This window comes from Lineus longissimus, chromosome 2 (genome assembly GCF_910592395.1).
Source record: "Lineus longissimus chromosome 2, tnLinLong1.2, whole genome shotgun sequence".
NCBI classification, from domain to species: domain Eukaryota; kingdom Metazoa; phylum Nemertea; class Pilidiophora; order Heteronemertea; family Lineidae; genus Lineus; species Lineus longissimus.
The window spans coordinates 10,484,336-10,603,960 of record NC_088309.1 but is presented as its reverse complement, the minus strand read 5'-3'; the positions used below and the strand labels follow the sequence as shown (position 1 = coordinate 10,603,960).

Sequence of the window (119,625 nt, the reverse complement as noted above, 5' to 3'; positions counted from 1 at the left end):
CCCATGTTTTGTCCCAGTCAACATGACATAGCGCAGATCTCTTTCATTTCCTTCGGGAGCTAGCTTGATATCATTGTTGTAGCAAGGAGATCATAGCGACATGAAAACAGGACATGCTCTTAAGGCTAGGTCACTGTATCAGGCAACATCCGGTTGGCTCAGTTGCACACGGTTGGTGAACAGCAATGTGGAGCTGCATGGTCGAGGAGTTCTGGTATCTGCCCATGATCTTAGCTGGTCAGAGCAGTCAATGCCCCGAGTTCTTTTCCCGCAAAAACCTAAATTTCAGACCAACATTTTTGCCTCAGTCAGGTAAATCGTCTCTGAAAGCAATATTTCAGACCACCATTTTCCCAAGATTGACAATGTCATGGTCTTTAACATGGCAAGTAACTGCAAACTTTACTTGAATATGATATTGCATGAACAGCTTCTGGCGATGAGAGCCCTCCCTACTTGACTCTTAACTTTATTTCCAATTTGTCCCTTCCCACTTAGCCAATTTCCATATAAACCTAATTGCTATCTCTGCCATTTGTCACCTAATTGCTTTACCCTTTAAACATAGCTCACCCACCTTACTGGTGAACATCACGGCAGTCGATGCATCATCGTTAATGTGCAGCATTAACGTCATAGGAAAGGGTTGACATAAATGCTGTCATTTCCAGCTGCCATGATATGTCAGAATAACAAGCTTTCACAGTGTGCATCTATTTTTGCTATCAATCACCCAGACTGACAGAGCAATGTGTAAAAGTTATCTTTTCATATGTTTTAGTCTAACTGTAAAGGCCTGAATCCACTGTAGCAGTTCACCACAGTAGCAGTTTACCACTTTCACAGGCATCCTGTGGTCAGTGACTATTGCCAAACAAGTAGCTTACATAAGAATTAATCCATTGCCTGCAAGAGCAGCTTGTCGCAGTTGTGGAAACAGGCCTCATATTGAAGTTCCTGACATGCCAGAAGAGCATAATATTCCGAGATTTATCATGCACTTTACCTGCACTGATAATAACCCTCAAAAAGAATCAAATTTGAGCAAAATCTTTGTTCAGTACCGTATTTTGCTGCGTATAAAACGCACCGGGGTATAAAGCGCACCCATTGAGTCCGTAGACAAAATCCAGACATAAGGCGCACCTACGTATAACACGCAGTACATTTTATGAATGATGATAATAACTTCTGAGATGCCCCCTGCCTCGTAAAAGCCTCGCTTTGATGTTAAATCATGGCGGCACACGATCAGCTGATTTATCGATTTGGATTTATCTCGCATCTACGCTCTGAATATTGCCGCTAAGGACCCTCAAAAACATTTATAGAAGTAACTGAAATGATAATGAGGATACTAATATGTATTGCGTACAGAACAGGCGAGTTAGCATAGGTGAACTATGCAAAGTGCATCGATATTCCCGACTTTTCTTTCGTGCAAAAATATAAAATGCGCCGACTTGGTTGCGAGCCAAAAAAGCCGTCAAAAGAAATGAGTTGATGGAAAAAATCTTGTGATCAGTCGGTGGCTTCCTTGGGCTAGGCCATAGATAACACGCACCTTCGTATAACGCGCACCCCCCGATTTTAGGGCTTTCTTGGGTCAAAAAGCTGCGCCTTATACGCAGCAAAATACGGTAACTGTGCAGTTGACTTAACACTTCTGTGAATTAAAGCATTTCTTCATCGCATAAAAAGTGTTCCATTGCGCAGTCATCTCGGAATGAATTATCTGTAATCAAACCCAAAGGAGGTTAAACCAGCCTCTCCAACTTGTGAACTTGCAATTATGACAAATATGGCGAGTATCTGACAATCTGACACAAGATTCATCGAGCCAAATTTTTGATGCTTCAGACAGCACTCGAGTTGAAACTGGCCTTCCCAAGTTTCAGTTCACCAATATCGTTGTAATGCTGATAGTGTGTGGGCAAAAGCATTCACGCCTACATCATGTACACTCAGTATGCTAGTAATCCGACTTCCCTGTGAGGATTGGAAAAACTTGGCTGACGTTTCATACATCCCGTCATCAAAACTGATCAATAACAAAGATTTGTGCCCATCACTCCCATGAACAACTTTTTATCAGAGCTAGCTCTCCTCAAGTTTTCCTTTAGCATAACTAATAACCTCAATAGATAAGCTCATTTGGAAAAAAGTTTTTCCAGCAATTTTCATACTGGTATCATGCTTTCCAAACTTTTTCTCTCAAAAGTATTATATCGCCACCAGTGCACGGACTTCCATTAGTGCACCTGTATTGATGGAACAGGCCACCACGCATGTTTCGGTAAACAGTTCCAGAATACTTCACTTGAAGCTACATGTATTGGCATAAGAGTGAGTGCCAATAGGAACACCCCTTCTTCATGTTCTTTTTAAAAAGTTTCACCATCTTTTCTAAAAACCAACGGAGAAACTATATTCATACTGACCAACTTATTTTCTTGCATGCCCATTCAATTCAAACACGGTCATATCTTCGTCCTCTTCATCTTGATCGAGTGGCGTCATCTCCATATTATCATTGCCAGACGTTGACAGAACACCATATTTCCTCGTTTTACTTTTCCGTCGACGTAATCTGAAGCGAAAAGAATATAGGATATTTTAAGTTGAGGGAAATGAGGCAAAGTGATGACAATTTCCCGAGTTACTCTTCAACACTGGCTTTGACATGACAATACACCACCTGAAGTGCAAATGGGAGATAATCTACCTGTTTTCAGAAAAAACATCCGACACAAATTCTAATCGATGTCAGCGCCAGGATGATCACATAAAACAGTCTGTCTTACTAAGGGTTGAACCTGATTGAAACCGTCAATGTCGATTTCAGGAAATAAAAACAACTATGACCCTGGTGGCCGACATTACATGAAGCATAAAACTTCTGCTTGATGCATCGGATAAATAATGCAATCAACTGGTGCTTTCAACCACTTGACAAGATCGGCTAGTTTCATGAGACGCTAGAACTGCAGCCTTAAGCTCTTACGATTCTTCCCAAAAGTGTGGTCAATAAATTCATTTTTCATCGCATTAATTCTGTAATTTCTACTTCGCAGAACTCGAGTTCCAGAAGGAGCCATGTCGCATTCATCAGGTTGAAATTAACGTGATGCATGAATAAGAGATAAATGCCAGATGCACAGGATTGCATTACATGTATGGATTTATCATTATTACCATAGTATTACTGGAACGAGACCAAGCTTCCACACGATTTCAATAGAGCAGATGCTTTTCTGGACTAGTTCTTATAAAATATTAATAAACAGTCATGGATATTACTCTCCATATTCAATAAACATCTCCTTGCTAAAATCCACAATTCTCCGGTGGGTCAGCACTATTTCATTGATGTGTCCTTTAAGGCGCTTCTCTCCACCCAGGAGTAAGTACATGGATACCTCAATGGCAGAGATAGCAATGTGAATGTTTAGCATAGCGGCGGCTGCAATGTAGGCCACAAGATACGTCTGGAGATGGAGTTTCAATAATGAATGCACATGCTAATATTTAGCCTGTTCATGGTAATAATATGAAGCCCATCAAGAGAGATAGAAACCCAACCTGGACTTAGCGCCGTGCACTTCTTGATATTATTCTTCCAACAGGCTGTTCTGTTATTGACACCGTAACCATAATAAAACATTTGAATAACACACACTGGTAATCTAGTTGCAATTGCATTACCAGTTGCTATCGAGAAGCTCAAGAATAGTTGGTTTAAAGTGCACTGTTTTCCAATATTTTGATCTCTTAGACTAAGGCTTGTCAATTTCATTCTCCCAATTCTGAAATTTCCGGCGATAAGCCTCAGGTTGGCAAAGCAACTGATACACCGTCGTCCAAGATGAGCGAACGTGCCTCCTGGACGTTCTACAGATGGAGTCAGACCTTTCTGCTTTGATGTCTGCCATGCCAATTATGGAGCAATAATTGAGATTGAGATTGGCTTGTTGGTACAAATGTCATGCAATACAAGACTGCATCATAAGGGATCATCTCAAAATGAATGAGAGCTGAAAAATGTAGACATTTGTCATCTTGCAGAGAAAGGGAGCTCGCAGTCACAACACTTTGCCCATTTCCATTTTGTCTTGTTACTTGTAACATGTACACTTGTAAATGAGGCAGTGTTTCATTCCTGTTTACCAAAGACATACTAAACACGAGACCTAATGAGGTACAAAGTACTACTGCAACAGGCTATAGATGATTGTGATAATAGGATGTTGTACACTCAGCAAACACTGTGTCAACAGTACCATGGCCTACACATGTTCACCAAGATAATTATCCTCAATTACTGAATATGATTGCGAGCAGCAGGCAAATGTCATGATTATTGCCATACTGATTCAGACTGGCTAATTCCATACTGAAAAGACTATAGCATGGCTGTAATTCAGATGAACATAATGAAGGACTCAAATTCCACAGACAGGTGATGGTCCACTTCATTTAAATGTCAATGTAAATCAATTAGCTTTTAAGTAGACAACATGTTTTACGATATTTTGTCCTTTTCACATCACTAAGGATACATGGACACTTGAATAGGATATCACGCCAAATTTCAGGCTACTGGTGGTATTAGAATAGATGGAATAAATATAGTGATGTAATACCAACAATATTTTAAGCCAGCATGCTCTTCAGATGGAAGTTCAATGAACTGCACAATGCTTGTGGGCATGGGTAAATCTATGCAGGGCTTAAATAGCAGTCTGTACCCTCCAAATTGGCCTTCATAATCGTACCCTCTCAATCTTCTTACATATCGCCAAGGCATGCCAGGAACCAAGGCCAAAATGGCTCGAAAATGGGTGCCCTAACACTTTTGAAATTCAATGCCTCTTTATGTATGCTCTGTTGGTACAGTGGAACCTCCCTTAGCGAACACCCTCTTTCTCAAGGACAATAGTTTTGGTCCCTAATGTGTTGTTTCTATTCAATTTGACCTCTCTTATCAGGACCCCTCTCCATTACTTGTCAGTCCCGAGAGTGTCTTTAATGGAGAGATTCTACGGTATTAAAATCAGTTGCCAGCATTACTTCTACCATTTTTGTTGAGAGGCAGATTTTTTTCTCTGAAATGGAAGAACAGATAAATCACGACAACACACAAAAATCATGCAACAGAAACTGACTAGCCTTTAGCTATGGACACTGCGAGTTCTTACCTAATCGTTTTTATCACGAAGTAGAGCACAACTAAAACAGTAATTCCAATAAGCACGTACATAGTCCTTTCAAGCATTCCCTTATTTTTCCCAATAATATTATTGTACCACGTCCCCGAATTTTTTGGTTTACACTCCCCAGTTACATTGTCTTTACCGTCTGTACAATTCTGGCTGGAATGTGTGTTATTGTTATTGCTAGAGCTAGGTAAGGCTGTGGTATGACCAGTCTTTACATCACTTGTTGCGGCATCCGGCTTGCCCCCGGTCCCTGCTACTCCGGCTCCAGCTTGATTTTTTTTAGGGTCATTCTCATTGTTATCAACCGAATTTACCGGGGCCACTGCAGCTATTATGAGCAGGGCAGCTATAATTGTCCAGAAAACGGTAACTGACACTTTATTCATCATGGAATCACAACTTTGATGACAAAATGTGTTAGAAACTGCACAAAAACATTTCAACACGTCTCTATCATCATTCACTTCCGCATTCGTGACGTAGCAGGTGCGCTAAAGGATCACGGGAAACTTTATCTTTGGATGGCGATATCTCCATAACTAAGAAATACTAGAGAATGATACTATACAAATACATATCTTATTTAATGGTTTTGATGTTAATATTAGTTTGAAGTTGATTAAGTTAACATTTTTTACAAATTCACGATGTACCGCGAACTTTATCATGTGACTTTGGTGTAAAATGGCGGCAGATTTGATTGACAAATTTTGGTAAAATTCTTGAAAATTCCTCCTGTTTTTGACGAAAAACCGTATTTATGTGGAATGTATTTACGCGTATATGATGCAAAAAGATTATGTATTGGATACTGCATTAAATAGATCATGTGTGCTAATGTATCTGGGATTTCTTCTCCAAATGAATTGAAAAAACTAAAAATCTGCATCAGATGACAGATTCAGAAGACAGAATCATGATGATCTGTCTCAAGAAGTGTCTAATCTTTAGTGTTGTACAGAGTCAGAAAATCAATAGAACGTCTGAACCGGAGAGCGATATACACTTGACAAGGATGCATCATTGTTTAGAATAGGAAATGCTTCTTGGGTATTGGATTGGGGGCAACATACTCACTTCAGTTCAGTATAACACCCCCCCCCCCCCCCCAGGGCCAGGCCAGCTACAGAGTACAGTCATCTGACAACCTAGGCTGTCTCCAATTTGCTAATTTAGATATAGCCTGTCGTATCCAGTACTTGTTATGAATGCCTGTTTCTCATCTGTACTGTAAATTTATGGCTCAACCACTATTAGTGTTATTCATTCCATATCAATTATTACTTCAGCTTGCAATCAAATGGATGCTATTGGAGTGGAGGATGCACTCTACCTAACAAGATATGGGTGAGAATACATTATTGTTACAAAAAATGTATTATATTCCCAAGCTGAATATCTTAAGATATTCGTAATTTCCTTAAATATGGAGGCTTTAATTGCACAATAAAAAGGATACATGTAGGTGATTGAGCTGTCTATGGTGCTTTGGTGCTTTGGTATTAAAACTTACTGCTAGACCTACTTTCAAAAGTAAATGGAGAATAAAGAAGGAACCCATTGTCCTCATAATGTTGATGCATATGGAAGAGAACGCTGTTTTAAAAACTCTCAAAACACAGCTTGAGATTTCACAATTTTCTTCTTTCATAGCAAAGCACTTGGATTTAAAGGGAATGTCAACATTCACGGGACTGTGATAGCTGTCAGTGAAATTTTCAGGTAACTTAGAGTAGACATGGAGGTTTTTTTGAGAAAGATAGCACAGAAATAACAGAACATTTGTACTCGAAACTAAAAGCTTCTGAAGATATGTCTTTCATTTTCTTAGACTTGTATAACCTCTTATCTTGAAAAAGTGCAGTTATTAAAAGCTCTTCATTCAGGTCAAAAGGTACTTATTTTTTTGTTATTCTAGGTTGATAAGTCTTTTCAAATCTTGATTGGCTTAACAATAAGTAACCCATCACCACAACATGCGACACTTTAATATGAAATATTCATTGTGTTTTTTTAAAGTAATACAGTATTTCGTTTTATTGCAGAGTAAAAGATGACCTTGTGACACTGATCAAGTTGAAGGGACATAGCAATGCCAGTGTATCTGTTATGGTTCTTTACAGAAAGAGGCCTGTTGGAGAAGGGGATGGTCAGCATGGAACAGTTAACTCATCTTGGTATGCATTGGTTTCTGATTTCATTTGCATCTTGATGGCCTGGATATTCCTCAATATATTTCTATGAAGCTGACAGTATCCTAGATCTGAATACTAAACCATTTCATTGCAAACCCAAAGAATCCTATTGAAACTCATGTAATGCGATGTCAAAGTAAAAACCCATAGAGTAACAGTAGAAAATTTTAAAGTGACTTTTGCTCAGAAAGGCCTGAAGTGGATTAAGTGGCTTTACATCTGAACTCTTATACATGTACACTTTAAATTTGTACTAACTTCCAGGCAACTGCTCCAAAAGTGGAAAGAGAAACTTGAAATTAACCATGAAGCTGTCATCTCGAAATTGAAACTGACAGTCTTATTTAAGGTAGGTGACACAACATTGATAGTTAGAAAGTATGAACTTAGAAGGTGTACAGTACAGGTATTTTAGCTTTGAATTTTGTTCTGTGTGCAAAAGACAGGATAGCATGAAATACGCTTAAAATGAAACTTGACATTCTATAGGGATGGGTCGGTGCAGTGCCATAGATATTGCAGTCTGTTTGTGAGTTCAGTTGTTCTATCAAATTACCAAAGCACCAGTGTACATTGATGCTATAATAATAATAATAATGATAATAATAATAATAATAATAATAATTTATTCAGTTTAAAGTGCTACAATAATGGTAAAACATTTTCTAAGCACTGTACATGGTTACACTTAGTTAAAAACAATGACATGATACAAAATGACAATAATATTAATACATAAATTAAAAACTGGATTAAAATTAGCAAAAGAGATTGGTAAAAAGGTGAGTTTTAAGTTGTTTTTGGAAGGATTGAGTGCCCGTGAGTTCACGCATGCTGGTGAGGAGGGAGTTCCACAGTCTTGCAGCCAAGACACCCAGACTGCGGTCGCTGTTCCGTGTCATCATTTGTTTCACTTCAGGGTACAGATAAGGAGGAGACAACCTTCCGCACTGACGCAGCATCTTCTTGTTTGATGAAGGAAAATGAAGAAACGTACAACAACTTCACATTGGAAGTAAGCTTCTTTACAAATATTTGTTCAAATTTGTAAATTTTTTGAATTTTAAAAGTTTGTTATTATTTAAATCTAAGGTCCGACAATGAGTAATTATCAATGACCATAATATTGCCATACATTTTTACTGCTAGAAAAAATGAACCCAACATAGAATTCCCATTGCAACTTCAGGACTGGTTTTACAAATACCTTCGAAAAATTATCTCAACCAAAGACGTCACACTATCAGATATAGCAGAGCCAATACGTCTCAAGCTCTTTAAAGTAAGTTATATATGACTGGTGATGACAGAACTTTTCAACGAGGGTAGTGTATTGTGGGCCTTGGTTAGATTCCCAGTTGGACTTAGATTCCCAGTTGGACCCATGTGATATGGAAGAAACTGCACCAAATGTTGATGAGTAATATGTCTAATGCTTTTGCATTTGCAAAGAATTTTCTCCTGAATTTTGACAGTTACTGAGCATTGTAGAAAATATATTGGTGTTCAAATCGAACATTTTGATTTTAAAATGTGGACTACATAGAATGTAATCCACCTGAAAGATGTTTTGCTTTTAATTGTGCAAAAGTTTGTATTTCTGTCATATCTAAAATCTTTTTCAGGGGAGAGTCACTAGTTGTGAAGATGCTGTCCATGGTGTTTATGAGTTGGATCAAACAAGGAGGTATGAAGCTACATCACTTGATGAAGATTCATCACTGCCAGTTGTATCAATCAGGTGAAATTCCCAGAAGAAAACGAAAGTCTCTGGTTTCTTGTATGTATGATGTACCAAATGGCCAAAAAGTATAGATGATCCAACTGGTCAATCTTAATAGGATGACCAGATATCTAAAACTGACTCTTTTTTTATATTACAGATTGTTCCTTACGAGAATACCTACTGAAACATGCTTTGAAAAGATCAAGCCCGGCGCAAGAATTTCAGTTTCTGTCCACCATGATCCCCAGGTGAGTTTTATCATCCACGGTACCTTTACATTGCCAAATCTTACTGCTGTGAGTTGAAAAAGTACCCTTAATAAAGTAGGTTTGCTAACCATAGATGACTGAGGTGACAGAAACCCACCAACTCTTCTGGACACCTATTGTGAGAAATCAGTTACTAGAAGTACAGTTCAACTGTACTGGTATTGTTTTCAAATACTCAGTCATATTTTCTTCAGGTTTTCAGTGAGGATGAAGTCATCTTTGGTTGTATCCACAGCAGTGTTCAGCTCCTTGAACACCCAGACCAGCCATCAGAATCCATGGTATGTTTGAATCATCAACTTGCTTTAGTATGACCCTGCAGATATAATGATCACTTACAATAGTTCTACCTGGGCAGCAACACTTTTAAATAAAAATGATTACGTAAAAGTTCTGTAGTCAGTTAATTTCTTAGTTCTTTTTTCAGCCATTTCGATTTTCAACCAGTAGTGTTGCATCCTTACTTTCGAGCCATACAATCTGCAATAGACTGCTGTATGAGGTCTGCAAACTTGAAAAGTCGATTGTCCAGAGGTTCAATCTGTCAAAGAATAGGTATGGTATAACACTGTAGCTCTTAGCAGATGAAAAGATCAAGCCAGCTCATCTATTATTGTACTTCATCAATTAGGGTCTAACTGTTCCTGCTGTTATTACCATTTGTCATCTTCTGACAGGGACCCACGGCCTCAGAGGTCATAAGCATCAATGTTAACTCGGATCGGCAATGATATCGATGGCATTACCCCACTGCCCAGCCCAGCTACCTTAGAGACAAAAGCAGTTGATGTGCATTTCTACATCAAAGTCTTGTTATAGAATAAATTTTTTGCAGTGGTATTGATTTTATTCATATTTCTGTGCATTTCACATCCTAGTCATGTTATAGAATACATTTTTTGCAGTGGTATCGATTTTATTCATATTTCTGTACATTTCTACATCCTAGTCATGTTATAGAATACATTTTTTGCAGTGGTATCGATTTTATTCATATTTCTGTGCATTTCTACATCCTAGTCATGTTATAGAATACATTTTTTGCAGTGGTATCGATTTTATTCATATTTCTGCACTTCGGGTGATATCATATTTGTTATTTTCAGACATCGAGCCGGAGTCATACTTCATACAGTTCTTACCCAGCCGCTGCTGTCCTCACTGGAGATAATACCCCCAAAGACAGGAAACAGGAATATAAATGAAGTTGAGGAGTTCCTGAAAGACAGTTGTTTTGAGAATCAGGTGGGTACAGCACACATCAGCGTGTTTCACAATCCCAACATTGCTGGGAAGGGTTGGAAGGGGCATAAAGTGATTAGTAGGATGTTGGGATTGACTTCTCTATATCACAGTACAACAAATCAATTCATGTTTGTGTGAATAATGTAATTATCACAGAAACAAACACCACTAAGGCCCCTATACTGTGCATATTAAGTCAGCTGAAGTCTTTCAATTTGACCCTTTGCTCCTGCTATAGTTCCAACCCCCCCCCCCCCCCCCCCCCCATTAACAATTGGTATAGGCACCGTAAATTTTTTGTGTTCGTTTCAGGACTGTGGTCTCCCTTGCACTTTCCCAACTATAGCTGACCTTCTCTCCATCCCGATGAGACACAGAGACGACGCCCCCTCGGATCACAAACAAGGGTGGTCGGCCAAATGTTTCAAATCTTCCGATTTCAATCCACCCCAGGTAAATATTGTGTGAAGAATAGATCAGTTATGTAATTTGAAAATGAAGTTCGGCCAAACACTAGAAAATCAAGGTAATTCAACTTCATGGTGATAATAACATAATTCTGTTCTTGATTTTGGTGCAGTCACGACATGACATCACAGTGTATGGAGTCATCGGTCACATATCTAAAGAGGCTCTGATATTTCTTGTATTTTCAAATCTTTTTGTAACTTTACAGGCTCTGCTGGGGGTCCTACATACGAACAAAACAAACGGCCACGTTGAATTGCAAGACAGCTACGGACATATTAGTGTTGTTATTTCTGACGACCGGAAAGACAAAAGTCATCATTTGTGTTCGGATATACAGAGGACAGCCTCCAAGTGCTTCTGTGCAAATGAGCGAATATCTCGGTGTTCTTATGCTCAGACATGGCTCTTGGATCATGTTGTCAGGATAGACAATTATGAAGTTGTTGTCGAGACGTTTTCATGCCAAGATGGTTCCTCTGATTCAAACTTAACAAAATGTTACGTTCAGGTTTCTGCAAAAGATGTACTGATTTGTGATAAAGTTTCGATGAAATCTAAGTCTGAGGTGCCGGGTTCTGAGGTCAGTGGAGTGCACAAGACACAAAGAAAGCATGAGAAATCTGTGAAGCTAGAAAAACCAGGTGCTCTGGATTCATATCGAACTGGTGCTAAAGACAAAACTGCTATAAGACATATAGCTTGTGCAGAATCTGAGTGCGGATACTCAAATCCGCAATCTTTACCAAGTGCTAAAATGAAATCACTTCAAAGTAAAGTGAACTCTAGTTGTGCTAAATTAGAATTCCATGGTGCTAAATCTGTATCAGGTTGTGATAAAGTGTCTACTAGTGGTTTTTGTGAAAGGAAAGAATCAAGTGATGTTAGAATGACCCTTATCGGCACAGGAACAGAACTTGGTGGTGCTAAATGTAGTAGAAAAATAACAGAAATTCAGCCTAGTATTGCACCACAAATTTTGTCTCAGTCTTCAGATTGTGAATTTCTTGTCATTTGTACAAAAGAAGGCCTGCAAATGAAACAATTCACCAGAACGACCGGTGAACTTTTTTTCAACATCACTGGGTTTAAGCTCAGAGAAAAAAGAGGTGCTTCTGTGGGACAAACAGATGCTAATGGAAATAGTGTACAGACTGTAAAAGCTTCACAATTAAAAGAAGAAAGTGAAAATAAAGACTGTGCATCACAGGGCCATTTAGTACCTTCAGAAAACTGTGATGAAAACTTTACATTCGAACGAATTGCCTTGACCATTAGTGGTGCACAAGTTAGGCTGTTTGAGGTCCTGCATTGCAACTGTGTGTACAAGTTGACTGTGAATCCCGCATTGATGCAGAGAGTCTTCATTTCAAATGTGCCAGCAGGATTGAGAGGGAAAAGTCTGACAAAAACGTTCACCCTGAATGAGAACTGTCAAGTTGAGAGATTGCAAGACTTTGTTGTGTCGTCTGCTTTGTTTGAAAGTATCAACAAAGTAGAGCCAGACGTCCTCACTGTTGCTGAATTACTGAGAAGCAGGCAAGTGGGCGGGAAACAAATATCAATAGTCTAATTGTTCATTCAAAATCTTGATCATAATCATTTATTCAGAAATCATAACGCTAACTGCATGATAGGTTCTTTAGCATTCTCATTCATGTGCATCCATAAACAGAATCAAAATCCGGAAGTTTTGTCCCAAAGGAGTATACATAACAACAGAGAATACATTGTAGTGATTTTAACAGATTTTTGATTAACTTTCCAGGTCTGCATTCCATTCTAATCAAGGATCAAGTCAAGCATTGGTTTCAGTCAAGGGTATCGTCAACTCAAAGACTCTGAAAACATTGGATAGGAGAGCAACAAATCTTCCAAAGAAATGTATTAATTCACTAGGTATGTTTTACTATTAGATGTTAAGCAAATTCTGCAATTAGGATTGCATTCATTCTGACACCCTCTCATTATTTACTAATGAAAACTGTCCTCAAAGAGATAGGTTGAATCCCGATATATTTGTGTTGTGAATACTCGGCTTGTCATCAGTTCATCGCATTGAATACTTACTATTATTGCCTTCATTTCAGGTCTATCACCCTCTGGTGGCCAGATCACTCTCACCCTGTCCGACCCCGAGACCTCTGATGAGATATACCTTGGGCTACCATGTGGATCACACCCCTATGCATTAGGAGTACTGCCAGGAGCTACGATCATTGCCAGTCAAGTTGGGAGAAGGAGATTGAACGGTCTGAATTGCCTTCAGTTTGTAGCAGTTTCTAGCATAAAAGTTCTGAAACGCACTGCAGAGCTTGTTACAACCAGGTCAGTCATCTATTGTTATAATTGCTAGTTGCTTTCAACTTTATTTGCTATCATCAATCCTTATTCCAAAATTGAACAACACTGGTCTTATGATTAAGGGCATTTACCTCCTGGTCATATGCCATAAGCCCGGTCCCTATTTGGCATTTTGGCCAGACATAGTGTTACCCAGTGCATATGAATGCTCCCTCATTGTCTGGTTAAGTGGTCTTCGCGATGCTACATGTACATTTGGGCTGCAAAGAGTGTATTGCACACAGTTAGGGCATTTGCCCTTGCAATAAAATGATGACAACCTTTCCTTCTGTCTGGAGTCATTGCAGTGCCCTAGCTACGCTTGTCTCTATGTGTGTTCAACTTCTTTGCAGTAAGAAGACCATTAGTCCACCACAGATGTCTCTATTCCAAGTCTGGAATGTTGATGAGATTGAGGAGATCCAGTTCCAATGTGTGGTCTTTGTGAGCGTTGTTCTGAAACTTACACTGGACCCTGTGTGCATGCATTGTGCAAGTCACTTTCATAATGGAAATTGTACAGGACGTGGCTGTACCTCCAATGCTGGGATCATCAAACCAGAGGCAATGTAAGTAAGGTAGAATGGGGTATTTGTAGCCCCGGTTTATTTGTTGCTCCTGCATTGTTTGATGCATGGGGATATCAATCAATATCATAGGCATGGGCTACAATTGAACCGGGGCTACAATTACCCCATTCTACTCTATTGCATTGCCTATATGGCATTGCCTGCATAGTTGATATTGAGATGCCAGGTTTGAGTTGAATTGGAAGGCTGAGCACCAAGTTCGAAGGCCTTCCTGTCAAAGGGTTCAAAATCTTGCCAGGCTGTTGTTGGGGTTGGTCAAGATGTAGGTTTTATAGGTATGATAATAGAAAAACAACTACCTGCTACTTCTGATGTTGTTTGCAGCTAGGACCGTTGGCTCTTTCCTTTCTTATCTTGTATTCAGTACGTTTCTATAAAAGTTTGAAATATTGGCTTTCAAAAGGGTCTTTGAGAGCGTCATTCAAAGTCTTTGAGAACGTTGTTCAAAGACTCCATCTACTGGTACTTATGTCAATGGTCTTCATGGAATATTCAAAATTGTTTCTTTCCAGAATCATTGGAGACGATGGCACATGTAAAGGACTTGTCTTCTGTAGAGGCGGTTCTGTTCAAGGACTTCTTGGCATGTCTGGTGAAGCTTGGCTAGAGTTGGAGGAGTATCTACTGAATAAGGGTGGCTTTTACTATGACAAGGTATGGCGATGTCTCCCTGCCAGTGTTTATGAAATCTCACAACAAAGCATTTTCTGAAAATATCAAACCGATTAGGCAGATTCACTCCGGTGTGAGAACAGAACATATTGAAGTGGGTGTCTTTTTCAGACGTGGCAAACTTCTCTAAATTTTTATTAATGATTGGCTTAGTGTACTCGCCCTCATCACGCTTCCCCCGACAGTTACGTTCCAGCTTGTTCAGCTTGGTGGACAGAGCCTTCACGAGAGTTCACCACCCTCTACCTCGCTCAAAATCAAAGTACGGGGATCGCAGTTTCTCCGTGGCTGCCCCTTATCTCTGGAATCGACTCCACAAAGCAATTACATCTGCTGAGACCCTCACCCAATTCAAATCCCTTCTTAAAACACACTTGTTTAATCTTCACTTCAAAAAATAGAGGAGGTAGCGCTTTGAGCAGGGTGACCTGGAAAGGCGCTTTACAAATTCTATATTTATTTATTATTATCATTATCTACTCTCAGCTGTCGTACCTTTCTCTCGCAAAATTAGTCAGTTCGTCCTCTGTTTGAGCACCGAGAGTTACTTCAACATGTTTACTTCATGAGCTTATTTATATCTTTTCGGAAGGCAAACCCAACCAATGAAGTGATTCCTGTCCATCAGATGTTGCAGGAATCGTGCATCAATGGCAATCTCTGCTGTTTCGTGGACATGTGTCTGAAGCCTGCTGTGGGATTGATGCGTCAGAATACATGCAAGGCTCCGACACAGATCACATGCAAGGGTCTGACACAGATCACATCCAAAGGTGCTTAGTGTTTTACATATAAATGTATTGTCTCCAGTAAGTTGTTTATTGTGTGCGACTTTTATGTGTTGGGCTTGCTATTTGAAATTGGAAAAAAATGGAAAGGGCTTAAATTTTTCGAAACCAGCATTGTTGACCCCCGCCCTTTAGGCACCTCAGAGCTCTGCTTGATATGAAATCTTGTCTAGTTTGAAATACCAATATGATTGTTCCCTCCTCGCTGTTTACTTTTCTTTGCAGATGTACCTATGAAAAGGATATCCTGTCGTCAAACAAGATTCGAAACGCACCAGTTGCCCATGCTGAAACTGGACTGTCTGTCCATTAGACCAGAAAAGTAAACGAGGTATTGCCAGATATTATACGAAAACACATGATGGATTATAGAGAAAATATGTGAATGGACTACTGGAATCCGTTTCTATGTCAATAGCAGAGTCGTGCTGTATATAAGTGTCCGTTTCTCAAACCTGTGCTATGATCAAGTTACAGAATTGACATACTCTGGACTGAGACGATTCATTCTCTCTTTACCACTGGAAAAGAGGATCCGCATTATAATGGCATTTATATTTATGCTTGCTTCAATGTTTTGAATGTAACTGGGTAGGGTAGCATCATCCTGAGGATAAATGTGTTACATGAAATTTGTGCCTTGAACTTAAGTTCTTTGTGGCCCATCTTGAGTACCAAGAAGGAATTTGATCGAGTGGTGCTTTGTCCCCAGTCCAGCTTGTCTGCCTGACTGGTATTTCTCGATTGTGAACATCAAAGGACCGTGGTTATGACAACAGTTTGTCTCGGGTTCCTTGTAGTCAGCCCGACTGATGTTCTGGAAGATAATCCTGATGTGACCACCTATGGACCATCATTGTGACAGTGAGAGTTACTGCCAGACCAGTTTGTCTCGGGTTCACATTGTCACCCTGACTGATGTTCTGGAGGATATCCCTGATGTGACCATCTATGAACTGTAGTTGCGACAAGGACAGTTACTGCCAGACCAGTTTGTCTCGGGTTCACGTTGTCACCCTGACTGACGTTCTGGAGGATATCCCTGATGTGACCATCTGTGAACTGTAGTTGTGACAATGACAGTTACTGCCAGATCAGTTTGTCTCGGGTTCACGTTGTCACCCTGACTGACGTTCTGGAGGATATCCCTGATGTGACCATCTGTGAACTGTAGTTGTGACAATGACAGTAACTGCCAGACCAGTTTGTCTCTGGTCCACGTTGTAACCCTGACTGATGTTCTGGAGGATATCCTTGATGTGACCATCTGTGAATTGTAGTTGTGACAATGAGTTACTGCAAGACCAGTTTGTCTCTGGTCCACATTGTCAGTTTGTCTCTGGTCCACGTTGTCACCCTGACTGATGTCCCGGAGAACTGAGGACGCCGAAGAAATGGCCGCCAGTGATAATTCAAATATAAACAAACAAATTGTTTTTCATTTTGAATGAATTTATTACTATTTAATCCTTTGGGTGCCTTAAAGACGTATGGCGTACGTCCACTTTTTGGTAATTGGTGCGCCTTATAGACTTATGGCGTACGTCCACTTTTTGGTAATTGGTGCGCCTTATAGACGTATGGCGTACGTCCACTTTTTGGTAATTGATGCGCCATATAGATGTTTGACGTACGTCCACATTTCATGCATGTAGTGTGCCAAGGTTTATCGTTATTCCCATTGATTTGGACATTCCACGTACGTCCGCATGGTACATGGGTAATTCTAAAATACAGTTACGGTAAAACTTCTCAGATGGCAGCACTTGGATGACTTTTTGCGTGGATGACGGAAACTCTGTATTTCTTAGTCTGTCACATGATCTCAGGCACCAAATTCAAAAAGTGAAAAATGAATTCTGAATTCTTGAAAAAGAACAAATGAAAATTCAATTGAATTGAAGAAAATGAGTCTATATGTGCATAAAACAGCGTCAAGATTGATAAAGCATTCACATGTACCGGGTAATTTAAAGCATTCTAAACATTATCATGTTCATAATCAGTGGAGCACCAAGAGATCAATTGTATGGCGGAATGGCAGATTCTTTTACAGGTATAAATGTACTTCTACTACTATTCTGTAACCAAGGCAACTATGTCACCAAAAGTGTGAGAGCTTGTATGGTCTCTAATCTACTTCTTCGAGTCCAAGAATTTCCTGAAGCTCTTGTGGTTGTAACCGACATTTTCATACGTAAAATCATTGAAGAAAATGTAGTATCTGTAAAAGAGAAAAGCAAATTGTTGGACTGATCAAAGATATAGGCACTGGCAGTGCCAATGGCTTGCCTGCTTACCATCACGCACCGCCACATATAATATCACACTGATGCTGATTATATCTTATGATGATTTTCGACAGTGTTACGCTCGGAGGCAGTTCTGGAGATGGCTTGTGAATTTCAGACAGGCCTATGGTACACCCTGTTCTAGTGCATTAACTATTGCAGTTAAATGGTTATTCAATTATAATCCTGTTTGGAGAAATCACTTGTTTATTATACAGTAGAATCACTTCATTGAGGACACCCTTGAGGCGGACAAATGCTGATTTTAATTAAGAGCAAATTCTCATTGTGAATAAAAGTTGCTAAAAGAGCGCTGTCCATGCGAGCATGGTTCCAACGACATATCTCACCCATCATCAGGAATTCCAAGGGCTTCACAAAAAAAGGGACCAAGAAGTTCAGTTATCTCATGGGGAGTCTTTGCAAAGCCAATGCTTTGCAGCTGGACAATGGCAAAGGGTGTATTGACACCATTCCGAGTCATACTTGCATCGCACTGGAGACGCACCACACACACCTGAAATTGAGAATAATGAGAATTAGATGCCTGTATGATAAAGTTTGAGTACTGTATGGCAAAAGTAATCATTTTGATAACCGGGGACATGACGGGGGGCTTGGAAGATTCGCCTCCATCACCAAATATCTGCACCTGGGACCCTGGCTCGGGCTTGCCCTACTGTGCCAACGACAGCAAGCCATCCTACTTTAACAAAGTCAGTGTTGGGGATCTATCGGGGGGGGGGGGGGGGGGGGGTTGACCTCATCCTCATGTACATGCTACATGTATATGCTACAGATGATGGGGTTTTTTTGTGAGCCACCCTGCATTTCAAGATTTTTCCAAAAAAATAAACTTACTTTCGGATCTTTAGAAAGGGCTGCTGCCATTTTTTCGGTCGCTTTCTTCAAGAAATCATTAGTTACTTTGTCCTTGCTGACATTGGTAGAAATATCAAGGAATGGCATTACTAAAGTTTTGAGTAAACAGTGAAAATATCAAAGGAAAATAAATGATCGTTTCCGCCTTGGACTGTGTGTGTACGGGTGCGTAAAAAAGCAGGAACGGACCGAAACGGACCAAACCGGGCCGGATCGGGCCGGAACTGTGTGTACGGTGTTGCATTGGTGAAATTTAAATTTTATGAACTACTGGTACTCGAACTTTATGATAAATGTTATTGGATAACTGGGTATTAAATGGTAGCCTACGAAAGATAATTTGAAATGATATATTTATAACACAGCCATGAATATAAGTGATTTGAAGACGACAGATTATCAAAATGTGTATTATTTAGAAAAGAAAATAATAGCCTACTTTTCGGGCACCATAGAAATTTTGATTTGGCCTTGACCTTTTGTTACACATGAGTTCTACATTTTGTAAAGTGTACATACTTTTACATACAAGATACACGCATAGTTGTCTTATGCAACAAAGGTTCCTGAACTATCTTGACTTTTTTTGGTAAGATCCAACACTATAGTGAGTAGTGTAAGATCAACAGTTGAGTTATATAGTTCTTACAGATCCATGCACTTGATTGGGAACAACGTTTACGAAGACGTCCCGTCAGCCCTCGGGTCACGTTCTTCTTCTAAACTACTCTACTTCATTAATGAAGGTTGTGGCAGTTGGACTGTTTGCCCATGCACGGAGGGAAGGGTAAACGTGTTTTAAAAGTCGATGCAATGTCCAATTAACAATTAACGTGTGGTAAAGAGTTCGTAAAGACGTCAGTGGTGCTGGGGACATCATCGACGCTTCTTCTCGTAAACTATTCGCTCGTTAGTGTGCGTCTTGTGGCCAGCAGCTTGGTTTTGAACTGGTCCACATTTCCGCATTGCTCCGGATCGAATTGGAGTGCATTCCATTCTTAATGGTTCTTGGGTAAAATGAATGTTTTACGTAATCTTTGCTACTTCCTATTGTTTGAAATGCCGAGTTGTGATGTTGTTTGTGGTGTCATCTGGATGGTGTGAGACGGCTTGTTGTGATGTCGACGGCTCCTGTTTTGATCTTATATAGCATTGATAGGCGATGTTCTTGTCTCCTTTGTTCGAGTGATGGCCATCCTAGTTCTTGCAGCATCGATCCTACACTAGACAGGTTTCTGTATCGGTTTGTTACAGTACAGTATTAATGTAAAAATGCATGGTGACGTGACGATGGGTAACACTAGGTTATGTAAACGTTGTTACCAATCAAGTGCATGGAACTATAGTGGTACCAGTGCTTAGTGGTGTAAAACTGACATAGCCATGTGGCTGTCGTCAAGGGTAGGGGCAGGCATGGCGAGCGAGCAGCAGCATGGAATGGATGGTCCATATATAGACCGTCGTGACTCTTGGTCACCACTCCCTCTGTCGCATCACTGTCCATCATCCCACTGTTCCATATAGAGTCGATAATGGACCGTACTATCAACCTGCTAAGATGATTCACCGGGACCCGAGGCATACCAGGGCCAAGAGGGTGGCCGGCGTGGATCGAGCATCTGCCAATACGTCCTAGTACAATTGGGAACTTCGGTCCAGGATGGCGGCTGATGGTTTGCACACAACTTGCCAATCGGCTAACAGAGCCAGCAATAAAATGACGTTGCACACCTGATTATGCATGATTTAAATCATTTGCTGGCTCTGTTAGCCGATTGGTCAGTTATGCGCCAACCGTACCATCGGCATATCTGGGACCGAACTTCTTTAACGGTCATATAGTGAAGAAGTTGTGACGGTAGTAGGCCCTACCGGTATAGCATTAGCACTAGCAGGCAGGTCCATACTCAATCATATGACATTAGGCGACCCAGGTGAATCTTCGGGAGAACAAAAAGAGGCTTGTGTGTGTGTAATAATGATGATGTCTGGTTCCGTTTATTCGGATGATGCCAAAATCATTCACATCATTTCCATTTTCAGTCACCACCAGCCGTACGCAGTCGCTGATCAACATTTGTCAGGTTGAGATTCTAGGTCATGATGCTTGGAAGAGTTCTTGGCCGTACCTTCAGAGATGGAGTGAAGACAGTTCTAAGAGACTCAAAATCTTCACCTAGTGGTATGTAATAATAATATATACACAACTGCATTAAGTTCAATTCATGTCATCTTGCAGATAAGTCGGAGACAAATAACTCAGTTGGATTTTGAGGGACCGCTCTGCTGTAATGTAACTATCGATAGTTCCCGAGCTCTCTGCTGAGGTGTGAAGCGCGATGCATAGTGTCAAAAAAACAAAAAGCTGCTGGCAAATTGAATAGTCCTTCGAATGCCATGCACCTGGTATACTTTTTTCATTCTGAACGTCAACAATTTTTGAAGATCAATCAAATGACAACTGGAGGATATTTGGTTGGGGCCTACATAGTTCATATAGCGATTAAAGAGGTGACAGCTGTTTCTAATTGTTGATGACTAAAGTTGTGTTTCGAGTCAGCCAAAAATGTACAACTATTTTGTTTTCAGCCAAAAATAAATGATATTGATGATATTGTCATGTGTATCAAGAGCCCACAATGAAGTGGGTGTTTTATTAATGGCAACTTTAGCATAGAGCGGTCTGCAAGATCAGAAAAATATCAAAAATCGATTGACGTCTAACTTTTATTTTGAAACGAAGATAAGTCCTGGCACGTACCGAGAAGAGGTCTGTTTGTCCATCAATCTCTTAATCTTAGGCCAGATCAATAGTTCAAAGATTAGCAATATCAGTCAAGTTGTCCTATCATTCAAAATAGGATTTTCTGCAAGATAACCTACTTGTTCAGTATAAAAGCTGACAATATGGCGGTGAGAACTTCAGTTGACTTTCTTTGGGCTGACGGGTGGGTCTGTACTCTTTTTACTCACAGTTGTTGAAACCAAAATGTTGTTTCTTTAAATTTCTGGAGAGAAAGAATTGCCCTGTCTTTAAAAGCTTCTTAGCCAGAGAATCATGTATGGACTGAAAAGTCTCTATAGCCTGTTGACGTTACTGTACACTGAGTTAACTTTGTTATATGGAATAATATTCTATCGCACTTTGTAACTAAAAACTCACAACAATGTATCAATTCTCATTCTGCAAAACAGCCCTAATCTGAGCCAAAAAATCTTTAAGAAGAGGCCAATTGTCTGAATTGAATTTGTTACATGGTATAATTTTCTGTCTCACTTACTATCTCAAAACTCTCAACAATGTAACACTTCTCATCCTGCAAAAAAAGCCAGACGGTAGGTGCCATAAACAATCTTCAAGTAGTGGCCTACTGTCAGAAAAGACCAAAAACAATTCAGTTCATTTCTAACAACGCCTTGAAAAGCCTAAACCCTATTACAAACCAGACATGCCGGACTACATGGAACTAAAAAGGGTTAAAAAATTTGGCAAGTCAAGTTGATTCATAGTTCATTGAGATCATGTCCCAGGTTCAGTTGATAAGATGTTGATTTGGGCCTTTGATTCTTGTTCTGACAGATTTATCAAGCTGGGTCAAGTCAAATATTTTAAGAGCTACTTGTCTCTTCTAAATAAATACCAACCACCTTTGATGTTTTTGGCCAATTGATATGGAATGTCAATCATTACGTCATGATCTCAATCTTGGTATAAAAGCGAGGAATATGGATGCCACTGATCATTCTAAACTAGATCGGCTGCCAAGCCAGACCGTACATTGCCTACTTAAAATGTACTTGGGTTCTGCTCAGACAAGTTTGGTGAGTTGACAGGTGAATGCCAGACCATTACCAAATATGGGTTGTTGCCCCAACTTGACCCTAATTTTTGTTTCAGAAATGTCACATTGAATTTTGAAATACCTAACTGAGATGTAACTGCTCGAAAATATCGAAGAAGTTAATTAATAGTGATAGTTTATGTTCGGTAGAAAACTGGTTAATGTAAACTTAAGCGCAACATTTTAGAAATCAAATCATTTGATATTGGGATTGACCAATTTCACGTTTCCAGCAGCTTATTCCACCCTCCAAAGGAGTAAAATATTGCCAACATTAGCTATATGACAGGTTGAGTATATGACAGGTTGAGGCTTGCCTGCAACGCCCTTACTGACAGCGGTACCCCAGAGTGCCTCTGCAAATACTTAATAGTTATGATATGACTGTTGTTGTTTTGTGTAGTGCTTAAGCACGCCACATCCAGGCTAAAATTCAGGCTCGGAAATTACTAATTATTTTTTTAGCCAGATCCACCTTTGTCCGGAGTGTTGATTTTTTGTAAGAGACAAACAATCTTTATCGCTTTCAAGATTTATTGTCCGTGACCTCTTTCGATAACCTGGTCATCTCGTAACAGGACATCAGATGACTGTGTCACTATTGCACATGATTGATAATAATTTGTGATAACCCACTTATACCACTTACGCCGAGTATAAAAGCTGCCAATGGAGGTCAAGCGTCATTCTTTTACTTCGTGGCTGCCAAGCCAGACTGTACATCATTTCCCCTTAAACTTTGCACAAGTGTTATCAAACTTAATGCTTTTAGCTTGACATATACAAATGTAGAACTGAGATAACCTGGGTGTGGGTGGGTCGTTCCCAATGTCATGTGTAGAGCTTCCTTGTACCAAAAATTGTGTGACGAGGGGTGTTTTCTGAGTCGACAAACCATAGCCTGTGTAAGGCAAATGGACCCCTGTCTTTCAGATTCAAGCCTCGCAGTAAGCCCCTATTTTCAACACTCCGTTACACAGATAACAAAATCGAGTCACATTTCCCCAAACTCAAGTTGCGCGAGGTACATAAATTTAGTACAATAGAGGGTGGCGATAAAAATATGCCAGCAAAAGGGGGGGGGGATTTGATGATTATATCATAAGATCATCAGTGAATTTTACAGCATTGATGTTCACATTTGACCCTATGCAAAACAATCACGAAATTCAATGGGTTAACAGTAATTTCCTCTATTGCACCTGTTTCAATTCTGCATGGGTCGAAGGGTTAAATTCATGATAAGTCAATAATTTAGGATCGAGATTTGCTTCTCATTGAAATGAGATCATAGATTGTCAGTCATATTTGATCTTGGCATCTGATAGGCTGGAGCAGTGATCACATGACTCACTCGGTCGCTGATACTATTGGGGTATAAAAGGCACAGCATGGGAGATAAGGAACATTCATATCATAGTTGGCTGACAGGCCAGACCGTACGGAATTTGGCCAGAGAGTGAAATTGTTTGTTGAAGCAAGTGTGAAGCTTCTAAAAACAACTAAATAAAATAATATAACTGTATCTAAGGCAATTATATTTATGCAGTTGGCTCTTGTATTTTTAATTTGAAGGTCTTTCTACAGCTGACAATTGAAATCATTATCAGCCTGTTGTACATGAACCTCATAATGTGATCGAAGGGCGATAGCAAAAAAATTAGATGTGGAGGATCATGAAGTTTGCAGTACTTGTACTACCTTATAAAAAAGGTATCTGGCTCAGTCCCTGGGCACAGGCTTGTGTTTGTGGGTTCAATTCCCAGTCTTGGCACCCCTTTGTCGAGGGCTCATGTGTATTGCTGCTGCTGTATGGGCAAAACAGATCTGCTGAGGAGACCTGAATATACAGTAATGACCACTGTTACAAAGCGCTTCCAAGTTCCATGCAAGGCTCAGGTCGCCAAGGAAAAGTGCTGTAGAAGTCGCCGTTTTGCTCATTGTTTTAACTTCGCACAGTTTACTTTACAGCTCAAACAGTCCTGCCGCTCAAGAAGGCTCAAAGGGCACTCCATATCATGGAAGAATTCAATCATCCAACTGTTGTCACTTTTGACTTCTTTCAGTTTCCTTCGTGACGCGCACAGCCCAGCAGCCCAGGAAGCGCTCCATCTTGTCGAGTCGTTCTGTTCTCATCACGGTTGGCTGCGGCGTCGGTTATGTTACCTATCGTCAGGTTCTGAAGCCATCAGATGATGAAATTGTGGCAAAGACTCAAGATAGTAATCAGGTATATGCATGCATTTTATCGTTACTTAAAAGTGTTTTGAAACAGTAACCCACCCTTAAAGCAAATTTTGTACAAGCAATACAATGAGAAGTAATCAAGGTAACTAAGGTGCAGTTTACCATTAAATGTCATGCGCATTCAGAACTGGATACAAAATTTGGAAATGTTGTTTGAGTTTCGCAACTTAGTCCTTGAAGCAGTACAGTGGAACCTCACTTAGCGAACACCTCTCTATTAAGGACAACCTCTCTATTAAGGACACTAGTTTTGGTCCCAAATTGGTAGTTTCCTTTCAATTGGACTTCTCTAATCAGGACACCTCTCTATTAGGGACAGCACTTGTCAGTCCTGAGGGTGTCCTTAATAGAGTGATTCTACTGTATTTGATTTTGAGTGGGAACTTCAAATTGAGAAAACTCCAGCTTGAGTTAAATGTTTGAACAGGACTCCATGTCATGTCACAAAAGCCCTTCCTGTTTGGTTGAAATGATGGCCAAACTCAGTGCCGCTGATCACCGTGTTGTTCGATTGAGCAGAATCTGGGTCATTTCAATCATGATTACAATAGGATCACATGATGAACAGTCAAAGTGCATAATATTTTTGGTACATGTTATATTTGCCAATGTGGAACAGAACAATATTGTATGTTATCTTGGACTATTACCCCAACACTCGCCAATATCAAGATAAGTCAGTTTATATCTGGAGAGTCGTTTAAAATCGTGACATAGGATTTAGTCAGTTACATTTCTGTTCAATTCTGTGCCGAGGTTGGGATCTGAAACTACCTTTCCCCCCTCTTTAAGGGACATTTTGGATTAACCTTGTCGATAAGAGATTCCAGGTGTCAGTCACATCAAAGGCTGGGCGTGTTTGATCAGCGTACGGACTATAAAAGGATAAACATGGCAAGCGGGGACCATTCTTTCGATCTTGAGCTGTCAGGTCAGACTGTAGTTGGTATTGAACCAGATTTTGTAAAACCCGTCTTCTTGAATGCAAAGCGCTGTACCGGTGTTGTCGTGACCAGATCAAAACGCAAATCAAAAACCAGAAGAATCAGAAACCTAATGCGCTCGTCTCTTTGGAGAAAAACAGCCACCATGATTCCAGTACCAGGACTTTATTTCCAAGATGTTAAACCAATATCAAAGTACTCGGGTAGATCTGTTGCATCAAGGCACGACAGAGCCTTCCAACAGATTTTGGCCGCGTTCCTGTTCTTGATCAGAACAATGGGAAATTCTGCCTCAGAAACTCTCCGACTTTGTCGGTTCTTGTTCTCAGTTATGACACTGTACTTGCTGGCTTGTGGACGCACGTTATCTTTTAAAAAGAGACACGCTCATCATGCTCATCATCGAGTTTGCTCGCGGGTTCATCGCAGAAGTGAAAAAGGAAAATTAAACAAAAAGGTATCGTAAACATCTTTATGTAATCTGGTTCTCGAGAAATACATTGTATTTCAAAAGGGGAGGGCTGAGATAATTCCTCTGTTGTTACCTTAAACGGGGAAATATTCACTGTCAATATGATTTATATGTTGTAGTTCTATGAAATTGCATCTTTGGTGTATCTATAAGTAAGCGTATACGACAGCTCTGCTCTTTGACCATAATTTCAAATTAGATTTTCTTGTTTTGTAGCGATATTTCTTTACGGTCATCTGTTACTGTAAGAAAAGGCGCAGAAATATTTCTTGGTTTACCGTAGGCGTAGTTTTGAAAGATATTTCATTCATGAAAGAGTACAAAAGTATTTTGTCATCTTTACATTCTTGTTATCCACGTATGTCTGGACTTATCCAACCATTTAACTAAGTTACTTTTAGTAATGTTGTGTTTTGAAAGAAGAGGTTGATCAAAATTTTGTAACTTGGACTTAAGCAGTTTAAGGTTGAAGATTTAAAAACATCTACATGTAGGTGAGACCAAGGCTTACGTATAATTATCTAGCGAGGTAAAAAAGTAATGTCTACTACTTTGTAATTGGGAATCCTTCCACATTTTCATTAATAATATTCTGATTGAAGTCACTTGCTCTGTAAATTTATCTTTATTTCAGCTTCATTTTTAAGGAAAAAACTCCCAGTATTGTCATCCTTCCCTCTGGTCTGTGCTTTATGACGATTATTTTATTTGCCTGTTCAACGTTTCATAGTCTGCTGTCTGCAAAAAATGGTGCTATCTTGTATATTTGTGGACATTGACCTAATCATGCGTCATTCCTTCCTTTAGACTCATGATAACAATGCAGTACTGACTTAAACTGTTAACTGCCCACAGTTTTTTGGACACCTCGTAAGCAAACTGCTCATCTCACTGACTCATCTCTCCCCCACTGGGGGGAAATAAGTTGTGGATCCTTCCTGGGTATTACGCTAACAGTGAAATGATCAAAAACTCCATAGATATAATTGTTTGATTGCTAGATGAAATTATGTCAGAATGTCATAAAATCATTTAATGTGAGACAGGTCTATGGTGTGTTTGCCTCCTACACCATCATAAAAAATTGCATCATATTATTATGAATAACTACGTTGGAACCTCTCTATTAAGGACACCCACGAGGCTGACAAATCCTGTCCCTAATAGAGGAGTGTCCTACTTGCAGAGGTAAAATTGAATGGAAATGACCAAATTGGGACCAGAATAAGTGTCCTCAATAGAGAGGGTGTTTACCTTATGGTGGTGTCCACTGAGGAAGGTTCCACTGTATTGTCATTTCTGATTGCAGATAAATGGAATGTTTAAATTTGTGATATCCTCTTACAGCTATAGCTATGTTTGGGGATGCCAAGCTTATACAATTATGTAAATCAGAAACTGATCTTTTAATTATTTCCAGATTCTCACTAAGGAACACTTCCAAGTTTTTTAAACCAGGTGACGAAAAATTGAAGTAAAAAAAACGTCACGGTCGATTTCTTCTGTCATTTTAGGTGCAGCTTTACCGTAAAATGCCACTGAAAGCTGTTTCAAGATTATGGGGGAAATTCAATAGCCTTGACCTGCCAAACTGGCTACGTACGCCCGCCTACAGCCTCTACATATGGATGTTCAACTGCAACTTAGAAGAGGCTGCCATAGAAGATTTACGTCACTATCGAAATCTTGGAGAATTTTTCCGCAGACAGCTGAAACCTTATGTTCGAAACATAGATTCCACACATAGCATTGTAAGTCCTTTTTTTGGGAATTGTAATGCTATTTTTCTCTGTTGTGTCTTTTAAAAATCAGCTGAGTATCTGTACTTCTTTCATATAGAGAGCTTATTTTATAATAAGCAACAGCCATCAAAAATGTACAATTCCTGTGTTCACATGTAAAAGATGATAGGAATATATCTGAAAGGGTACACAATTTGAGTGTGCTGGTGTTGGTTTTAAAAATTAATTTTTAAAACGCTTATTTTCACTACATTTAGACTAGCCCAGCTGATGGTCGCGTGTTGCATTTTGGTCGAGTTCAAGACGGCCGTCTGGAACAAGTAAAAGGTGTGACATACTGTCTACAGGGTTTCCTTGGACCTCACACTTGGACGGACAGCACTGCAATCTATAATGAAAATCATAACATCGATTCAGCGGAAAATACTCAGATGCTAATCGACGAAAAAGTCTACGAATCGTCGCTGAAGATGCACAAAGAAGGCACCGATCTCTTCCATTGTATTATTTATTTGGCGCCCGGTGATTACCATCGTTTTCATTCGCCAACGGATTGGAATGTCCAGTATAGGCGCCATTTCTTAGGTGAGTCACCGATTTGTTTCAAGAGGTCCTCTGTGAACACGATAGGCTGGCTCAGTTATGCCAGACTTAAAGTGAATATCAGACACAGTTTCATTGGGTACTTTCCATTGCTCAAGTTATACCAAAAATGTTACTTAAATGACTTATACATGTAAAGGTGGGAGCAAATAGGCTTTCTGTCCCACCTTCTGATATAAGGGGAGGCCTAATCCCAATTCCCGATGGCAATTTTGGCCTAGTCTCTCCATGAATGTACCGGTACCAATTTTCCTTTACAATTTTTTCCGCTATCCCATTTCCAATTTCTATGATCAGTCTTAGGGCAATCTCGATGTCCCGTATAAGCCCATTCCCCCTCCTCATGAAGGAATTATTATGGCCCCTGTATCCAGTTGCTCTTACTGTAATATTGTATTTTGATGACCATTTATCACAAGTTCTTTCCTTTGTTTATATTTCAGGTGATCTCCTCAGTGTGAACCCTGGTGTGGCCAAATGGGTACAGGGTCTTTTCAACCTCAACGAGCGAGCTGTCTACTATGGAACATGGACACATGGGTTCTTTTCCATGGCGGCAGTTGGTGCCACCAACGTCGGATCAATCAAGTGCTACTTTGATGATGTAAGTTTGCATTTTCATTCCATTTCATTGAAGACCATGTGGCTTGGCTTAGTTAGTTGATGCTAAAATGTGAAAAGGTTACAATATAGTTGATGAAAGCTATTAGTTTGGCCAATGTGTCCAGAATCTCCCATGAAATTTCAATCGGTTTCCTGTTTCTTTGAATGGTGAAGTAGGAATTCACTGCTAGTACACCACTTGTCTTAAATGATGTCTTACATCATTTCAGACACCACAGTTTGAGAGAAAAGGTTGGATATTTGAACAGAAATATAAGACCATTATCCAGCAAGACCGAGGATCCTGGTGTCATCCATGAAAATATGAATCAAGGCAGTCAATTTCTCCTTTCAATATATTTCTTCAACTATCTTTTCAGGATTTAGAAACAAACAGTGGCGAGCCATTGAAAGAAAATCGACACTACGACAAAACATTTTGGGCAGACAACAGGAAGGGAATCGACTTCAGAAAGGGGGAGATGTTTGGTGAATTCAATCTTGGTTCAACTATTGTTTTAGTCTTCGAGGCGCCGAAATCTTTTGACTTTAAAATAAAAAATGGACAGAAAATTAAATTTGGTGAGCCAGTGGGTTGCCACAACAACAATGCCTGATGAAAATGCCCTTGCTGTCTTGACAAGGTTTTATAACTGCTGAGAATGTGGGTTCGATGCTGCCATAGTGCTACGCATAGTTTGGAGACTACGAGTCATGATGCCTGCTTATCTCAGAGACAGTAGAACTGTCTGTGACGTCTTCGGGGAAACCAGTGTAGTTTGCTTGTATACTGGTAAGATGAGGTCTTCCTGGGAACCGTGTCAGGAACCAGTTAGTGTTGGTGGCTGTTATCAGTTGTGTTGGCGGCATCAGGGTGGTACCAGTTAGTGTTGGTGGCATCAGTTAGTGTTGGTGGCACCAGTTAGTGTTGGTGGCATCAGGGTGGTACCAGTTAGTGTTGGTGGCATCAGGGTGGTACCAGTTAGTGTTGGTGGCATCAGTTAGTGTTGGTGGCATCAGTTAATGTTGGTGGCATCAGTTAGTGTTGGTGGCATCAGGGTGGCACCAGTTAGTGTTGGTGGCATCAGGGTGGTATCAGTTAGTGTTGGTGGCACCAGTTAGTGTTGGTGGCACTAGGGACATGACGACAACCCCAGGCCACCTGGCTGCGAACAAACAGTAGAAATATCAAATGGGTTAAGTGGAGGAAGAGTACCGGGACTGAGTTATTGTTAGTGGTTGTTGACAACTTATTGGTGCTGATGCAATTGCTGTTCTGTCCTTTTGTGCACATATTGGCATTTATGATTGAATGCTCCACAAATATGACCTTTTGTGATAATTTTGGCGGTTTAGTGAGAACAGTCATGAAATGATTGTTTTTTGTATTCACTGGTTTGTTTGAGAAATACATGTATATTTCATTGTGGTTGAATTTGATGGGACAGGTAGGCGATTAACTGGTTAGGAAATGAATATCCGGTTTTTGACTCGGCAGATCGACTCTGGGCGTGTCATAAACAGAAATATCAATGATATGTTTTGGAAAGAGTTGGTGTGTATAAGGCGTCAGCTGTTTGTATACTTGTACAATATGGCGTGATGTTCAATGGGAATTAAATTTCTTCAGATTTGATCAATTCCATCAGTCTGTAGTGTATGTGTGTTGGTGAAGTTGATCGATCGAAAAAATTTTCAGATGTGAGATTTTTTAGATTTTGTGTTAACCCATGCATTCCAGAAACTTTACCTCAGATCATGTGGCAATTGTGTGATGTTAGGATGTGTTTTATATGAAGGATGTGTGCTGAGGAAGGTTTGATATAGCTAACCTCAAGGAAGTTTTTGTACTGCATTCCCAGTGTGGCTTGCTCAACGGGTACATGGACAGTTGAAGGAAATATTAAGTGGAATTGTCTCCATTCTATAAAGAGGGTGTCCTCCTGGCTGCTGTTTCGACTGTTCCTGTATGTTTCATTCTGTCAATTGAAATGTGTAAATATTGTGAAGAAGTGTATTTATAAAAGGCTCTGCTGCAACCAAGAATACCGGGTATGTAAAAATAAACCTGACAATAATTTCTATAAGTGGCTTCGTCGTCTCTGTTCATGAAAGGCTAATAGCAAAGAAGTAAAATGACCGTTATCTGCTATGATAGTTTCCATTGGAATTTGTGACGGTTGGCATGGTTTCTGTCCCTCACTTTCTATTTTGGCTCCTTTCATTACGAGGTGGAATCCATTTTGTTTAAAAGCTGTTGAAATGTCTTTAAATTCCGTCTCTGTATTCAGAGCAATTGAACACAATCTGCGGCACCCTATATCTCCAGGGATGTTTACAGTCACAACTACACCTGACTGCACAACATAAGACAATCTGCTGCATCCAAGATCTATCTGACCATGGGACCTGAGACAATCTCCTCCACCCATGATCTCTAGAGAAGTTGGCACAGGTCAAGTCACAGCCACATCTGACCATGCAAACTAAGACAATCTGCTGCATCCAAGATCTATCTGACCATGGGACCTGAGATAATCTCCACCCATGATCTCTAGAGAAGTTGGCACAGGCCAAGTCACAGCCACATCTGACCATGCAAACTAAGACAATCTGCTGCATCCAAGATCTATCTGACCATGGGACCTGAGACAATCTACTCCACCCATGATCTCTAGAGAAGTTGGCACAGGTCAAGTCACAGCCACATCTGACCATGCAAACTAAGAAAATCTGCTGCCAAGACCTCCAGAGATGTTCACACAACCACACAAAATCACACCTGATGAAGTAACCTAAGACAATCTGCTGTACCCAAGATATCCAGAGACGTTTTCACAACCACATCTGACCATGCAACCCGAGACTATCTGCATCCAAGACCTCCAGAGAGTTCAAGTCACAATCACACCCATCCGCACAACCTAAGACAATCTACACCAACTAGATCTCCAGAGAGGTTGTCCCAGTTCAAATCACAATCACACCTAAACATGCAACCTCAGACAATCTGCACCCACTAGATCTCCAGAGAGGTTGTCCCAGTTCAAGTCACAATCACACCTGACCGCACAACCTAAGACAATCTACACCAACTATAATCTCCAGAGAGGTTGTCCCAGTTCAAGTCACAATCACACCTGAACAAGCAACATAAGGCAATCTACACCAACTAGATCTCCAGAGAGGTTGTCCCAGTTCAAGTAACAATCACTTCTAAACATGCAACCTAAGACAATCTGCTGCACCCAAGATCTCAAGAGAGGTTGTCCCAGTTCAAGTCACAATCACACCTGACCGCACAACCTAAGACAATCTACACCCACTAGATCTCCAGAGAGGTTGTCCCAGTTCAAGTCACAATCACTCCTAAACATGCAACCTAAGACAATCTGCTGCACCCAAGACCTCCAGAGAGGTTGTCACCTGGGTCAAGTCAAAACCACATCTGAACAAGCAACCTGTGACAATCTGCACCCAAGATCTCCAGAGATGCTGCCACAGGTCAAGTCACAATCTCATACTGACTACACAATCTACGAGTAAGACAATCTGATAAACCCACTGTCTCTAGTAATTCTCAGGACTGAATGCAATTTGGGCATGTCTGGACTGGCAAAGTGTCCTTCCAGCAGAACCTGTCCATCAAAGAAGCTTCAAAGTTTCCATGAAGGAGTTGCTGTGGCCCAGTTGCTCAGGACTCCTGTCACACCCACACTTAGCCAGACAACCGAAGACAACAAGCTGTATCAATGTTTCCTTGGGACGTTGCAGCAGCTCAAGTCACAATCACATTGGTTATCAGACAGCCTTAGAACTTTTGCTATAACCATGATATCTATAAAATGATGTTGTTGCTGCCCAAGTCTCAGACAACCGAAGACAACCAGCTCTACCAATATTTCCCAGGGACGTTGTAGCAGGTCAAGTCCCAACCAGATTGGTTATCAGACAGCCTTAGAACTTTTGCTATACCCATGATATCTATAAAATGATGTTGTTGCTGCTCAAGTCTCAGAAAATCGAAGACAACCAGCTGTATCAATGTTTCCTAGGGAGGTTGCATGCTGGTCAAGTCACAACCACATTGGTCATCAGACACCCTAAGAACACTTGCTATACCCATTCTCTATAAAATGATGTTGTTGCTGCCCAAGTCTGAGACAACCGAAGACAACCAGCTCTACCAATATTTCCCAGCGGCGTTGTAGCAGGTCAAGAGTCACAACCACATTGGCCATCAGACAGCCAAGAACATTTGCTATACCCATTATCCTTAGCGATGTTGAGGCTCGTCCTGTCACACACACACTTGACAAGACAACCTGACAATCAACTGTACCAATGTTTACTAGGGACGTTGCAGCTGGTCAAGTCACAACGACACATTGGCCATCAGACAGTCTAAGAACATTTGCTATGCCCCTTATCCTTAGCGATGTTGCAGCTCGTCCTGTCATACCCACACTTGACCAGACAATCTAAGACATTTAACTGTACCAATGTTTACTAGGAATGTTGCAGCTGGTCAAGTCACAAACACATTGGTCATCAGCCCAAGGTACTCAACTTCACCCATGATCCATATAAAGCAAAATTGTTGCTGGTTAAGTCACATCACCCCTGATCAGACAATCTGCTGTACTCGTGATCTCTTGGGATGTTGTTGCAGGTCAAGTAACAACCAGACATGCCTCGGAATTGCTTTACCCATGGTCCTTAGCATTGTTGTAGCTAGTCCTGTCACACCCACACTTGGCAAGATCACCAAAGACAATCAGCTGTGCAAATGTTTCCTAGGGACGTTGCAGCTGGTCAAGTCACAACCACATTGGTTATCAGACAGCCCAAGAACATTTGCTATACCCATGATCTCTACAAAATGATGTTGTTGGTGCCCAAGTCTCAACTACACCTGACCAGACAATCTACTGTATCCCTGAACCCTTAAGGTGTTGCAGCAGGGCAAGAGTCACAACCACATTGGTCATCAGACAGCCTGAGAACTTTTGCTATACCCATGATCTCTATAAAATTATGTTTTTGGTGCCCAAGTCTCAACTACACTTGAGCAGACAATCTGCTTTATCCCTGAACCCTTAAGGTGTTGTAGCAGGTCTTGAGTCACAATCACATTGGTTATCAGATAGCCTGAGAACATTTGCTTTACCCGTTATCCTTAGCGATGTTGCAGCTCGTCCTGTCACACCCACACTTGACCAGATAACTTAAGACATTCAACTGTACTAATGTTTACTAGGGACGTTGCAGCTGGTCAAGTCACAACCACACATTGGCCATCAGACAGCCTAAGAACATTTGCTGTACCCATTATCCTTAGCGATGTTGCAGCTGGTCAAGTCACAACCACATTGGTCATCAAACAGCCCAAGGTAATCAACTTCACCCATGATCCATATAAAGCAAAATTGTTGCTGGTCAAGTCACATCACTCCTGATCGTCCTGTCACACCCACACTTGGCAAGACAACAAAAGACAACTAGCGGTACCAATGTTTCCTATGGACGTTGCAGCTGGTCAAGTCAAAACAACATTGGTCATCAGACAGCCTAAGAACTTTTGCTATACCCACGATCTCTACAAAATGATGTTGTTGCTGCCCGATGTGGGAGTCTCAACTACACCTGACCAGACAATCTACTGTATCCCTGAACCCTTAAGGTGTTATAGCAGGTCAAGAGTCACAACCACATTGGTCATCAGACAGCCTGAGAACTTTTGCTATACCCATTATCCTTAGCGATGTTGCAGCTCGTCCTGTCACACCCACACTTGGCCAGTCAACCTAAGACATTCAACTGTATCAATGTTTACTAGGGACGTTGCAGCTGGTCAAGTCACAACCACATTGGTCATCAAACAGCCCAAGGTAATCAACTTCACCCATGATCCATATAAAGCAAAATTGTTGCTGGTCAAGTCACATCACTCCTGATCAGAGAATCTGCAGTACTCATGATCTCTTGGGATGTTGTTGCAAGTCAAGTAACAACCAGACATGCCTCGGAATTGATTTACCCATGGTCCTTAGTGTTGTTGTAGCTGGTCCTGTCACACCCACACTTGACAAGACCACCAAAGACAACCAGCGGTACCAATGTTTCCTTGGGACGTTGCAGCAGCTCAAGTCACAATCACATTGGTCATCAGACAGCCTAAGAACATTTGCTATACCCGTTATCCTTAGCGATGTTGCAGCTCGTCCTGTTACACACACACTTGACCAGTCAACCTAAGACATTTAACTGTATCAATGTTTACTAGGAACGTTGCAGCTGGTCAAGTCACAACCACATTGGTCATCAGCCCAAGATACTCAACTTCACCCATGATCCATATAAAGCAAAATTGTTGCTGGTCAAGTCACATCACTCCTGATCAGAGAATCTGCAGTACTCATGATCTCTTGGGATGTTGTTGCAAGTCAAGTAACAACCAGACATGCCTCGGAATTGCTTTACCCATGGTCCTTAGTGTTGTTGTAGCTAGTCCTGTCACACCCACACTTGACAAGACAACCTAAGACATTCAACTGTACCAATGTTTACTAGGGACGTTGCAGCTGGTCAAGTCACAACCACATATTGGTCATCAGACAGTCTATTATTTGCAATATGCTATGTTGTAGTTAGTGAAGTCACAACCACACTTAACCAGTTAGTTCAGGACAATCACCTCTACCACTAATGACTTATGTGTGCCCATTGTCATTAGCAATGACACCGAGACAGTCGTCAGCGATACTTTCAGGAGAGAAAACAATTTGGCCTTGTTTTGACTGTCGTGGTACTGGTAAATGTTCATCCAGGTGACTTCCAATCTTCCATGAGGAAACACTCGATGAGGACGCAGGACATGGCAATGTTGGGGCAATCCCCTTGGAGAGGACCTAAGGGAAATGACCAGTCTCAACTTCTTTTTAGCTTGTCCATCATAGGGTGATTTGATTTGAGGTTTCCTGCTTCATTCTTAATTTATATCATTCAATTCTGCAGGTTGTGACTGTATGCCTTTGAGGTTCCTGCCCGACACATTCTGGTCATCGGTGTCCACCAAGTGAAACTTGCAGGATAAACAATAGAGAAACATCGAGTGATTGTCAAAATGTCATAACAGATGGAAAACAATTTTTTTCAAATCAGATTCTATTTTAATCAATTAAACCACAACAAATTTTACTTTAAAAACAACACACAGTGAATATCAAAAGAAATTCATCACACTACCACTGGTCCCTAAAAGATCTGAGTTTTAAGCTGCACAACACATAATTAGAAGATATACTGGTTATAGCACAAGGCATGCAAGACCTATCATGTACATGTATACTCCAACCTCCAATTGACTGGAAGGGATACATGAAGTATACACTATCTAGTGCAGTCTTGGCCTCTATGCCAAGCTGCCATCACTAAGGCAGCAAAGCATGACTGGGGTTCAAGAGAGGACAATCCCATCCTTGTACTGACTTGAAACCCAATCGTCACTTATCAACTAAAGTTACAAAAATTTCAAACTCACAGTGGCAAATCACACTGAAGACTCCTGTATGGGCCACAATAGATCAAGCAGAATCTTTTGTAATTTGTAAAACTGGACAAGCGAAATGGTGAAATGAGTGCATTTCACCCCTCAAAAATTAGTTTGAAAAAAGAATTGGATGAGTCAGTTGTGGCCCGTAACTGGTGAATAGGTTGGCCACCGTGAAGACGAAAAGAGGAGAAAAACACCAAATGAAGGCATTTCATATTTGAAAACAAAGTACAATGTATTATGCTATATACCTGCACCCTTTGTATTCAAAATGCCCGCGGTGACGATCTACACTACATGGAGACAGTTCAGCTTCAACCATGAAAAGTTTTGATACGTGATGTATGTCATCCTCTCGCAAACAGAGGGAGTAATGACGTACGTATCCAGTGAAATGGCCCGATATTGTCAGGATGGATGTGTGGCTGTCAGTCCAACATGCTGAATGACCTTGACCTCATTAACTCCTGCCATACATATCAAGAACATGTACATGTAGCAATATTAAGACGACATAGAAAAATAAATTAAACCAATCTGATGTTTAGATATTCAGCACACTCGTCTCCGTCATATCCCTTGCTGTTGGATGACACGTTTTTAAAGTATATTCTGAAACTCCAAAGACATCATGATTGAAAGAGTATTTACAAATCTTAAAAACAGTAATAGCATTGGTTATATAGTGCAAGTGATGAGACTAGTAGAGTACGGTGGGAGAGGATGATTAGATGTTCCCAACAAAAGATGCCTCACAACTGACTGTCATACCTCCAAATGGCCAATGAATTTGTGGTTGCAGCAGTGGAGCCATCTATCATCGAGGCATGAATTGAAATTCCTTGTCACACAATCATCCAGTTACTCTAGTTAAGTATGCACTTACGCTGCAATGTTTAAAAAAACATGAAATATCTGAATAAATAACATTGGTCAACGATAAAGAAGAACGTCGATCTTACCCTGTTTAAGTGAACAAAGATTCAAACTACAGTAGAACCTCTCTATTGAGGACACCCTCAGGACTGACAAGTGCTGTCCTTAATAGAGAGGTGTCCTGATTAGAGGTCAAATTAAATGGAAACACCCAATTTGGGACCAAAACTAGTGTCCTTAATAGAGAGGGTTTCCTTAATAGAGAGGTGTTTGCTAAGGGAGGTTTTTCTGTATTCTAAAATCATTAACTTCCTTGGGGTTGCTGTTCGTGTGGGTTTTATGATCATGAAAACAGACCACATGAATAGAATTGTTACAACCAATCGAACTTGTAAAAAACTACCTGGTACACCAAAAAAACAACAACTCAGTTTACAGATTGGCTTCAAAACAGAACTTTTAAGACCAAGAACATATTGTGCATTTTGTCCCCTTAGTCAGAATATTTCATCCAACCCTCCTGTAGAGTAATCGTTGCACCCAAGCAGGATTATAAGGCAACTTCTTGTGACCGCTATCTGAATTTGATAAGTAGAATTTTATTGTCAGATCATTTATAAAAATATAAGCACATGTCCAAGTTGACCTTTCCCTATTCTCAAACTTTGGTTCAATTCATTTTATTTCATTTCACCCCTAGCTCCCACCAGATTGAAGGATACTCTTTTAGCCAACACAGATTCCCACCGAGTGTCTGAGCCACTAATCCATTATGCATGCGCTATGTGACTAAAAACACACAGAATATTATATCGTTATACTTGTTATGATACTTGTAGAATATTGCCCATTGAACAGACCCACAATGTAGTGTTACATTACATAGCAACATTACTAATATGAACTGGAAGCACTTCATCACAAGAAGTCAACAATCATCATCAATCAGAAGTTATTTAAAAAAATGTTGAGCAAAGTGTAAATTTATGCATTATCACTTGGTACCATTTATTCTTGGTATTATCTGGACTAGTCAATAATGATCTTATAGTACCCGGGTAGTCAATACATGTCGTATAATTCTCAGCACTCCACCATGATATGGTGTAATTAACTTGGTCTGTTCTCACAGACCACAGAACTGTTAATAAATAAAACAACTTTTGTGTGCCAACTGCCACGTAGCAAAATTTCTATTTCAATATCAATTTGTATTTTTGCTACATGGCAATCAAAAGGCAGAACAAAAATCTAAATTTGATACAATATATATCTATACATTCAAAATGAATAACAAACAACACACCAGAAATGTGATTCTCCAAATTGAAGAATTTCAGAGGTCACAAAAACGTTGATCTTGACGGTTACCAGAGGTAGTGATGACGTGTTTGAAGCCTTGTTTTCTTTGTTAAAGAGAATCAATTAACGGGTAGCTAAACAGACGATTCCCCAGCCGACCCCCATGTTTCGTCGCCAGTGTGATTCGACCTGGGTAGCTAATTTTCATGCGAGTTTTCCCCTGTTTGATGTCATGGAATAAGCCCCCTCCCCCCCCCCTCTGTGTTTGCTGCCCTCTTTCACAATGTCCTGGCCGGGATTCATCTATACCAGGGAGGCATTTTGAAATCACCCTTTCCTGGAACTGGAGGCCACACCAAAAGTCCAGTTGCCAATGCAAAAGGGCCATTTCGAAATATCTTTGGGTATTTAGCTACTTATACTTTCCAGTATGTGTTCCTGGCATCAACACTTATAAATTCACCTTGGCGTCGACCAGCAACAAATTTTCCAGTCATTTTTTTCCCATACACACAGCCTGTATCCAAGCCAGTTGCGAAATCCCACTGCTGTAGTCCGTGCCTCGCATCATGGCCAAAATACACATGATACGGACCACGCCACAATTTTGCCCATGGCTGGTCTTCATCTTCTTTCACTGTGGCAGGACTAGGTGCTAGAGTTCCATTTTTTGAGTGTATACTCCGCATGTATGTCAAGACAAATCGATTTTGTTCCTCCAACGGTACACCTGGGAACACTCCAGCATGCACAATGACAGTCTTAACGCTTGGGATTGATATAGAGTAAGGAAGGTCAAGGAGAACTTCGATATCATCTGCAGTCAAGCCTTCCATCCACAGATTCTTAGTCATAAAAGGTATACCGTTTACTTTGTCGGTGTACCGTAGTATACACTTGTCATCCTGATTACCCCTTACTGCCAAAATGCCTGCATGCTTCATATAGCGTAATGTCTCGACATTAAGTGGACCTTTCATTACTATATCACCACAGAGAATCACTATGGCACCGTCTCTTACTACACCATCTTCTAACAAGTCGCACTTAACCAGTAAATCTTTTAACTCTTCAAGGCAGCCGTGAACATCACCGATTATGAGGACTTCCTTTCCTTCACATTCTGCATCCGTGATTACTCGGTGCATCACTTTAGGATCACGGAAAGGCATCGGCTCATCCTTAAGCAAGTCAATAATAATGTCTTTTTTTTTCACCGGAAGAGACTTGTTTCGTTTTGCTTCAATATAGCTAAGTACTCCGTAAGTTGTCATCTTGGCGTTCTGATTTACCTGCAAGTGCAAGATGAATGACATCAACAAATTTAAAACAATATTCATTAGTGCACAGAGTTCGTCTTGGTATTTGTTGAGGGAACATAACAATAATTTGTCCAGCTGCAGTATCATCATTCAAAAGTACACTTTCTACATCACCCAATAGACTAATCTTACGGATACTTTTCCAACTTTTCAATTTGTGGGCAGCCAATGTCAAAGTGCGATACATTATACAGTGGGTGAGTTTAAAGTAGGTGTTGGTGTTAGTGTTGGCGATTAGTGTTAGTGTCAGTGTTAATTTCAACCTCTGAGAACTCGGTGTCGTGTCACACCGGTGCTGGTGTTAGTGTTACACCGGTGTTAGTGTTACTGTTAGTGTCAAGAGTGGCCATCGTCCGTTCTTTTCCACCACGTATTGAACGTTAATTGAATCGCATGACTTCCCTGGTCTACCGCAGTAGTAAGCGTCCCCAGCGTGGTCTGGGTGTTGAATCCTGATGACGACACCATCAATGTACAAAATGACGTTGAGGTCATTTCCATGAGTGTCCTTTAGTGGTGAGGACAAAGCCTGAAATTCGGCAGGTTGTGGCAGACGGATGTGTTGCTGAGCTATTTCTTGCATGTAGTCGGCAACTTCATGGGTATATTTCAGAGCAGTGCAGGTTGCTACCCCATGAGTATAAGCATGCTGCCTATAATAGCCTCCTGACGCCAGGTATGACAGAAAAATGTCAATTCGCCGCTGGGATGAATTGAAAGAGGCCCCACCTTGTCCATGGGCCAAGATGTGGTGATGAAATTCAGTTGATAGCACCTGTATTTCATTATCTGTTAACCGCAAGTGTTTCTCTGCAGGCTCTGTAGATAAAGCAGCTCGTCTCACATGATTTGGTCCTCGATTCGGTCCCAAAATCCCTGCTACAACTTGTTGAAATGGTACAAATATCATTTTCTCTTTTCTGATCCAAGATGGCTGCTAACACCAGTTGAGAGCTGTAGACTCTGGTCGGGTGTTATCCCTAAGGCTTTAGTGTTAGTGCAATGGAAAATGCCTTGAAATTCTGGCCACGATAACACCGAGTAGAAATTAAGTCTGGTGTTAGTGTGACACTAACACTTTCTGGAACACCAAACACTGACTTTAAACTGAGATTAGCTGACACTCAGTGTTGACACTGAGCAGTTTATTTCTGGTGTAATCTTAGGGGTTAGTGTTAACACCCGGTGATAACACCTACTTTAAAACTCACCCAGTGAGTATACAGGGCCACGGACAGGGCCGGGTCAGCCCTTTGAAAGAAATATATAAAACACATACAATGCACAAACCCACAAAGATATAAATACTGTCATAAAAAAGTTGAAATGAATGTTGCTTGAAAGATTTTCCATGAATCCATCCATGATCCATACGAGGTGTTAACCTACCTGTGACTGTGCAGTGCATGTATGATGTAGGCCCCTACATCATTCATGACATGCAAGGGATTTGAAGGGAAAAAAGGTACCTTTTTAGCAGTCTTAAATGGGAGAAATTATTGTCCAACTTCGAGGTCGCCTGCTAAAGAACACTGTCAACAAGTTGATAAGGCATGTAACCAACTACATTGTTTTACGAGTGTCACTCGTGCGTGATTTTGATATGAGTCACTATCTTCTTTCTTCACAAAATCTTTTCATCTGAGAAGACAATTTCTCCTCTGCTACTTTTCCAAGTTCGTGGTAAATGTGATGCGGTTGCCGAAATAGTTCTCCATAGTTTATTCAAAGTAACACAAATTTTGGACATTTTGAGCCAATTCTTGGTCAGAACAGTTCTGTTGATTTAATTTTGTCACCTAACAATTGTTTTCTGGGACATTTGATAAATACTATGGTAAAACGGCACCTTCACGCAATGAAGTGCTGTCAGAGATATTTCAGCTGAGCAGATTATCGGAGATTGTGTTGTTGTTATCGTCGTCGGGTACTATCAGTCATCTCGGCCGTATCCGCCGCGCAGTGGAGGACGATGACGTCATCACACAATCGTCTGCCAGGTGGTAAATTCACTGGGCGGGAACTTCAAAATTTCTCCTCAAAAACTTCGATTTTACGTTTCTTTTCGCAATTATAGACTTCTTTGGGCAGTACGTTGATAAATAAGATATCATAGCTCAAACATACATAGATTTTGACCCGCATTTTCACCTTTGATGCAGTATTTCATGATTTTTGTGCAGTGCGCAAAAAAATGTCATGGCGCCCGCATTTTTGACAAATGGGCGTTCATCTCATCCAAAAAAATGTCGATTGGGAGTTCCAGCATCCTAGTCGAGTTGTCTGATTCAGATATTTGTGTTCTATTCGTATTTCTACGTCTAATGGCATACAAATTTATGCTAGTTATAATAGTTTGGTTTCTTTTTCAGTTGTTGTCCAATATTGGTGCTGCATCTGTCACATAGCCCAAGGGAAACCATCACAGGATGCTCGGAGACACTTCAAACCGCGCATCGGGAACACCTGCTTTGAACAGTAGCTGATGAAATAATCAACACCTTTTTGCAAATGTGTAATGAATTGTTAGCCTTTTGTCCTTGTCCTGAATATTCCAATTTGGTTTAGTGAACTGACTAGTGACTGGTTTGTTTTCTGTTTTAAAAGCCATGCAATATGTCACATAAGCACCTTCCTGAGATCGTTGATTTGGGTCTACTGAATGTATTGAAATAATCAACACCTTTTCACAAATGTAATGAATTGTTAGCATTTTGGTGTAACTCTATATAACTGTCAGGTGATTGCGCTCTGAACTGGTGACACTCTGATTGGTCGGAAAGTGTCAATAGGGTCCATTCCTTTTGCCAAAATTTGAGACCCGATTGCCCCTTTGTTAGCACCTGAGAGATGGTGACCTCAAAGGGGCAGGACGGTGGTTACGCCTATTGCGAATGGATACTACAATCGGTCGAGTCGGGGGTGGGTGGAGGCTATTTGGAAACCATTGCACGATCCTGAATCTGCGGTGGGTTGGTACCCCACGCTACGCAAGGAGAAGGTTTCCTTGTAAAACTTGATTCACGTGAATAGGCAGAAATGAGAAAAGATGAGAAGATGCGAATTGCCGCCCTGTGGATATGTCCGTTGATCAGCTAGTGCCAACCCGGTCACTGTCTCCTTAGTCACCATGCCTCGGTCAATGAGCAGGCAAAGCACCCAATGGCTCCGTCGGGAGTACATCGTCAACTTCAGCCTGTAGTCAAACCGGTACGCACAAATATCTTAGCTACTAGTGATGGACGTTGAGCTTCTCATCAGGGTAATACAGTACCACTGTATACAATGAACCCATTTGCTTCTCATCGGGGTAATACAGTACCACTGTATACAATGACCCCATTTTTGTTGGATTCGTTTTCACTGAGGAGTGGTCAATAATGAAAAGTTCAGGCTAGTCTGTCATCAGTTCAGAGAGTGATTACCTGACAGTTATGTGGAGTTCCCCCAAAACTGTTAACTCTTTCATGCTGTTTGTGAATTAGCGTTGCTTGTTATGCATAACATTCATTGGGCTTTTGTCTTTAGAAAGATTTGAAGCCGTGAGAAAAAGCACTGATCACTTGTAGATTGTGAAATTTGTGTTCCTTCTTTTGTCCTTGGCAAAAGTTGGTGAGAAGTTCTCAGAAATTCGCCTTTACTTGAGATTGTATCATCCCAGTTTCAACTTTGTAGTTTCAGCTCTGGATGTGAATTAGTGCGCTTTATTCATTATTTGTATTTATTAGAATAAAAATTGTACTATCCATTGTCATTTGGTTTGCTTAAGTGTATGGCGTAACATTGCAGGATTGGAGCTGCAAAAGAAATAAAATTATAAGGCCTCATTTCAAGCCAAATGCTTTGCAAGGACAGCATTGTCTCTGTGTCTCTGATGGAGTCAACAGTCCAAGAAATAATTTCTTTGACTGCCTGGCACTCCAGAGAAACTGCCTCATACTGTGGGTTTTTGCCTTGCAATTTTGGATGTAGAATGCCCAAAAAATGTATGCTCCACTCCTGAATTGATTATGAATAGGTGTTTTTTATGGCTCTGCCAAAGACCTGATAATGTCAGTTGTCTGCCAAGATGTTTGACCTTTCAAGAAATCTGCCAAATTTTTTGTTGTGCATCGAACCCAGGAAACATGGAACCCAAAATGCATAAAACATCTATAGATCAGGGACACATAGAACTGGGGACCTTAGATCTCAACACACAAAAAATTGACGACCTGAAAACACTTCTGAATCTGGCATGGCCATAAAGATAAGATGAGATATTTTCAGACAAAATAAGATCTTTGAATATTTTCATTTATTACATTTTTCTTGTCACAATATAAGCTGTAGCCAAGAATATGAGACATTTGATTGCCTCATATCACCTATTAGCTGTTGTCTGTAAATACTAGGTTACCGGTACAGGAACAGACAATTTTTATATCGAATATGCCCTAACCATCTTAAAAAGAAGACAATATTCATAAATGCTCAAAACCACTGCATTTTAAGGAGAACCACTCATTTCAGTTCCGGGTATTAGTTGTTGAATGTCAAAGCAAGAATGGGCCTACTCTATGCTTACAGTTAAAAAAAAGATAATTAAGACCCCCCAATTAACAGCCAATTTCCCTGAAGACAAAAAACAAACAAAGATTCAGAACTGAAAGAGATTCAAAGAAAAACACAACAACCAGACAATTACTAACATAACAAATAAAACTTAGGTTACGTGGTTATACTGAACATAAGTTACCCGGTATTCATAATAATCAGGAACCCACAGAATCAAGAACAATAGCTAATTTCACCATTCTATTGAACTTCTTGAAAGTGACATCTTATCAAATCCCAGGTCAGCTGAAATCCAACTATGCTCCATCAGGGGCTATCATGGTATTACATGGACAAAAGTGGTTTGTTCCCTTAACAGGTCAGCTCGTTAAAAACAATAAGTTACAAAAGTTCATTAATGACTAAGGAAGTCCTCCATGAATACAATAAGATTCTAGGTACTTTGTCTTCAACTCGAGCTATTCGAATTTTCTTTGGATGACGACTCTGTCCGTGATTTCTTTGTTGGTGGTTCACTACTCTCTCTTTCAAGAACAGGTGGGCCAGAATCTGTAAGAATAACGAAACAGATTATGCAATAGCTAAAACTCTTAAGAGCAATAGACTAATTTATCAGCACTTTAATTGAACAGAATTTAAATCTCAATCTACCAAGAAAGAAGTGCACCTTCTTAAACAGTCGTTTTCCTTGAATTAAAGCTTTACAGTAGAAGTATACCAATTCTGTCTTCATAACAATCCGTCCTTATCAGTTACTTGAGATGATATTGGAGTTCAGAAACCACATTTCAGTAAACACCATTCTGAGATTAGTTCACGGGCCTCGGTGGACGTGCCAGAATCTATATTCTGACACATTCAAGGTTCTCGTTTCAATTCTTGACTTCATCAGGTGATGTCAGTTCATCAGTTTGAAAACACACCTCGACTATCCCTGTTCATATTCTTCTTTTGTTCTTCACCAATCAAACTCATCGCTGGAAAACAAAAGACATGTACAGTGCAAAACAGAGCCCAGAACCATTTAAGAAACTCTTCCCTCATTCTGGGTATCATGATCAGAAATCATTTCAACATCAATTCTCTTCATGAATTATATGTAATACAGTGCTTGACGATGGATTCAAAGGTCAACACTATCGATAAGAACAGACAGATCAAAATTACACATCAAATTTGCAAAGTTTATACATAAGGATGCCCTATTCTGACGACACCTAATGCTGCTAGAAAGAAGACTTGTCTTTCGCAATAACTGGCACACACTCGATACAGTTTTGGGAAAAACATTACACAACACGCTCCACCTACCTAATCGCATGTCGGGGTTAGCGTCGTTCGTGTCATCAGCATTTGAGCCGTGGTTGGAGACAGTGGCAGGGAAGGACATGTTCGAGTCCTCGTAGTTGCTGTAGTTCTCTGACGACAGGTTTGAATCTTGCGAGTTCAAGTTACTGTCTTCATTGAATGTTTGTGGAGCTGGAAAAGAAGGATGGAAAAAATCAGGAACTGTATGAAGATTGTTATTTTTTTAATAACAGGAAGCAAATCAGACGACCACTGTTCTCTTTAACCCACTTTCCGATGTGGCCATCGGTTCCAGAGGGTTTCCGCTACATGTAGTTAGAATTGATAGTTTAACTTGAAAAACTGGATAATGCCATCTTTAACATGCCTTCTCCAACATCTCAGAGTTATGACTCAGGTGCACAGATGGACAAAGAAATTAAATGTAAAAAAAGCTAATGACAAACAAATATAGCCACTATAAAAATGCAATGAGAAAACGGATTGAAGGACACTAAAACGAGGTTCTCCGAAGCAAATCTCTGTGCTGAAGTTTTTGAAGGATTAATCTGCATCTGGAACTTATACATAGCTGCAAGGTATTCAGTTTTTGATGTGTGATGTGGATGAAACTGATGCAAGGCGACGAAGCAGTGCCAAGATTATCTTTCTGACGAGTATAAGCAATCCGCAGTGAAACTAAAGCTACAGAAAGCACACCTATTGTACGAGGCTGCTTGGTAGAGCTGATCATCGAGTTGGAGTCGGCCACAGAGTTGCTATCTTCATTGCAGTCCTCTATCGAAACTTTTGAAGTGGACTTTGGCGCTGCAGGCAAAATGAAAGGCAGAAATATCATACAGGACAAATCAAAATAAGCAGTAGCTGTTTTCAGGGTGCATATACAGCAAACAATTAGTCAATCTGTTTCAAAATGAAAACAACAGTGTCCTAATTGTTTATGCGTAATGCTCATGAGGCTGACCATGGTCATCATCTCTCAGGATGCCTCACAATCATTTCTTGGAGCAAGTAAACCATGCGTTGATACATGTGATATTGATCATACGCAACTTACCACAAACCAAGCTGACACTTAAATATAACTGCAGTGCCAAGTGATGGGACAGGGTGCAATGCATTCTGATAAAGCGGACAAGTGTATTATTAAAGACATTTTACAGAAAACGATTCCCTGAACAAATGCATTAACTTGTTACACACACCATACTGCTTTCAAAAAGTTGAAATGCTATCATAGCAATAGATAATTACAGACATATGTTTAGCTGCCCACTACAAAAAAGCTTAACATTTCCGAGTAGTCCAAACCGGTTCCAGTACAATTAATACTATTGAAACTAACCCATACCTTCGCCGTTTTTCTCTTCAGCCTTTTCAGAGCCCTCCTCCTTCGCAACACGAGCTCCTTTGCGGAAGACTCCTTTCTTTCCAACACCCTGAAAAGTAGTTCACAAAAACAAAACTCACACATCTATCAGACTGATTCCACCACAACGCTTTGCCGTCAAAATGGAAGCAGACCCTTATAGTGACGCCAACAACATTCTTACAAGGTGTATTGCCTTTTTCAAAGTAAAGGGCTCACCCTCATTTTATTGCATTATACCATTAGGGCTTATTTTACTGTGATTGTGTTGCATCGGCGTCGTGCCAAACATCAGTCTTTCGCGCCCCAACTACATGTATCTCTCAGCCACGGCTGAATAGTCTAGAAGAAACTAAGATTCAGATTCAGGTCATCCATACTTGCTTCCCTGAATGTAGAAATGTGTATGCAAAAGGAGGAGCATGCGACTGACACTGGTTTTCAAGGATGGAACATCACAGACAAACTTTTGTATCTTTCAATTAAGTTGCCCAGCCACCTCACCATTTACACATGCAGAGATAGATCATCGATGAATATTTGACACATCTATTGATGAGGTAATCAAAATCGACCACAAAAATTATGTTTGTCACAGGAAAATTATCTGGGATGGTGAAATTTGAGATGTGAAATGCTCTTAATTTGGTAAACTAGTAAAAACTACAGGACTGGTGAAGTTTCGTTTCACACAATTTAGGACTACATCACTCTGCAACACTAATTTATGCAAGACAAAACAGTGAGTGAAGGGTACGGATTTGTTCATTCACCCTAGTTTTACTGGAAACAGATGTATATCTGCTGCTTTTAACTTGCCATTGATCAACAGTGACTGTTAGTAAACCTAGCATGAAACTGTCTCGAAGAGAACATATATGATAAAGTTATGAAATGACACACTTTTACGACAGCACAAGCAACTTGAGTGACACAGCAGGAAATTCGAAGTGAATCAATGTTCGTCAAGCTTGGTGAAGATAGCTGAATGATGATGAGTCGAATTGTTAAAAGACACTGAAGTAAGTGACTCCGAAAGCAATGAAATGTCAAACCCTACTCCACGATAAATCAAACTTTGTTTGAAAATTCTCAAGCACAAATTAAGAAAAGTCTAAAAAAGAGCAAATAATATCTGTACCAATAGTTTCACATATTGTTTGGAGTCATTTCATAGCTATCTATGACACCTCATATCTTTCATGGTCATGTGTAACTTATTACCCTGGCATGCTTCTACCACCAACCATAACTTGATAAGGATGGAGACATGCAGCAACATACATTTCATTGAAATCAGACACAGATTCTCCCCATCTGATATGACCCAGAACACATAAAGACGAATCTTTATTTATTCTTGAAATCATGGATGAAGGATGTGAGTGAGTAGACTTCTTGCAGATGATGACTGATTAAGAGAGATGAACATTCACGCTTAGTTTACCTTGAACTTCATAGCCCGGAAATTTGTTCGCTACAGAACAAACAGAGTGATAAAAACATAAAATATTCACTGTTTCAGAAAACTACATATTGCAGTGGTCAATTCAATGCTTTTCAGCACTGATGTCAGTACAGACAAGTCACAAGTGCTTGAATTCGATGAATACTGCTTTTGTTTAAAGCACCACTATACAAATGTTATACTGATTCAAAGTATAAACGAATCCCTGTTTTCTTCTCTTCAAGAGGAGTACTGGGTTTTCATGCACAATTTACACGATTCACAATCACACAACGACTAAGCAACGTTTTATTTCCAAAATAATGAAGAACAGAATTATTCAGTATTTGGAAATAACTCAAGATTTGTTTCCTGAAATAAGTGTGTTTGCACCTTTACAGGATATCAATTTGAAATGTTGAAATATTTATTTAGAAATTTCTCTAACATACCTGACTAGAATCTGGATTTGAAACTGAAAAGAAACATTTCAATTTATCGAAAAACTGCTGTAAAGTGTTGTTTTGATGAAATATTTGAGAAATGCACAACAGCCTACAGGTCAACTGTAATTTGTAAAAAGCCTTATGTTCTTCCTGTGTACCGTAGGTGTGTTACTACTTACTCGTGCCAGAGAGGTTGAGTTCTTTAAATCTACTTCAAAAACTGTTCCAATATATATATGTTTATTCGTACTACTTTCCGTTGTACAGATAACAAAAAATAAGGTGCAATAAGACAATACAGAGTTGGGTGCAAATACAAGTTTACGATAAGGCAAACAAAGTAAAAGGTAAGACTGAGAGTCGAACCCGAAAACCTCTCATTCTTGGAGATGATCCTGAATAAGTTACATTAGCATCTTGAACTATCACAATAAAACTAACACCAAAAACAATACTCCATCAAATCAACCTGTACACAAAAAGTTAAGAATCATGTCTATTTCCTCTTTTGTGAGAATATGATTACCTGCCTCCCGCATTTCAAGCAATTCCCTAACTTGGATGGCAACCCTATTATGCCCCAATCCCCAAAATTCCCTATTGATGTCCCTTAGCATTATACATTCATCAGGCAGCTGATCCCTATTCCAGTTGTACTTTTGTAACACCATAGTTAGACTTTTCCCCACTGATGAGACGCTCCCGGCAAATAATAATCCAACTGTAACCTTTACGAGTGTATTTCCTGATTTCGCAGTCCTTTGATGAATTTTACAAACCTTTTCTCCAATTGAGTTTGAACGCTACAGTCCTTTATAATGGCTGGTAACAGGTCATTATGAGTGCGATATGGCAAACACAAAATCTGACGAATACATTTACGCCATGCAATATACAATTCTTCCATGTATGGTTTTGAACAATCTAGCAACTGGTAACCATACAGCGGCATACAAAAGCCAATACAATAGCCAGCGACCATGTAGCCACTGGCAAGCAAGGCTCCCTTCTTCCCTTCTCATGGCGGGGATTCTTCTACTACTGAGGTGGTGCAAATCCCAACTGGTGAGGTGACACTGCAGCGCAGGCTGGCACCTCAAAACTACAAATGATCATTAACTTTTCTCTAGTCCTACCTGGAACCCATTTGAATATCCTCATGGTGGTATCACCAATTGTGATCCATTTCTTCTCCCTGTAAACAAAAGAGAGAGTAGTGAACCTCCAGCCAATTGCTAAGTTAGGGTACTGGCGAAATTATGTTACCCATTTTACACTACGAACACAAAGCCGGCAGTTTTTGGCACGGCATAACAAAGAGATCGTACCAGGTGCGAACTTTGTCTATTGCATTTATGACTCTTTTGATATCTTCCTTTGCTCTGCTTCTCGTTTCTGCTCGAACAGCCCGCGACATCATGTTGAATTTGTAGAAAAAAACAAATAAATAAATAATTTATTTCATCGAAAATAAAGCGGAAGTGCAATCGACCAATTTTCACTGTCGCAAAATCCAGTCTTGCCCAATGCAAACCGTGCGAATAAAGTCAGCACTACGAAATGGACGCGGGAAGATACAATGGTGCACTGCTATGAGTGAGAATGAGGAAAGTGCGTGCTTGGAAACAGGAAAGGAATGTTGCTCTCATCTCGGTGTAAAATACTTGTCACTTTTGTGAAATCTAAGATGGAACGTCCCAATCAGTAGCATTGAGTTGATAGTTTGTGAACTGAACGAATTGAGCTTTTGGTTTTTGGAAATCCCATTTTGTAAGTAAGGATTTAGCCTGACATTTTCAGCTCTTAAGACTTGTCATGACTTATTAGCCTAGGCCTATCTTATAATCTTACTGCTTACATGGCTTAGGCCCCTATTTAGGGCCTTTACCTGTGACACCATATTTGTACCGGTACTTCATCTTGACATCACTGCACGTGGCAATCCCTTGGCCGGATGATAGGCATCGGACAGTGACAGACCAGAATAGCACTCCGTAGCACAGGTTACCTGGATCCTCATTCTCAGACAAATTGTGCATCTTATTGACGTCAGTTTGGTCCAAGTTTTAACATGATTTCAGCTGTCTTGGTGACTTTTCTGTGCTATTTTTTAGCCTGAGCGCAGATCAGTACTGTCCAAATGCCCTAAAACATTTCAGCACAGCAGGAGATACAAAATCGGCAAGTTAAATCTCAAAATATGCTTTTCTTTCTTTTACAGCCTGTCTGTTAACGACAATATCTTATGCCAATGATGAGCAAGTACGACACTGACTAATATTCAAAATGGCAAGGACAAAGCAAACGGCAAGGAAGGGTAATGATGATGCAGATGATCATGATGCAACAGAAGCCGCATCAGTACCTTCATCAGCTCCCCCACCGCCACCTCCACCACCACCACCACCTGGCGTGCCTGGACCGGTGACAGGCAACGAAGCTGCAGCAACATATTCCGATGCTCCTTTGTGGGCGAATACTACTAACAAAAAAGCTGCAAAGAGTCATGGTAGGGCATTCAGGACTGCAAAAAGTGGACGTATGTTTAGTTCAGACGATTATGATTATGAAGGTGAAGAGGAACCATTACCAAAACCGGCAGCCCGCTCTGCTCTGTCCTTCCTCTCAGGTGATGACATGATTGTTGGGAAGTCGAGACTTAAGTCTGTTGAAAAATCGAGGATGAAACCAAGTAAGTTGAAATGCTAAGCTTGAGACGTTTATAGATTTGTCTTTTCAGCAGGGTTTCAATCAGAAAAATGGTCATATCATTATGTGACTTTAACTCTTTCTTTTGAATGGAAGTTAAAAAATTGCTCTTTCGAAATGAATTCCCTCTCAACTTTTTGAATTGTTGCTAAAATTTGTCTCAGTCATTGTGAATGTGATTGTTAATGCTACCCCAACCTCTAATATCCAAATCAAAACCTACTGGTTTTGGTGAAAAAAAACTCACGAAAGGAGATAAGTGATTTTGAGTGGGAATTACCCTGTTCAACTTCTTGCTGCTTCTTCAAGCATCTGACATGTGACTGTTTTCTCTTTCAGTCGAAATACCATTGACTGCAGATAGCTTTGAAAACTTCCAAAAAGAAAAATGCATCCAACTCTTTGCAGCAAAGGTATGTACAAATATGTTTTTTTCAGCCTGAAATTTAGCTGGATGGAATAAAGAGCAGATATTTCTAAAAAAAGATAGGACACTGTGCCTTATGTATTCAAAATCTCGAGTGGAATACTAGAAACCATCCTGACTCTTATGTGTTTACATTGCAACGAATATCTGGCTTGCATGCATTCTCTATTGACTCCAAAACCTGAGTTTCAGGATTCTATACTAATGGGTTTTAATTCAATTTGCTTTGCCTTCTTCATACAGAGCTATGTGTCAACGATAGTGTTGACTAAAACATTGACTCGTCTTAGTATGGCTGGTTTGGATCGACTCAATGACGTCTTCTTTAAACTGATACATGATTCCAAAGTGGAAATGACTGGAATGAAAACGTTCAATTGTTCAGGTAAGGATGCGATCTATGTAGGGGGAGAGGGCATTTAACTGTCACTCAATTAATTCAAAGTAGTGTACACTTGTGCACACACATCTTATTGATATTTTTGGAAAGTTCTTTCTGAGTTGGCCCTGGATTTCAAATGGTATCCGAGTTTGAGAAGATAACATTTAAAAAGATGTGAGATTCATTTACCCAATCTAAGGAGCCTCATGGCCTAGTGGTTTACACTGCTGGCCACCACGCAATAGGGCCCGGGTTCGATGTCTGGAGGAACCGGCGTGGCTTTCAAGGAACTAAAATTCCTGGCTCTTCAAAGTCCTTCGAATGAGACTCAAAACCGAGGTTCCTTGTACCTGGTGTCTATGCCAGGGCAAGCTAAGACCCCACCAAGTGAGAAACATGAGTAGCTTGCGTGGACTCTATCTCTCTCGCCAAAGTCGGACCACTAGGCCAATAAACCCAATTGGCGCCTAACCGTAGTGGCACGCAGGATACGCTCATCCCGCCTTGGAGGAGGATTACTCCTCGGAGAATGACCCCTCCAAGTGCAGAGCGAACGCTGAAGAAGAAGAAGAAGAAGAAGAAGAATTTACCCAATCTCAGACCCTGGAAAGCATTTGTTTTGAAATGTTCAAAAATGTTCAGAATATTTTTTGCCTTGCAGGGTGCCCGCTGGTGACGGACACAGCATTTAGATGGCTGATAGAACTTGCTACTAACCTGAAGGAGGTGAGGTACTTCAGATACATGGTTAGGCCTTTTCAGATAAAGAGAGGAATGAGAAGTACTTCTCTGTGTTCTCTCCTATGAGCATAACACACGGCTGTACACCTTAACCACAAGACCAAGGCCCCCCTCTAAGTCTATAGTCAGAAGTTGTTATGTTCATATGATGAAGACATTCCAGGTAACCTAGCTGGGCCTCAGCTTACATTAAATATCCATGCACAAAGATTTAGAAGTTCCAAAATACTTTCATAGTAGTGGTGATCGTCTCCTCACTGCAGATGTCCTCATAAAATCGCTACTATTTTTGCTAGAAATGAAAAAATTGCCACAACATCTTGACCGGCGATAATGTGACTACGAGCGACGTGACTATCTTATCAAAAACGATCTTATGAAATACTTCATACTTGAATGACTGATCCAGACTTACCTTCCAGCTTGCTTAATTATTTGCAGGTCAAAGTAGCTGGCTGTCCCAAAGTGACCTCTGCAACTCTGTCCCTATTCTTGAAGTCGCAGCCGTCACTGACAGACCTTGATATGTCAGGAACAGGGGTCACAACTATCCCTACCCATTGGGGTAAGTATAGAATGTTGTTTATATCACACCGTGTTGCCTTCATGAATTTGTTCGCTGAGAGGTGATCCCAATGATCGGCTCTGATTTTCAATTACTTTGTTTTGTTTAGGTGACACAGGTGTAGGCCTCAAATTGGATGGCTGCCACTTAGTTTGCCCACCCTACTTCGGATTTATCGAAAGGTTCAAATCATCTGCTGAGAGAAGCACTTGTGAGTAGAATGTGTGTTCATTTTTCAGGGGATACTGGTGTTGGCCTAAAGGTTGATGGCTGCAGCCTTGTTGCTCCATCATTTACAAGATATCTTACAACATTTACAAAAGCCAGAAACTCATGTGAGTATGGTTAATCTCACACAAGTGTTCGATTTATAACAACTGAGTGCTTGATACTGACCTGGGTCTAGCTGTCTCAAAGTGGTTTACACATATCAAACACACACATACATGCACACGGGGCACACACAACCTGTAACAAGGACTGTAATTAATGGGTCACAACTGGTGCATGCCAGTTGTCCTCAAGACATGACATGTCATTCAGAAATTGCAAAACACACTCCAGGTCTGTTCATGACAACACCTTTCGCACTTACATTTGACTTAGATTGGGTAATATTGGCTTATTATTGCAATTTGAAAATTTGTTCAACTTTGTATTTTTGCCTTGTATGCCGTAAAAAAATCATCGTAAATTGGTATGTTCCAGTTTAGAAATAGAAGTCTATTTTGGTCATTGGGACATGCTGTATTTTCATGTTATTCAATGGTTTTCCTTCCAGATGTCAACTGCTGTGATAAGGGGGATTTTATTCACCATGTAAAACAGTTCAAGGTCATCATACTGCGCGCGCATGACCTTGACTTCAGTCTTGCCAAGTTCCTGAAAAATGGTGAGAAAGACACGACTCCCGATACTGGACCTCTCTCTGTCCTCAGTGGAGTGCCCTTCAGAGACATGCACCTGAACATCTATGAAATCCACAGACTACAGGTTCGTGTAACAGATTAGAATGAGGCAAATGCACGTGGACTTCTGGAGCTTTAAACTAAGCACAAAAATACAATCGAAAATATATGAGGCGAGCGACCCGTATCACAAAATCCAATCCATCGTCGTGCTTGTGTTGTTATGTAATTTGCTGGCTGTGCTTGTTCATCAGCAGTTAGCGTTCTTGTTTATATGTAGTTTAAAGCATGGGCCCTGAAAAGTTACATGACTCACTGCGCCATCTACAGGGATTTTTTGAAAGTTCACTTCCTCGTTCAAAGAAGATGTGCTCTGATTAAGAATTACACTCACGACCGCCGAGTTGTGCGATTTGGTAATCGCCTCACTTCTGCGCAACTATGCCGCCCGAGTAATTTTTTGCTTGCCCCTCTATTTCAGGCTATTCAAGACTTAATCCTAAGTGACGGTTGCTTGTGCCTGCTACCGTTTGCATTGGAGCAGTGTACTAGAAGTGTTGATGGCATGGTAGCCTACTTATCAGGAAAGATATCATTCATATTATCAAAGGTTAGCAAGTATTTTCTTTCTTGTCTGTGGTAGTTTGTGTCACTGCAGTTTCTGGTTGCCCATTTAGGTTTGCCCTCTTTGTCCATGTTGCGAGTCACACCTGAGGTGACACATTGAACCTTCAAAGGAGGGCAATTTCTTGATAATGTCAGGCTGGCCTGTATGATGATGAAAGAGTTCCCTTGGGGAGGGGTTTGACATGTGGGGTGATAATATTCACAGAAGCTGGAAGCATACCGTTTATCTAAGAAGGTCCGAAAATCCTTTACATTCTTTTAGTCTTTCAAGAAACTGTGATATGAAAACTATCGATTTCAGCCCCACAAATTGGTTCCTGTACTTGTTGGTATAAACACTACGGGCATAGCAGTTGAAAAAGCCAAGAGCATGGTGGATTCTGTCCTAGCCGGTGTGAGGAAAAATGTTCAAGAGCGTGCTGCGTCCATGGGAAAACAACTCCTGGTCATGTCGAGGTACGGATGATGTCCATTTTATATTAGGCCGGGTCTATTTGGCAAGCCGCTCGCCGAACAGGCATCTTTTTTTGTCCTGTTTGGAGAGCCGCTTGCCAAACAGCACTAAAAAGCCACCCTGTTCGGCCAGCCGGGCTTGCCAAACAGGTAAAAAATCTACCCTGTTTGGCGAGCTGGAGACTTTACTTTAATATTAATGAGTTCGGCTCTCCATTCAGGACAAGAAAAAGTCGCTGCTTGGTAAGCCGGGCTTGCCAAGTAGTCACTTCCTTTATATTATTCAGATACTGAACCTGGTTAGAGTCAAACGACTTTGAAACGTTGGTTGAAATCAGTCAAGTGGTCATTTTCCCTCCATGATGTAATGCCTAGTAGTCTCTTGGTTTTAGACAGACATTGAGATATTTGCATTGGGTGATTAAGACCAAGTCAACTGCCATCAAAGCCTCCCAAGAATATGGGACCATATCTTAAAATGCTTCCAACACGAGACATTTGTCTCGAGCTGAACTTTTTGTACCAGAATCGATTGGAAACAAACTCTAATAGTTTAACTTTCAAGGTTTAGACCCTCAGTTATTGTTTTATAGAAAAGACTGGCGAATCGATGACTTGGATGTTACTGGACAGATATATGTTGGCAAGGCTGCTGCAATGAAGGAATACTTAGACAGGATCAAAATATTTGGAGAAGTACTTGATGGAAGTCAAAAGGTACAGTGGCAGTTTAACAATGAGTTTCATATTATCTTTAAGGTCAGCCTGGCGAATTGACGACTTGGATGTAACTGGCCAGATATATGTTGGAAAGGCTGCTGCAATGAAGGAATACTTAGACAGGATCAAAATATTTGGAGACGTACTTCATGCAGATCAAGAGGTACAAATATCAGGGGGCTGTGAGTTTGGCGAGGGACAGCTGGGGTCTTTATTTCTGTGAAACGTTTAGCTCTCAATTGAATCCATCAGGAGAATTCTTTGAGAACTTAGTAAAGGTTATTTATAGCAATTGACTGAAACCAAACAGAGATTACACTGTTTTCCACTGCAGTTCAAAACATTGTCTTTTCCGCATCGGAATACTTTCAACATGTTTTCATTTCGATCTTTTCTTCCAGCTTGACCCAAAATCATTTCTTGCCAATGCATTTGTCTACTTCAAAGAAGACTTGAGCTGGATGTGCATCAATTCAAATGATGCCAAAGATCTGGCCGAAAAACACATGATGAACCATCGCATATCGTCCTTCACTGATATAGCAGAAAAGGCACATGCTGACGCAAGGGCATTATCCTTTCATACGAATCAAATGACCTACCCATGTCTTGAACAAACTGCCATTGGACTGCACCAAAGAGTGAGTACAGTATAGATGTTCTTTTGCTTACGAGTTAAAGCATCCCCTGAGCTTCTTTTCTCACAAGTTGAGGTTGACTATTTCAAGTTTGAAGCTTTGACCACGGCACTCTCTCTCGAGATCAAATCTGTCATTGTGGCGTAATTTGCCAGCTCTGTTGATTCGTACCCTGTGAGGTCATGTGATGTCATGTAAGCATGAGGAGTTTGCACTGTCGTTGCATTGTTCGGGTCTGATGTTTGAAAGGGGCTTAAAAAGGTACACACCTCGCTGCGCGGTCTACATGCTGGGATATCAAAAGTCTGCTACCCGATCCTGAAAAGTGTTAATGGGGAAATATGGCAGGGGCTAGCTTTCCCTATTTTACCTTATACAAGCAGAAGTGCCTTTGATCCATTTTTGTCTAGATTAGCTTTCTGATGCTGCTCTCACTTTGTTTCATTTCCTAGGGTCTTGCTGTGTTCAAATATGGTGTCAAGGGATCTCCCTATGTATCTGACCTGGACTGGTTTGCCAGAGTCCTTGCGGTTGTGATGGGTCCTCCACGCCAGGATGGTGAGCTTGCCAAACAGATATGTTTTGTGACAGAGAATACACCAGTGTGGACAGACAAGCTGCTGAAAGAAGCATTAGGAGAATTGGTCACACCTGAACAGGTAAAGGTCTAAATTTTCAGTGTGAGGAAATTTTGTCAAGACAGATTGCGTTTATGCCGACTCACTGAAATGCTTTGAAATGCTTGGATGACTATTTCTGAAAGGAGAGCCGCTGTGGTGTAGTGGCTTGGACTCTCGACCAGCGGTCAAGAGGTCCCAGGTTCAATCCCCACTGTCGGCGTGAGACTGTAGGCTGGTCTCTCTGTCTTACTTGCCTTTCTGCACCCAGGTGTATAAATGGGTACCGGTCAGAAATGCTCAGATTATAGCGCTGGTTGAGCAGCTCATCAGTGGTCTACTGAAAGGTTTCAGGACGTCCGGGGTTAAACTGAAAGTCGGATGATAACCTATATCGTAGTTGATATCAGACTATAAACCCTAGACTTTAACTTTAACATGTAGTTCATTCACCATTGTCTATTTTCAGACTTCAATTCTAAATGTCTTCTCTTTCACTTCAGTATCTATTGCTGAAAGGACATGTAGTTCATTCACCATTGCCTATTTTCAGATTTCGATTCTAAATGTCTTCTCTTTCACTTCAGTATCTATTGCTGAAAGGACATGTAGTTCATTCACCATTGCCTATTTTCAGATTTCGATTCTAAATGTCTTCTCTTTCACTTCAGTATCTATTGCTGAAAGGACATGTAGTTCATTCACCATTGCCTATTTTCAGATTTCAATTCTAAATGTCTTCTCTTTCACTTCAGTATCTATTGCTTGTTAAACTGCTGAAAAGTTGTGGTTGCCTGATTGAGGTGAAGATTGATCGTCTTGCCAAGGACATGCCCACACATGTCTACATGCTCGCTGACAAGCTGCCTGAAAGTCCAATGGAAGTTATTGATCTGGTAAGTTCTATGGGGCAGTGGTAGTGCAGTGGAAGAGTGTCAACCCGGTGGGTTTAGGATTGGATACCCAACAACACTATTGCTTGTGATCTCACTCAACTCTCTTTATTTTCATTGAGATGAAAAATCGATATATCACGATATCGGGTAAATATCACCAAACTTAGTGCTGACAGATGACTTGTGGCCTTTGACATGTCTTTCGGTTTGATTGCCTTCTGATAAATACGTCTAACTCTACAGTCATGACAGTGTTGGGTAAATGCATGCGAACTATTACTCCGTTGAAACAGTTCAGACATTGGGAAAAACATTTTCATCTAAAACTATTTTTTCAGGAAAAGCTCTGGCCTAAGGCCATGGATCCACGTACCACAGTCCAAGTTGACAAGTTCTATCGATTTACCCCTGGATGTCCGTGGTCCCTGCTTCCAAAATTCTTCGGAAGATGTGCAAAGTTCTTCAGGTTCACACTTATCAAGAAGTTTGGAATGTTGATAAGGAAGGGAGGCGTGGACTTGCTGGTCGATGCTATTCCGGGAATGAATGGTATAATAAATATTACCTTTGCTATACACCAGAAAGTAGTCATGGGTATAGTTTGCGAAACTGCAGATTTGGTATACCTATAATTTAGCATTGTGACATTACCTAACAACGATATTTTGGGGGAAAGGGGGTCGATAATGGTCACATTGATATGCAGTCCCTTCAAACCAGTAGGATTCTCTCTTGAAATACAATATACTTTCCATCTGTTATTAGGCTACCCAGAGGTGGTCTTCAGTGCCAGAATGGAAAATCAGTCTGGCCTTCAGAATCTGAACTGCCGAAAGTACTGCCTATGGAGTGTAATGAATCTTGCCACCACCATCATGGACTACTGCCTTCAGAAGGAGGGAATATTTGCAAATGTAAGTGCACTAAATAGCATTCCGCGAAGTTACTATTTATAGCTCACACGGTCATTTGCATAAGATATTGATGACGTTTTAGTCACGTGACAGTCGGACATCGACACTTATTTCTACGCATTTGAGCTTATTTCAAAGTCAATTATCTTTGACCCTGCATTGTTTTTAGCATGAATGATACCATAGAGTCAGAGAGAGAAATATTCAGAACAATTATGTAGTATTTCCAACACTCGGACATGTGCCAGATTGAATCTAACTGCCCTAGTTAGAAAGCCTGAATCCATTACGAAACCGCATGTTTGTCCGACATTGCCTGTAATTCAGCGATGGGGAAGTAGAGGGCAGCAGCTGCAGTGACGTCATCTTCGCGGAATGCTATTACTACCCATCTTTAAAATTTACTTTTGAGTATTTAAATAAGGCCCTTTGGAAAAGACTTTAACTACAAATCAACTTTGTATGGTATCCCCAGTCATCTCAACTGGGGAGTGAGACCGTGCCACGAGGCATAAAAGAGAAACTGTGTTGTGAGACCCGGAGGTGTGTACGCGAAAACGATCGACGATAAATAAAGCCGATTTGACAATCATTCTGTTGATATCAAGCCGTTTTGAACTCTTTTCCCGGCTCTACGTATAATCCGGAGAGACAATACATCTGGCAGACCTTCCCACGCGATGCGAGCTCTGGATTTGTAGTTCGGTACTGAGACGCATGAAGCGCTAAGTAGGATCGCGGACGATCCATCTCTGTCCGAAGGGGGGAATGATGTATAGTACCCCCAGGTATATGGCACGGCTTAACCCGCCGGCCATGAGGGAATTCCTTTATGGCCCAGTGGTTGGCGCGTTGGCCCCAGAGTGGAAGTTAAGCAACGTTGAGCACGGTCAACCTTTGGATCGGTGACCGGCGCGTATAATACAAACTTGTCAGTGTGTGTTATGAAGAGGCAGAATCCGTAAATGTACTCTGGCAGTAAACAATTTTGACTGGTGTGCTTTAGGTGGGTAGAAGTCGTTCTCACCTGCATTGATTGATGGATTAGTTAGGGATTGATAATGAGTTGCTTTATCCCTGTGGTAGTCGTCCAAGCTCGAAGGCAGCGAGCCTGGTGGGAACAATCAATGACTGTAGGCCTGAGTCATCATGAATTCGTCCCGGTCATGATTGATGCAGAAATCTTTTCATTTATTGGACTGATCTGTGTGAACGGACCTTATTCTTAGAATTCTGATGTTTCAGATCACTATACCATGTCCAACCTGTATCCCAGGAAGAGAGCGTGGCAAGTCGGCAACAGACCCGAATGTTTATCGTTACTACCTGCACATGATCAGTGCTGGCAAGGATCGAGGTTTGAAATGCCACAGTCCAAAGTATGATTGCTACGACAAGTATGAAACAAGGACCGCTGATATGTTGATAGGGCCAGGTATGTGAGAAAGGCAACCTGCTATTCATGGCAGATTCACGTAGTGTCAGTTTGGCTTTTTCAATTGATTGTCAGGTAATTAATATTGAATGGAAGGAACTTTCATCTCCAATGACCACAGTGTGTACTTTGGAAGGAAATAAAGCATTAACATGATCAGTACTAAAAGACAATGCTGGTATTTCTGATACCTAGAGAATTCATTACATGGTTAAAGGTGACTTGCTTCATCTTTAGATGCCTTAACTGGCACCCATTTTCCTCAGATGATTGCTTGATAATTGTGGTAATTGGGGCAAAGAACCACAAGGGCCATGCAGCCATAGATGATGATGTAATCTATTTCAGCGATGGATTTTGTACCCAAGCACTTGTCATATATGCTGGCTGAGGTGTCTTCCTCGCTTCCCAAGTTCAGCAGGTGTACCCTGTGTCAGAACTGTGCAGTGGATGGAAAGAAGTGTAGTCAGAACGGACTTCAAGAAGGATCACTCTGGTGAGTGATGTTCAAAACTTTTCAGTATGAATTGCCATTCCCCGTTGGTGGGGGAAATTCTGTTGGGAACATGTAGTTGTCATGGTATAATGCACTTTATATGTGACACCTCCCCTGATCTCTGGTTCAGATGTCACCAAAGATCTTGCCCATTGCCAGTCTTCTGTTAAGTTTGTAAACAATTGTCAGAAGCTATTGCTGGGGTGACCTTGTTCCTAGGGTAAGAAAAGTGCATAAGTTAGGCAATCTCAACATAACAGGGTCTACTTGGGGACGAGATTGATGAACATGTTCCCCTAAATCTGAGCACAAAGTGAAGTACAGACTGATTCCAGGCATTCAAGGCGGGCCACTCCTGGGGATGATTCGAATCAACGCTCGGATAATCGAGGTTCTCAATTCTAAAACTATCGTAGGTATAGTGAATTTCGAAATCTCTCCAAGGTTGACTTCATCTGACTGGATTACTGCAGCTCTCTTGTCAGTGATTTTAACATTAACCCAATTATTTAAAAGAGGGACACACTGAAGAGTTATTTTACTGTTTTCAGTCACTGTGGTTGCAAGCGCCTTCCCAAGAAGCCTGTCTGCCCAGGCTGTGGAATCTGCTGGAAGTGCACAGACTATCTCAAGGTTTGTTGACATCATTTCGTTGTCAGTTGTTCTATTGTTGTTCTATTGTTGTTCTATTGACTATTGTTGTTCTATTGTTGTTCTACTGTTGTTCTACTGTTGTTCTCATTTTAACATAAGACGACACATTATCGCCACATTGTTAGGACGTCATGCGAGAAAGCTGTGACATTGCATCAGGTCAGCAGCTCTGCAGTCTGTGATGTTACATTCCAAATGATGTAGTGTAAGTTTTATGTGCTCTTTAACAGTGTTTTATGTTGATTATCCCATTGTTTTGCTCTCCGTGGTTATTGTGTTATTGCTGTCCAAAAGGGCGGTTCTGCATGTCATCTATAGCAGGCTGTATTCAGGCTTTACTTTCCGTTTCAGAAAATGTATTATGCGATAAATCCGCAGTCCGTCCGTCACATCAGGTTCACAGCGTTCGATGATGAGGGGGAGGACGGAAAACCGGGAAAAGAAGAAGTGTTGAAACAAACCAACAGCAGCTGGTTCCAGGTGTCAAAAGACAAGATGTATGTTGTCAAGAATGTCAAGTTCACTCCAGAAAAGTTCAACTGGTTCAACATGACTACATACAGGGGCAATGTTGTTAGTATCGGCATAATGGGGTAAGTTTTCAAAACATTTTATGGAACTTCTCAAGATGAATCCATTTCTCTAAACCTACGAGCTCTGCAATTGATATGGAGTCAAACTTGACAGGAGCAACTGGGGAAGCGAGTCACAAATCTTGATAATGTCCCTGGAGAATGCTTCCTCTTGGCAAGTGAAAACAAAAGAGGAACAACTGGAAAGCCCTTGAAAAGATCTTAGAACTTCAACTTTTCAATTTCATAATCGAGATATTCAAAAAATGGATTAGTCTATACCAGTTTGTTCTCTGTGTTCTTGTTTAATAGATGTCGATATTTTCTCAGATTTCTTTTGTGGAAACATCTGGATCTTGCCCTCTTCTGTTAAGTTTGTCAACAGTTTGTCAACATCTTCTGTTGATTTTCTAGGGCACCGCCGAAAACTGCCTATGGCCCGCTACTGACCTACAGCCTGAAACGTGGCAGTATAGGGAAGGATTGGAAGTTTGAGAACCCTATTGCTACAGATCCTGCCTGGATCGGGAAGAATTGCACCTCCGCGTCATTTCGACTGCGCTATCCAGATGAGTATGACACAAAGCCAAAAGAACTGGTGAGTCGGTTGGACTATTTGGCTAGTGTTGGCAGCTTATTGCTGGTCAAGTGTGCTGCGCTGCTCCTAGATGATAGTTTCGGTAATGTGATTGTTACTCCATTCAAAGCATGTTGAGTGCGCCATTTCATTATGATTTGTAAATTACTGAAACTGTCAAATTTTCATGGGCATTTTGTTTTCGTGGATACTGCAAATAACCTTTATATTTTCATAGATAGAAATCGATAGAATTTGATTAGAAAAAACTGAAAGAAATTTCATATCTATCCACCAAAATATAAAAATGTTTTATAATATAGTACTGGTAATTGAAGAAATGTATTTTTCAGGGGTATGAAGCTGTCATCGTTGACATCTTCAAAATGGGTGTGAAGATAAGGAGCGAATACCTGCCTGCCTTAAAAAACCTGGAAGTTGCTATCTATGGTGAAGGTTCATGTAGTGTCATCCTTGGCACTCCAACCATTGTAAGTGTATTCATGTCACTCGGAAATCTTGTTGGGGTAGACCGTTGGTAATTACTGGCGATCCAGGAAAATAGAAATGCAGTTATACACAACACCGTAGTCCAGTTATTATGCATGCTAATTTGTTAAAACTCGGTACTGGTAGTATTTATAGATCTGTCTACAAAACAGCATTGTTGAATTTTTTATCCGGTGCGTATTTAAAATATTTGAAACTTTCAAATTCAAATGCAAATTTCAAATATTCAACAAACGGCACAGGCCTTTAAGCATACCAAGTACGCCTAGAGCGTCAAAAATCAGTCGTACAACAATAATATTCTTTTACAGAACACCGAGAGTGATCATGATCGGTACCATTCGGATGCGTTCAGGAATACTCTCCATGTGGAACTTGAGCTGGATGAGAGTATCAGTTCCAAGGAAGGTGTTCTAGTCTGTCCGATACAGTCAGTTCGGGCAACAGGGTTGGTCGTCACGACAGGTGTGTATTGACTTGGTATTGCATTATCCTGGCTGACTCTACAGTGTACGAAGAATGAGAATGTTGCGGACATAGTTAAACCTCTCTTGTCTTATACCTCAGTCATAACACTTGTTGTTAATTGATTAAATACCTTAAACGGGCCAAGTGGAGTACCAGCCAGTTTCAGAGATTTCAGTCAAGTAATCTGTTTCTTTTTGTTTCAGACAAAGTCGAAGCTCTGTTCATAAAAGACGATGACCTACGTATCCATCCGCTAGGCTATACCTACAACCAGAGAGGAGAGAAGAAAGTTTACTTGAAAAAGGAGGATAAACCAGACTTGGACGCATTTGAGTTTGAGAATTTGGAAAGTAAGTTTCGATACTTCATTGAGATTAGGGTAATATTCTAACACTTGATATCATCTGTCAGTCAGTCTGCTATGCAGGCCTCCTTTATTTTTTCTCTGGTCATCAGGGCACTGCCTTATATCCACTTTGTCTACATGTACATTTTGGTGTCTACTAAATAGATGAAGGTTCATTGGAGGCATTGCATAAAATTGTGTGGGGATAATTCTTGTCAATTATAGTGCTGCTGCTAATCTGTTATGGTTCCAGTAGCCTCATCTGTGTAAAAGCTAGGACTATGCCACAAACCCAGTAACGTATAAATTCACACCTTTAAGTATTGCCATAAAGAATCAGGCCAGAGAAAATTATGTTGATACAGACGTTTGATTAGGAAAACTACATACAGTAGAACCTCTCTCTTACCGACACACTCAGGACTGACGACTGATAAGAGAGGTCAAATTGAAAGGAAACAATCAATAGTGTCCTTAATAGAGAGGTATCCACTAAGGGAGGTTCCACTGTACATGTACTCCCCCCTTCCCTCGCAACTGGATGTCTTTACCTCTTCAGATGTAATGGAGAGTGTCCAACTCAAAGGAATGATGAAGAAGGGCAAAGGAAAGGGTGGCCTCGCGAAAAAGGTGAAAACTGAGTCGACGCAAGACTCTTACATAGATGTCACATCAAGTAAGTTGATTTATAAATGTCAGCAGTCAGATTATTTGATTAACCCTGATAAGTCTGAAAACACTCGCATAATAAACTTATAAATTTGATTAAGCCTGTTAAGCATTGGTAAACATTATTAAGCATTGGTAAATAAATGTACTTTAAAGCAAGGATTTTGCCCCAGCAGTAAAAATTTCGGTCTCTTTTTTCCAGTTTATGACTTGAGCAAATCGATAGATAAAAATCAAATGAGGGCTGCACCGCTGTGGATGTTCAGTGAAGTAGGTATTGACATTGCACATCCTAAATGACATAGTTATGCTTCCCTGTGACATAAAGACAGGGCATTCCTGTTAGTAAAGTATGGAAGAGAAGTTCTTGCAGGGACACATCATGCCATAAGCAGATTTGAAATCATCGAATGCTTTCTGGTCGATCCGGGTATCTTGTGATTTGGTCTTTATATTCAGTTCTTTCTAATCAAAGTACATGTAGTTGAAAAAATGGTGAAAACAAATTTGTCGTCTGAATTCCAGGCGCAACGAGCAGGCTGGGAACCGTCAATCATCGAGGTGTTCGGTTGCAAACACTGGTACCAGTCACCAGAAGGTAAGATGTTTTTTTCAAGAATGTCACTCTAGGAACAACAGTTCTCAGAATGATACACTTTTGGGCAGCTGGGGATGGGGGAGTTGTACAGATTCAAGAAATTGATGTCTGGTCAATGAAGAAGCTGAAATATTTGCACATTGTCCGATAGTTTTCTAAGGTTTGTGAACAGCCTGAGATGATATCCCATTTCTCAGACCAGAGGATATATTTGATAATGATAATGTACATTTTATTGCCACACTGTACTCGAATACCCAACTGAACTAAAAAACAAATCTTATCCCTTTGCAGTCGCCTTTAATCTTTAGATTTGACGTCTTTTTTCAAGCTCTTGTGTCAGCATTCATACGATCAAAAAGAAGCGTGGAGGAAACAATCAAGAAGGAATTAGACAGCCAGGAAGGTAGGGAAAACATTTTATAAAATAATAGCTTTTAATAATAATGTTATTTTATTGTTTTGGGCATGATATATTAAGTTCAGGGGGACATTCCGAGGTAAAGAATATTGGCACCAAAGTATTGCATTGTAGACGGACGTTGGGTTTGAAGAATCTGCAAAAGAAATTCTCTGTTTTCTTTAGTCAGGTACTGAGATGTAGATGATGTGTACTGTTTGCAAAATACCCGGTAAATGGTTTTACAACTCCAAGTTTGTTGTCTCCAATAGGTGATGGTCTGGCAGTGTTGATGTTCCCAGAGGACTATGGAGAGATGCAGCTTCGATATCTGATGAGACCTCGGCTCCAGGATCAGAAGTTTCAACTTCTGCCTTTGTGCAGCAGTGGCAGTAAGTACATTTTCTGATCATGGGGACCATGTTGAGTAAATCCTTCAAACTCTTCAATCTTTGAAAATACATTTTCAACATACATGTACTTCGGAGGAGACAACTTTGCTTACATCCAAAGGAAACCATTGTAATCTTTTCATGTTTTCGGGTGGGGTAATGCATTATCTTGGGAAACTTTATGCTTAAATTTATCTTTTAACTTCAGGTTCTGATATGCTAGATGCACATCTGATGAATAGCCCTGGTGTTCCAGTCCCCCTTGCCATTATGAAACAGACTTATGTACTATGGCATTTATGCATCCTCCCAATGCAGGTCCACATGGCAACTGAATACTTGGTAAGCTCACTGTTGTGTCATTGTGAAACAAGCATTTACTATGGCATTTATGCATCCTACCAATGCATGTCCACATGGCAACTGAATACTTGGTAAGCTCACTGTTGTGTCAATGTGAAACAAGCATTTACTATGGCATTTATGCATCCTACTAATGCAAGTCCACATGGCAACTGAATAACGGGTAAGCTCACTGTTGTGTCAATGTGAAACAAGCATTTACTATGGCATTTATGCATTTTACCAATGCAAGTCAACATGGCAACTGAATACTTGGTAAGCTCACTGTTGTGTCATTGTGAAACAAGCATTTACTATGGCATTTATGCATCCTACCAATGCAAGTCAACATGGCAACTGAAGACCGGGTAAGCTCACTGTAATGTCATTGTGAAACAAGCATTTACTATGGCATTTATGAATTCTACCAATGCAAGCCCACATGGCAACTGAAGACCGGGTAAGCTCCATCCACCTGGCATGTGAATACATTTTTGCTATGGTGAAACATTTATCAAATTAAACGATACTGAATAATTAGTGCAAAGCACTGCTACTTTACCCCACTCTTTCCACATTTGCAGGCTGTGCTTCCCGGGTTTGATGCCCTTCTTGGCAAACTGAGTTTGGATGCCGATCAGGTTCTCTACAGGTTCAGAGAGGCGCTACTACAGGTGGCGTACACCATGATGACATTCCAGGCCGAAAGTCGTTCCCCATCCACGGCTGATATGCAAGAGTTACGAGAACGACTGTTGACTGCTGTCAACGATCACAAGAAAGCACTGGGCTTCAAGGAGGAACAGGAAATCAAGTGTCCAGCTCACCAGCTCGATAACAATATCAACCCGAATGACATGGAGACTGTGCCGGGCTTAAAATCTTATGCGCAGTTCCTGAAGAAGGTCAAGCTATCCCTGAATGTCGAATCACTCCCAGATGGCTTCCTTGGTCAATTCAAACAAATGGAAACCATGGACACAGAAATGTGTCCGCTAACCGAGTTACCAACAGATATGGAAGTGTGTGAGAACTTGACGACTTTGAAGCTGGCTGGAAGCAAGATTTCCTCAATGCCGCCCCAGATGAGTTCCTTGAGTCAGCAGCTGACGTATCTGGATATAAGCAAAACCAAAATCAGGTCAGCGCTGCCGGACGTTCTTTCCTCTCTGGTTGCTCTCAAGACTCTGATTGCGGACTATCTCTTCCTCGCAACCCTGCCGCCTAAAATTGGGAATCTGAAGCACCTTGAGGTTCTCTCCCTCAAAGGGAATCCACTGCAGCGTCTGCCGGCGTCGTTCACTGGGTTGAAGAAGCTGACGAGTTTGAGCCTGTCCGGTGTGCCGTGGTTGGATGTGAAGCGAAATGTGGCATTCATCGCTCAGGATCATTTCGTCGACTGGATGAAACATTTGAACTTGACAGAGGACATTATGCAGAGGAGGACGGTAAGTTCTTTTGTTTAAGGAATTGAACCCGAGGCGGAGGACCTTGGTTGAGTTACCAAGACACTCGAGGGTGGAGCTAAAATCTCGTCCAAACCCTCGCCGATATTTGGAGCGTTTTTCTCGGCAAATATGTGTAGTGCTCATTAAAAAACTTAGGGTGGTTGATGCTTCCTTGGCTGATTTGTGTTTGAAGCAGTGTTTTGAGAGCCTCAAACTTCTGAAGTGAGCTGAAATTCCGTACGGGGTGACGTGTGCATGGTTTCCACATTTTAGTGCAACCCGAGGGAACTTTGGTAGAGCATCTTGGTTGCGTGTCCAAAACACTCCACTCTCAGAACGAGGCTTATGCATTTTCCATTTAAAAGTTGACTTTACGGTACCAAGGTATTTTAGAATACAAGATTCGATTCTAATAGTTCACACTGCTGTCTACCATTTGAGTTGTCTTGGATTCTTTCCTTGTGCAATCATTCTGAAAAAGGCAAAGAAAAATGTGGTCCTTTTTACATAGAGGGGGGTATGCACCTGAAGCCCTAGTTGACATCCGCAGGGTGCAAAGTCGGAAGTGCCAGTGCCTAAGAACTACATTCTGTAAGATGTAAATCACAATGATATACAAATGCTTATCAGTAAGGGTCACTGCTCAAACAAAAAAAGGATGTTTCTGGGGTGATTCCATGAAAAATTTGTTTCATTTTAATCTGTTTTTTTAGGAGCATGATCTGCTGATGAAGATAACAGATGTCAAAGCGTCATCGTTGACAATCAGTCAGAAGGAGATCGGGCAGCTGAGTGCTTTGCTATATCAGATGTACCCTAGGTTTGGCTTTTACGGCGATCGAAGACCAGGTAAGTTGAGTTAACTCCTTCATGACGAGGTCCAGATTGAGCTGTCAAGAGCTCTCTATATATCGTAATCCTTATGGCAAAAATTCAAAGGAGAGTGAGCATTGTCCAATAGGTTCTTAAGATTTAGTTGAGTGGAAAAATGATGTTATGGAAAAGCTACTGGGTGCATCCAATCTCACAGACCTTCAAACTTTGATGTCAAAGCTTGTAGTAGAACAGAAGAGATTCAAGTCTCAATTAGGAGGTGGGCAGTGTAACCACTACACCACCACCTTCCACAACATGGTTTAGAACACCCCATTTATTTGGTTTCAGATGCAGAGAGCGTTGGAGGATTCCCTCCGGAGATCTTGGAGCTTGAGAACTTGACACATCTTGACGTATCCTTCCAAGGAATAGTTTCTATCCCTGACGGGATATCAAACCTATCCAAGTTGACGTCACTGGTTCTCGGCCCGAATCCATACCTGACCACCTTACCAGGTGCCGTGGGATTCCTGCCTTTGCAGAGTAAGTTTGTTTCATGTTCACTTGGCACTTATTCCATTTTCAGAAAAGCTGGGCAGCTTTGAGGCTTTCCACTATACATACATCTTGGTCTTTGTTAAACGACAGCATACCAGTGTGAACAGAAAAGTTGCTATCATTCTACTAAATATCAAGTGCCTACAGCAAGACCACTGTCATTCCTTTTCTATCCTTTTAGAGCTTGTGATTGACGACTGCCCATCACTCCGTACGCCTCCTCCTGAGATCTGCTCCAAGGGATTCGCTGCTGTACTAGCCTACCTGAGGAGGCTGCAGGCTGGTTCTGTGTCATGCAAGCGGACTAAGCTCATGATGGTAGGACTCGGTGGTGCTGGAAAGACCAGGTGAGTTCAGATCGATGTCATGCAACAAAACAAAGCACATGATGGTAAGGCTCTCTAAGCTCATGGTGGTAGGACTCGGTGGTACTGGAGAGACCAGGTGAGTTCAGATCCATGTCATGCAAGCAAAGTAAGCACATGATGGTAAGTCTCTCTAAGCTCATGGTGGTAGGACTCGGTGGTGCTAGAAAGACCAGGTGAGTTCAGATCGATGTCATGCAACAAAACAAAGCACATGATGGTAAGGCTCTCTAAGCTCATGGTGGTAGGACTCGGTGGTGCTGGAGAGACCAGGTGAGTTCAGATCGATGTCATGCAACAAAACAAAGCACATGATGGTAAGGCTCTCTAAGCTCATGGTGGTAGGACTCGGTGGTGCTGGAAAGACCAGGTGAGTTCAGATCCATGTCATGCAAGCAAACTAAGCACATGATGGTAAGGCTCTCTAAGCTCATGGTGGTAAGGACTCGATGGTGCTGGAGAGACCAAATTCTTCTTGCCACCATGGACCTCAGTTAGGTGATGATGAGACTAAGTGCTTTTAGCTCTGTGAATTGGTCTTCAACTCTCCCCGCCTAATTTTGATATAAAAAGATTTGAAAATGTTTGATTTATGCAAAATGTTTACTGATAATGTGCCTTTTCTTTCAGTCTTGTGAGGGCTCTTATGAGTGGGACTGAAAAGGCACGACTGGCTTCCGGAGAGGCTATCACTGATGGTGAGTTGGCCTACTTTGGTTGTTTTCTCAGTACTGTTGTGCTTGAGTGTATTTTTAGCTCTTTGGTGGTGCAAGTTTTGGAATGCATCAATGGAATGCGTCTGTTTATTCACATCACCACTCTCTCTCGCATCTCGCATCGGAGTGAGAAAGGGTCTAGAGAATGGAGTGAAGAAGAAGAACAATTAACTCTCAGTGAACTACCATTCAAATTAAGGTCTCCATGCACCCAAAGCTCTGGTAAATGTGAGATGCCCCTCCGACAGAAGATAACATTTGTTACATAACAATCAAGACAAAAAGTAAAGAAAAAAACAGAGTATTTCAGGTCATTCCCGTCATTTCTGATAAAGAATTCTTTGTTGTTTGGTTTAAGGTATTGACATTCACTCCTGGACCATAAAAAGGGGCAGGGATGCTGTCACTTACAGCGTGTGGGACTTTGCCGGCCAGACCGTCTACTACAACACACATCAGTTCTTCCTGTCCAACAGAGCAGTCTACCTCTTGTTGTGGAACATCCGTCTTGGCTATGAGCACGCTGGCTTAGATTTCTGGTTGAGTTCAATCTCTGTCCATTCGCCGCAAGCACCTATCTTAGTTGTTGGAACCCATCTGGATCTGGTAAGTTCAGCAAAAAACAGTGTACATGTGGATGCCCTTAAGTATGATTATGAATTGAAGCGAAGATAGCTTTACAGGGACGGATCCAGTGACGTCAAGAGGGTCAGGACCACCTATGCACAAAGGAGGTTTCAATGAAGGTAGGTCTTCATCAAAGATGGCATAAAACAGCATAAAACAGCATAAAACACCCCATCTGGATTTCAAAGTTTTATCTATTGGCAATAGAGTCTTATTCTGTATAGGTTGTATTGATGAAGCCCTGTGAAAGAAATAACCACTGCTTTTTCATAATTGGAGACGTTTTTCTCTCCTAGGTGTCCAAATATGAGATACCCGTCGACGAACTCTCCGCAAGATATCCGCAGATCATTGGCTTTCATTTCATCAGCACTTACTCTGGAGCATACGTGAGAGAACTACAGGACCACCTCCTCGATGTCACGTTACAGCAGAAATACATGGGCGAAATGATACCAGAGGTTTGGCTGAACTTCGAAGAGAACATTCTGAAAGAGAGAAAGGGAGCCAGCGTCATTGATTATGATGTCGTGGCAAGTCTGGCTGTCGATAGCGGTATCTTTGAGACGGTCGAGACGAGTCAGGCAGTGCAGTTTTTGCACGATCTCGGCACTTTGCAGCACTTTGATAACGAGTTCCTGAAGGACCGTGTGGTGATCAACCCCCAGTGGATCGTGGACGTCATGGCGTGTGTTGTATCGGTCAAGGACTCGTACATTGAGGTAAAATTTGTTCAAAGAAACAGGTATAATGTAATGCCACTTGGACAGGAAAAGATTCAACGACCGCTCCACACCCTTCATAGTCATTGGGCACTAAAGATGGATATCTTTGTTTACAAAATGACGTCATTCTGACGTCATTACCGTCGGCTGCGCGTGCATACTGGTATCTCAGCAGAGGGGATGGCATGACATAACAATATCCATGTCCACGATTGTTGTTGGTTTCACTTGGACATGAGGAGTTTTTCTCCCCTATCTCATGACTTGCATGATATTTTGCAATAAAACTTGGATACGATTTTGTCACAATAACAGTCGTATGTCATCAGTTAAGCACCAATATGTCATCAAGAGAAATTTCAACAGGACGCGGTTTGTCGCAACTTTTCTTCATGAAAACCATGTTGAAGAGATACGAAAGTGTGCTCGCATGATTTTTACAAATCGAACGTGACGTCAGCAGGTATCCATCTAATGATGAAAAAAGGGACCAGGAAGTATAGTACTAAGCTGATGTTAACCAATTTTCAGTTTAAAGAAAAGTAGGATGAAACCAAAGCGCCAAGGAAAAAGTCTGAAGAAGTTTGTCATGTTATGGCTTCTCATACATCTTCAGAGGATTTCATCAAAGTTTGTTCTTCTCCAGAATGGTCGCTTGAAGCACAAGGACATTGGCAACATCTGGCGGGATTTCCCCAGCGAGCTGCACGAGTGGTTGCTGAGACTGACGGAGGAGTTTGACCTCACCTTCCCTCTACCTGACGAAGCGATGAACCTTGTGCCATGCTTACTACCAGAGAAAGAACCTGAGGTAGGTTCTATATTTTGTAAAATGTGACCCCTCACAACAAAACCAGGCGCATGTTGCTCTGAGCTTGGCAGGTTGAGACGGACTGTTTGTTCATTTCTCTATTGTCTGCCTTTTGTGAAATATGAGCACATCAATTCCTTCCATTATCTCCTGGTGTGATTTAGGCTCATCTTCTGTGCAACATGCGCCTGGTTTTGCTGTGACGGGTCACGAATTGTGTTTGTGTTTCTTGGGTAGGATGCTGAAGTGGTTTTGACCAAAGAAGCAGGGAATCAAAATTTTACTCGCAAAGTTATGCTTTTTATTGGTTTTTGGGGTAGATTATGGAAAGAAAACTTGACTCTTTCAGATTAACTGGCCCAAGGTGGTAGAAGGAAGTCGAGAAACCAAAATGGAGTATGAGTTTGCTTATCTTCCTGTTGGCTTGTTTAACAGGGGCCAGGTAAGTTGAAGTTTTGACTAACTCTTTAAACTACAGTAGATCCTCTGTATTAAGGACACCCTCGGGACTGACACGTGCTGTCCTTAATAGTGAGATGTCCTGATTAGAGAGGTCAAATTGAATGGAAACAGCCAATTTGGGACCCAAACTAGTGTCGTTAATAGAGAGGTTGTCCTTAATAGAGAGGTGTCCGTTAAGGGAGGTTCCACTGTAATTAACAGTACAAGAGGTCTACTTCCCGGAAAATATACCACACGTAATGTCATCATGCAGGCAACACTTCCTAATATTTGTGACTGAGATAACCTAATCCTAGTTGAATTCAATAATACTTTTGATCAAATTTTTCATTATAGGTTCGCTTGTACGAGTACTCTGATAGCTCCGTGATCTGGAAGAGGGGATCCTTGCTCAAGAAGAACGGCCATGTCGCCCTGGTCACCCAGACTAGGGATAGCAAACTGATGGTGAAGTGTCAGGGTCCGCGTCCTGAGAACATCTTGTTCATGATCCATGAAGTGTTTGAGACCCTCATACAGGAATCATTCCAGGGGGTTCAATATGACTTTAGGGTACCCTGCCCTGAATGTCTTAAGGTAAGTTGAACTCTTGCTAACATGCAGTTTATAGCCTATTTCACTCTATGTGAGGGTTACTGTAAGTTACATTAAAAATGACAGTAAGTCGAAGTGAAAAAATCAATGAAATCGCCAGCCTCAACCTGATGGGCACCACAGAATTCTGAATCTGACTTATTAAAAATAAATTGGCTATTTTGAGGACTGTGATTTCAAAGAGAATGCCATACTTTCTTGTTGATTTGTAATAATACGTCCACTAAGTCTATATTGGTTGGGGAGGATTGATTACCTTGTCTCCCTGTATGACGTCTGCTCCCATGGATGATTTGTTTATGCTTCATTTCGTGTTTCAGGTTGGTAACAAACCTTTCATGTTCAATGGTTCGACGATCAGACGAGCTACAGGCTTGAAGGCACCATTCCTGCAATGTGTCGAGAACTTCCACATTATATCTATTGCTGATCTCAATGGTGAGTTAAAGGGTTAAGCCTTAGATTAACCCCTTCAGTGCTCGATCATCTTTTCGTTGCAAAATGCATCAATTTGTGGTAATACTAATAGCGGTAAATCGAAGTAAAAGTCTAGAAATGTTTTCGCAAATGTATATGACAATGAAAGTTAGGATGTTTACACTATTTGGTGGACTTGAACAGGACGAAAGGACTTTGGCTTATTGGATCAATTCACCAATATTCATGGCCTGATTTCTCAAGCGGCATCAGCAGTCAATGTTGGCATTAAGTCCTAACACTGCTATTGTAAATGGAATTTACTGAAGGAAATAATGTTCATTTGAGCCAAGGCTGGCGTTTGTCTGAAGAGGATTCAGCTACTGGGCCCAGATTATTAGCCTAAGACCTTAACCAACTTTGATATTTTTCCGTCCTTTGATTTGACACAAGACACTGATGATTTGCTTGTTATTTCCAAGGTATCTGTCCACCTGATGACAGTCAAGACTACGACCTTCACCTGCAGAACACAGTGAGGAGTCTGGTTGACCTCAGGGAGCAACTGAGTGCCGATATATTCATATCATACTGCAAAGCGGACATTCCGATTGACGGACAGACGATGGTCGAGCCAAAGAAGATCAAGGATTCTTTAGAGGCTGGTGGATACAGATGGTTAGTATCATGAGGTGGCATCATTGACCAAATGAAAATTCACATCAGGAAAAAGACAATTACGCAAGAACATTATAAATTTTGTCAAAGGAATAAAAGATTAATGAAGTGTTTTATTACCAGTTTCACTGTTGGAGTTTGCAGTGATTGTTTAAAATGGAGGGAAACATGATGCATAAACTGAATTGGATGTTTTACATGATTTGTTTTGGTCACTGAAGTATGAATAAATTTGAAATTTTCTTCTAGCTGGTTCGAAGATTACTCTACCAAAGACATCCTTGAAGAGAGAGTCCTCGCACTCAGGGATGCCAAAATCTTCCTCGTCATGATGTCAAATAATTACATAAATGACCAAACATGTTGTAACATGTTCAAGTTTGCACGCACAGTCCTCAAGAAGCCGATTCAGTTGGTGACAGTCGGGCCATCGACGGGCCATGATTGGAAACATAGTGCCCTTGGAATGCTGGTAGCAGATGAGGTGAGTTGTCAGATAGCAGACGACTGAAATTATTTTTGATTTTGACAATGGTAATGATGGGAGCCTGGAATTGGTGTAAAAGTGTTTGTTGAATGTTTGAATTCTCAGTAACTACCATGCAGAAGTCCTTCATGAGGAAGATTTCCTTTTCTTTTGGAAAAGAAAGTTGGCCGTTCTTCCTCCTCTCCACTCTTCATGTTTAATTGATCAAGCAGACATCTCATCAGTGATAGTAATTTTCTGATATGGTTACAGATCGTACAATTTTTTCAGGATTTTCTTTGAATTCTCGTAGTCCACCACAGCATTCTCCTGCGGCATAAATCCAATTCACTTCAAATTCCAGGTCTATGTAAACCTGCAGCGTGTACAACACTTCGAGGTTAAATCTCAGGAACTTCTCAAGGTTCTGAATGACCGCACCTTGGGACTCGTGGAGACTGATGATAAACCAGAATGCTTCATCAGCTATTGTTGGGGCAATTCTCAGAGAGCTGTCGATCTTGGACAAAGGTAAACAAATCTAAGTACAACTAATGAAGGTGTGTGGGACAAACTAATCGCTGACAAAGCAGGTGGCAAGGATGATATTTGGGCTATAGGTGCTTCTTCCTTACCATTCTAATGTTTAGTTGATAGTATTAATGTCCCATGCACAACTGTTGTCAAAACTATCCGAGCCCAGTAGAAGTAGAAGTCCATTCTATATACATTAATAATCTGCCCTGCTGCAATGCCTTGGTGCTTAAAATGGTAAAAGATTAAGATTGCAGGCTTCAGAAATAACAGGTCATCAGACTGCCTTAGGACTAAGAGCTATTGAAAAATGGCTGATGGAGACCACAACAGAACAAAAAGGGTTAATTGGGCGGAAACCTTTCTTGCAGGAGTGTACCAGGAGCCATTGGTTATGGCGACCCGAGAGACCTGAAAGATTACCTGGAGGAGAACGGAGTCAAGACGTGGCTGGATATAGAAAGGGCTGGAAAGGTAAAGGCAACGGCATAATGTTCTATCCTGACCTAGGTCTCAAAGGTCTTTACAAGAACTGTCCGTGTCATTGGTACTGGGTCTCCACAGAGGCTCTCTGGAGTATCAAGGGGGTGCTTGTACATCACTAGAGCTCAACCTGTGAAGGACAAAGCAGCAACCTCACTGGGCTACAAACCTAAAATTCTTGGTTTATGAGTGAAGCACCTTGACCAGTATGCCACAGCGTTCCAAATTCAATTTCCATGAATTTATTTTACACGACATCTTGAGTCTCGTATTGATCGTAATCCAGTTATTATCAAAATAAACACTCGTCAATGTTTATCATAAACTTGTTTCTTCAGAGTGGCTTGTTTGAAGACATAGCAGAAGGTCTCCGAGATGCCAAGATGATGATAGCATGCGTCTCCGATGAATATGCAGATTCCCTGAACTGTCAGATGGAGTTCAGATTTGCAGCCAAGGCCCTGAACCTGCCTATCATCATTGCTGTTTATGGGACAGGACATCGATGGAGGTCATCGGAGGTGAGAAGAATATATCATTCATCGTTTTCTCTCACCCTTCCTCTTACATTTGCACTTGGCAGTACAGTGAAACCTCCCTTAGCGGACACCTCTCTATTAAGGGCACTAGTTTTGGTCCCAAATTGGTACTTTCCATTTAATTTGACCTCTCTAATCAGGACACCTCTCTGTTAAGAGCAGCATTTGTCAATCCCGAGGGTGTCCTTTAATAATAGAGAGGTTCTACTGTAGTTTGTGCCACTGCCATTTCAAAACCCAGTGACACTGGATGAGCCTCGACTCGAAAACTTCAACAATTTTGTTCACTTTTTCAGATCGGAATGCTGTCCTTGCAGTATCTTCAGGTCAGCTTTCAGGATCGTAACGAGTCGGCCGCGGATAAAGTGTTGCAATTCGTCAAGAGTCATATCAGGTCGAGAGACCCGCGTGAGGCCGCCAGAAAGAAAAAGGCAAGAGATGACGCAAAGAACCAACACCAGAAGACGTCCTATCAGGAGTTGTATGAACTCGCGCAGAGGAAATTCCTTCGCCAGCTCACGTCGTATGCAGATGTGTACGAGCTGCAGCCATATCCACGACTGATCATTGTTGATTTTGCCGAGCGAGAGTCCGAGGAGAATGAAGAGGGTGGGTATCATGCTCTGAAGTTTCATCTCGCTTTGGAACTGTTATTAGGCTACATGATGTGAACAGAGTTCTTGTTTACTTCTGTTCAAGTCTGTTTGAAGAGAGAGTCTAGAATACGAAACATCCCATTTATTCTCAATTTGTTGTCTATTGAAGTCCATACTCATTTGGACCAACTTGAATTTATATCTAACTTATGATATTGTTGCGCTCTACTCTAGTTGTTGCTTCCCCTGGGTCGACAAATTTGTTTTTTTGGCAAACTGATGCATCACCAGAGAATCTTTGACCTTCAAAATATTATGATCATTTATGCATTGCTAGGTGACTCCAAAAAAGAGGTATCAACAGAGAGGCCGAAACTTGTGCGAAGGCAGACTAGTCTGATGATGAGTGCAGCTCCGTTCCTACATCGCAATTTATGCTTTAAGATTCTCTGTGAATGCGAACAGGTTAGTGTAAAAGCTTCTTCTATTCTTTCCTGATCTATCACCTTGAAGTGCTAAAGATGGGAGACCAGTCATGGCGTAGTGATAAGAGCTCTGGGCTCATAATCAGGAGGTCGGCGGTTCAACTCACGGAAGGATAACCACTGTTTCGTCTTTTAGGCCTTGGGCAAGACACACGGTCAACCCTAAGTTGCTTTGTCATTGGAATGAGATGTAATACCAGGACTCCTCGTACGTGGTGTCTAATTGCCAGTTTAAGCAAATAACCACACCAAATGAGAAACATTAGTAGTTTGTTGTTGACTCTACCTCCGGACGAAGATGGAGTCACTGGTCAACTCAACTTCAGCTTGTTCTTGAGAGATACTTCTGCAGTGGTGGTTTGATGGCAGTGTCATAATGTGAGTTTCTAGTCGAATCATGATTCTTGAAATCCCATCATTTTACCCCTTTTTCTTATTGGATAATTATTGTTGTCATTTGTTTCAGGGTTGGCATATCGAAGGAGACGCGATTCCTGCTCCTCCAGGTTGGAACCAGAAGGTGATCAAGTGTGCTCCGTACCTTGCCAGGGTCATGGCGGTGGTTAGACACAGCCCTAAGATCCAACTGAACTGCATCGGTGGTGTCCAGGGAGACAAGTACATACGGTGGTTAGAGGAAGTGAGTCTCATTCATTCTCACACCTTTACCCTATGAGGATATTTTGTTAGAAAAACAATATAATCTACCTGAAAGGGTACCAGGAAAACTACAGCCACTGCTCTGTGGCCCTGACTGTCACTGGGGTATTCATTCTCACACCTTTACCCTATGAGGATATTTTGTTAGAAAAACAATATAATCTACCCAATAGGGTACCAGGAAAACTACAGCCACTGCTTTGTGGCCCTGACTGTCACTGGGGTATTCATTCTCACACCTTTACCCTATGAGGATATTTTGTTAGAAAAACAATATAATCTACCCGATAGGGTACCAGGAAAACTAAAGCCACTGCTCTGTGGCCCTGACTGTGTGGTATTCATTCTCACACCTTTACCCTATGAGGATATTTTGTTAGAAACACAATATAATCTACCCGATAGGGTACCAGGAAAACTACGGCCACTGCTCTGTGGCCCTGACTGTCACTGGGGTATTCATTCTCACACCTTTACCCTATGAGGATATTTTGTTAGAAAAACAATATAATCTACCCAATAGGGTACCAGGAAAACTACAGCCACTGCTTTGTGGCCCTGACTGTCACTGGGGTATTCATTCTCACACCTTTACCCTATGAGGATATTTTGTTAGAAACACAATATAATCTACCCGATAGGGTACCAGGAAAACTACAGCCACTGCTTTGTGGCCCTTACTGTCACTTGGGTATTGTTGTGACAGAGAATTGACATGAATTTTACCTGATTTTGACATCATTTTGATGCATACTTTAATGAAAATCAATGCCGCCTGATGGGATGTCAGTACCCTTGCAACACTGGTGGTCTGTTGAAATTAAGCTTTGCATTTTCTCACATTCTGCATAAGAAAGAAATTACTGGGTGTCAAAAAAAATTCAGCTCTGCTAATTGTCTTTTCTTTGTTTATTTCAGCATGGCGGTAAGACTACAGAGGAGGGTGGTGATGTCAAGGAAGCTTATCAGGAACTGAGGAAGGCCTGTCTAGAGGCCGACACTGGGAAGACATTGGGAGGGTTAGCTAGGTAAGACCACTTCTGACTGCTTCTCATGAGGAAAACAGCCCTGTAAAAATTATCTCCTAACCATTCCCCACCAACTAATGGAAAATGCCTTAGATGCCAGGGGGGGGGGGATGGATATTTGATGAGGGGAGAGTTTCTGAGGAATAGTTTATTGACTTTAGCTCTCAGCTTATCTGAGCCAGGTAACCTCCTGCTGAGTTGCCCGTCCAAAGGCTGAGGTCAACATATGTTGTTACATAACCGATCTTGCTATCACATCCTGGTTGCCTTGTAGTCGACCAAATTACTTCTAATTTTGCTTCATCAGCCCAAGTGTTTTCACTGATTACACTGGCCATCAGGTAGATAAGGTAAATATGCCGATCATCACTGTGTGTAGTATCAGCGGGGTGCTTGAAGTTGGAGGGCGACTAAATATTTTACAGGGCTTGTTTCCTCATGTTCAGTGCCACTTTGCCGGCTTGGAAGCCCCCTGACAAATGTGCATGGCTCGAGGGGAACTTCGGAATATACACAAACAAATAATCATTTGTTGCCAAATTTGACTGATACACTGTCCTCGCCTGAAGTGCTCCTGTAATTTTTTCGCATCTCATCTTTTCAGATGCCATTTAGCTAGTGGTAAAGTGTTCTGGTTGTGCAAGACTCATCAAAGTCAGTCTGGTTCACGAATGACAATCTTATCCAACTTCGATGCGACAATCACCCATGCACCCACAGATGCTGTGATGGACAGTTTCATGCTCGAGAATTTGAAACCATTGGATGAATGGGAGAAGGAGGCAGAAGTGGTGATGGCTGAAAGTAAGTGTAGAGATATTTACGGACGATGCCCATTTTGTATTACTGAGGAAAGCGAAGGGGAGGTTTAGATCTGTGGTAGATAGCTTACAGTGGAACCTGCTTCAGTGGACCCAAATTGGTCATTTCCCTTGAATCAGACCTCTCAGGACAGGGTTCTTACTGAAATTCTTCTTATGCTGTCAATCTTGCAAGAATCTGTTGTGTGCAACTAGTGTTTGGCATCAATTTGGGTCATGGTTCAGTCACTTTGGCCATTTAGAAAGAGTCCATCTCAAGCAACCTGTGTTTCGTGTGGTTTACTGTCTCATAGGATGGGGCAGATGAAGCTAAGTGCCTTGTTCAGAGGTCACACGCGATGTGATCCTTATCAAACCTATAAACCACTGACATGTTTATTTTCAGTGATAGCAAATCCAAAGCCAAAGAGGGTTAAAGTTGCCACACCTGAGAGTGATGATGTGGCAGCTTCATTGCCCCCAGAACAGCTAAAGCCTGCTGAACAGCCAAAGCCTGCTGAGCAACCAAAGCCTGCTGAACAACCGAAGTCTGCTGAGCAACCAAAGTCTGCTGAGCAACCAATGCCTGCTGAACAATCACTGTCTGAAGACCCAAAACCTGTTGAACAAAGTCCAGGTCAGTCAGAGTTAAATGAGAAGCCGATGTATGAGGAACAACCAGGGCAATCTCAACCATTCAGTTTTGGTCAGTCGAAACCAAAGCAAGACCAAGAAACTGAGAAACCAGTACCTTCTGAACGACCAGCATCTTCTGGGTCTCAGACTTCGCAACAAGATTCCCCTGCTCCAGCCAGGAGGACATCAGTTGCATCCAATTCTTCCAGGAGGCCTTCGACATCCTCAAGAGTTTCCCGGAGCCTTTCAAATGATTCTGTAAACAGTCCATCAGTCCATCAGACACCACGGTCAGTTACTTCCCAGGCAAGCAGGAGGTCCCTGTCGGCTGCTATTGCAGCAGAAACAGTGACTGTACCCACCCAGGGTGAGGAGAGAAAAACAGCAGCTGCTACACCGAGCAAGGCCTGTCATATCATATGAAAACAAGGAGCTAAACATTCCCTCTGCCCCGAGTTGAGTAGCTGAAACTCTTTTGAAACTACTGATCAAACCAAGTGCCCCATTCGAAACAAGTTAGGCACGAACTTGACCTCTGAGTTCAAGTTAACTGGGCTTAACCGAAAGAAACAACAGCAAGTTAATGTTTGAATGCCAGCTTAGGGACTTGACTTCTTTTGAACAATCAAGAGTTCGAAAATCAGGCCAGCACTCTGTTAGTATTAGTTGTGTAAACCAATCAGTTGATCTCAACTCTGTACTTCCATTTCACGCACTGCTGTTATTTGCTGACAAAATCTTTGTAAATTTTTATTTTTATTTGGATTTGTAAGTGATAGTTTCTTTTGATCCATGCTATCGTTATACACATGTAATTTTAATATAATGAATCTCATCTAATAATAATTGGCAAACATTCACCTCTTCATCTACCTCACTCACATTAGGTTAATAATTCATGTGAATAATGATCAAACTCATCTATATTTGGTGTTGTACATGTACATGAATGTTGATTGTAAAGTACTCAGGGTGTTGTTCATACACTTTGTGTCTGGGCAAGTGATGGCCTTGGTATCTTTAAATTTTATGAATCCAGAACAACGACAAAACTATGAAAATATTCAGGTTTGTATTTTGCTGTATTGTGTGATATTTACCCTCGTATTTGCGTCCTGTTGACTGGAAGTACGAGTCATGCAGCGTGTTATGTATTCGTTACCTCTCCTGTTCAATATTACGTCTTCCGTGCTTATCTGGTGCTTGTACAAGTTACATGTACTCTCAGTAGATAAGACAAGACCACTAATGAATATTCATAGGTTGGAGGGTCGAGGCCTATCAATTAGACGAGTGCATGTTTTTAACTCTCAAGTACATATTTGGAGAGGTATTGAAAAAATATTTGCTGTGGCAAGTCTACAGATATAAAGAAATTATTTGATGAAAAAATTAATTTCGAATTTTGCTAATTGGGTAATAGGTGGCGTGTTTTGAGTTTTTTCTGCCAGTTGGCTGAAAAGAGTGGAAATATCAAAGTCTGTCTAATTTGTCGATTACCAAAAAATTTCCGTGGTCAACTACCAGTTTATTTTTCACCATTTACTTGCCCGACTGTCCGGAATATCATATCAAAATTTCAGATTCACAACCCCACGCAGTATTTGATGCGTCGCGGTCAAACATTGACAATTTAACTGCTAAAAGGCTTAAAAAATCAATTGTGGTCTTGTCTCAGATAAGCACAATATTGGTTAAAGCTCAAATAAAACGTAAGTTTGCAATTCGATTGATATCAAACAATATCGCCAGTCGCTGTAATAAAACATTTAAGCATGAATTGAATGTTGGTCCTTTTAAGGTGTGACATATCATGTACAATAAGTCTCTAATCATGACATACTTTCAATTGTGATATAAGCCTTTGGTAGATAATCATTATCATATGTGTAGAATATGTATTTTCTAATATTATACGTCTGTTGTGATGCCAGTTATGGCTCTAAAATATCTCGAATTACATGTATAACAAAGGTAGAACATTGATGTAATCAGGGCAGTGTGGCTGTATTTTCATTGATACACCCTTTACACCATGTCCCTGCAATCACACTTATATTGTCTTCCTATTAAAGGTTAACCATAGGGACCACCATTTTGGCTAGAACTTGAAATCATAGAGCAATTAGAACTCCTTCAAAACGAAAAGAGGGTCAATTCAAGGGTGGAAGTCAGTTCTTTGTTTTCCAGAGACAGACTCCCACCGTTGAAATTCGCATTCACTTCATTTTGAATGAGTTCTGAGGAGCCGCTGTGGTGTAGTGGCTTGGACTCTCGACCAGCGGTCAAGAGGTCCCGGGTTCGATCCCCACTGTCGGCGTGATACTGTAGGCTGGTCTCTCCGTCTTACTTGCCTCTCTGCACCCAGGTGTATAAATGGGTACCGGTCAGAAATGCACAGATTATAGCGCTGGTTGAGCAGCTCATCTGTGGTCTACTGAAAGGTTTCAGGACAGACCGGGGTTAGACTGAAAGTCGGATGATAACCTATATCATAGCTGATATCAGACTATAAACCCTAAACTTTAACTTTAACTTTAATTGCTTATGGATTTCATGTTCTTGCCAATATGGTGGTACCTTTGGTCAACACTGAGGTCTGCATTGCCCATCATATCAAGTATGGCTTAAAGTATGGATTAATCTATACTTGACCATCTCTATGTCCTAGTGTTATGTATTTTTTTGTGTGAATAGACCTCTAGTCTTCCTTTAGCAGTCCACAACAAGATGTTATCATGTTCTCTATTGCATTTAGCTAGAGGCACTACTGTCCGTAATTGGGAGGGAATTGGACCAAAAATTGGCCATCGCCCTGTCCGCAATTCGGAATAGAGAGGTTTTTGTTATTGGAAATGACTTAGAAAAAATCGGGACTGGCCGGACGTGTCCGTATTGTAGAGGTGTCCGCCTGGCAGAGGTGTCTGCTAAGGGAGGTTCTACTGTACATATATGAAGGAAATGTGATATATTTATTGTTGTAATTAGATCACAACTGTAAGTTTCAAAACGAATCTAGGTTTGGAAATGATAAGGAATCAAAATAATGTATCATCGGTCAGGGAGAGACTCATTCAAAAAGTGTGTCTCTCAAATGATAGAGCATCTTTAAATGATAACGTGTGGAGTAGTAATTATATGGATCTCTTGTCTTGTATGATAATCAAGTAAACTCGGTGTAATATTCATGTATGTGCTGACTCAGTAGAGGGATGTGATTGGGCTGTTATATTTAAAAGAAAAGCTGTTCTTGCCAAACAAGAGGTCACTAGTTATAACGTCTCCAAATGCAATTTTCTTTGGGGTCATCACAGTTAATTCTGCCGTCCAAAAATGATATTGCCACCCAAAAATATAAGTTTATTAGGTGCAATGTGATGTCTTTCCTTATTCTGTGTTCTTTTATTGTCCGTTATAAACATAAACTGCTGACTGGACACATTTATCAGTCCTGGCAAAGTATTCATAGGTTATTGTCCTTGCCCATTCTGTACCTCTTATTTCAATATTACATTGAAAAGAACAACATTGGTGACTAATGTAATGTGGTTCTGAATCAATTACCAGACCTTAAGTAAAAAACCTACAATGCCTGTCTGTATGCAATAATAGAAGAAGCTGTTTAATTGAATAAATATATTACAAGTCATTTAAGTGATCCATCATTTTCCTTCTTGAGGATGAAACTCTTAGCTGCAATGAGGACCCCACACTGAAGACTTAATGAGAGTCTACTCTTCTTCGCCAATCAGCAATGGTGATTTTCACCATCAATTTGGTGACCAGTGTGTGCACCATGGAGTCTCAGGTTGTCCTTTGAAGACATGCCAACATGGAGCTTCAGGTTGTCCTTGGAAGAGATGTGAGCGTGGTGTCTCAGATTGTCCTCTGAATACCAGCTCAGGTGAAAGTCTCAGCTTGCCTTTGGAAGACATGCCTAGTAAAGTGTCAGGTTGACCATGGAAGACATGTTAAAGTGGAGTCTCAGGTTGTCCTTGTTGGACATGCGAATGAGGGGTCTCAGACTTTCCTCGGAAGACAAGTCAGCGTAAAGTCCAAGGTTGTCCTTGGAAGGTGTGCCAACGTGGAGTGTCAGGTCGTCTTTGGTAAGTATATGTACAGTCTTAGGTTGTACTTTGAAGGCAATCCAACGTGGAACCTCAGATTGTCCTTGGCAGACATGGCAACTAGTAGACACAGACTTTCCTTGGACGACATGCCAACGTAGAGTCCAAGATTTTCCTTGGAAGATGTGCCAACATGGAGTGTCGGGTTGTCTCTTGAAAACATGGCAACATGGAGTTTCAGGTTGTCCTAGTAGAGCTCACCAATTTTGAAATCAGAGACTCTCCTTGAGAAACATGCCAAAGTGATTGCCACAGTGATTGCCCTTGGAAGACAATAGGTCTGAGGTTGTCCTTCCGATGTGGTATCTCAAATTGTCCTTCGAAGAAGTGCCAATATAGGCTCAGGTTGTCCTTTGAAGACACGTCAACATGGAGTCTCAGGTTGTCCTTGTAAGACATGACAATGTGAAGTCTCCTTGAGGCATGTCAATGTGAAGTCTCGGGTTGTCATTGGAAGACATGTCAACGACAAGTCTCAGGTTGTGCTTCGAATAAATACATACATGGCGTCTCAGGTTGTCCTTGGAAGACATACAAACATGGAGTCTCAGGTTGTCCTTGGAAGATGTGCCAACGTGGAGTGTCAGGTTGTCCTTGGTAATTATGCAAATGTACAGTCTCAGGTTGTACTTTGAAGGCAATCCAACGTGGAACCTCAGATTGTCCTTGGCAGACATGCCAACTAGTAGACATAGGCTTTCCTTGGAAGACATGCCAACGTAGAGTCTAAAGTTTTCCTTGGAAGATGTGCCAACATGGAGTGTCGGGTTGTCTCTTGAAAACATGGCAACATGGAGTTTCAGGATGTCCTAGTAGAGCTCACCAATTTGAAATCAGAGGCTGTCCTTGAAAAACATGCCAAAGTGATTGACCTTGGAAAACAATAGGTCTGAGGTTGTCCTTCCAATGTGGTGTCTCAAATTGTCCTTCGAAGAAGTGCCAATATCAGGCTCAGGTTGACCTTTGAAGACGCGTCATGCTAGGGAGGAGTCTTAACTTGTCCTAGGAAGACATGCGAACATGGTGTCTCAGGTTGTTCTTTGAAGACATGGAAGGGAGGAATTTTGGCTTTTCCTAGGAAGACATACGAACATGGTGTCTCAGGTTGTTTTTCAAAGACATGCTAGGGAGGAGTCTTAACTTGTCCTAGGGAGACACGGGAACATGGTGTCTGAGGTTGTTCTTCAAAGACATGCTAGAGAGGAGTCTTAACTTGTCCTAGGGAGACACGGGAACATGGTGTCTGAGGTTGTTCTTCAAAGACATGCCAGGGAGGAGTCTTAACTTGTCCTAGGGAGACACGGGAACATGGTGTCTGAGGTTGTTCTTCAAAGACAAGCTAGGGAGGAATCTCAACTTGTCATAGGGAGACACGGGAACATGGTGTCTCAGGTTGTTTTTCAAAGACATGCTAGGGAGGAGTCTTAACTTGTCCTAGGGAGACACGGGAACATGGTGTCTGAGGTTGTTCTTCAAAGACATGCTAGGGAGGAGTCTTAACTTGTCCTAGGGAGACACGGGAACATGGTGTCTGAGGTTGTTCTTCAAAGACATGCTAGAGAGGAGTCTTAACTGGTCCTAGGGAGACACGGGAACATGGTGTCTCAGGTTGTTTTTCAAAGACATGCTAGGGAGGAGTCTTAACTTGTCCTAGGGAGACACGGGAACATGGTGTCTCAGGTTGTTCTTCAAAGACATGCTAGGGAGGAGTCTCAACTTGTCCTAGGGAGACACGGGAACATGGTGTCTGAGGTTGTTCTTCAAAGACATGCTAGGGAGGAGTCTTAACTTGTCCTAGGGAGACACGGGAACATGGTGTCTCAGGTTGTTCTTCAAAGACATGCTAGGGAGGAGTCTTAACTTGTCATAGGGAGACACGGGAACATGGTGTCTCAGGTTGTTCTTCAAAGACATGCTAGGGAGGAGTCTTAACTTGTCCTAGGGAGACACGGGAACATGGTGTCTGAGGTTGTTCTTCAAAGACATGCTAGGGAGGAGTCTTAACTTGTCCTAGGGAGACACGGGAACATGGTGTCTCAGGTTGTTCTTCAAAGACAAGCTAGGGAGGAGTCTTAACTTGTCCTAGGGAGACACGGGAACATGGTGTCTGAGGTTGTTCTTCAAAGACATGCTAGAGAGGAGTCTTAACTTGTCCTAGGGAGACACGGGAACATGGTGTCTCAGGTTGTTTTTCAAAGACATGCTAGGGAGGAGTCTTAACTTGTCCTAGGGAGACACGGGAACATGGTGTCTCAGGCTGTTCTTCAAAGACATGCTAGGGAGGAGTCTTAACTTGTCCTAGGGAGACACGGGAACATGGTGTCTCAGGTGGTTCTTCAAAGACATGCTAGGGAGGAGTCTTAACTTGTCCTAGGGAGACACAGGAACATGGTGTTTCAGGTTGTTCTTCAAAGACAAGCTAGGGAGGAGTCTCAACTTGACCTAGGAAGACATGCGAACATGGTGTTTCAGGTTGTTCTTCAAAGACAAGCTAGGGAGGAGTCTCAACTTGTCCTAGGGAGATACGGGAACATGGTGTTTCAGGTTGTTCTTCAAAGACAAGCTAGGGAGGAGTCTCAACTTGTCCTAGGGAGACACGGGAATATGGTGTCTGAGGTTGTTCTTCAAAGACATGCTAGGGGGGAGTCTTAACTTGTCCTAGGGAGACACGGGAACATGGTGTCTCAGGTTGTTCTTCAAAGACATGCTAGGGAGGAGTCTTAACTTGTCCTAGGGAGACACGGGAACATGGTGTCTCAGGTTGTTCTTCAAAGACATGCTAGGGAGGAGTCTTAACTTGTCCTAGGGAGACACGGGAACATGGTGTCTCAGGTTGTTCTTCAAAGACATGCTAGGGAGGAGTCTTAACTTGTCCTAGGGAGACACGGGAACATGGTGTCTCAGGTTGTTCTTCAAAGACATGCTAGGGAGGAGTCTTAACTTGTCCTAGGGAGACACGGGAACATGGTGTCTCAGGTTGTTCTTCAAAGACATGCTAGGGAGGAGTCTTAACTTGTCCTAGGGAGACACGGGAACATGGTGTTTCAGGTTGTTCTTCAAAGACATGCTAGGGAGGAGTCTTAACTTGTCCTAGGAAGACATGCGAACATGGTGTTTCAGGTTGTTCTTCAAAGACAAGCTAGGGAGGAGTCTCAACTTGTCCTAGGGAGACACGGGAACATGGTGTCTCAGGTTGTTTTTGAAGACATGGAAGGGTGGAATTTTGGCTTGTACTAGGAAGACATGCGAACATGGTATCTCAGGTTGTTCTTTGAAGACATGGAAGGGTGGAATTTTGACTTGTCCCAGGAAGACATGGGCACATGGAGTTTCAGGTTTTCCTTTCGAAGACATGCTATGTTGGAGTCTTAGATTGTCCTTGGAAGACATGCCTTTATAGACATGCCGGGAGGTCATTTACAGTCTGTGTTCATAATCCAACTGTACCAGATTACAACTCAGAATCCAAGACAGAAAAAATTCAGCAACTCGTAAAGTATCAATTTAGGCCCTATAACTTAATTATTGCAAAAAAGAAATTATAACAATATTATTGCAGTTTTCACATAGAGCCAAAGAGTGTTTCAACAACTTCTTTGATACAAATTAAACAGGATGTACATCGATGAATAAATCCATTACGAACAAACAACAACAAGAGGCCAAATGGCCTGGCGCCCAGCTGAAACACTTAATGCAGACCCGTTTATCTTTGCAAACTTAATATCTCTTGTAGGCCCCTAGTATGACATAAACATACTTCTCTACAAAAGCTACATTTTTATCACAGAACAAACTACTAAAAAGATATATGAAATATATGAACTACAAAAATAAGTGTACTTTCAAATAATTTGACATTAAGGAAATTTGTAAATGGACGGAGAAAACTGGATCGCATTCTTCGGGTAGTTATCACAAAAGTGACCAAAATTTCGCTAAGGTGGATAAACAGGTATCACAGTTACATGATTTCAGCAATGCTAGTAGGCAGAGCATTGCTTACTGTTGCGAGACAGTGTTACATCATCAAAACACTGACTTCAGTAGAAAAATACACGCATCTAGTTTTTTCATTGCTGGTGAGATAGATATGTACCAAAACAACTTGTAACTGTCTGGCACTCACGCCACAGAGAAATGTGACATCAATAATCTGTATAAAAATATAATCTTGGCAACAAATAAAGAAATATCTACTGCAAATACCAAAATATATCGTAAATAGTGTAAAACATGATATCTATCATAAATATCTCACTAAAAACCTTAAGCATTTTGATATTGCATGTACATGTACATAAACGAATGTTTCTTTTGTCCTGGTCAAGTAATACAAGTAAGAATACACTGTGATGACCTAATTAAAGCCAGTTGAGAGGTGACTGTCAAAATACCTTTTTTACCTGGAAAAGGCCTTTTGTGTAACAGGCGCACATCAACTGGCTTAATTACGTCAACACAGTATCCCAATTATACTGCTGGAGAGAATCACAATGACTTACGCTGATTTTCTCAAACATCTGATGTGTTCTGGATCAGGCTAGGTTTTTCTATTGATCAGCTCTGCTCACAAGCCAGTTGTAACTCACCTTCAGCCTACAAAGCCAAACTGGGTTCAAGAGCACAAGTATACTCCTTAGTTTTCTGAATGGTGACATCAAACAGTGTATGTAATACCAACAAGCTTGTATACTTTGCTAGTGCAGAAAGTTCTGCTGGCCTCATATATAGTCAAATACCATTGCATATTCTACAGTCTTTGAAATCACAGTCTAAGATCTTTACAAAATTACACAAGCCTTGCTCCCCTTCTGATAATTTGCAGCTTTGACTGACGCTTGAGCAGCATAACCCGCAGCCTTGAACTTACTCCTGGCATGAAACTCTGGCCGCTCTTTCCCCTCGGCTTTGATCTCAGTACTACTGCTTGGAACCGGATGTTCCGTTTTCGTTACCGACCGAATCGAGGCACTACTTCCCATTGCTGCAGCTTTTAAATCTGTTTCTTTTCGCTTTCTTTCTGTTTTTCCTTGCAGGGATGTCCTACTCCCTTTGACCGACTCCCCAGGCTTCTTACTCCCTGTGGCCGACTCCTCCTTTTTCCCCTCGATGCCCAATGTCGTTTTACCCTGTAGTGGCACCCCACTCCCCGTCGTGGCTGTGCCCTGTTGAAGCTTGTCCGTCACCTCTGGTTGTGTGTCTCGTTTTTCTGTTTCTCCTTTCCCCTCAGTGGATTTGTCTGGACTAAGGTAAGTCACATCTGGAAGCAAACAGACAGAACTTGGAAATCTTGAAACTGATATCTCATAATCGACACTAAAACTTTCACAAAAATTTCAATAAAAGAATTTCGGTTGCTTTGGGTTCGGTTGATTTTAAGATTTTGAACCAAAAGGTGTTGTTCACAAATAGGACTAAAATATATCCTCTTCATATCTTTTCAGCATTGTATTTAGAATGCATGACCGATGATGGAGGTGTCCTTACCCTTGGGAAGATACTTCTCAGCTAGCTGCTCCCAGTCCTTTAGAGGCCTCATGTGATTGAGCATGTAATTTTCCATTGCGGCGCTATGGTCTGCAGGTACAGATATTGGGGCAGCAGTATCTGTGAGGACGGTCATGCGTGACTTGTCGTGCTGGGAATTGCACATCCAGAACACCTTGCCTGAGGTCGTCAGACATCTGGGAGAAGAATAAACATGAAACGTTATCATAATAAATACACCATGGAAACTGACCAGTATGGTGTCCAGTCATCTCCAAGAGTGTAACTTCCCCTAAGAATTTCATAGATTCATGAGAACTCTGAAATCTTATACCTTTTCTGCTATGGTGCAACTCATTCCCACTTCACCAAAAAACACACAAAATGATAGTCACCTTTCAAAGAATGGGATCTTCTTCTTAGCATACAATTTACTTGAATGGCTATACAAAAACTGGGCCAACCAAGAATGGGGTTAGTCTAATATAGTCTTCAATCATTTCTGCTACAGTATCATCAAATGGCTGGCTCATATAAAGAGTAACTTAGTGACTTTGGCAAGGTCAAAAGGGTAAAAAACATACGAATAGATACCTTGCGAGATTATTTGCCGATTTCCCGTGATCAGCTTTTCCGGCATCTCTTCTCAACGTCTGAAAGGCAGCTTTGAAGTCCGAACTGGTGTGGCTCATAGTTGTCTGAAAATATCAATAATGCATTTCATTACTTAAATGACCACTGATATCACTAAGGCCATTTTAACCAAGCTCTTCACTGCCATTTTAACCAAGCTCTTCACTGCCATTTTAACCAAGCTCTTCACTGCCATTTTAACCAAGCTCTTCACTGCCAACTCACCTTCCACTGCACGGTAATAGTTACCATCATTTAATTGCCCCCCCCCCCCCCAAAAAAAATCTAACTAAACCTGACTAAACTATCACACTTTTCTGATTTCAATCCCGACTTGAATTGACCAACATTTCGTAAAACTCACCTCTTCAAGCCATTTAATGAATGCCTCCCCCTGCTCACCCCCAATACAGTTGAGCTGTATTTTCGAGCTATGCTTGATAACTGCCAGGATCCTAGCAAGATATGGCGCATAATGGGTGAGCTGTGACTCGCCAAAATGGGATGAGACTGGTATGGGGTCTCCAACCAGATGCCAGCCCTGAATAGAAGATAGAAATAAGACTTAAAAAAGACGAAGTCCTGATCACTTTTGATGCCAGCTTTGTTCAACACCACTGCCAAACGCGAGCTCATCCATCATTTCAAGCGAGACCAGCAACAACGATGATACTGAAGTTACACTTTGTCCAATGCGACCGCTCTTAACCGAGATGGAGTCTATTATGCAGAGGAATTTAACTAGATAAAGAGAGTACTGTCATTCTCTTACAGCAAATTCCTACTCTGTAACCAGAGCACTGCACTAAGGAGAACTAAGATTAGTAACTGCCAGTCCCAAGGATGTTCTCTATGATATCAAAACCTCGCCTCTGCTGAATTCTTACCTGCTCATTTTCACACAGAATCTTATAGCAGAACTTCCTCCTCAGGAATGTCAGTATTTGAGCAACACTGCTCAGATTCCTTCGAGTCAGCTGGCGGCGTTTTCTCTGTTTTTTCTGCGAACGGGAACTAGACGACGTATCGTCCTTATCATGATCACGCGAATGGTCAATATCACGGTCGCTCAATCTGTCAATGGATGCGTTACTTCCAAACACTTCATCCTTTATCCTTGGCTTGGCGGTAGGTTTGGCTACCTCAATGAGTTTAGCAGTTTCTTCAACTTTCTCGCCCGACGCTGGTTTTTCTGGAAAGCAGAACTCGCTTGTTATACACTTGAAAGTGTAAATGATCACAAGGTCTAGTACAGGCTGTCACTTGACAGATTTGACAGGCATTTTCTATGTAATTGAGCTCATGTAATCAGGGGACCTCTCCTGTATTCAGCACACATCATTTTAAAGAATGTCGCAAATAAAAGACCTAATAGATCGATTCTACTTATTCTTTACCTTCTTCAACTTCCTCTGGTTCAGCGAAGTCCACAATCACAAGCCGTGGGAAAGGGTGGAGCTCAAATATGTCCGCATATGTTGAGATCTGCCGCAGGAATTTTCTCTGTGCAAGCTCAAATAGCTCCTGGAAATGAGAAGGTCATTAGAGATACAATACTAACAGACAGACCGCTGAACAGTTGAGTTCATGCTGAGAGTATAGAGAGATACAGCCTGAACAGAGCACTGCAGTACTATATTGTGCTATAAACAGCAGATAAGGTAAAATGGTACAATTATAACCTGGTATAATGGCAGTCCTTTGACTGGATCAATGAAGTTGACACCATACAGTGAAGGGATCCCTAAACGAAAAATGACGCGGATGTGAAATGTTTTAGAAGAAGCGTTTTCTTCCCAAGTTTACCTGATATGAAGCCTTTTTCTCATCATCATTTTCAGCATCCTTTTTCTTCTTCGTCTCCCGGCCGTCAACAGCCTTTGGCTTGACGTACGTCTTGACAATCTGCAACAGCTTTTCGTGACCAGTTTTCGTGGGCTCTTGGAAGTTGATCTGGTCATAGTCGAGAGACAGCATGCCAACCTGTTAAAATAACACTCGAGGTTACGACAACCATCTACTTGATATTTGACACAATGAAAATATATTTGTAACAAGTCAGACAGTGGATTAAGGGGTTCTTTGAATTAAGTAGGTTTTGTGCGCTAGTTCTTTCTATTTGGCTATTCACATGCAGTACTCACTTATACATTGAAGGGCGAGTCTACTTTTCTTAAGCATTCTACGCACTGCTCAGCAAGCAATGTGACCTCACATCTTTCAATGTTTCTTACGAGGGTTAGTGGGAAATATGAATGTCTCGCCATCAGGGGAAGTTGTAAATGACAATGGAGATTAACACAATTTCTCCAGTTGTGCGTAGTCAGTTAAAATATAAGAGTGTGCTTACCTCGGTGGCCCTCCATTGCTGCCCTGTACCAACAACGGCAACAATGATGGGTAGGTTGAGGGCCCTGGCAGCGAATCTGAACTCCATCTGACAGCTGAGTGAACTGGCGTACTCGTTCGAGACACACGCCACGATGACTTGCGAATCTCGCAGACCTTCAGCGATGTCCTCAAATAATCCACCCTGAAGAAAAGACAAATTGTGAAATCAGCTAGACTTCAATCCAAGCCCTCATCAACAAAAAGGAGTCATCCTTGTACTTCCAATAAATGTTACCTGAATCTACATCACATGCATCATCTTGAATATCAAACTTTATTTCTGAAGTTACTCGATAAATCTCTTTCAAAGGTCTCCTCAGAAATCATAAGTTACGACAACCTTTTCATTGATACATCCGTTCTAGGTTTCCAGGTCACATAACTCACATGGACTGATCCTGCTCTTTCAATATCAAGCCATGAATTGATGCCATTATTCTGGAGGTAGTCCTTCAGTTCTCTTGGATCACCAAATCCAACAGCCCCTGGAACTGACCTGAAAATTAAGTTTGTAAAGATAACTTTATTTCAGTGTTTTGATAAACCTGTACATTCATTTTCATAGTAAAAATAAAAGGGACACAATTTATTTACAAAACTGGGGCAAATCTAGAATCATTCAGAGGGGAGGGGGTTGTGTGAAAATATCATTATCATGAATTAGTATAATTATCTGCCGGATTTTAATCTGCTTGACCTTCTGTTTCTTGAATCACGGCTAAAGGTTGTTGAAACAGAAAGTCATTATTGTTGTCTACCATCCACAAAATCTAACCATAATCTTACTTACTCTAGGCCAAGCTTGATAGCCCTTTGCGAGTTCTTCCAACAGTAACTGAAGAAACAAGGCGGATTGTCCTGCTTTTTGGCGGAAGCGGACAGGCGATCTGACAAAGTCTTCAACAGCTCTCTTGTCTTCTCTTCATTGTGTTCAACTCTCTGCATGTTGATGTATATCTAAGAAGAAAGAACTTTTTGCTCTAATGACAAATGGCGTTAAAGGTAGTCTTCCGTTTGGTTGAATTTGTAATCGGTCTTGCTGGGAATCAAGCCAAATATATCAGAGTGAAAGGTAGGACAGTTCTAAACTAGATGAAATACCAAAGTCTGATTTATGCCCTAGCACAAGAACAGTCAAAGAGAATTCCTTGACCTTGTTATTCAATTGAAAAGACAGTCCACTATTTTGCCACAACAGCCTGGTTCTTGCAATCACATCACAACTATTAGATAAAGGCGAAGAATCCACTTGGACAGTTGAAGTATCTCAACTCTCCAACTTGGTAAAAGAATCTGCTCACCTCATCTGATATGAGCATCCCGAGAGCACTCTCTTTCCAAGTGTGCACGCCCCGTTGCCCGACCAGCACAATGACCATGGGCTTCCTTAGAACAGTCCGGGCAAACTTGAACGAGTTGCAACAGTCTGGATCCTTTGTGTAGTTGTTGGAGATCATACACAGGAAAATCTTGGCGTCTCTCAAAGCCAGCATCCTTTCTTCTAGGACATCCTTTTCAGTGTTTTCTTCGAACCAGCTGAAAGTTTGTTTAACATCATTTTGTAAAACAAAGATCGGGCAAGAAAATAACCAACATAACTGCACATCACCTCAATACTGGGTTATATCAAAGTTTGGACAAATATTGATGCAACCACTGCCCCAGATAGGAAGGCAGTTCATCCTATAAAGTTACCAAGTCAATCCATCAATGTCACATTCATGCATGTTCTTGGTCACTTTTGTCATCAAGATTGTCAACAGTTTGGCAGATTTAATCTTTGCACTGGATCAATTTTACAATCAGACCAGTATGTTTAAAGATTTTTCTGTCAATTTGAAAGATAAGTTTCATAACGAACAAACTTTTTTCATATACTACTGAACGTAGAATTTTTATCAAAAACTTAGCGACAATTACCATTTGTAACCTGCAGCCACTAAACTGTTCCTGACATCTCTTGGGTCCACCATTTTTCCATCACTGTTTGGAAGGTCTTCAGAACAATAGGAGATGAAGATATCAGCACTGAGATCCAATCTGAGGTCGGTCAAACTCTGAACTGTATTCTTTAGGTGTAGGTCATAGTCCTGGCTGTCATCTGGGGGACATATACCTGAAATGATTGATAACAGTTTGAAACGTCAAGTTCTTGATAATACTAAAGTACTTTGATTGGGAAGTGAGGTGCTGTGACATAATTATCTTAAAACATTTCTGATGTGGATTGTCATCCTATGATACTGTTCCCAAATACCTCATTCTTTTGTTCCTTCCCTGGTTGAAGCAGCTTGAGGAAACACTGATGAGTTAGCTAGGTGATATCACTAAGAGGGATGTGGCACAATTAAAGCCCAAATCATTACATCCACAGAGTTAAGAATCTGACGTCATCGTTGACAGAAATTTAAGAAGGTATCATCAATCTTACCGTTCAGGTCTGTCAGAGAGATTATATGGAAGTTCTTGACACACTGTAAGAAGGGTGTTTTCAGACCTGTGGCCCTCCTGATTGTTGATCCCTTGAACATGTAAGGGTCACGCGCCATCTGCAAAAGAGCACGAACAGATTGACCAATGACAGCACTACAGTTAATAGCAGTTGCAAAGAGTTTTGGCATCACACAATCTTTTGGAGACATTAACTGCTTCAAAGTCAACATCTAACTCGAACGTAGCACAGAAGGGATTTAAAATAAAGACCTCTCAGCCAAGAACCTGGCAGTACGACCACTATGACACTGAGTCCATAATCCTGCATACTGCTAAGGGATTCTGTCTCAATATCACGGCAATTATTTTCATTTTGTAATCCATACTCACATTCATGCACTCTCCACAAGGCACCCTGAAATCATACTGAACCCCCTGGAATGACTCCTGAATGAGCGTCTCGAACACTTCATGGATCATGAAGAGGATGTTCTCAGGACGTGGACCATGGCACTTCAGTAGTAGTTTGTTGTCCCTGCAAAATGATGCACCAACAAATTCAAAGTAAATCGAGTTCAAATAACCTGTTAGATATGATGGACCTTCAGTTTACAGACAAAGGGTTTACAATTCAGTTGCAGAGCACCAAGTGTTCAGGAGATAAGACACTTCCACGAAATACTCCGGGTAACCAAACTTGGAACTGCAACATGCCCGATTCAATCACGATGTAGCTTCCCTACAAAGTTTTGGGGGTTTTCTCAGCAGATTTGATCTCCTTCAGCACACACATCTTTAACCGTGGACATTTGCAGGGATGATAAATGGCAAGTGAGATCTACACTGCCCTCATGCTGTACCAGTAAAAAGGACTAATAAAAAAAGCTATGAAAAAGCAATCAATTTCTCTCACCTGGTCTGCATGATCAAAGCCACGTGACCGTTCTTCTTCAAGACGGAGCCTCTCTTCCAGATGAAAGAGCTATCTGAGTACTCGTACAGTCGCACTTGGCCACGATTGAACAGGCCAACAGGAAGGTACTCAAACTTGTACTCCATCTTGGTTTCACGTCTGCCCTTCTTTCTGTCAATGCTTGGCCATGATATCTGAATAAAAAAACCATTTCACATGAACAAGTCTAAGTACGTTATTACAAACAGAGCTATTCCTCAATTTCATCCTTATTTCACAGATCAGGACTTAAATCTGACTACAGTACGATACCTGATGATAACATGTATATGTTATAACCACAGACAATAATAAACTAGTCAGAAGTAGGCCTAAACCTTAAGCTGGCTGTATATACACACAACAAGTTCCTCATTTATTCAGCCCCAGGGTGGAGGTCTTAATCTTTCCTAGCAGTGAGTCATGTGCAGAAAACCTTGCAGACTATTAGGATCATGCTAAACTTGTCACCATGGACATCTCATTCCAAGATACAAGACCTCACGAAATGCAGTTCCAAAGATATCCAAATACACACCTCTGGTTCGGTCTCAGGCAAAAGGCAGGGCACCAGGTTTAAGGCCTTCTCTGGCAGGGGAAAGGTCAGGTCAAACTTTTCCGTAAGTCTGAGTAGCCATTCATGGTATTCTTCTGGAAAGTCTTTCCATACTTTGGCAATGTCTGAATGTTTGAACTTTCCCTCCTTCAAAAAGAAGATAAACAAAATAAAGCTGATGCTTGAATGTATAATTTGCTATCGCCAGAAACTAGGAAAACATGACACATACATGTTCATGTATTTAACCTTTTCACAGTAAAGTTTTCTTTAAGACCAGACAATCGCAAGTTTCAGTGGGCCCTACCTTGATTGGTGAATCCTTCACTGAGACAACACAGGCCATGACGTCCACAATCCACTGGGGATTGACCACCACCTTGTCACGGAGGAATTGATTATCGAAGTGCTGGACGGTGCCCAGGTCATGGAGGAAACGCACAGCTTGGCTTGTCTGAAACAACAATTTCATATCAAGATATGTTCAATACCTTTCCAGGACATCCATTTTGGTTATGTTCTCAGCAATTTCTAACAAAAAAAAAGCTTGGGTGTAGTCATAATGGGCTAGTGGCCTCTTATGATTGAGAGGATTCAGGTTTGACTCTCTGTCAAGTGATTTTCCCAGGCATTGATAGGAATTTGCATTTGTCTCCACGCTCTGTTATCTGTTGCAACATCGAGCCTAATGTCTTGAAACATTGATGTGTAATCATCTTACCTCTAGACTGTCAAATATGCCACTATCAGTTGCAATCGTTTCCACATCTGAGTAGCTCACAACATCAGACTTGGTACGGTGGCTGAATCATGAAATTAAAAACATGAGTATTATTCAAAGCAAAAAGAGTTTCTCAGTAATTATGGTGATGAATTCTGGTCTTTCTACTTTACATCCTTCCTACAAGAATATAGTATGGTCTATAGAACTAAGAAGCTCAGAGTCAAGACTTCAAACAAAGCATATAGTTCCTCCAAGGAGGGTATGAAGAGTTATCTGTGCTCCACCAGAAATGGAGGAACAGGTTGGTTTTCATTCCGAGATTTCATCAGCCCAGGAATATCACACAGACGCAATCTCTCTGAATTCTATGAATTCTGTGAAAAGCGCATATTACCTAAGTATTTTTTCCTCAAATCTGAGCCAGACCTCTGGTATTTTCTCTCCCATGTACTTCTGTTGGATGGAAACAGAGAAGAGTTTCTGCTGGAGCTCACGCACGCCCTGCCCCGACCAAGTGCTGATGAAATGGAAGCCAACGATCTGGGGGTACCGCTTCTTCAGCTCGATTTGTGGGATAACGTAGTTGGACACCTGGTGAGGAAATGCGATTATGACGTGTTTGTGTTGGGTGAAAAATTGGATTTATAGCCTCGTGACCCTGTCCTGGCTAGGAAGGTGGCATTCGTCAAAGGCTCCTCATTTTTCTCACTTGAATCATTGTCGTCTGCTTGCCCAGCCACAGGCACCAGTTACAAGGAACCATGGCCTAACATCATATTCAAAGGCCTAATGAGGCACTTAATCCATGAGTTTGAGGCCTGCTGATAAGCTTATCTACACTGTTGGGTAATGCAGCCACACATGTCAAATTTACAAGTTACCACATTATATCAATTGACAAATTTCCACAAAATCAATAGAAAAGGTGATATTTTTATAAATCAAACGTACCTGATCCAAGTGTGTGCCCACAATGATGATAGGTGCTTGCGGCGAATGGACTGAGATTGAACTCAACCAGAAATCTAAGCCAGCGTGCTCGTAGCCAAGACGGATGTTCCACAACAAGAGGTAGACTGCTCTGTTGGACAGGAAGAACTGATGTGTGTTGTAGTAGACGGTCTGGCCGGCAAAGTCCCACACACTGAAGGTGACAGTGTCATTTTTCATTGTTAATGGCCAGGAGTGAATATCAATGCCTGTAGAAAAAGAGAGACTTTTTAGAGTCGTTGAAAAAGTACTTGCTCCTTTTTATTCACCAGTGAGGAACAAATGTCAACTTGCACCTCACATATGAAATACAGAGGATTTAATGAATAGATTTAATCAACACCTCGTAAACTTGGATTAGGGAAAATCTACACAAGTAATGGTTACGGCCATGTTCGAACAGCTACCATCTTCACATGGTGCGGGGTGATTTGAATAAACTTTGCTTGACCATAAACTTAAACTTGTAGGCCTACTCACCATCAGTGATTGCCTCACCAGACTCAATATGACATTTGTTCTCTCCACTCAACAAGGCTTTTACAAGGCTGAAATCAAGCAGAAAGCAGACGTTAACAAAAAACTCATTTACACAGCCAGGTTTTTCCTACAGATTAAGCTGCTTGACCGTGAGCCATGGAATCCCACAGTCTAGTGGCTGACAGGGTGATGCACTGCAGCTGGCTGTGCTGAGTACAAGGAGAATCAAGGTTTACTTGGGGATTGCAGGCTACATTGTTCAGGGATGCAATCAATTCAAGTGAAACTGTGACGTTATCTAAAATACATCAGCAACAAGAACAATCTGGAAAACTGTACCAGAAGATTATCAACTCATCTAACCTCGTTTTTCCGGCTCCACCAAGCCCAACGATCATCAATTTGGTCCTCTTACATGCCACAGAACCAGCAACCAGACGTCGCAAGTAGCCCATCAGAGCCATGAACCCTTTGGAACAGATCTCAGGTGGTGGGGTCTTCAGGGATGGGCAGTCATCAATTGCAAGCCCTGATATACAATAGGATAGAATTGTCAAAATGATCAAACGTATATCTTCATAGAACAACATTTATGACAATCGGTGATATAAATAAAGGCCAGCAAAAGCTTTTATTTCAATTTTGTACAGAAAGGCCAAATGTAAATGTACATGGAGTTTTAGATAAAAGCATTTGCTAGTCTTTATTCATATCACCAAATATCACGGAAAGTGGTAACTGTCCATACACTAGGAAGTCATGTGACCGGTACCCCAAATCATCTAACTTTACTCACTTTCCAGGGGTAGATTTCCAACGGCACCAGGCAGTAGAGTCAAGTAAGGGTTGTCGTTCAGGAGCAGGGTTTTTAACTTGGTCAGCCTGCTGATATCTTCAGGGACAAAGACGACACCCTGGTAGGATAGGTCGAGGTATGTCAGGTTCTCAAGTTCAAAGATCTCAGGCGGGAAGCCTCCTGCACGGTCTTCAACTGAAATATGTAACGTGGAGAGATGCAATGATAAGAAATTGAGAAACTTTCCTAAAGGAACCTTCAATAAATTGGCAGTAGAGTATACTCTGTGTTTGCTGCCGAAATTTAATGGTTGAAATATTTTATGCATTGTTCGAAGAATCATAACAGCAATGCAGCTTCATCAATCAGTGTTTATTTCGGTGTCATGCCTGAGAAGTTTTCACTGCTGAAATGTGCAGTGTTGGGATGTTTAGTGAACTACTGGTTTGCCTCAAAACTGCTGTAACACTTTTGCTCTTAGCGAAAATTGCACCAGTCAATGAGATGTAAACTGGACATACAAAGTAGAGATGAACATATTAAAATCAGCAGTTCGCCATATGATAGTAATACATACCAGGTTGGTAATCTCCATGAAAGCCAAATCTGGTGAAAACTCGGAACAGCTCCGCATTCAGTTTCCCTGCTTCCTTCTCATCAATGACAGAGACAAATTTGTCAAATCTTGGCACAATATCGGCGAGAACCTGTTGATTCTCGTCATTAATGCTCCGCAGGTATTCCCTAAACGCCTGCTCTGTGATAAAGTGACCCGGTTTGACATCTAACCACGGTATGCCGGCAAGCTCCAACCTCTCGAGCTTCTTCAGCTTAGTGATGGCCTTGGGTAGCCCACTTAACACTGCGCCCTTCAGGGACAGGTGGAGGAGGTTCGACAAGTTCTTGAGACTTTCCGACAATGTTGCCAGGTGAAGGTTATCGGCGATCAGGGTCTCGAGGGACACTAACTCAAAAACAACATCGGGGATCGCCGTAATATTGGTCATGCTTATATCAAGGTGCAGCAGACGGCCCTTCAGTTGCTTCATATCCGTCGGCAGCGTCGTGAGATTCGTCCCGGAAAATTCCAACTTTGTCAAGTGAGCGCACTTGTCCAGCCCTTGGGGAAGCTCACGCAGATGAGATTTATTCGCACTGAATTCTTCCAAGCCTTGTAAATCATTGAAAAAATCTTGCGGCAAGTGCTCAATTGATGGATTGCACTCGACTGTCTTGAGGAATTTGATGTATGGCTTCAGTTTCGGTGAGTTCTCCAGCTGGGATGGGTCGTAGGACATCTGCAGAATGTGAGCTGGACACATGGTTGCATCGCCACTCCAATCCAGATGCTTTTCTTTGTGTTCAATGAACTCGTGTACTAGCTTCTCACTTGCCTGAAAGGGATGAAATACAGACTGTTAAAGGGGGACTATAGGCAGGAGCAGAGGGGCTTATTTGGCCATCTTTAGGTGACTGATATAAGGGGCCCTAGGTCATGCCAGATTCAGCACTATGTGAGTGACCCCTATTGACGACTTTGTGTTACTTTATCTTGCCTGCCTAGCTGCTGCCTATATTGTCCCTTTAAAGCCTTACTGTTTCAACAATTAACATCAGACGTTTAGAAAATTAAGAGCATGCCTCAGCAGAAATATGTAACCAGCCATAGCATCACTGAAAATAGTGCTATCAGACTGACGTAGTCTTTGAATCAAAACAACATATTCAGAACATACCAAAATTAAAGACATATGTGATGTCATTAATTATGAACATGAAATGCTGAATGTTCTTACCATGAGGTTTTCTCCACGGTTGGCCAACTTGCAATCCACAAAGTAGATCATTAGGACTGACGTCACTGACTGGAGTAGTTCATTGAAGTAGTACACAACCTTGTGAGGGGGATGAAAGAAGACTGTCAATTACTGTACCCTTGACACTGCAGAGACCTAACAATAGTAACAGTTGTTGCAGAGTGTCTTAGGACAGAAATATTCATTGCAGTGCTTCACAGGCTAACATAGTCTCTAGCACAAGATAGTTCACACACATTTCTTGACAAAACTTGAAATATCAAAAGTCCTCCAATGGTGAGAACTCAAACGAAATTTACTCTGATCAGCCTGCTCTTACCTGTTCATCCCTGAGATTGAAATCCTTGTGCATCCTCAGCATCTTGTCATAACCAGGAAGCTCCATCCTCGAGCCCAGCCCAAGGAACGTCTGAGTGGCTATCATTGTCTCAACATAGGTTCGGTGAACCTTGCGCAAGCTCAGACCTTTGGTATTTATCAAGTGGATGTTGGATTTTTCCTGGCCTAAAACAGACAAATTAGTAGAGTGTCTCTGTCCCTGATCAGATGGGGACAGGGATTAGTAGAATCTCCCTGTCCCTGAGCTGATAGGGGAATTCTGTCCAATCACACAATGAGTTTTTCAGAGTCTTTAATAAGAGAATATAGTCATGGATGTTGGGATAAATTATTTAAATTACCTTTGGCGAGACTATGGTTGCCACTCGACAACCGGCCAAACAGAACAATAAAGGCATACAAATCTATGCTGTCATCTTGCTTTAAAATTCAATCAGGTTTTCCATATTCAGGCTTGTCTATTATCTTCTTTGAGGCTTTTTTACATGTATCGACATGTATCAACACATTACTCTAGTACACTTATCTTGGCGGCAATAAGTCATTAATGTTCAAAGAATTTTGAACGATAAACTTACGACTTGTGCACAGATGCAGCACCTGATAGTTCTTTTCCAGCTGGAACAATGGTTTTGACTGGAATGTCAGCATTTCTTGGTCCATTTTCCTTGGCATCAGCACCATGGCCGCAACAGGCTCACCAGCTGGAAAAGTGAAGGATGCCATAAACAAGGGTTATTTTGCCTTTTACTCTCCGTTACATCACCTATTTTGATTCCAGACTTTTGCTGATCTTTATTATCAAACTAGAAATATGAAATTTGCTTGTCAGCAAATTTGATAGCCCCCACGGGCCCACACAGTACAATGCAGTACACGTATGGAGGAGTGAAGTCTATTCCGTTTCGCGGATGATCTATTTCCGGACAAACAAGCTCGCGCTTTCTCAAAATCACACGCTCAGTAACATTTAAACAGCACCCTAACCTTTTCAGTTGGGCAGGATGGATCATCGATAAGCATTTAAGGCTATTTCTTTATTTTATTCCTTCATTCAACTGTCGTTCTTTGCTCAAAATACTCGACAGCTCGCCACTTCGGCAAAGAGATACCGCCGCCATGATGCATGAGGATATGACGTCACCATTACGGGGCGGAGCTTATGCTAATATACGTGTGATTGACAGAATCGTGCCGGAGATTTGAAAGCAAATCAGAAAATCAGCGCATAAAAACGCTTCAAAGTCATCAAAATTATCCGAATTTCGAAAAAATCTTTGCCAGGTGCACTAGATCGAGTTTAGTTTGATGGGACAGGGGTGACAGTTTTTCAGTTGAAATAGCAGTTTTGCTGGACTACCTCCATAATATAACCTGGGAAGAATACAGAAGCCTGGTACCTTCTCCTAGTAATCTCAATATAGACCCCACATTTGTTGTATGTGGGGTCTATAACAAGACGAGGTTAACACACTCACAGTGTTGAGCATCAATCAAATCCATCAATTCCTCCTCATGTTTGGCTCGCGATCTCGTAAAAGCACAAAGAAGAGCTGGAAAGCAAACAAAATTATTTTGAAAGAATTCGATAGCATGAACCTGATGGGATGGCATCTACAGCAGATCAAGGAGGTGCCAAGGGTACAGCCCCTCACTACTTTGATTTATCTTTGAATTTGAAATCTTAGATATAACACCGTTTTGATTTAAAACAATTTGACTGGCTCACCTTCAGGTGATGTGTTCCATCTGGTGCAGTTATACAAGTCACAGTAAGACGGCTCCCATCCTGTGCGCTGCTCTGGAGTGAAGAACCACATCGGTAGGGCCTTGTATGGCTTGTCATCAATCATTTTGTTCAGGGACTCAACTGCGGAAAAACATTGAGAAAAATGTTAAAGATTTTAAAAAGTTCAATCAAGCGTTCAAGTATAGAGTGCAAGTTTGTTTATATGGTAACAAACCTGCCCTGTTGAGCACAGATCGCGGCTGAATAACATGCCTGGTTGAGCACAGATCGCGGCTGAATTAACTGCCTGGTTGAGCACAGAATGTGGCTGAATAAACTGCCTGGTTTAGCACAGATCGCGGCTGAATAAACTGCCTGGTTGAGTACAGAACGTGGCTGAATAAACTGCCTGGTTGAGCACAGATTGCGGCTGAAAAAACTGCCTCGTTGAGCATTGATTGTGGCTGAAATGGACACCTGGGTTTCATTTTTAGATGTTGACAACTTACCACACGTGACATGAGGCACCATAGCTGCTGTTTTGCTGCCCAATCTCTGCCTCTTGGTACGCGTAGTTGTTGGCACTGGCACAGTTGATCCTAAACGAAAACATTGAAGATCAAGACACTGAGAGAAGCTTCATATTCACAATTTGTGTTGCTGTCCAATTGCCTTTACAAACCACACAATAACGGAGAAGGCAGATTAAACTCACCAACTCTCCTTTTAGTACAAGTACAGTATAAAGGAGGCAATCATCGCTGTGTCTTTCATGAAATATGTTTATATGAGTGCAGGCAGTATATTATAACCAATGCTTCAAACTTCTGGATCACCCTAATTTGTTAAATTCCTGAAAATGCATCAGTATAAACAAAGTATAAATCTGCCATAGATTCTAAACTGATGCTAAGATGCCTAGCGGCACACACCACATCAACATGTCTTACCTTTTTCAAGTTTTGGTGAAAGATATAGGACACGGTCAGTCCCACTGGCAAAGGAATACCCAAGTGGATGCAGTCGGGGGTCATTCTTTGGAATGGTCTTCTCTCCTTCATCTGGAAGAAAAGATTCATTATTCGCTGACATTTAGGTCTAGCGGTGTATTGGTACTGCATACGATCACTTCATAATCGGTATTGATAGTGGTGGTGCATTGTGGTGACACAGTCTGGTGGACAGGCGTCCAACTTGTGATCGGAAGGTGGCGGGTTCTATCATTTGAACAATTTGATCTCAAAACTGACCAAGGTCTTCCGTATGAAAACAATTTCCTGGGTAGCCTACCTGTTTCGAGTGTATAACCGTCCACCGACACAGAAGTCACTGAAGCAAGCACCAACTTGTCCTTGTTGTCTTCCTTTTCAATTTCAACGAAGAAATTGCCGGATGCCAGATCTGGGTGGTCAGCATCAAGGGGCGGCTCCATCCACTGAAATGAAGAAAGGTAAACTTGTTCAGTCCAAATCAAGGCGTATTGTCTAAGTTAAAGAGATATACAGTTTGTGAAGAAAATGTCTTGTCTTTGAGAACTTGAAATGGAACATTGGTAAAAATTTTTATCTACAAAATTATCAAGAATTCTAGACAGACTGTTAAATAAAGAGTACACGAGATAAAGAGGGCAGAATGCGTCTAAAGGCTTACCTAAAAGAAGTATTTTCTGTTGAACACAGAACCAATACTCCTCATTTAAACAGTGTAACTTTTGAACAAATGATCTGAGGTCAAGACGAAATATTGAAATCAGTCAACTGTATCAACTCACCAGAGTGGGTGTCTGAGCAATCATATTGCAAGGACCTTCTCCGTGTAGTGCTAGTCTCAGTTTGCCGTTGTCTTGGAGATATTCAGTCCAGATCTTGACTCCAGTCTTGTAGAATTCCACAGCAACTAATGACACACCCTGAAAATAAAAAGGACATGTACGTTTAACAATTTGTTTAACACAGAAATTGTATTTGCTGAATATTGGAAGAAATTTTGCTGATTTGCGCTATTGGATAAATATACAAGCTGGTACACAGGTATTGATTGCACCATTTTACTCATATCCATCAAACTCATTGACATGATTGAGCCCAATTCAAATTTAAAATGAAGACTTAAGTGATTTATGGAAAAATAAGAAAATGCAAAGCAAATGTTACAGTAAATTCATCTCGTTTTTTACTTACTGGCTGCCGAGGCTGGTTGTCCTTGGGGGTGACATGTCTGACCTTGACAGAGACCTCAGGAGATACTCCACCCTTCCATGCCTCATCAGAAGCTATACGGGCCGCATTGAACACCCAGTCTCTGCCAAAACATCCCCGGTTCAAGTTGTACGCTATCAGTGGTTGCATGTCTTCCCTATTGAAAAATGAAACATATCTATCAGTACTCAAGGTAAATTTCCTATTTCTTGCGATAAAAGAACTATAATTGATTGACAAGAACAAAGCTGATGAACGATTTTGAAAAAATTTCTTGCGGGAATCTCAATGGCGTTAAAATACATTGTCAATCAAGGGGCACATTTATACTTTCCTTCATGTAACTTGACATTGTCACAACAAGAGAAGTATACGGGCGTACGGTAGTTGTCTGTGCTTATATACTTGTTCTTGCCTACTGAAACTACACATACAAGTCAATATGCATATCTATTTCAGTAAAATACAACTAAAATCTTACCCTAAAACACCAATGGACATCTGGTTCCCTTTGTAGACTCTCAGGTCAAGAAAGTTGAATCTCTCTGGGCAGAAGGCAATATTTTCAACAACGTACAGATTATTCTTGGCGATATTCAACCAGCTTGTCTTTGGATTGAACACATAGTCTTGCTCAGCTTTTTTGCCTTTTCTGCCATGTGGTCGCCACTTGGACTCACCAAACGAGACAGGCATCAGAGTGAAAGTCATTTCCTGAAAGGTAGGTAGAACCACTGGAAATTTTCGTAGGGTAAAAGACAAACCCACTACTACTTCCTTTAAGACTCTTTATAAATGTCAAGTTATCATGATGAACTAGATCAAGCTATACACACTTCTGGCTCATGTGGAAAGTCATAATCTAGCACTTATTCATCATTTTTCAAGGTTTTGTCAAAGGAGTTGGTCCCAGATATCTGAAATTGTTTTATTATCTGATCTGCTTCCTGATATCTGTCAATCGGGCCTTGTAGGAAAAATTATTTCATGGGGCTTTTTATCTTCACTTTGACTTTCTAATACACAATTTGAGCCATGGTACATACCATCAAGAATTGTGTGCATTTGGTACAGACCCCACAACTTGGGCACGGATGCTGAAGAGGAACAGACTTGCACTCGCAGTGTCTGAAAAGAAATGATAACAATTACGAATAAATTATTACTTATAACAGTATAAATCAGTCTAACGCCTGTACTAGGACCAACAAGGATCGACTCTGGTAAATTATATGTTCTTTATTTGATATCCTAATGCTCATTCAAATGCTCAACAGTGACCTACTTAAAACAATAAACCACCCCTGAGTCATGATGTCATTCAAACTGTGAACTTCGAACAAGACAGATGCAAGTCAACCCCAGCCACCCTGATGAAGCCTAGAGGGGCAGAAACGCGCATCGGTGGAGCAACACAACAGCCCAACAATAGGGACCGATGGACATTGTTGTAAACTACAGTGACGGTATCCAGTTTTACTTCTACTATTCCGATTTTATTGTCTGGTCCGTGTGTATCATCGGTTGATCCTGTACTCCTCAACATGTGCCATTTGGACAGCCCACCTGCTTGACTACAACAGAATGTTTCAACAACAGAGTCGCAACAAAGTCTATAACGTCACAACGTCATTGAGAAACCACCCCTGACTCATGATCTCATTCAAACTGTGAACTTCGAACAAGACAGATGCAAGTCAACCCCAGCCACCCTGATGAAGCCTAGAGGGGCAGAAACGCGCGTCGGTGGAGCAACACAACAGCCCAACAATAGGGACCGATGGACATTGTTGTAAACTACAGTGACGGTATCCAGTTTTACTTCTACTACTTAAAACAATAAGACAATTGAGCGATGTCTTCTGTCCTACCTTACAGTCCTAGCAGGCAACCCATACGACGCACACTTCCTTCCACTGACAATGCATTGCTCACACATGGCACATCGGTTGAAGTCAGGGAGAGTATCCTCAGTGGAAGCCAGATTGGAGGCCAGATGCTTTGGTACTAAATTGTAGAGGTTTTCTGCAAGAGCGTAAATGCAAACTGAAAATTCTGCTGTTAAAGTTGAATCTGGTGTCAAAGTTCAATCAAAATTGAAAAGAATTTCACTTCAGCTAAAGAGTCAATGGCAATGTCATAATTCCTGGTGTTTCAGTTCTGATCAGAATATCCGGCCCTTCTTGATGTATTAATGGAGGAGTTCCTGCAAGAAGAACTGTCCAACTGAGTGCTTATGAGCCCTTGACTCTCATACATCAGGATGCACTGCAGTGTCTATTCTGGAAGTAGTCTGCTGTTGAATCATGGTGCTGTACATGTGCTACGATATTGAAATTGGTTAACGCAAAAGGGAACTTAATTTGGTCAAGTTTGCTCTAAACTTCTGCAAGTGAAGCTCGATGAAACAGCATTCCACGAAAAGATAATCTCACCTGGCCCAACAATCTGCTCTACGTTCCTGGAGTAGTTTGGCAACTCTGAACATTTGTACTTCCGGCTGTTACACTTCATGCCTTTGCCCGAGCTTGCCTTGCTAATGTGCACAAAGTAACGATAGACGTCATTGTCCTTTACAATCTTTTTGTTGCTCTTATCACTGTGACATGTTGGACAAGGAACAATCACCTAGGCAGAAAGGATTACGTCAAGTTATCATAAAAATCTGTCGACAAGTCAGTATCTGCCTCTTCCTTTAGTGTGCTACTAGACATTGAGAAACCTTTCATACCCCTCTCATTTCAAGTTGTTCTACAAAGCTTATCAAAGCTACCTCAAACACCCTGTTCCACCTTTTTAATCCATTCAAAAGTTCACTCCAACCAGAGCATCACAATTGCTGTCCGTAAAAGAGAGGCGTCCTGAATACAGAGGTAAAATTGAATGGGAATGACCAATCTGAGAACATATTTTGTTCCCTTGATATGGATGGTGCTTTGCTAACAGAGGTGTCTGCTCAGGGAGATTCTGATGTTATTTCACTTACATTTGCAAAAGCACCAATCATCTTTATTGTGTAGTCCATGATGGTTGTGACAGTATTCAGAAGTGACCACAGACACTGCATACGACATCGGACGGATTCAGTGCGATGGAACTCTGTACGACAACTGAACACAATGACAGGATCTCCTGGAAGTTAATGCACATAAGACATCAGCTATTTTGCCAACGAAACGACATTAAATATTGGAAAGGAAGTAAGCGTTTAAATAACCCCCCACAGCATGTCACGTGAGAAGACTTTGATTACTCAACATTGGTACCAGTCATCGTTTAGGAGAAATAATGCAAACACGTTTATTTTCGAACCCAAAATGTTTCCAAAAACAATGTTTGCAATACACCTACCATCTTCATCCTCATGCTGTTCCATCAACAGATCCACCCCTCCACGCCTAATCAAGAACCCACGCTTCCAGAGTAGGGTAAATTTGTAGATCTTGGCGACCCGCTGCATGAAACTTGGTAATAGGGACATTGGAAGCTCTGGTGAGAACTGGTAATGCTTGTCGCGTTGAACACAGAACTCAGGCTTTTCCTCCTCCCAAAGCTTTTCCTAAAAATAATGATCAATCATTTTCCATTACCTGTCTATCTCAGAGAACATTTTCACAACAGGGGTGACCAATTCATCATCATAGCTCAAAAAGTACCACAAGAAAGAGAGGTTGAACAGCGATGAAATGAGGATCGCCATGTTCAAAAAGATAATACCATGCACACAATCCAAGTCTTGGCGTGACATAAGTCACACCAGCCCTCACAGGAATGACAACTCAAATAATTTGTTACTTCTGTCAGAAGCCTGCACAACCAGCATACAAATATTTACCCTTTCAATACAGGGTTCATCAGGGAGAAGATCGCCAACCAGGAAGACTGTAGACGGGTCATCCTTAGTGAAACGATCCACCTGGACTTCTATCAATGCACCAATGGATGTGAGCAGTTCGATGATCAGTAACTGAAAACGATCAAGAATTTGAAGAAATTAATGAGCAGACCATGTAGTGCAGAGAGGCTAGAGAGGCTAGAGAGTGCAGTACTGGCTAGTGGCTTCCAACCCGAGCCAATGGGCAATGGGTTCAATCCTGGTCAAGTCACCAATTTTTTCTCTCACACCAAGCTAAAGTGAGTTCAGCTGCAGCTCCCTGATTCTCCAGAGTGCTTCTGCAGAGATGAAAAACCGTTAGGCTATGGAACACCCCTTGGTCAGTAAAATGTGCTATGTCATTATCATTATTATCATTTTTACTACAACGAGATAGGGTAACATCAAAAATATATAAGACCTGACTTGAGTTAATCAAACATTGCTAGTGTGAATCTAGAGTTCGTGACATGATTCTACCTGCTGCTCATCAGTTAGTTTCCCTGCAAGTGTGACACTGACAGACACCAACGATTTTCGAAGCGCGTTCTCTGTCCACATCAACTGATCCGTGCCGATGAACCTGATCTGTCTAGCAAGGCTGTCACTGGGTGGAGGTGGGCGAAAGATCACTGCCAGCAACTTCACGAACCAATGTGTGTCAGTCACGAACAGTTCCTCCTCCAGATTGGAAAAGTACATAACTGAACCCTGGAATGTAATCATGAATCGTTTGTTGATATTAATGAAGTTTGAAAAGATGGATGATGGATATCTATGGTATGGAGAGGCATGCTGTTATAAGACATCCTCACATTTGGTCTGGAGTTAATAGACTAAATGGTTAACAGATATGCTGTCACTTTACAGACTGAATGGTTAGCAGATCTGCCAACACTATTGCCCCAGACATGTGGTGGAGAATAGGTCCAAGCCAAAGCAGGCCAAGGCAAGAGCAGAATAATATCACAGGGTTTTGATAGCTAAAACCTCACCCTGCGATGCAACTCTTCAGCTATTTTCTTTACAACTGGTTGCGTCATGTGCGACAAGTGAAACCCATTCTTCATAGCGACCTCATCTGCCCGTTTCGAAATCTCCGAGAATGGCTGGATCCACTCCACCTTTTCGAGAAGTTTATTCTCAACCTCTTGGGTTTCAGGAGTGGTATACGACATCCAGACAAAGTTTTCAGCGGCAAACAATGCATCCTTGAAACTTGTGGACGGATCAATCTGAAAACAAACACAAATTTTAAAAGTATAAGAGGGAATACTTTTCTTAGAACTAAGTTATTACTACCTTAAGCAAAATCTTCCTTCTTTCCTGCGATGCCCCTAGGTGGCTATGAAATTACAGTCACAGTTATCCATTAAAGCCAGAGGCGTCTATCTAATATCAAACTAGGTCACCGAGTACCCTGAATGCGTCTTGAAATCATACTATCCTGCTCATATGTTTTATTTCAGTAACATATGCTTGAAAATATTCTACACACCCTTTTGTCAATGTTGATCACTTCCCAAAAGATTGGAACCTTTTGTATTCTGTCAACCACGCAAGCTGCTTGACTGGTGTAGAGCAGGCCCTCCATGTCGTAGTTGTCCACAATCCATTTCCGTCTGCAAAGGAACAATTCAGGCATGAGACTTAATCTAATATTTTTTATTGAATAGGAATACTTATTTCGTTCAATCATCTTCCACATCTTATCATAATTGCACCCTAATCATTAAAGTGATCAGACCAACCTAAATCACCATCCCTTACTGGTACCAACTGGAGTGGTCGTAAGTTAAGAGCGGCACAGTGGCTATTTTTACTTTTGCAAAGCGGTAATACAGTAGAACCTTCCTTAGCGGACACCTCTGCCAGGCGGACACCTCTACATTACAGACACGTCCGGCCAGTCCCGATTTTTTCTAAGTCATTTCCAATAACAAAAACCTCTGTACGGCGGACACCTCTCTACTCCGAATTGCGGACAGGGCGATGGCCAATTTTTGGTCCAATTCCCTCCTAATTACGGACAATAGGCAAAAACAATGGTTTCCCACGTGCGCTTGGAGAGTCAAGTAAGCCCGACAGGTGTGATATTTGCGTAATTAATCAACGTAATTACCCCATGGCATTGTGTTTTTGTATCCTAATTAAGCCACGGCATTTGTTTACTCATCTTTTCAACTAATCACATAGGCCTATTGTGTCAACGGACACCTCATAAATCCACGCGGTTTTGTCAGTGTTGCGGCGAATATGCATCAGTAGAGAAATTTGAAAAAATTAATCATTAATCAAAGGTGGCTGATGGACTGAAATTATGGTATTTTTTCACACATTATGACATGTCAAGGAGATTTTGCAATAAAAGGGGCATCTTTTACTGGAGAGATTATTCACTTTCTGAGTTCCAAAGTAGCTCACGTCATCCAACGCAACATCACAAGCAAATACCGATCAGCCAACAGGTTTAAAGTTTCTACGCTAGATGTCGACACAGAGAAAACCAAGACCTGCCAAATCCACCTATCGGACGATTTGGCATAACCTCTCTATTGCGGACACCTCTTTATTGTGGACACCTGGGCCCAGTCCCATGGGTGTCCACAATAGAGAGGTTGTACTGTATTCTCAAATCCCAAACATAAAGCCCATGACATTTTTCGGTTTACTCTGCATTAGAAATGTCCTTACTTGGTCATCACTTTGAATCGCCTTTCGAGGGCATCAGCCTTCTTCCACACTGCGTTCTTGACCTCACACTGCATGTCCTTGATTAGGGTCATGGCTTCATCCTGCTTCATCTTGTTGGAGTGGAGACCAACCAAGACGGGAAGAGTATGTTCTACCTGTGAATATTAGTATAAAGATGTGTTTACCTTTTCATTTAAAACTCTATTTCGAAGAGTGACAAGTTTTGCAATGACTTCTGAGTACTTTTTTGCCTGACCACTATAAACGAATGCAAGAGTCTGATTGAGGCAAGAATCAATAAAGATTAGAATTAGGCTTTCATTTCAAAACACCTAATCCAAACTTACCTTTGCCACAACATTGGTGATTCTCTTAGCTAATTTGGTAGCCATGGACTTGAAGTGCTCTTTGTCACACTGGTCAAGGAAGAATGGAATAAGCACAATCGAGCCTTCACTGATGAATAAATCCATTACAACCTACAATAGAACGGAAATGAGATTTGAAAATGATATTTAATCTTTTGTGACCGCTCAGTTTGGCGAGCATTTCTTGCATACCACCACGGTTGGGTGCCAATTGGGTTCTTGGCCTAGTTATTCTTTCTTTGGCCAGGGATGAGGATTGCTACACAAGGAGTGGCAGTGACCTGGTTGCTCAGACTCTCGGTCAAGAAGTCCCAGGTTAAACCCCAAAATCAACGTCAGACACTTAGTCAGGATTGTGAAATACATTGACGTTTATGGATGATGCCTAAATGAGTGGATATCATATTAACTTCAAATACCTGTTTCCTGTTAATCTCGTAGAGGTTGAATATGTAGTTCTCACCGAATGGCACATTGGTGCATACTGTAACCGGCCAGGGTTGGAAGGTGCCACTTTCACCCTTGATGTATTTACCAAGGTTGAAGTCACAATCGTTGCCACTAAGAATCACCACTTTGCGTTGTTTCAAGGGCAGAATGTCCTTTTCATTGACTTGGTCTGAAAATGGGTTCAAAGTTCAATAAATTTGTATACACTAGCACATCAGAATCAGTTGGCAAATTCGAAATGGCCATCAGTGAGACAGAGGGAAGAGGGCTTTAGGGGAACAAACATCCAACAGCGTAACTGTACATCGCAAAAATTATAGTAGGCTTAGCATTCTAAAGAGATCGAATCAAAAGTTTGAGAAGCACTGAGCTTATTCTCCAGATAAAGGAAACGACACTTATTTTCCAAGGGAGAAGCTGAAGCAAAAACTATCAAAAATAAGACTTTAGAGCACACAGTACAAAAAATATAAATGTACTTACACTGATCCTGGTTTGGTATGTAATGATCAACAAATTTTGTGAGAGATGGACATATGAGAGGACATCCATCCAGCTTCAGTTTGACATGTGAATCGGGCTTCCCTGAAATTGGTTAGAAAAATCGTTTGTGAAAGGCTCGAGGTGAAAATACGGCAAATACAATCCGATAACCGACAAAAGGGCTGGGCCTAGACCAGGCTGCCCTTAACTGTACAAAATGCCCAGTGATATTAATGATAGTGGCGTTTGCAATTCCTCTAACAACTAGTAGTATCAGTGAAATATGTGCTTTAAATTCCTCTATGTTCCTCTGATTATGTGCGTTTTAGTGATTATGCTCTGTTTTGATATCAGTGTAATCCTTTCTCTTCTTTTGATGAAAGGTTTTGTTATTCTGACTTAGCAAGTTAGAAAATTGATGACTTTACATACCCCATATAGGTGGGACCATGGTGACTCCAGACAAGCACAGGTCAATGTCTTCTATACTCGTCTGTGAATGCAACAACAATGCCAGGCCGCATGATGTGATTTTCTTGCAACCAGTGAACTTCACCTGATGAGAGAAATACAAGTTTTAAATGCGATGTGTTTGGTAAACCGAACGAAACACAAGCTTCCAGTGATCAAATGCTTAAACACTTTTGGAAAAATACTAAAAAAACATTCCCCTTTTCAGCGTGTGTCATAGAGAAAAGTAATGTAAGCTGAAAGTCAGCACCAAATGTTCCCAATGTGATGTTTCTACCCTTTCTTTTTTAAAACTCAGCGAGATGAGAAGATGAGACCAGGACAGCATTCAAGGCAGACGTTATCAGGTGAGTAGGCAAATCTGGCCCATCACCCCTAGTAAGGAGGACGGATTGATAGCAGACACGCAAATTGGGTTGATCTGGGCTTGGGTGGCCTCACCTCTTGGAGCTTCCCGGTTAACTGAACTAACCACCGTATTCCTTTGTCCGATACATGGACAGCACCTGAAATAACACGAATCTGCAAATTCTTAAACAGAATATCAGAGCACATCAAGCATTGCGGTCCTGTTAAGATTCCCTATGTCTAACCACAGTAAAAATGCAGGCAAAATCGCATCTCTTGAAGTTGAAATCACTTTTTTGTCTGGTCATAAATCAGACACACACATCAAAAGGACCCGAGCTTTGATATTTATGCAAGCCTCTTACTGCAATTAACACCTGCGCGTTGTCAGCAGCAATGGTACATGGTTGATTGATGTCTTGCTGTTGCACCAATCAACGCACTGCATTTAAAGCAATTATCACATTTTGACCAATCACAACGAGTGTCAGTCATGCATGGCCTATCGAGCCACTGTCTACAGAATATTGGACCATTTGTGGCAATGCAAAAACAAATGACATCAAGATATTTATTTTTAGCACTGCCAATACTGTACCCTGGACCAAGACCTGGCAATGCAAAAAACAAATAACATCAAGACATTTATTTTTAGCACTGCCAATACTGTACCCCAGACCAAGACCTACCTGAACCAATGAAGCGGGTGAGATGAGGAAGCATGACGTTGTGATCAAGGAGAATCTTGAAGAAAAGGTCTGTCAGCAGGTCAAGCCCTGCAAAACTCAGTGAACCAAGTCTTTGGTTTGTGACCGTTTGTGCCAAAATATCCTGCAAAAATGTCTTTGATATAAAACTTGGCACAACTTTTTTGCAACTGTGTTTTACAATATGCATCATACATGAATATGAAAAAAGGTCAATAACATATCTTCCTCTTCGAACTTCTAGGCTACTTACTTATCAAGAATATGAAGTTGAGAACAGTTTGATGTTATCATGTAACAAGACGTAATCATTAGATTTGGGAAATAAACATACCTTTCCAGTGAATAGGGGAAGTCCACACTTTGGTTTCAAATACGGTTTGAGTGAACGGATGTTCATGGAAGCTGAAAAAGACGTTGTAAATCTAGTGTATGCGTACTAAAGATAATTTTAAAGTCCTTCTGGGGCAAAAATATCACGAACTACATGCAAGCAATACAAGTGCAACTGAGCAATAAGCTTTTTCAGTAAGAAAAACGGCTTGCTGGAGAAAATTCATCACTCTGTCTTCTCCCCGCTTTGCAAGACAGAATGACAGATGGCCCAAAGCAAGACAAGCTTATTGAATAAGACCAAGAACTACTCATATCCTGATCTAGCTCGTCAACCTTTACTTGCACCAGATAGACATTATTTCATAAATGAATGACTGAACTTACTTGGTTTCAGTTTTGCAATATCAGTCATAGTGGGAGCATTTGTTGCTTGCAGAGAGAGTCTCCTATCCTTTTCTAGCACACCATCCAGATCAAGATTCTGAGGCACTGGTTGTCCCTTGGCCTGACTCTGTGCAAGGTCCACGATCCGACTTTGATATTCTCGCATCTCCGCAATATGTGTTTCTCTCATTCCTGAATCAATATAGGGCGACTTTTGGACTGCTTTCTTCTTTAGGAGCAAGTCAGTATTAGACAGCTTTGGAACCGAGGGGGATGGGATAGCCTTTTGTTGCTGGCTGAGTGAAAATGGATCTTGCTTGGGAATAGTTTCAGGGAGCGATGGTGATGGTATCATCATATTTGTCATTTGAACGCTGGATGGTATCATCATTTGTGTCATTTGAACTGGTGCTGGGTTAATCTGTTCTGAAACCTGCAGCTCTTGAGATTGCCTCTTGTCTTCTTTATATGGAGCTTTAGCATTTTTCTTTGCCCTTTGCTTTATTCGCTCCTTTTCCTGCAGCGGAGAGAGGTCTAATACTTGGGCCATATCACTTGCTTTCTCCATTGGAACGAACGCTGGACCAGCACTTGACTTGGCTGTCTTCTTCACCCTCCCTTCTTTGTCTACTGCAGCAGACTTATTCATTTTGATAGTGTAATAGAACTCAAATGTCTTTTCACCTGAAACATGCAATAACATAAAAGGAACGAGTTTACAATCCCCGATCACACCCCAAAAAAAGGTCATCGGTTGACTAACGAAGCACCACTGTTCAATGGATTTATAGTTGAATGCGATCAAACTACGTCATTTCCGATCTGGGATTCTAAAGTTTAGCCACATAAAATTTAATGCAAGCAGCAGGGATGTAATAAAGTGCCACCATCAGTTTATCAGAGATAGATAGAATCAATATATATATACTGTCTTCAGCAGATCAGCCTCAAACAGAATATTCAAAGTCCAGATGAGGGGGCCATGACTACACTAGAGTCTGTGTACAGTACAGCACAAGGCCTACTAAAACTAACTTTGTCATTACATGTACATATGGCCGTACATATACATGATATAGGCCTATACAAATTCTATAGGCAGGCCTATAGTGACTATAGGCTAGCCTAGGCCTATACAGTATATGTATGGATAATTTAATGATATTAAAAGGCAACTCAGTCAAAAATGTTCAACTCCCTAAAGTCTCAGTCCAAAACAACCACGAGCGTCCACACACGAGGACCGATTCTTTATCATATACTTTGTACTTTATACATACATAAAACTACATCCCGATAATCTCAGAGAGGATGGAACAGTAGAAGAGTTCTGTTAACTGTGAACTAACAGTCTACATAGTACATCATGCATGTGTTTCCAAGCACGCTATGCCAATGCACACAGTGACATCTGGTGTGCTGAAAATGAACCGTCAAAAACTTTAAAGGGACCAAAAGTTCGCATGTATTGTAGCGCCGGTTCTACGACAATTCCCCCGACAATACCCCCGCCCAGAAAATTGCCCCCAGTCAAATTTCCCCCGGTCAAATTGCCCCCTCCCTGTAAATTGCCCCCCAGTAAATATATGCCTCCTTTGTCGCCTAAAGTTTTCTTTACAAGTGTGTCTTCTCCACAGTTTGCACTCCCAAAACTCCCTCCCTCCTGCCAAGTCCTCTGCAAACCCATCAAAGAGCGGGTCTAAGAGAAGCTTTCGACCAGTCATTGCTTCATTTTTCGAAATTGTCTATTTGGGGATCTTGAAACATTGTATCATGGTATGATATATCCTGGTATGATTGATTCGGACCCAACTCAAAGACTCCTTGAATCATTGTGGAGAAACTGATCTTTCTTGAAGTTTCACTACCATGAAATTTATAATTCATTGAAGGACGATCTCATGAAATTTTTCTAAGGGGGCGATTTGACGGGGGGGGGGCAATTTGACGGGGGGGGGGCAATTTGACTGGGCGGGGGGGGCAAATTGACATGGCGGAGGGGCAATTTTGCAGGGGGAATTTGACTGGGGGA

General features: G+C 41.3%; 7 protein-coding genes across 14 annotated transcripts; 3 read left to right on the top strand and 4 right to left on the bottom strand.

Moving 5' to 3' along the window:
* Positions 1-5,906: 5,906 nt before the first annotated feature.
* LOC135499519 (uncharacterized) lies at positions 5,907-16,220 on the top strand. Its single transcript, XM_064790325.1, has 20 exons — positions 5,907-5,932; positions 6,509-6,566; positions 6,873-6,941; positions 7,265-7,396; positions 7,679-7,763; positions 8,334-8,429; positions 8,604-8,696; positions 9,040-9,101; positions 9,298-9,388; positions 9,604-9,690; positions 9,837-9,964; positions 10,516-10,654; positions 10,967-11,107; positions 11,331-12,661; positions 12,891-13,021; positions 13,213-13,450; positions 13,819-14,034; positions 14,568-14,709; positions 15,320-15,500; positions 15,741-16,220. Exons 2-20 carry the CDS (start codon positions 6,520-6,522, stop codon positions 15,839-15,841), a joined length of 3,510 nt encoding a protein of 1,169 aa, XP_064646395.1. The 5' UTR covers positions 5,907-5,932; positions 6,509-6,519; the 3' UTR covers positions 15,842-16,220.
* A 726-nt stretch (positions 16,221-16,946) lies between these two features.
* LOC135483657 (macrophage migration inhibitory factor homolog) lies at positions 16,947-18,882 on the bottom strand. Its single transcript, XM_064764653.1, has 3 exons — positions 18,668-18,882; positions 18,157-18,323; positions 16,947-17,739 (listed from the first exon to the last, which is right to left on the bottom strand). Exons 1-3 carry the CDS (start codon positions 18,773-18,775, stop codon positions 17,652-17,654), a joined length of 363 nt encoding a protein of 120 aa, XP_064620723.1. The 5' UTR covers positions 18,776-18,882; the 3' UTR covers positions 16,947-17,651.
* Positions 18,883-19,187: 305 nt separating this feature from the next.
* Positions 19,188-31,228, top strand: LOC135482606 (phosphatidylserine decarboxylase proenzyme, mitochondrial-like). Of its 4 annotated transcripts, none has more exons than XM_064762789.1 (7): positions 19,188-19,277; positions 20,732-20,870; positions 24,597-24,760; positions 27,708-27,944; positions 28,193-28,520; positions 28,982-29,142; positions 29,522-31,228. In XM_064762789.1, exons 2-7 carry the CDS (start codon positions 20,789-20,791, stop codon positions 29,756-29,758), a joined length of 1,209 nt encoding a protein of 402 aa, XP_064618859.1. In that variant the 5' UTR covers positions 19,188-19,277; positions 20,732-20,788; the 3' UTR covers positions 29,759-31,228. The 4 variants fall into 4 exon arrangements, with proteins under 4 accessions (XP_064618859.1, XP_064618860.1, XP_064618861.1 ...); XM_064762790.1 differs by having other exon boundaries at positions 19,207-19,295; XM_064762791.1 differs by lacking the exon at positions 19,188-19,277 and adding an exon at positions 19,454-19,475.
* A 5,103-nt stretch (positions 31,229-36,331) lies between these two features.
* Positions 36,332-41,828, bottom strand: LOC135482605 (bis(5'-nucleosyl)-tetraphosphatase PrpE [asymmetrical]-like). 2 transcript variants are annotated; one of them, XM_064762787.1, is made up of 2 exons: positions 41,586-41,828; positions 36,332-40,166 (listed from the first exon to the last, which is right to left on the bottom strand). In XM_064762787.1, the coding sequence occupies exon 2, from the start codon at positions 40,146-40,148 to the stop codon at positions 39,291-39,293; it is 858 nt and encodes a 285-aa protein (XP_064618857.1). In that variant the 5' UTR covers positions 40,149-40,166; positions 41,586-41,828; the 3' UTR covers positions 36,332-39,290. The 2 variants fall into 2 exon arrangements, with proteins under 2 accessions (XP_064618857.1, XP_064618856.1); XM_064762786.1 differs by having other exon boundaries at positions 41,666-41,828.
* Positions 41,829-44,482: 2,654 nt separating this feature from the next.
* Positions 44,483-50,810, bottom strand: LOC135482603 (B-cell CLL/lymphoma 7 protein family member A-like). Of its 4 annotated transcripts, none has more exons than XM_064762782.1 (9): positions 50,652-50,810; positions 50,460-50,518; positions 49,330-49,352; positions 48,878-48,907; positions 47,407-47,500; positions 46,761-46,868; positions 46,065-46,232; positions 45,677-45,730; positions 44,483-45,302 (listed from the first exon to the last, which is right to left on the bottom strand). In XM_064762782.1, exons 1-9 carry the CDS (start codon positions 50,741-50,743, stop codon positions 45,202-45,204), a joined length of 729 nt encoding a protein of 242 aa, XP_064618852.1. In that variant the 5' UTR covers positions 50,744-50,810; the 3' UTR covers positions 44,483-45,201. The 4 variants fall into 4 exon arrangements, with proteins under 4 accessions (XP_064618852.1, XP_064618853.1, XP_064618854.1 ...); XM_064762783.1 differs by having other exon boundaries at positions 47,413-47,500; XM_064762784.1 differs by lacking the exon at positions 48,878-48,907.
* A 137-nt stretch (positions 50,811-50,947) lies between these two features.
* On the top strand, positions 50,948-85,477 carry LOC135482602 (uncharacterized). Its single transcript, XM_064762781.1, has 52 exons — positions 50,948-51,093; positions 51,545-52,015; positions 52,372-52,445; positions 52,703-52,844; positions 53,503-53,567; positions 54,024-54,147; positions 54,387-54,482; positions 54,929-55,140; positions 55,537-55,665; positions 55,984-56,138; positions 56,729-56,852; positions 57,257-57,496; positions 57,946-58,152; positions 58,866-59,006; positions 59,345-59,555; positions 59,772-59,920; positions 61,166-61,355; positions 61,704-61,851; positions 62,403-62,484; positions 62,857-63,098; positions 63,492-63,675; positions 64,008-64,145; positions 64,476-64,629; positions 64,836-64,982; positions 65,538-65,654; positions 65,850-65,917; positions 66,173-66,245; positions 66,577-66,651; positions 66,918-67,037; positions 67,246-67,379; positions 67,964-68,827; positions 69,541-69,676; positions 69,992-70,186; positions 70,383-70,548; positions 71,197-71,264; positions 71,641-71,888; positions 72,206-72,631; positions 73,281-73,445; positions 73,795-73,887; positions 74,244-74,483; positions 74,822-74,939; positions 75,401-75,596; positions 75,846-76,080; positions 76,427-76,593; positions 76,968-77,070; positions 77,418-77,600; positions 77,915-78,227; positions 78,552-78,679; positions 79,166-79,339; positions 80,278-80,387; positions 80,992-81,191; positions 81,594-85,477. Exons 2-52 carry the CDS (start codon positions 51,610-51,612, stop codon positions 82,244-82,246), a joined length of 9,528 nt encoding a protein of 3,175 aa, XP_064618851.1. The 5' UTR covers positions 50,948-51,093; positions 51,545-51,609; the 3' UTR covers positions 82,247-85,477.
* Positions 85,478-89,447: 3,970 nt separating this feature from the next.
* Positions 89,448-118,949, bottom strand: LOC135482601 (uncharacterized). The gene is made up of 54 exons (XM_064762780.1): positions 118,874-118,949; positions 117,594-118,277; positions 117,208-117,278; positions 116,856-116,997; positions 116,260-116,324; positions 115,780-115,903; positions 115,348-115,449; positions 114,834-115,033; positions 114,394-114,525; positions 114,047-114,201; positions 112,851-112,974; positions 112,348-112,587; positions 111,833-112,063; positions 111,314-111,445; positions 110,830-111,037; positions 110,465-110,610; positions 109,914-110,106; positions 109,350-109,503; positions 108,525-108,606; positions 107,960-108,192; positions 107,461-107,635; positions 107,052-107,189; positions 106,571-106,715; positions 106,231-106,341; positions 105,790-105,879; positions 105,281-105,421; positions 105,030-105,104; positions 104,130-104,255; positions 103,532-103,716; positions 103,192-103,290; positions 101,973-102,789; positions 101,396-101,590; positions 100,963-101,128; positions 100,600-100,667; positions 100,081-100,328; positions 99,524-99,720; positions 99,127-99,208; positions 98,713-98,859; positions 98,388-98,552; positions 97,811-98,004; positions 97,288-97,432; positions 96,896-97,013; positions 96,385-96,580; positions 95,766-96,000; positions 95,255-95,421; positions 94,852-94,960; positions 94,424-94,606; positions 93,880-94,056; positions 93,471-93,597; positions 92,961-93,265; positions 92,438-92,614; positions 92,035-92,138; positions 91,441-91,637; positions 89,448-91,213 (listed from the first exon to the last, which is right to left on the bottom strand). The coding sequence occupies exons 2-54, from the start codon at positions 118,240-118,242 to the stop codon at positions 90,735-90,737; spliced, it is 9,666 nt and encodes a 3,221-aa protein (XP_064618850.1). The 5' UTR covers positions 118,243-118,277; positions 118,874-118,949; the 3' UTR covers positions 89,448-90,734.
* Positions 118,950-119,625: the final 676 nt, after the last annotated feature.

What these genes read in the sequence shown, in the direction of transcription:
- LOC135499519 (XM_064790325.1), top strand. Translation starts at nt 6,520, where the DNA reads ATGGATGCTATTGGAGTGGAGGATGCACTCTACCTAACAAGATATGG. An exon ending in CCGATTTCAATCCACCCCAG is followed by an intron (nt 11,108 to 11,330) that starts GTAAATATTGTG and finishes GTAACTTTACAG; the next exon opens with GCTCTGCTGGGGGTCCTACA. An exon ending in GACACAGATCACATCCAAAG is followed by an intron (nt 15,501 to 15,740) that starts GTGCTTAGTGTT and finishes TTTTCTTTGCAG; the next exon opens with ATGTACCTATGAAAAGGATA.
- LOC135483657 (XM_064764653.1), bottom strand. Translation starts at nt 18,775, where the DNA reads ATGCCATTCCTTGATATTTCTACCAATGTCAGCAAGGACAAAGTAACT. An exon ending in CCCTTTCTAAAGATCCGAAA is followed by an intron (nt 18,324 to 18,667) that starts GTAAGTTTATTT and finishes TCTCAATTTCAG; the next exon opens with GTGTGTGTGGTGCGTCTCCA. An exon ending in CTTGGAATTCCTGATGATGG is followed by an intron (nt 17,740 to 18,156) that starts GTGAGATATGTC and finishes TCTCTTTTACAG; the next exon opens with ATACTACATTTTCTTCAATG.
- LOC135482606 (XM_064762788.1), top strand. Translation starts at nt 25,669, where the DNA reads ATGGCAAGCGGGGACCATTCTTTCGATCTTGAGCTGTCAGGTCAGACT. An exon ending in AAGGAAAATTAAACAAAAAG is followed by an intron (nt 26,179 to 27,707) that starts GTATCGTAAACA and finishes CTGTCATTTTAG; the next exon opens with GTGCAGCTTTACCGTAAAAT. An exon ending in TAGATTCCACACATAGCATT is followed by an intron (nt 27,945 to 28,192) that starts GTAAGTCCTTTT and finishes CACTACATTTAG; the next exon opens with ACTAGCCCAGCTGATGGTCG.
- LOC135482605 (XM_064762787.1), bottom strand. Translation starts at nt 40,148, where the DNA reads ATGACAACTTACGGAGTACTTAGCTATATTGAAGCAAAACGAAACAAG.
- LOC135482603 (XM_064762782.1), bottom strand. Translation starts at nt 50,743, where the DNA reads ATGATGTCGCGGGCTGTTCGAGCAGAAACGAGAAGCAGAGCAAAGGAA. An exon ending in ATAGACAAAGTTCGCACCTG is followed by an intron (nt 50,519 to 50,651) that starts GTACGATCTCTT and finishes TTTTGTTTACAG; the next exon opens with GGAGAAGAAATGGATCACAA. An exon ending in CAAATCCAGATTCTAGTCAG is followed by an intron (nt 48,908 to 49,329) that starts GTATGTTAGAGA and finishes TTTGTTCTGTAG; the next exon opens with CGAACAAATTTCCGGGCTAT.
- LOC135482602 (XM_064762781.1), top strand. Translation starts at nt 51,610, where the DNA reads ATGGCAAGGACAAAGCAAACGGCAAGGAAGGGTAATGATGATGCAGAT. An exon ending in GAAAACGTTCAATTGTTCAG is followed by an intron (nt 52,845 to 53,502) that starts GTAAGGATGCGA and finishes TTTGCCTTGCAG; the next exon opens with GGTGCCCGCTGGTGACGGAC. An exon ending in AGTGCACAGACTATCTCAAG is followed by an intron (nt 62,485 to 62,856) that starts GTTTGTTGACAT and finishes TTTCCGTTTCAG; the next exon opens with AAAATGTATTATGCGATAAA.
- LOC135482601 (XM_064762780.1), bottom strand. Translation starts at nt 118,242, where the DNA reads ATGAATAAGTCTGCTGCAGTAGACAAAGAAGGGAGGGTGAAGAAGACA. An exon ending in CATACCAAACCAGGATCAGT is followed by an intron (nt 115,034 to 115,347) that starts GTAAGTACATTT and finishes ACCCATTTTCAG; the next exon opens with ACCAAGTCAATGAAAAGGAC. An exon ending in CTGAAGAGTTGCATCGCAGG is followed by an intron (nt 112,064 to 112,347) that starts GTGAGGTTTTAG and finishes ATTACATTCCAG; the next exon opens with GGTTCAGTTATGTACTTTTC.